Source organism: Zophobas morio, unplaced genomic scaffold (assembly GCF_036711695.1).
Source record: "Zophobas morio isolate AGI-343-1 ecotype UQ-CSIRO unplaced genomic scaffold, CSIRO_AGI_Zmor_V1 ptg000030l, whole genome shotgun sequence".
Taxonomy (NCBI): domain Eukaryota; kingdom Metazoa; phylum Arthropoda; class Insecta; order Coleoptera; family Tenebrionidae; genus Zophobas; species Zophobas morio.
The window spans coordinates 15,299,864-15,444,042 of record NW_026972135.1 but is presented as its reverse complement, the minus strand read 5'-3'; the positions used below and the strand labels follow the sequence as shown (position 1 = coordinate 15,444,042).

General features: G+C 33.9%; 8 protein-coding genes across 9 annotated transcripts; 5 read left to right on the top strand and 3 right to left on the bottom strand.

The window, feature by feature from the left end:
* Positions 1–200: 200 nt before the first annotated feature.
* On the bottom strand, positions 201–1,251 carry LOC135138655 (acyl-CoA Delta-9 desaturase-like). The gene is made up of 3 exons (XM_064068633.1): positions 821–1,251; positions 581–766; positions 201–531 (listed from the first exon to the last, which is right to left on the bottom strand). Exons 1-3 carry the CDS (start codon positions 1,249–1,251, stop codon positions 201–203), a joined length of 948 nt encoding a protein of 315 aa, XP_063924703.1.
* A 7,775-nt stretch (positions 1,252–9,026) lies between these two features.
* On the bottom strand, positions 9,027–10,244 carry LOC135138654 (acyl-CoA Delta-9 desaturase-like). The gene is made up of 4 exons (XM_064068632.1): positions 10,241–10,244; positions 9,647–10,160; positions 9,407–9,592; positions 9,027–9,357 (listed from the first exon to the last, which is right to left on the bottom strand). Exons 1-4 carry the CDS (start codon positions 10,242–10,244, stop codon positions 9,027–9,029), a joined length of 1,035 nt encoding a protein of 344 aa, XP_063924702.1.
* Positions 10,245–19,445: 9,201 nt separating this feature from the next.
* On the bottom strand, positions 19,446–27,542 carry LOC135138345 (alpha-tocopherol transfer protein-like). Its single transcript, XM_064068298.1, has 3 exons — positions 27,213–27,542; positions 23,605–23,764; positions 19,446–20,167 (listed from the first exon to the last, which is right to left on the bottom strand). Exons 1-3 carry the CDS (start codon positions 27,349–27,351, stop codon positions 19,546–19,548), a joined length of 921 nt encoding a protein of 306 aa, XP_063924368.1. The 5' UTR covers positions 27,352–27,542; the 3' UTR covers positions 19,446–19,545.
* A 4,259-nt stretch (positions 27,543–31,801) lies between these two features.
* On the top strand, positions 31,802–32,257 carry LOC135138653 (uncharacterized). Its single transcript, XM_064068631.1, has one exon. The coding sequence runs from the start codon at positions 31,802–31,804 to the stop codon at positions 32,255–32,257; it is 456 nt and encodes a 151-aa protein (XP_063924701.1).
* Positions 32,258–32,880: 623 nt separating this feature from the next.
* LOC135138652 (craniofacial development protein 2-like) lies at positions 32,881–33,915 on the top strand. Its single transcript, XM_064068629.1, has one exon. It carries the CDS (start codon positions 32,881–32,883, stop codon positions 33,913–33,915), a length of 1,035 nt encoding a protein of 344 aa, XP_063924699.1.
* Positions 33,916–54,593: 20,678 nt separating this feature from the next.
* LOC135137845 (alpha-tocopherol transfer protein-like) lies at positions 54,594–70,511 on the top strand. Of its 2 annotated transcripts, none has more exons than XM_064067596.1 (4): positions 54,594–54,703; positions 69,065–69,212; positions 69,289–69,448; positions 69,759–70,511. In XM_064067596.1, the coding sequence occupies exons 2-4, from the start codon at positions 69,074–69,076 to the stop codon at positions 70,375–70,377; spliced, it is 918 nt and encodes a 305-aa protein (XP_063923666.1). In that variant the 5' UTR covers positions 54,594–54,703; positions 69,065–69,073; the 3' UTR covers positions 70,378–70,511. The 2 variants fall into 2 exon arrangements, with proteins under 2 accessions (XP_063923666.1, XP_063923665.1); XM_064067595.1 differs by lacking the exon at positions 54,594–54,703 and adding an exon at positions 60,982–61,293.
* A 9,410-nt stretch (positions 70,512–79,921) lies between these two features.
* On the top strand, positions 79,922–80,813 carry LOC135139030 (uncharacterized). The gene is made up of 4 exons (XM_064069100.1): positions 79,922–79,965; positions 80,018–80,239; positions 80,290–80,681; positions 80,733–80,813. The coding sequence occupies exons 1-3, from the start codon at positions 79,960–79,962 to the stop codon at positions 80,533–80,535; spliced, it is 474 nt and encodes a 157-aa protein (XP_063925170.1). The 5' UTR covers positions 79,922–79,959; the 3' UTR covers positions 80,536–80,681; positions 80,733–80,813.
* Positions 80,814–107,644: 26,831 nt separating this feature from the next.
* Positions 107,645–143,938, top strand: LOC135137844 (fatty acyl-CoA reductase 1-like). The gene is made up of 8 exons (XM_064067594.1): positions 107,645–107,754; positions 107,917–108,116; positions 142,237–142,619; positions 142,671–142,780; positions 142,836–143,034; positions 143,091–143,324; positions 143,380–143,637; positions 143,693–143,938. Exons 2-8 carry the CDS (start codon positions 107,922–107,924, stop codon positions 143,778–143,780), a joined length of 1,467 nt encoding a protein of 488 aa, XP_063923664.1. The 5' UTR covers positions 107,645–107,754; positions 107,917–107,921; the 3' UTR covers positions 143,781–143,938.
* The last annotated feature ends 241 nt before the right edge of the window (positions 143,939–144,179 follow it).

The following is a 144,179-nucleotide window of genomic DNA, read 5'->3' as shown; positions in this document are numbered from 1 at the left end:
TGCAAGCAAAAATATAATTAAACATTTATAATATACATGTAGTAAGCTGTAACGGGCCATGAACCCTGCAAGTATGAATAACATTCAGATAACTTCCAAATACACATTTATGTTTTATGATATCAAACAAAAATTACAGCGATATTTTTTCTTAGCTGCTCCCCATATCCCAAAATTATCCTAAGTATATATTGAAACAATCATTTAGCGATTGTCTTCAAATTATCCTGGACCATTTTTACGTCTTCTTGATCCATATCTTTATCTCCCCAACCCCAAATGCTACTCTTCTGCCAACTGCCGTCTCCCGTTCTTAGCGCTCTCTTGATAACCATATCTGGGGACGCCCATTTTAAATCATACGCCCACCCAATTTTAGCCATTAAGTCAATAAAAGCTGTATTTAGATTCCCATAATAGTTGCCTAGTTCTGCAGCCTTGTAATCCCAAGGGAACGTATGATGGTAGTTATGAAATCCTTCCCCGAAACTAAAGTGTGCAACAAACATGGTCTCCACAGGGCGAATATTCCTAAAAGTGGGGTAAAAATTCGGGATAGTATCACTAGTAATTACTGTACCTGTCATATGGTTTAGTACCCCATATATGGGCAGCACTATTTACTAAACACGTACCGTTTAAAGTCAGTACAAATCGTAGCATACTGCAGACATGCCATGAAATAATAAAACATTCGTTCCAAAAATACCATGGTACAGTAGCTGGTATAACAAAGGCAATAAATGGTGCTACGTACCAGTAGTATCTAAGTAAAACAAAATAGTGAAGATTTGAATGAACTGGTAGGACAGTAACTTACTTTCTTTGAAACATAACCACACGATTTTGCAGTAGATCACTTAGATCTATTTCTTTGCCTTTTTGAATAACCCGAGGAGATTTCTTACACATAAGCCAACCAATATGGCTGTAGAAAAACCCTCTAGTTGCATTATGAGGATCATAATCTGTATCAGAATGTTTGTGATGTAAACGATGATCTCTGACCCAGTCATACACATCTTTTTGGAAAGTCAATGTTTGATCCAAAACTAAGAGAATTTCCAGAGGTAATTTAGCCTTATAGGTACGATGTGTCCAAAGTCTGTGAGCACCAACGGCAGTACCATGGGTTGACAATAATATAAGGAAACTGGACCATATCCAAGTCTTCCATGACATTTGTGTTAGAAAATATATTCCAACAAAACCTGCTAGATGGACATACGCAAAGAAAAATATTTTTTCCATACAAGTTCATGCTTGTACGTTGTGGGTTGCACTTTTGGTGGAGTGTCAGCTATAGAAGTTGTGCAATTCGTTTGGTTAGGACCTAAACGAAAAAAAATTACAAAAGAGATCTTGAAGGTAGGTGCTAATTTAGAACAGAAAAAGCTGTCGATTACTTACTCATGATGTATTATACCTCGTGAGTTCTACCACACATTCAAGTTGAATATATTTGTGAGGAATGGCAACTCGTTAAAAATATAGTTTTTTGGTAGTGTTTTACTAGATTATTTAACGTGTGTGTGTAAAGCGTAAAAAGCGTAAGTAGCGTAACTTTATCTTTTATACATGGTGCGTGTCCTTGCAATACTCATTATTTAGAATTTAAAATTTTTTTCAATGTCATTTTGAAAAGCAAGTAAAGACAAAAACCAAGACTTCACTAAATTAGTATTTATTGGTAAAACTATTGCGTCCCATTTTGAGTGGTTTAGAAACTGAATCGCCGCTCTGTGTCAACCAATAGAAAATGTAACTTAAAAAAGATTACATTCAATGCACGGCAAGTAAAACAAGTCAAAACATCTTTGAAAGAAAACTAAATTACCGCTAAAACATAAATATAATGAATAATGATGTTACCACATTATGATTAATAAGTGGGATCAGATCATTGTTGAAAAGTTTATCTTTTGATACAAACGACGTCCAGGGCATTAATATTGTAAACAGTATTGCCGTTGCGACTTTCTAAAAGCTTAATACGTTTGCCAAAAATCACCTGCATTAAAAGAAAATTTTGTTGTTGTCTCATTTTCAAAATTTTGTGCAATTTTTTTGGTCTTTGCAGTTATAGATAGGGTCGATAAATAAGAACCGTTCCCAAGTAGGCTTTGAACAACTAAGTTGGTCTTGTGGTCGTCTGCTACGCACAATTCGTTTTAAAAAATAATTTCTAGGTATACAGGGTGATAAAAAAGATGGTGCTCCACCACATTTTGCTTGAATTGTTAGAAATTACTTAGATTGAGAACTTAATCGCAAATGGATGGGAAGATGTGGTCCTAGTAGCGTGACTAGCAAAATCTCCAGACATAACTCCATGTGGGAGCTCCCGCTACAAGGGAGGATTTGCAAAACAGTATTTGGTACGCCTTTGCCAGTATTATCGACAATATGTTACAAAATGTCACATATTTTACGACTGTGCATTCAGGATAACTGTGGTGTCTGTTGTACAGTGGTAATAATCATACTTATTATGGACAACACAACGAGGAGAAGCTGTCAAATGCAGTGATGGGAAAGCGACATTTTCACCAAAAATCAAAATTTCATATTTTCGGTGGAAGTCTCTGTCGCAATTTATGTTCAGCTTTTTTTTTGCGAAAGAAACTAAATACATCAAAACTCAGAATACACAGGTGTGTTAGTTTTGTTGATTTGATGTAGTTTTGCATACACGTGAAGAGTGAGACTTTGAATGTAAGATATTGTACGGTTTTGGTGAACTGAAGGTACCGATAAGTGTTTTTATTATAAATTAAAAACAGTTAAATTTAGTTTGCGTAATTGAAGTTACGAATTAATTGTCCTGAATATTTCTCAGTTTCAATTTAATTAAGTACTTTGTATTAACAACTTGTTTTTAATATGACTAAACCAAAATCTTCAATTTGGAAATATTTTACAGTAAGCATGTGTAATTTAACTATTGGCTGCTGTTCAATAATATAATAATGCTACATGTGTAAAACTACATTTGAAGGTTAGGACTAAATTAGATAAGAATGGTACCGTTAATTTGTTGGTTCTGTATATTTATCTTTTAAAATTTTTTAAGAGTTTATTTTTGTTTGTTTGTTCGAAATTTTATTAGTTCTATGAATTATGTAGCAGTATAATAATAATAATAAATGTCCTTATATCAGATATAGAGTACCTCTCGCAGGGGAAATTTAGCTTATCTATTCTTACTTTTAACCTCTCACAAAAATAACCTACAATTTACATTACATAAATATAAGGAAGTTATAAGAAGTGAGATAATTATAAGAGAAAAGAAAAATTATGAGATAAAAAGAGTGCGTCCACCCAGGGACGCACGGTTGAAGTTTTAATCCTGCGTTGTCAATTTATATAAATTAAACACGTATAAGCGGCGGAGTCATTAATTTTCTCTTAAAAAATAATAAAAACCTGAAATATGTTGCATTGGTATTTTTTGACAAAATGTGATTAATGATGAGGATTGGGTTAATTAAAGTAAATATCCATGTACATATTGTCAATTGTTGTTTATTATAAAATATACTTTACCAACTAAAGTAACAAGTAAATATTTACAAATGCTAGAGCAGTATTTATAACTTATTCGATTTGAAATACAAATTACTGTTCAATCATAGCTTTATCACCTTCGGTGTTTTTATCCCTATCATTTAATACAGTTTTATGGTCTATGGTGACTAAAATGAGTGATATAAATATCAGTTCTTAAATGAGCAATAAAGCGGGTGAAAACGGCATCAATTTTTCTACCTAATTTGGTCGTTGGAACAGTGAGACTAACACATTTTATTAAATAGTTGTAACATGGACCATAGGGCCCTTTCGATCACGCCCACACTACTCCTCGCTCTCCCATTCCACTAGGGCCAACCTCGCTTGCTAGTTACTACCGTTGCGAACAGGAGGCGCTACACGTCAACACCTACCTACACTAAACGCCTCAGCGGAATACACCTGGATGCAAGAATAATACGTCAAGCAACTTCTGCACTGAGACAGAGCACCATTATCTGAGGCGTTTCATATATATACTGTTTGATAGTTTATTTCTTTCTCTCTTTCTAGAGCCCGGCGTTACATGGCAATGTTCAGACTCAGTTCAGACCGGTCTCGGTGACCTCGACACCAACACCGACACTGTCGCCGAGTTCGAGCTCGTCCTATTCCGACGCGCGTCGTATACGTGTTCTATAATACGAAAAGAAAGGAGTTAGAAGTCTAAAAACAATTATAAATTTAAAGAAGCTTACATGAAAAATAACCACATGATTCATTAAAAGTATAAGATAATTCAAAACCTATGAACCTATATAAAATATATGATCAATTAGATGTGGATCGTCGTATTCTTTAAAAAGTGGCCTTCAAAATGCTTAATTATCTTTAGAGCAAAAAAAAAAACAACGGCTTTATTAGAAATACACCAAAGACAAGTTTTTTCATCTAATAATTTCTAATAAAATAATTATTTCTGAAAACTTGTTTATACTCTGGAAGTGTTATTTTGTAAGTACCTGCTTGGCAAATTATAAATAGAACATCCGGGGTTGAGCGTATAATAGTGAAAAGACCCCACGACACAAACAAAGTCATAAAAATTCTTTGTCCATTGTCCCTAAAACGGGACAAGGTTTTGAAGAATTCCTTCGTCGAATTTGGATTTTATAAAGACGTTTATAAAGTGATGATGGTTACCAAAAAAATTAGAGTGATTTAATATTTAGTTTTATTAAATTTATTTCATCTAATGAAAAAATAATGCTCAACTTCCGTATTTACCATACAATACATCAGATGTTTGAGGCGTGCATTCGGACTTTCCCTTTTTTCGGTATTTATGTTTATTGCACTTCACAGTGAAGCATCCCAATATTTCCAGTTGGTTCTCAACTGCCGAAACTTTCTCGTGTATCCGTTGCTCACTTCATTTTTAACGCAGTTTTGTGAAAATTTCTGTACAGTGTGGGTTATACTTATTTACACTAGGTAAGTTAATATCTAATAAAGTAATCATTTTAATTTTTACATGTTTCTGTTATTTTTGATAACAGTACGTAGATAACAAAAGCAGTTTTTTTAAGAAAGACCACCATTAATCACTGAAGATACTCCCACTGATTATGAAGAACTTACGGTGATTGTTTTTGAAAATGAGGCGCCATAAAAAAAAAGGTATATTACCGCAATTATTTATGTACTAATGCTAATGAACATAGTTTTATTCTAGATTTGAAACAAATACAAAACACATGTGCGAAACGAAAGAAATGCTAAAGGAAACGAGTGAAAAAATCTCCAACATGGAAACGTCATCAAATCTGACAACTGAAAAAGAAAACAAAAATAGAAGTTATGCCGCCAAGACCACACCTAAACAAATTTTGACGAATTACAAGATTATCTTTGCCTATTAGAATAAGCAGATTTCTTTGTAAGTTAAAAAAATACAATGAATTCATATATACATATAACATAATTGTTCCGGCTCGAGGGACCATTGTTCCGGCTTGAAGTGCCAATGTTTCGTACAATCCGAATCGTAGTACCAACGTTTTTTGTAAACCGGTTGATACGACCATGTATGGTCTTCCGAATTGTACCTTGATATTGCTCGAAGGACCTTTGTTTGTTATAATTGAAATAATGGACAGCGTTCGGTTTTGATGTTTAATATAGGACGGTTACAGAAGTACTAAAATTACAATGCTATTTACAAAATCAGGTAAAGATACCCAAAAGGGTCAGTGGCCGCTTCCGGAAATGCAACACATAATATTGGATATTATATACAGGTAGATGCCTGTAATACTACGATATTTTTGATAACTTACTATACATGGCACATTTCGCTTCATTGTAAAAAGTATTGACAACGAGATTTTCCTGATAGGCTATACGTTTTTGTCAATGCAACCATTTTACGATTATCCGTTAGATTCAAGTAAATTTAGCATTTTTAAAATGCAGAATTTGTCTTCTGCTTTAAGCTGTAATCCCTTAAATTTAATAATTTGGCTATTATTGCCCATAGACGAAAAAATTATTGCATTTCCATTAATCCATGCACTCTAATGGGTTTTTCTTTTCAGTGCAATAAATTAAGGCAAACTTAAAAAAGTTAGGTTATTAATATGATTGTTAAAACAGAATTAATTCTTAACGGTATTTTTTTGTGTGTTGGGGACAGTCAAGTCGTCGTGAATTAGAAAGTTTTACGAGTAAGTGTATTTTCAAAGCAAGTAACTTCGACAATACGATTCAACTGTCTTTTCCCTTTATTCTAGTTTTTTTTTTATATATTTTTTGTAAATAGATTTGTTTGTGTTTTTAAGACTGATTTATAGTTTATTATAGTTTTCTTTTAATATTCTTTGTAACTAAATAGATTTCTTTGTGTTTTTAAAACTGATTTTTCTTTAAATAGCATATTTTATTGCAACGTTTATTTTTGATTATATATTGTATATTATCCTTTTTTTTGTTTATAGTAATTTGACTCGTAATTACCTGTATGTAGATTTGTTTGTGTTCTTAAAAGTAGTTTATCATTAATTTGTTTAATTGACATATATTTTTTTATTTGTTTATTGAAGTTAATTGACCTGACCTGACCTGACCTGACCTGACCTGACCTGACCTGACCTGACCTGACCTGACCTGACCATCATTGGTACGTCAATATCACGTGAAATCTTTGGTCACTATGACGTAATTGATGACCATTTATTCACGTGAAAAAGACGACATCATGTTGGCTGAGCCCTACTCCCTACGCAATCTTCGCATGTCTGGATTTTCTGCTACAACGTTTAAAACTTCGAGTTCCCCATTAATTTAGTGTTTGGTTGGTTCTTTGACGACTCCAGTGCGAAAAATCTTCCATTTTCTTGGAGACGCTGAACAACGGCATTGGAAGTTCCATGGTCTGGTAAATTCCGACTGGGGAAACACAAATACGATGATTTTAAACATGACTTCACTTCATGTTCCCTTGGTACGACGGGTAAAGTTTGCCTAAAGTCTCCAGCCAAGAGAACTGTAACGTCGCCCGTCGAACCACTATTCTCTCTCATATCTCAAGGCCCGCTTTTACAAATCGTGGATAAACATGGGAATAGTTATCCAAGGTATAAATATATCCCGTCATTTAACCCTTGGATAAATCGGTACTGCTTTTACAATACTTTTTATCTGATCGTTAGTTATCCCTCGGTTTACCTAATTTTGTTGTGATGTTGGTAACAAAATGATACATAAAATGTCAAAAATATTGACACAACAGAAGTGTGTTTTCCAAAAGTTTACAGAAATTTTAATAAATATGGGGAGAACAGGTGGAAGTTTTTGATTCCGGTAGTAATGAAGAGATCAGGTGCCTGGTAGGACGAATGGGACATCCAAAGGGACATTGACACTAACATTAACGTTAGTAATCAAAATTACAATTTTATTCCCATTTTTCTCGGTGATGAGATTCATGCGTGAATGTGAATTATGCCCACAATGTTCATCTCCTCCTGGATCTTCTTTACAATAACATTACCAAAGCAATTTTTCTCTGATGAATTTTTGGATCTGCTTTGTGACAACATTACTCTCACAATTTTCCTCTACAATGTAGAAGTTTCTCATTCTATCATCTTTGCAGCGGCAATCGACAGCTAGGGTTTGGTGACGGGGCAAGGGCTAATGGGTTAATAATAAATAATGTGCGTTAGCGATTGTAATACGACTTTTTCAGAGTATGTCTCGGTTTTTTATTATGGTGATTAGAGTGATTAGGAATATTATAAATTTATATTCGTGAAAAAAGCAATTTATGTACATGCAACCATCGTAGGTTAACTTTTTGGAGGTTATGTTGTTCATTTTGATAAAACTGAAGAAACGAGAGAATAATGTGGATCTACACCTTCTAAAAGAAAAAATAGAGTCAATAGTTTCGAATCAGTTATCAAAATGATGTGGGATAGTGTTATTATTAATTACTATTTCTTGGATAAATTCTTATCCCATGTCCACAGCGGGGGTTAAGAAATACCGTTGTTTATCCCTAATTTTATCTATTCTGTAGTTATCCTATGATTGTAAAATCGCTATCCGACGTTTATCCAAGGAATAGAGTTATCCTTGGTTTATCCCTGGTTGGTAAAAGCGGGCCTGAGAGTTTTGCTGAGAGTTTCTAGGCCTTCTTTATGGGCCACAGTGCATTCATCACATACTATAAGTATTGCCCTGTTTTGAAATGGTGCACAGTTCTGTTTTACCGCCATCCAGCAACGTGGCTGCGATACCAGAAGTAGCAACTGCCAAGGCTATCCCGCGATTTTTCTGTACTCTAGCCAATAACAATTTAAAAAAAAATGTTTTACCGATGCCTCTAGCAGCATCCAAAAAAATATTTGACCAGTACCATTCTTGACACTATGTACGATTTGGTTGTAAATTTGATATTGTTCTGTACTTAATAAACTTTAGTTGTTGGATACTATGTACTTGTGCCAGTAAAAGTGTGTCATAGCTAATCTCTCTGAGACTTGACGTTTTATGTCCACCGACAGACTGTTTTTGTAGTTCTTCCATATCTCTTGTTAAAGCGTCTGCTACTCGTGGCTCAAAAGGAGAATCAGAAAAAGCAGCTTCTTCCATTGTAGCATCCAAAGAAACCTAAGAACTTCTATGACGCAATAAATATTATTTTTTTCCGAAATTGCAATATCTACTTTGCAGTGTTGCAGATGTTTCTGCAAGCAAAAATATAATTAAACATTTATAATATACTCGTCCATGTAACCTGTAACAGGACATAAAACCTGCAAGTATGAGATATATAGCCAAAAAAGTCTGTTTGGGGCTTAAATATATTTTTTTTAAATAAAAGTAACATTCAGATAACTCCCAAAAACACATTTATATTTTATGATATCAAACAAAAATTACAGCGATATTTTTTCTTAGGTACTCCGCATATCCCACGACTATCATCTAAGTATATATTGATATAATCATTTAGCGATTGTCTTCCAATTATCCTGGACCATTTTTACGTCTTCTTCATCCATATCTTTATCTCCCCAACCCCAAATGCTACTCTTGTTCCAACTGCCATCTCCTGTTCTTAGCACTCTCTTCATAACCATATCTGGAGACGCCCATTTTAAATCATACGCCCACCCAATTTTAGCCATTAAGTCTATAAAAGCTGTATTTAGATTCCCATAATAGTTGCCTAGTTCTGCAGCCTTGTAATCCCATGGGAACGTATGATGGTAGTTATGAAACCCTTCCCCGAAACTAAGGTGTGCAACAAACATGGTCTCCACAGGGCGAATATTCCTAAAAGTGGGGTAAAAATTTTGGATAGTAGCACTAATAATTACTGTACCTGTCAAACGGTTTAGTACCCCATTTATGAGCAGCACTATTTACCAAACACGTAGCGTGTAAAGTGTAAACGTACCGTAGCATACTGCAGACATGCCATGAAATAACAAAAGCTTCGTTCCAAAAATACCATGGTACAGCAGCGGGTATAACAAAAGCTATAAATGGTGCTATGTACCAGTAGTATCTAAGTAAAACAAAATAGTGGAAATTTGAATGAAATGGTAGGACAGTAACTTACTTTCTTTGAAACATAACCACACGATTTTGCAGTAGATCACTTAGATCTATTTCTTTGCCTTTTTGAATAAGCTGAGGAGATTTCTTACACATAAGCCAACCAATATGGCTGTAGAAAAATCCTCTACTTGCATTATGAGGATCATAATCTGTATCAGAATGTTTATGGTGTAAACGGTGATCTCTGACCCAGTCATATATGTCTGTTTGGAAAGTCAATGTTTGATCCACAGCTAAGACAATTTCCAGAGGTAATTTAGCCTTAAAGGTGCGATGTGCCCAAAGTCTGTGAGCACCAACGGCAGTACCATGGCTTGACATTAACACAAGTAAAATGGACCATATCCACGTCTTCCATGACATTTGTGTTAGAAAATATATTCCAACAAGAGCCGCTAGATGGACATATGCAAAAAAAAATATTTTTTTCCATACAAGCTCATGCTTGTACACTGTGGGTCGCAGTTTTTGTGGACTGTCAGCCAAAGATGTTGGGCAATTCGTTTGGTTAGGACCTAAACCAAAAAAATATATACAAAGGAAATCTTGGAGGGTAGGTTTTAATTTAGATCAGAAAGAGCTGTCGATTACTTACTCATAGTATATGGAACAGTTACTAAAGAGAACCGAAACTTCCTAGTTAACTAGTGGCATCACCAAAATGCAGAGATATGGAGAAGGAGAATGAGCTTCGACTTCTGCGCATAGGTACACTATGGGGGCCGCCATTTTATCAGTTAACCTTAAAGTTTTGTTTACCTATGAGGTTACGACGTTGTTGAACCAGTTGTAATTTGGAGTTAAAATTATTACTTAATTTGTTTTACCGTTAGTGTACGTGTGAACGTGCTTGTTAGTGTTAAAGGACATTATTATTGACAACAAACATGTCTTGTACAGTTTCTCACTGTAAAAATTATCAACGATTTCGTTCAGAAGGTGTATCTTTTCATCAGTAAGTTTTCTTCATTATCTTATTAAAATCGAATACGTAGGTATTTATAATTAATAACAATTGGTTATTGCAATACTATGTGATCAATATTTATTATATCTGATTTTAGGTTTCCGAAAGATCGAGAACTTTTAAACAAGTGGCTGATTGTTGTGAAAAAAGATGACAGCTTCAAACTGACTAAGTATAAGCTGGTGTGCTCAGATCATTTCACAACAACTGATTTCATTGTTGTAAATGAGAGAAAACGATTGAAATCGAACGCAATTCCCAGTGTGAATTTAGATGAAAGTCTAGAAGCTTCTTCAACTTCAATGAGTACTGTGAGTGCTACTTCAGCTGATATTTGCGAAGAGTCTCCATCGATTATACCTCAAGGTGTAAAGAGGACATTAAGGTTTGAATATTTTATTATACTGATTTTTTTACTACTGTTAATAATTATTATTTAGTGCTGCGCAGAGATACCATGGAAAAAGCAGTAACAGTACAAGTGGAAGTAAAAGCAAAAACTCAAAAAGTAGTTCTGACAGTAGGGAAGGTGATAAACTGGCGTTACATAAAGAAACTACATGAAGAATTCCTAAATGTTGCAAATAAGTTGAAAAAGGCACATTTGGAGTGGCGGCAACATAAAATGAAAGTAAGTTGTTTTCCTGACAATATTCCTTATTGACATTAATAATTAAGTTCTATTATAGGTGAGTTTAGCAGCACAAACTCTTAGCAAGAGTTGCGGATGCACTTGAATTTTTAAAAGATCTTGGTATTGGTGACTTTCAAGGTTGTGAAGCAACAATAGAATTCATCAGAAGGATAGATTCTTTATTTGATATTCTCAATTCCCGAAGTGTACGTGCTAAGAACTTTAAGGCACCTTTGAGAGAAAACAATGAAGAACTGTAGCGTCTATTTCTCATCGACACCAATGAGTATCTTCTGATTTTGAAGGATGTCACTGGCAGGCCTTTGTGGTGCACGCCCCGAAAAACGTCAATTCTGGGCTTTGTTATTTTCGCTACGTCATTCATGGGAATTTTTGATGAATTTGTTAGTAGTAAGAGGTTGAATGACTTGCTAACATATAAATGTAGACAAAATCATCTGTAAATTTTCTTCTGCTCAGTGCGGTAAGCTTTTAAAGAAACAATTGTATTACTTTTTTATGCACTGGAATTACACAAATCTGTATTTATTTTTCTGTTTTCAGATCGAGAAATGGGTGAAACAATAACCCTACACCTCTACAATTTTGTAAAACTTTCAGAAGATTGCTTCTATTTACAAACATAACGAGGGCAGGAGGAAATTGTAAAGTGCTTTGCGCCGCCTGTATGCTCTCTGTTGGCAGTGGCCCAAAGCACAAATGTTCAACAATCAGTTGACGTGTTTGACTTGAAAAAATATGGTCTCGATATTTTGACTGAAGCACTTGCAGATCATGACTACGACCGTCTAATTTTATTGGGCTGAGTGAAGTGACAGAAAACGTTGTGGCATATATTGGTAGCTATGTTGTCAAAATGGTGACGAAGACGTTTAAGTGCGCAGACTGCATTTCTTCTTGCATTGAAACACGAGGAAGTGACTTACAGTTTTACAGATTATTGGACAAAAAAACATGGGTAAAATAAAATACTTACAATAGTTATTTTTTAAGTCTTAACAAAATTTTGATTTTAGGTGGGCTTATTAAACCTTTTGCTGGGGTTGTAAAGACTTGTTGTTACTGTGAGTTGCAAATACGAAAAATTTTGCAAGTCACCGATAACAAACTTCCAAGCGATGAACAATTTTTTAAAACTTTCAGCATGCCCGTAATTTAGAGAACCCACGCACTCGATGAAGGCCATTTATATATTCTTATTAGACAAATAATTAATGCCTAAATGTAAATAAGAATATTTAATTTGAGCAAAAGACTTCATGTCTTGCTCAAGGCATTTCTGTTAGACATGTGTACACATAATTGGTACTGTTTTCGCATCAATAAATACATTTAAGTATAAATATCACAACTAAAATTAGTTGTGATTTATTATGTGATTTTAATTAATGATTTTAAACTTCCCGCCCAATAATCAAGCAATTGTCTAGGGATATCAAGTTCTGTTAGTGATTTGTGATTATGTTGGCAACAGTCAACTGATAAAATGGCTGCTTTCAATTTTAGACCAAGGATTTCGTCTGCGCAAGGGAAAGCTCATTCTCCCTCTCCATATCTCTGCCAAAATGTCAATTGCAGGCGCCATCTGGCGGATGCCTGGCACATTATTCAAAGTTAAAAAGTTGAAATTTAAAAACTGGCGCCCAGTAACGCTTTATGCCAATAACCTTGATTCAAATTTGAAAGAGAAATAAAAAATTCGTATATAAAAAGAAATATTTATTTAAAATAATATACAAATTAATCAAAATAAAACGACACATAAATGTAAAAAACAAAAAATATTTAAAACAATACAAAAAAAAAACAAAAATATTAATTCTCCGAATAAAAAATATAAAACTAAAAAAATTGAAAAACAGATAAAAAGGAATAAAATTTATAATAACACTGATTAAAAAATATAGGAAATTAACATTCAGTCTTGTATGTATTTTCCTACAACTTAATTTTTTTGTTTTGAGAAAAAATGGGTTTCTTTTTTCTCTTACTACCTGCAGTTCTCTTTGGAACTTGGTTTTGTTTATTCTTAAAATATTTGTACATGAACAGTCTTACGGTTTTATCTATAATAAGCGATTCACAGCTATGAATATCACATAAAACATTGGTGTACATTTTTAAAAAACTACTTTTGAAACTTGTTTCCAAATTTGCTTTATGGCCATTTTTGTCTAAGTATGTTTGGAGCAAACTATGTATATTTTTAACTAATAAAATAACTATGTTACTCGGATAAATCAGTTTTTCATTATCAGGGCGATGTTCTTTTAGCAAAGTAAACTTATGAAACCGATTCTTTTTATTTGCATATAACTGTTTTTTACAAGTTTCGCAATTTACGTCGAGTAAGTTAATTTTTTTCAGAATATACCCTGATACATAGGCAAGTCCCTGCGAATTTTCTGGAGTCAAAGCTTCTGCATTGAAGACTAATTCAAGTTGATCACTCGAGGAAGATGCTATTGTTTCTTGTTTCGTGTGCTCCCAATTTTAAAATACTTATCTAAACTTTCGCAACGATCGTCCTCACAATTTGCTCCTCTGACTCCAGATAAAAACATTCTATTTAAAACTGTTGTTTTGAGGGCAGCCACAAACTGATGACAATTTGGATTATTGTTAGACATTCCATGTTCTCTAATAAGGCAAAATAAATTTTCAAGTGGGTCTTGATTCAGATTTCGTAAATTTAAGTAGGAGATTCCCATTTGCTTCAATCGTAGCCATAATTTTTTAACCGATTGTATTGTTACCATCCATCCATTTATGAATTGAAACTGATTTGTGTGGTCCCTACCATCAGACTTTCGAATCAGTTTCGAATTTTTTATTTGTGTCAAAAGCCTATCCCAATTCCCAATGGGGAGAATTATCTCTAAGGACAGTTCGATATGTTTTCCCAGCATCTGGATTGAGAGTGTAACCATTAAGTGAATTAAAAAGCTGATCCATGTTTCTGACAAAAATTGCAGTGTTTTTTGCTTCTGGTGGTAACAAACCTTGGCCGTTTGTCTCCGCGTATGTTTCTAAGCCTGCACCGACAGTATTGCTCAGCATCCAAGCTGCAATGTTAACTCTCATTTTCATGTAGCTGTCATTTATATTAAAATGTTCGTCCTTGAGTTTATATAGACTTGGGATCTCTTTATGTTTATCAATTTCATAAAGTTGAACAATATGTTCAAACTTTGCTCTTTTATCACCATCGAATATAAAATCACAAGTATATAGTGCATTTCTTGTGTTCTTAAGTAGATGTGGGACGTCAAATATGCATGCAATGTCATGTCCATTGACTTTAAATTGAAAGCGCGATGAATTTTCCCAATACAGTTCATTAAGGGCAGCAGGATTAGTGGACCCTTGGTCACACACTGTGGCCATTACGTTAAATCCAGCTTCCAAAGTCTGATTAATTATTAATGTAATGATATTTTTTAGATTAGCCACAGATATTGTTGCAGATGTGAGATAATAGGCCACAACTTGTTTCCACGTTTTTCGCATTCCCCGCAACATAAATACTAATGCGTGATTTGCATGTCTGCTTGTTCTACCTAGGTGTCCCAAATCTTCATACCCAAAAGCCTTGTCTTTATTTGCGTCGTAAAAAAAACCAGAACTCAAAGAAATCTCATCAAATATTAGCGAACAACATTTATCTAATTTATTCATCGTTTGACATACGTTTTTCAGATGATCTAGAAGTGGTTTATTTATACCAGTATCCAGTGGAATATTGGACAAAATTGTCTTTAACGTTCTTGTTGAAGGTACTTGGAAGTAGACAGACAAATATCTATACAATTTAGGACTTCGTTTATATAGAGATAATGCAAATATTTTGTCTTGTTCAGTCCACCGTTTAGCTGATGGTTTTTTCTCAACGTTTCGCAGTTGGGAGGTGATAGACCTGACAACCATCGGGAACGATATCTATGAATTTGGGGCCTGATCCACTTGTACCAAAGGAAAAAGATTACTGTAACAATTAAAAAGATGTAGATTAATATTGTCCATATATTAGTGGAATATGAGACGTATTCATGATCCTATTGTATCTAGTGCGTCCTGTGGTAAATTGGGTCGATGTCTGCCAAGTCGACTGTTTCGAGTTGTAGCGGTTCTTGTTTTCAGATTTCTTCTTTTATTGGTGTTTTTTTTTTCAGGATTCTGGTAGCTCCGAAGGGTCGATGGTGGTTGTGGATTGAATTCGTATGTATTGCCCGTATTGGTTTCTAAAGCCCTGAATAGTGTGAATCTCAATTCTTGATCCACTGGGTTGATTATGGTGGTTGTGGATTTGGTTTTGGATCTGGACGATTTGTTCAGTTCTTGGTTGAAGATTCATTGGAAAAACTGGTTTTCTTCTTTTTATTTCATCACATTCAAAGTAAATTGGCTTTGTCTGTTATCAAAAGATTCTTTCCAAAATCTAAACATGCGTTTATTGAACGTAGGAAATCAGTTGCCCTTAACCCATCGTATTTAAGATTAAAGTCAAATAGAAAATGTTTTTGTTTGATATCTGCCATGGATTTTAAACACTCGCATTCCTGACGTTTGCTTCTATCCCGCAAAGAACGTAATCAACTAGACGGCCTGATTCACTAGAGCTAATAAACATTCTAATGAAAACGACAAAGCTAGAAAAGATTTTAATTTTCACAGTAGTAAAATGAGTATTACAATTACAAAAAAGAAAAATCGGCAAAACTAAATTATGCTACATTCTATCAAGACTTTGAAACAACAAGAATGTACAAGATGTTAAACTATGCAGTAATTGAAGTTATTGACTAAATTAAAATGAAGTTCATCAACATTACATAACGGAGTCAACCACATAAACACAGAAAACAAAGCACATGTGAAATAAACACATCAGGCACAAATTAAATATAGTCAAAATCAAAATAAGATGCAAGTTGTGAGAAAATAATTCGTATGTGAAAAATAACATTAATATAATACAAAAATTAACATAAACATACACTTCACATTTCTAGTCCATGATATTAACTGACGACAATTTTCAACGTTCTTTCAATAAATTAAAATTTGTTTAAATGCCATAAATGAGCTATTATCAGCCTCGAGTGAGAAGCTATGAAGTGCGATAATGCGATAACGTATGTAAAAGCATCCAGTTACTTAAAATACGTTAAGTCTGAATAAGTGAATTTGCTGTCATGTGTTCTACGGGAACATTTCATTATTCTTATTAAATTTTACATGAACAGTTAAAAATCTTATTACTTACACGTGTTTATGGAAAAGTCAGATTCATTAATTAACTGATCTTACGCTAGTAAGACTCGTTTGAGAGAAATTGTGGCGTCGAACGCGATTAATTTGATTAATCAATTGCCCTTTTATAAAATTACAAGCAATGTTCTACTTATTTACCAAAATTTAAGATATGTTTTAGCTACACAAGAAGTGATGCGCCAAAAATAGAAAGTGACTAATCTTCTACAAAACTACCTGCTTTGCGTCCCAAAAACTCTTACCCCAAATCGAGGAGTTGCTTTTTTTTCTCTTAGTATGAAATTTTAATTTTAAATTCAGAAGAACACCACAATAGATTTATCTCAATGATCAGGAAAAATTGGCCTTAGATATTATTTTTAATATGAATACTGTAACTGTCAACGTTTTTAGTAGTACAGCTTGGTTCTATTTATTTAACTCACAGAATTTTACATTTTGGGGTACTGAAGACTCATATACTTTTCATGACGCTCCTTTGCGTTCCCAGAAGATTGGACTATCTAAGTCTATGGAATGGAACTGTATTTTTTCAAGAACCAGTAATTATAAAAATATACTAGCAACTATTCATACTTCATTCATATTCGCGTTTTTAAGTTTAATAATAATCGAGGTACAAACGTGGGGATTGGAATTTTTACCATTTTCCTCTGATCACACGACATTAAATTTTTCACTATAATGTGGTGACCGAATCTGAATTAAAATTTCGCGTTGAAAAAAATTAACAGCGGGGAGAAATCGCATTTGAATAACTTGAATTTGAAAAAAAAAACTCGATCAAGAAAATTGTTAAACATAGGCAATCATGTGCACGTTAGTTCTTGTTGGATAGCCGTTAGTTCTGCTTGGAATTTTAGTTGGAGGGTTGGTTGGTAGAAGGTGCTTGCTTTTGTACAAGGTGGACAGAAGGTCACTGTTGGTTTGTTGTAGTGAGTGTAAACTAGTGGTGAGTTAGCTAGGTTAAGTTTACTTGGTTTGGTAGTTAATGAAAGGGAGGAAGCTTTCGTTTAACGAAAATTAATCGTAACGACGACGACACCACAGTTTCCCCAACACGTAGTTAATTCTTGCGGCTTTCTAAGTGGAAATTACGAATTTTCGACGGACGCCAACGCGTGTTGTAAATTCACAGTTCATGTTAGGATTCTAATCGTTAACTAGTTCTAACACAATTTAACAGTCATGAATTTGTTTAGGTCAAGCACTTCTATGAGATTTCATGAGATTCACGTTTGTTTAATGAATTATGAATACTGTTTCTGGATGCTTATCCTTAAGTGTTACATTATACACTTTACACGAGATTCCTAATAGTTCATTTACGGCATTTAAATTAACTTAACGTTGCTTTACTGTGGAAAAAGACCGTAGAAAGTGCGGTAGAATTCATAATATCGTGGACTGAGGTACGGAAATTTAACGCTTGTTCGGTTGTAGTTCAATATTAGCGTATTTGAAAGTGAACATTTAAAACGGAATTGAGGTAATAATTCCACGTGGTGGAAGCGGAGTGCGCGCTTTCTTGTCGAACTGTCGGTCGCGCCATCTGCACAAAGGACGCAGAGTTAGGGTAGAAGTCAGGGGCCGGTCCAGATGACGTGACGATGTCAGTTTATTTGTAGCCGTGATTTCCAAACACGAGTTTGCGACCATAACGGTCTCGTTAGGTCGGCACGTTTCTTCGTTAGATAGAGGGGTACTGGGCGGTAGTGCTTGCTGATAGAATAGAATCAACGTCGCGGGGGAGAATAGCCATGACCAGGAGCCCCAAACTCCGCTCGTGCTACAAGACCTTCTATGGATAATTTTGCTGTGCTCGAAAATGAAATTGACATAGTTCGATCGCCACACTCTTATAGCGATTCGGATGCTGCCATCCATTTCACATATGTGTAGGGTTTTTGTCTCTTTCTTTCATCTGTTTATGTGTTATAATTGTAGTATATAATTAATTATTATTACTTTGCAACTTCATTGTTGGCAGTTTATGTAACCAATTAAACACAATTCGAAAGCGGCGGAATATATCAATGCCCACTAGATTGTTAAACTCATTTATGAAAGAAAATCACATTGGGAATTTCATGAGGTGAAAAGGCTTCAAAACCTGTATTACACGTAACTGTATAATTATGTAAATAAATTATTATTCCCCTGGTGAAAGTTGGTGCCAATAATAAGCTACTGGTTAATTTCAAGCAACTACTATCTGGCGAAAAATGTCTGGGTGCCGAGGAATTCTGGAGGCTCTATAACTACATCTTAGAACATAACTAAATTTAATTAAATACAAACAAAATGAACATTAAAAATAATTTTATAATGATCAAACACCACATTGACACTCGTAATGGGGAAGTTAACATGCCATTTGAACACACTCTTATGATTTGCAGAAATATTGAAGAGATTGTTGATCTTAATTAAATCTATGGTTGCCATATAATATAACACTTAACGAGTACAATACTATTGCGTACAGAAAATAGTATTTGATTATGTGGCTTTCGTCGTAATTTCGTCTCCATATTTTTCTTATTAGATCTATGACTTAAAAAAATGTTAATTTACAAACAATTTATAAATGGTTGAATGAGTTGTTAAAAAAAGTGCTATTACGCCATTTCGAGGACTCACTCTAAAACAGATTGCCTGATTAAACTTAATGTCCGAACAGTAAAGTTTAATTAACAGTACTTGGTTTTAATACCTATAATATAGACGCACAAAGTGCAACCACTTTAAATTAACAATAAAATTCACTATCTGGTTACAACTCGTAAATCAAGCGTAGGTACTAGAACACATACACATCAAATTTTTTCCTTCAAAATTATTCCACTCGAATTTGTTTCTAAAGTATTTTGTGTTTCGAGCAACGCTACAGTAACGATGCCATTAAATTAATTCAGATTTATTTGAAAACTGTACCCAGTAAAATACATATAAATAAGTAAATGTGACTAGTTTTCACATGTCCCAAAACGTTTTCTTCTAATCAATCTATCGACAACTGTTTGAAACTACCATCCACTCCAAACAAATCCTCGTAAGTCGTCGGCTTCCCTGGCCTTTTTGATTCGTCCGCTTTGACGTTTTCTTGTTCGTTAAACCACGACAAATTGTCTTCCAGGGCCTTTATCCACGGATCTAGATACGTCTGTACCTTTCCTGCCGTCCCCCCAAACTCTTCAGGTAGCAACTCCCTGGGAACATATTCAAACAGGGACTCTAAATTTTGATGGACGTGAATTCTCTTCCTAATTTTCTCTTTAAGAAACGGCGACAGCCATCTTATAATGAAATCCACCAGAGGAGTGGCGTTAATTATGTGCACTTCCTTGAGTTTTACGGGATATGCTTCCTGGACACATATAAAGAATTTCTTCACGATGGTAGGAGATACCTTGATGAAGTGTTTCATGAGAGCTACACTCGCGTCTAGAACGTATACGTCGCCCAAAACGCCTACTTCTTCGACTTTGAGGCGGACGTCACCCAACATGAAGATTATTTTCATGAAGTTGGCTATATCTGGGGTTTCGAAGTCAGTAGCAACTGCTCCAGCAACAGTTATTCGTTTACCATCTGCGGTGAGACCCGGCATTATAGCAGCACGCCTGGAAAATGAAAAATGTATAATCATTGTAGGAACTACAATACAGACTATAAAAAACTGATGAGAATGAAACGGTGCGAGTTAAATTATTTTGACATTGTACTGTCCACAACTCAAACACAGTTGTCGTAGTACCTGTAGATTTTTATTACAGAAAATATTCCCAGAACACACAAAAACTACTCTAGCATAAAACCACAGAGTTTTTTTCGGTTTGTTAAATATGTATTACTAAAATAATTCATTCAAGTTATCTAACTTATGAATGAAATTTTTTGTATTTGAATATCTAAACAACTGAACCTTTTAATTCTTCCGACGTATTTAGTATATACATGTCGACCATTGAACCTTGTTTTTTTTGTGTTTGTTTGAGGGAATGTAAAACGATGGCCCACAATGCAGCTGAATAACTTCACTTTTAAAATTTAACCAATAACTCGAATGGACATATAATATTAAATTCATGTAATTTTGTTAGCTTCGCAATTTTTCACCTCATACAATGTTTCTCTGTCTCACAATTTTAGCGTCAGTAATTTTCTTTGCTGTATAATTTAAATTGAACCTTACGTGATGTTTTTTGTCTGCACAAGTTTTACTTTACACCAGATCTTTTTTGTTTTTATAAATCCTTGCTAGTTTTTGTTTTGTAAATATTTTGTTGATTAATGCTTCTATCATAAAATTATGTGATGTCCAAACTTAATCTCAAATAAGGATTCTTTGCTGTTTAAAAATTTCACGAGAGTGTATGGCGCATTTAAAAGTTGTTTATTGCTTTTTCTGAAACTTTAACCCTTGTTCAGTTGTAGTTTAATATCAGTCATAGAAATTGAACATTTAAATGGAACTGAGGTTAAATAACACAGAAACACGTAGCGGAAGCGGAGTGCGCGGTTCCTAGTCGAGCTGGCGGGATTTATTGCGCCATCTGCTCAAAGGATACGGGCTTTGTATAGAAGTCAGGCTATTGACTTGGCCTAATAGCCGATACCCAACCACGAGTTTGCGACCGTAACGGCCTGCTCGTACGGCATATTCGTCTTGGGTAGGAGAACACTCACAACCAGGAGCCCCAAACTCCCCTCTGGCTACAACGCCCCCAATGGGTATTTTTCTAGACTGAAATTGATATAGTTCTATCGCCACACTCGTATAGCGCTTTGGTGCCGCTGCCGCCGCATAGCTTTTTATTTAAATTTTGTTCTCTTGTTGACTGCCATTATTTAAATTTTCCGCCACACGTGTATTGTATCCAGTTACTTTACGTCATATTTTGCTTTGTTTTTATTAAATTTGTGATATTCAAATATTTGCATTTCAGAACGTCGAATTTGATTTCATTCAGAGTTTTTTTTTGTACCGAAGCATTAATAAGGTCTTCAACCTACGTAACTTAGTTGCAGCTTTTTTTTTGTCAGTGGAGGAATAAATAATTTTGTGTCCTCCATATATTTCGTGTTCTATTTAGCGGTACTTTCCCAATCTTGGGATCCACCACTTACATCTGAACGCATCCCGCCATTTTTCAAAAATACAATGTAGGGTTCCATTTTGTTAGACCAAGGCCAAATTTTTGAATTTTTCGCGGGCTTTCAATTTTTTTTCACATGTCAATTTAAAGCGGGATGTTTGGGTTATCACAGTACCAAGGATATTGTTAGTCGAATGTTTGTCTAATTCAAGTTGGTTTTTGGATATTTGCTCTTTCGATGTTAGCTCACCACCCGAGTTAGTGTTTAATTGTGAGTCAGAGTCCAATTGTGCTTCATTGAGCCCAAATATTATTAAATTATCTTCCCTCTTTTGGCGATCCGTAAATTCTTAGATAACATCTTCGAACTGAAAATCATGAACGGGTTTAATGGAAGACATAGATTTCAAATTATTAATATGAGCTTGAAGGTCGTCTTTGATTTGATTCAGATTAGTTATCAGCTGAGTTTGATCCTTGATGTCATTATATTGACCGATATTGTCATTACAAAAATTACAGACAACCTTTAGAGCCTTAGATTTAGTGCGAGTCCATTTAACCTCACTTTCATTGAGTCCTATGCAATTCAGACGGATTTTTCCTCGGCAGACAAAATAATTAATAGTCGAAACGTTAGGATTAATGGCACTGTGACAATTTCGGCAATTCATGACTATTATATAAGCAAAACAATAACGTGGGCACAATGCTTCACACCCCCGGGGTCGATCCGGGTGACTAACAAAAAGTATACCACGAGTATGTGATTATGTTTATTTTATGATATCGTTTATGTGTTCTACAACGTGAATTCTGAACATTTACTCCTGGAACATTCCTCTCACAGCGAAGTGTGTACCAAAACTCCCCATTATTATAATTTCGATCATAATTAATATGGTTTGTAGTGTTCGTTTCATATGTGTTTGGTTTATGTGATATGGGGATTCTGTCCACAATATATTCTTCATGAATTCCTGTTGATTTAAGCAGTAACTGAGTTAGCGCATAATCTGACATCATATAAGTTCGCTGTTTTGTAAAATTTCTGATATAAAAGTCATCACTTATCTATCCAAGTAGATGAGAGCACCTACCGATTTTCAATGTTTTCAATTTCGAACTCGCGGAGATTCAGAAATACACAAGAGTCGTGGAAAGTAATTAGAAATGAAAAATTTGTGATTGATTTAATCTTGTTGTAAAAAAAAGGATAAAACTAAAACATATTTTGTAAAATTGATTCGATTATTTTGTTGACCGACTTTTGCATTCCCTTTTACGTTCATGATTGCGGAGGTCAAACTTGTATTCTGGAACAATAAATTTACGTTGGTCATGTACATTTATTTATTATTTTGTACATGAACCGTGCTTCAGACAGACATGAAAATAAGTAGGTAGAAACCCTGAAATAAGATTTACATTTGTGGTTTAAGGATGGTTAAAAGCCCAGTTGGCCGTGAAAAGTGCAACATTTATTGTCGTCGTATTTAAATTATTCTACCTTCTACATTTAACAATAACAATAAAAAACTCCACTGAATGTATGTTAATTGTATATTAGTTGCAATAATTGGTTTTACGAAATATTAAATACAAAAAATTATGGGTTTAATGGAAAAGTAGCCATTTTTATGTAATATTTATGTAGGTATTGCTTATTACCAGTTTTGTTACGTGTTACTTTTTTATCATGTCGGTTTTAGAAGCAGCATTTAAGCAGTAACCTGGTTTGTGGAATAATTCAAAAAAATTGGTCTAAGGTTAGTTAGAGAGAGGTGCAGTCCAAAAAATGCAACTTTTTGGAAAAAATATAAAACTCGTTCTCGAACTTTGTTTTTTCGAATTTTATTAATTTTGTCAAATACAAACATTCGTCACCAATAGCTTAAAATCAAAATAAAATCGAAAACTTCAACAAATATTTAAATACAAAAAGAAAAGTTTTTACTTACATCAGTTTAATAATTTCCTGCAGTTCTGGCCTTTTCACGTCCCGATTTGTAAAGAACTCAGGAATAGCAGCTCTCATGGTGAAGTACATATCAAGTTTCTTTTTAGTTTTTTCTAAAGAGAAACTGGCGCCACGTAGGAATGTCATAATTCGATGGTCATCTGGGACAAAAATAAAAGAACTATAAATAAATATTTTACGAAATCTGAAAGCCACACCCAACTGTAAATGCATAAGAAAGGAAATTTCCACCGAAATTTACTTCCCAAAAAATGAGATAACAAGCACAAGTCAAACTATCTATAAATATTTATGTAAATTAATATGTAGTAAACTTGTCTATTATTTTTAACTGTATCATCCGTGTTTATTATTACAAATTAACAACTTCGTTTATTGTGATGTTTAACCTTTTTAATTAGATATGAAGTATTTAGGCAACCAGTTATACAGATGTGTTTGGTCTTTGTCATGCGTCCTTGGGCATTTAGTGCAGTTCAAATCTGACAGGCGGCATATTTTCATGACCTACTTCGACTTTATAATCATTTATAGAGAGCCTGTACTGAGAGAGCAATAAGAAACACGAACGAAGACACCCATTGATTTTTGAAGATTTGACAGATACACAAGTTTTGATTAATGTTTTACTTTTAATTTCAAATATTCAGGTACACAGACGTAACCGAAAATCCCAAACAAAAAACACCTTGGACGTCACATTTTGATAAATATCTCCTCCATAAATTAAGTTCTGACTCAACGAATGTAAAACAGAAAAACCCACCGTTAGGTTTTGTAATGTAAATACTAGAACGACATTGTTTAGTTTATTGGTAATAATGAAATTTACGATACTGATTATATTATCCTAATTTACAATGAATAAACATTTGTGTAAATAAGAAAGTATTTTTGATAACCAAATTATGGGTTATATATTTTATGCTGAAGATAACTTGATAATTGCTGCAATTGTTTATGTTGCATTATGCATTAGTTAAGTTGCATAATCACACTAAGCACGAGACTTTTATTAGACAATCGATTTAATCAATAAAACGCTAAAAACTGTATAATATGTGCATCACGCAATATTTTCACAATTATAGGTAAAATATCAAATCTCAGACAATCAAATTCAAGGTTATGCTTACATTATACTAATTTACATTTAACACACATATATTTATATTATTTTCTGTGAAATCCAAAATAGGTGGTAAATCGTTACACAACATTTTTATAACAACATTTACATCTGTTACAACTGTATTGTGATAGTGGGTATATTTGTAAATGAAATGGGTTGTAAACATTTTGGTAATGATTCATAAACTTTTATTTTTTAAACATGATGCAATTACGTAGCGAAAAACGCACGTGTTTTATTAATCCATACTGTTGTATATAATTGACATTTCCTTATTGTCAGTTGTCATCGACTAAATTTTAGATTTATTACAAACATACTTCACAATGTTTACAAAAAGCAAGGCCATCTTGATGACTTTTTCAATTGAACACCCGATACTTTCATAACAGAAGTAAATCAGTTAAGGAAAATGCTGATAAATATTTCTTATAACAGCTTGCATTTTTTTAGAAATGAAGGAGAGTTTAGTCTAGTTACTATTTATTGATTTACGATATTGATTAAATTTTTGAAATTGTGGATAAAGTAAATGTTTATGTACATCTATCCATTTTCATAAATAAATCGGTTGTGGAACATGAAATTTTCAGTATGACATTTACTATACGGGGTTTCTATAAATGATTATAGGATCGAAGTAGGTCATGAAGACGTGCCGCCTCTCAGTTTGGAGCTTAATAAAATGCCCAAGGGAGCACGACAAATATCACGCGCATCTGTATAACTGGTTGCCTAAGTGATTCATATCTTAAAAAAAATAAAACTAATTCATTATAATAAAAAGAAACAAATTTATTGCGATTAAACACAGTAAATGTTGAAAATATTCACCATTCTGTTTTGTTGTTTTGAGCTTGGATCAACGACAATTACTGTAATTCACACTTGAAAAATATTAAAACAATAAAAACGACGACTTTAAATGACAGGTTTCAAACGACATTAATGACAAATGAGAACTGTCATAATGAGGCACAATTTCAGCGAAGCGGGATTTTTGGAATCCATGGCCAACCACGCCCTTAAAATCATTTATAAAAACCCTGTACAAACTACGATTAACAATTGGATTCAAAATAGGGATTTTAGTCCCTTTATGGAAAGAGAGTTATTCGAAATTTCGACTAGCAACAGCTTTTTAGACAAAAATCAGTTTTTAATTTTAAATTCAGTTGATATCAATGCAGATTGCATTTTATTTAAATTAGAATAACTGGCTCCGTGGATCGGCAAAAAGTCTCAATTTGGTATTTCTACAGAAATAGGTTAAGAAGAGATCCTTGAGAAATAATTGCCTTTTTTAATATGTCGCTTAACTGGATGACGACAATTACAAGTTTTTCTAGTATAAAATGACACGTAGCAAATTCAAACGGTTTGAATAAATCTAAGTTTGGACAAAAGTAATAAACTTCTAGGATCCGTGGTTTTTGAATCCGCCTTGAGTTCTAAAAAAAAAATTGAACATTATAGATAAATACACAAAATAAATAAGGTGCCACAACGCATTTGTAGGATGTCAAAAATATATGCATAGAACTTATTACAAATAAAATTTTGCAAAACCAAATTTTATAATTTTCCAAAGAAGCGAATTTGTTGGCTTGGACTTCAGAGGGGAGGGAAGTCCTGTTGAAATAGTTTTAATATTTTTGAAATGACGTCATCAAATTTTTGGAGAGCGTAAAACTAGAATATTTTGTTTTACAATTTTGTTTTTTAAAATTAAACGCCCTATATAAAAGCAAGAAAATTGGAAAAACGTGGCAACGTCGCATCTGAATTTCAGACGTAAACTATGGTCATGAAGCCTAGAACAAGTCCAATCAGAGTATGTAAAAACACACAGTGTTCTATTAGAAAAAATAGTAGTATGTCAGGGTTAAAAACACAACACTGTCGTTAAAAATCGTAGTAGTTAATGCTACTCAAAGAACTATATAATTTTGATCTTCAACTTTTTTTTCTCCCTAATCGTTATGAAACCGAGGACCGGGTGCTTAGTGGTCCACCCTGTATATGTAAAATTGTAATTTACTTATAATTCTCGGTTATTTTGTAGGTAATTAGTTCTACAGAAACGCCATCACCAACTGAAGAATTAAAGTAAACATCAAACTAGTGTTTGAATTTGGCGGAAATAGTTATAGTGGGAGTTACAGACCATTAATATAATAACAAATTAGGAAAAATGAATTGGATAAATTACCAGTCGTTTCCATTTTTCTCAGTAACCTGTACAATTACGATATTAAATAATGACTGAAATATAATTAAAACGTCGTTACTCAAACGAAAGCTGAAGATCTCCCATTTACAAATTACGATAATTTCACAGTTTAAAGAACCCACAGACCGTACCGTCTCGTCAACCCGGCCACAAAATAACTTACCCAAAGTGATAAAAGCACCATTAACCCAATTACAGAAGCAATTTATTTGGAAAAACATACCCCAACTGTCTGGTAAATGTGGTTCCTTCCGGAGCCATTCCTTGATAGCCTCAAGATCACGGTCTCTAGTATTCACATCTTCGTTAAAACTCTTCCTAATTTGTTCCTGCTGCTCAAGGCTTGGTTGTATTAGCAACATCTCGATGGCTTACGCTCACTACGATTATGAAAGCAGGAATGAACAAAGTTGTGCTGCCTTTTTTACAGCCTTGGCTAGGTGGAACCGTCAAGAGCAAGGATCTCGGGGTCGGAAACTTGCACTAAACCGGTCTACGATTAATTATTCTAGAAATATGACAATGGATGAGCAGACGCAGAAGGTCAGTTTGATGAAAATTCAAATTCTATTATTAAAGAATTACTGACGCACAAGTTTTTTCAGGCAAGTAACAAATAAGTAGGAAGGAAAGATGACTTTCTTGAAAAGTCGAATAATTTTATTTCGCGATACGTTCTGTCAAAATCCTCAATAAATTTGGGGATCATTGTTTAGTGCCAGATTTCAATTATGGCCTTTGTATTTTGTGTTTCTTGTGTTAAATCACGTCAAAATTCGAGTTCAATGACTAATAAAAACCCAAACCAGTTTTGAGATTTGGTTACAGTCAGTGAAAGTTACACAAGCAAGCGAAAGTGTTTCGACGATGACGAAAAATGCGTGCCTGCTATCTTTAGTAGACACATTTTTCTTTATATGAAATGAAATAAGGTTACGTAATTTCAGGTAACTATTACACAAAAAAAAAAACAATGAAACAATTAACTATACATTTTGCTATAATAGTTTTGTTTTTATTTCTATGAATATTTTATTCGATGCCAAATATAATATAATCAGCAATAACAATGACGTTATAATTAACAGTGTTTGCTAAGATAAGTAGATGTTGAAAACTATGACAAAATTTCAGATAGAATATGGCACATGTGACAAAAATAAAGACAGAAATTTTAATAGACAAACACAAAATTTTGATTTTTTTCCAAAAATTTTATATCTAGGGTTTAGGGGTAAAAATTACTATAATTCCTTTGCATTATTTATGCATAATAGTTGTCTTATTTTATTTTAAACTGTATGTAAACTGAATTTATACGAAACTAGCTGAACCCGTGAACTTCGTTTCACCTACAATTTAATTTTGAATCTGCAAAACCGAATGCTTGGAAATCTTGCAGATGTTTTAAACATATGATAAGTTAGCCCAAAATTTTGCCAAATGAATCCTGTCTAAAATGTCCAAAATAGGATGAGACTATACTTGTGATTTATCATTCCATTCATATTTTTTAGTTTTGCTTATAGGGGGTGTCTCAAAAAATTAATCATTGAGTCAAATTATTTTATTGATTGACTCAAGAATTACAAAATTGAATTTTGAAATATTGCAGACGTTTTGAAGTTACTGTTTGACATGGTAGGTTTTTAATCAAAATATATCTGTTTATCAAGCCCAAAAACTTGATGACGTCATTTCAAAATTTTGTCGAATAAATCCTATCTAAAATGTGCAAAATATCATCAGTATATATTCGTAATTTATCATTGCATTCATACTTTTTAGATTTGCTTTTACAGTGACTCAAAAAAATGCATGGACAGTCAATTTATTTTAGTGAATAACTCAAGAGTTGCAGAAATGAATACTTTGAGATTTTGCAGTCGTTTTAAAGTTATTGTACCTAAGCATGGTAAATTGTTAAGAATATCTATTTATTTCCCCCAAAAAATTGATGGAATGGCTCACTCGATTTTCGCAGATAATTTTGGGAATACAATACAGTTATTTTTAGTATTACACTGCACCAATCCAAGGTGGTATACGTGTTGATCGTAAATGTTGATTCGGTCATCACAAAATTGTGTGAAGAAAAGACTCAACTCGTAAATGCTGAATATGTTTCATTATACAGGGTCATTATAAAATATTGTAGTCAACTCACCTATGAAAAACAAATGAAATTTTTCTCGTGCCGCTAATCACCAAAATGATTTGAACTGTTTTGAAATGTCACGAACGTCCAAACAAATCTGTCAGATGTGTCAAAAATTGAAATGCCCGGTTCGCGGTTTAATTTCATTTTAAATAGACAATTAGCATTAAGGGTTGCAGTGTTATCGAGCATTTGTGAACGCCACTGCAATACATTTCAGTTTCAAAAATTGTAAATTGTGAGAAAAACGTTTAAGGGCTTTGTCATGAATTACACCTTGGAAAGTCGATTGGAGTTGAACAGAATAAATCATCTGGTCTGTTTTGCAAAGAAGCAATAATTTTTCAAATAATGAAATCCAAAAAGTGAGGTTAAGTTTGTCGAAACCAATGAACACGGTAATTATTTAAAAAATTACATTTTTATAGGTACCCTGAAGGTAAAAATTGTGAAAAATCACGTAATGGACAATGGCAGAGCAAGTCTTATCACAGTTAACGAACACTATGAGTACCTAATGAGTTTTTGCAGTAAATAATTTTGCCAAAGTTGTGATCCCGCGAAAGTTCTGTTTGTAAATTGTAAGGAATCGTCAAAATATTGGTGCAGACATGGTTTGTGACCGGTGCTTTTCTCTTGAAAAAACACAACTGAAATCCTTGATCTTCATCCCTACAATAGGTGAAAATTGCTATGTCCAAACATTACCTTCAGCTTTGCAGTTTCTAGATATCTGAAACATGCCAGATCTGCATAACAGGAATGTCAAAGAGGTTCTACCCAAAACACGCCCACATGGCCATCCTAATATCAAGATTTTTCAAAATTTCTATAAGAAAAAAGATGAAAAAACCAATAAAATTTCAGGAGCATAGTGTTAAGAGTTCTGTAGCTGATTATGAGATCTCTTGAAACAACAGAATGTTTAATAAAGATTTTTAACTTTCCTAATAGTAAAATTACAATTATTACTAAACAGTAAGTTGAAGTAAGTTTTAAATTAAGAGAATGCAACTAACACCGAAAGAAAAATGAAAGTTACTGAAAATAAAAAACTTTATTGCAGTACCTACATACACTTTCTACATCTAATTTTGTTTATTGATCACATTCCTTTACTTGAAAAAGTATCAGGCCTATGAATCGTCGTCTGCTAACCACACACCAACCTTCATTGCGTGTGATGGTGTTTCTTCAAAAGCGTGAGTGTTTTCTATACACCAAATTCTGAAGTTCTGTCAGTTGACATAATAGCCTAACAGATGAAACCAGGCTTCATCAGAAAAGAACGACAAATCGAGAATCCCGTTATCGTCCATATCAGCTTGAAACCAACTACACTACCCAACGCGGCAAGGAAAATCAGCTGGTTGCAGCTCCTGAACCAACAAAATCTTGTATGGATGCATATGTAACTTCTCTTTTACGATTTTCTGACATGGGCTGTATGGTACTCCGGACAGTAAAGATTTTTGACAAAGCTTTATTCGGACTTTGTTCCATTCTCATCCTTAAATCTTCAACAACGTCTTCACTAACTTGAGGTCTCCCCGTCGGTTTTCACTTAGAAATGCTACCAGTGTCGTTAAATCTGGCCATAATTCGCCATATAGCGTCTTCAAAGATTCTTCATCAATGACAACAGAACATTTCACTAGATACTCGTTTTTAGACGCCTCCACAGAGTACACTCCATCCCCATCCTCATTTAACACCCCATTACGGTAATAGGCATGATGATTGCGCCAAAGGACTAAAAAAATCATTTGTAACACTGACCATAGTTATTCCTCTCTGTTCATTACCTGAGATTATTCCACAATGATCTCTAGTTTTGATAAAAACTGTTTTTTGAGACACTTATTAAAGTTCTAACAAAGGGGAAGACAGCAAAAATGAAAACAAGACAAGGCAATTAACGCACAAAGTGAGGGAAAACGTACCAGTACAAATGAAAAAATTATTGACATCTGACAGAATTTGATGAAGCGTTGAAACAGTGCAGCCGCTAATGTCAACTAATGTGGCGCTAAAAATAAAAATTCCAATATTAGTGTAATCCTTTCCACAAAACTGAAAAAGGCGGCACAAAATGTCACCAAAATCATGGCCTTCTTCGACTACAATATTTTATAATGACCCTGTACTTTTGGTGCGAAGGAAGTTCTGTCGAAACAACGTTTGATCAATTTTTTGACAATGGTTGATATAAATAAAACTCAGTAGATGCTCATACTCGAAATACGAAGTATCTACTCGAATATCAAATCAAAATATTTCTTTTTTTTTTGAAGAGTGTGGCAACGCTGCAGAAACGTTCTGTTTCATTTTTCGCTACAAAAATCTCGAATTCGGGACTTGTACGGGAAATTTAATTGAAGAGAACAGTGCCAATACGATTCCAGATGATCAAAGACAAACGAGGTGAGGAAAATCCGAACTAAGTTAACAAAGTGTGCAAGAAAGCCAAAACAAACCTAGTGAGGTTAGTTGATAAGACGGAAAAATACGGTGCGATAAGACAACGTCTGATCGCGGTATTGCCGGACTGTGCGGAAAAGCGGCGGTGGCACGGAGAGAAATACTAATTTCCGAGGAGTTGATCCGAATTAGTTTTCCTAGCGCTGTGCCCACAATACGCGGATTAAGAAGAAATGAATTCAACATTTAAGGACATCACCGATAGCGACGATTGCACGTCTGACGACGGTAAAAGAAAAAGAGATAATAAAGAAGAAAAAGCATTTATAAAAAGTAAGAAAATTTATAGATCGCCGGAAGAAAAAGCCATGGAAAAAAGCGATCCAAATGAGGAATTACGAGAAATGTTGAGAACACTGTTGATGGACAACAAAAATAAAGCGAAGGAAATGGTTGAACTAAAAGAAATGATGGGAAGTATGATAGTTGAGATGAAAGAAATAAGAAAGGAAAACAACGAATACAAAAACCAAATGAATAGACTAGCAAAAGAAAATGAGGAACTAAAAAATTCAATAAAGGAAATGAACCAGAGGATGGAAATTGTTGAATCGGCTCTAGAAATGTGTCAAAGGAACAAGAAGAGAAATAATCTAATTGTCAAAGGATTAAAAATAGATACAAGTTAAAATGAAATCATAAAGGAAGCCATGGAAAATTTTATAAAAAAAGAATTAGAAACGGAGGTGGAGATAAACAAGGCCTATAAAATAAATGAAAAGACCTGTATTATGGAATTGAAACATTTCGAAGATAAAGTAAAAATACTCAGAGCGAAAGGAAAATTGATTAATAGGAAAGGCGAGGCAATCTACATCGATTGTGATCTAACGAGAAAGGAGCAAGAAACCCAAAAAAGACTAAGGGATATTGCAACCGAAGAAAAAAAGAAAGGAAAAATAGTAAAGAAAGGTTATAACTTCCTAGTTATAAACAATGAGAAGTGGAAGTGGAATAGTAAAGCAAACAACATAACTCGACAAATCGAAGTTGATCCAAAAAACTAAAGACATATGCTCCGAAGGATAAAAATAAAAAGACAAATGCTGTGAAAATGGATAAGAATATGGTTTTAAATAGTTTTAATAAAAATAAGGGAAAAGAACAAAGGAATAAAAGGGGTAAACAAAAAGTAAGGAATAGGAGAACGATAGGAAAATATCCTATAAAAAATACAAAACAAAAAAATAAAGCAAAGGAAATTAAAGTACGTATAGGAACATGGAATATTAGGAGTATAACAGGCAAGGAAATGGAACTAACATCAGAATTTAAAAAATCTAACTTGAAGTTACTGGCACTAACTGAAATAAAGAAAAAAGGAGCAGGAGAAATGATCGTGGAAGATTACACTATAATGTATAGCGGTGTAGAATCATCAATATGGGCACAAGCAGGAGTGGGATGTATTGTCAAAAACGATTTTATGAGCAGAATAAAAAGGTGGGAAGGAGTTAATGAACGAATTATGGTCGTTGAAGTAAGATTTGATGAGGACAAGTTTTGGACAGTTATAATAGTATACGGACCCAATGAAAATGACAATAAAAATAGTAAAGAAAAATTTTGGGATGAACTACAGGAAGTGTATGAGAAAAGTAGCAGTCCCATCTTGATAGTTGGTGATCTGAATGCTAGAGTGGGCAATGAAGTAAGAAATAGCAATGGGGTAATAGGAAGTTTTGGAGAGACAATTAAAAATAAAAATGGCGAACTATTAATTGACTTCTGTAACTCAAACGGACTAATAATTTTGAATACATGGTTTCAACACAAAGAAATACACAAATTCACCCGTGTTGCGCCAACACGAAATGAAAAGTCAATCATTGATTATATCATAACAGAAAAAAATCTGAGAAACAAAATACACGATGTTAAAGTCAGTAGACTTCCGGAATTGGGCAGTGACCACTTCCTAGTTGTGGCAAAAATGAATCTAAAAGAAGCGAACATTTCCAAAGACACAATGAAAGCAACAAGTAAAGAGAAGAGAACTGTAAGGACACATAAGTTAGCCAATGAAGAAATAAGAAGCAATTTCACAAAACTTACAGAAGAGAAATTTAAAAGAATGGAGGTACAGCAGCAAACACTCGAACAAAGGTGGAAGTTCTTTAAAGATACAATCTATGATGCAGCTAGAAAAGTTTGTGGATTTACTACAACAGGAGGATCTAAGAAAAGAACTAGCTGGTGGAGTGAAGAAACAAAACTCGCTATTAAAGAGAAGAAAAAATTATGGAAAGCTTATCTAGCAAATAGTAAGTACAAGACAATCATATGAAATGTATAAAGAGGGCAGAAAACTAGTCAAAGATATAGTGAAGAAAGCAAAAGTTAAGGAATGGGAACAATTTGGCGAAAAAATGGAAGAAAACAGCAAGCAAAATCAAAAATTGTTCTACGGCGTTCTGAAGAGAATGAGAGGAAAATCAGGAGGTACCCTAGGACAGATAATGAACAAAAACGGGGAGTTGCTTACGGAACCTGCTGATATTGCTGATAGGTGGGGAGAATACTTCTCAGAACTTTTAGAAGCAGATGAATCAGAAGAAACACCAAATGATCATCGAAGCAACTACACAACAATCAGAGACGAAGACATTTCGATACAAGAAGTAATTGCAGCCATTAGAAAACTGAAAAACGGGAAAGCAGCAGGCATTGATGACATTAAAGCGGAATGGCTGAAGTATATGGGACTATCAGCGATCAAATACTTTTGTAATATAATGAATGAGGCTTGGAAACAAAAACGAATACCTGAAGACTGGTCAACTGCAGTGATCACCCCTATATTTAAGAAAGGAGACAGAAAGAGGTGTTCGAACTATAGAGGAATTTCGATACTAAGCGTACCAGGGAAAGTATATGAGATTTTACTAGAAAAGAAACTAAGAGACTCGATAGAAAATAGTCTACACGATGCGCAGAGTGGATTCCGACCCGGACATAGTGTACAAGACCATATCTTCACCATTAAGCAATTAACCGAAAAGTTCCTGAAACACAATAGAGAGCTGTACATATGTTTTATAGATATGGAAAAGGCCTTCGATAAAGTCCCTAGGAAATGTATTTGGGAAGCATTAAGAATATCTGAAGTCGAACCCGGACTAATTGAAGGAATCAAATCCACTTACAAATCAAGCTGGAACATAGTGAGAGCACTTAATTGTGAATCCCCAAGATTTGGGACAACCCAGGGAGTGAGACAAGGGGGGGTGCTGAGTCCACTATTGTTCTTGATATTCATGAATGGCATCATAAATAAATGTAGTGCACAATCCCAAAGAACAGAAGCTGGTTACCATCGATTAAGAAGCGTTAAAGTGAGTGAATGTATATTTGCAGATGACATTGCACTAATAGCGAGCTCCGAGCAAGCACTTCAAACCAATCTAAACATTTGGGCCAGAGAACTATCGGTTAACGGAATGACAATCAATCTTGACAAAACAAAAGCCCTAGTCATATCCAATTCTCCTAAAGAAATTAACATCCTTCTGAATGGAAATAAAGTGGAGCAAGTAAAAGAATATGAGTATTTAGGAGTCAAGATAGATGAAGAAGGAAAACTACAAAAAGAACTAGACAGTAGAATTGCGAAAACAACAAAACTATACCATTCCTTGAAAAAAGGTTTTATTAATAAGAAAGAAGTCAATAAGAAGACAAAAATAACTATTTACAAGACGGTATACCTCCCTACACTCCTGTACGGATGTGAGACATGGACCCCTACTGAAAGACAGACAGTTGAGATGAAGTATCTACGCAGAGTACAAGGAGTAACAATAATGGACAAAATCAAGAATGAGACAATTAGGAATAATCTCAATGTAGAGAGCGCCAACAGTGTAATTGAAAGATCACAACTAAGATGGTTTGGACACTTAAACAGGATGAACCAAGATAGACAAGTCAAGAAAATTTGGGAAGCTAGAGAATATGGTAAAGTAAGAAAAGGAAGGCCACGTAAACGTTGGAATGACGTGATTTCTGAAGCACTACAACGAAGAGGAATTACCTGGCCTGAAGTGAAACAAACGGCACTCAATAGAAAACAGTGGAGAGAACTCATCAGGAAGTAATGGACATCTATCCCTCAACACCTAACGGTAGAAGAGGAACCGGTTATATATATATATATATTTCTTTTTTTTCTAGATGATCCTAATACTTCAGTAGGTAACAGTTGATGCTCAAGTAGCATCTCGATACAATAAAAAATGAAAACAGTGACAGTGTTCAACCATCAAGGCAAAAATCGAGTCATCAAAATATGAGTTAGTATGGGCTAATGTGTTTTTCAAACTGACTGCAACTTTTGACGACGTTCCACGTTGATGAAAGTCTCCATCTTTAGTCATAATTCACTCTTACAACGATCCTACTCGTTTTCTAAGCTGCTTTACAGACAGCTCAGTCATTTGCCACGCCGATGCTCATTTTTAGATTAAATGCTCACAAAACGCGTAGATGTTCAATTTGTGTCCGGGGAGATACAATGTTTCCAAGTAGGTACTCAGTACATAGAGTAGATGCCCAGGTATATAAAAGTAATACTGAAATAGGTACTTCGTACTTCGAATATGAGTATCTACTCAGTTTTATTCATACCACCCAATGTCTCGCTTCAATGTTCGATTATGTTGATTATGAGCACAACGTTGATCAACTTCCGTATCCGAATTACCCATGAAATAAATCATTGCGGTTTGCACCTGAGGTAGTTCGTCGCACATTTGATTGACTTCGTGAACCTATGTCAGCTTGTCGTCTTCTCTGCATTGTAATGAACTTCATAAAATGACACAGAATTATTTTCACAGTCAATCAAATTTGTAAATTTTGTCTTGAGAATTTTAAAATATTGAAAACTTCAAATTAAATCCTCGAATAACGGTAAAGTTTGAGGTTTTGTCGAAACCAACAAAGTGAATATAGTTAAATAGAATGGTAGATCAAAATTAATAAGAAACTTCCGCAATGTGTAACTAAATTCACTTTAACCAAGACTTTTCTTACAATAAACGACGTTTTTTTTTACGAAAAAACAAAGAACGATTTGAGATGCAATATACTTTTCACAATCGCACGGAAGAAATAGTTTTGTATGGCACGTCAGTTAGATGACAGGTCCGTCAGGAACGCCAACTATTGAAATTAATTCGAAGTGGCGATTCCCATACAAAATTTTTAGAATTTTTTAGCTGTTCTTTTAAGTTTTCCCTATTTTTTTTTATTTGTAAACCCCGTAATATACAATAATTCTTCAAATCGGTCAAGCCGTTTTTGAGTTTTAGCGAGACTAACAGGAACAGCAATTGATTTTTATTATAGTATAGAAGATTAAAAAATGGGGGTTGGTGGTAGAAAGGTGAAAATTTAGGGTTATATATATTTTTTGATGCCAAATCTTAAAAAAATAAAACTAAAAAATGTTATCAAAAAAATAAACAAAAACTTTTTAGGGTGGGCCACCCTTATCACTTTGGGGTATAAAAAATAGTTTACAACCTATCAGACCTACCAAATATACATGAAAAATTTAATACAAATCGGTCAACCCATTTCGAAGGAGCTCGGTTACAAACACTGTGACGCGAGAATTTTATCCATAATGCATTATTATTTTAGAACAAATTTCATTACCATAAAAAAGGTTATACTGAGTCGATCTTAAAAGAGAGACATATGCTGTCGCTGACTATTCTTTAGAACTTTTAGAGGGAACAATTTCGTCATACATGATTTTTACGTAACTTTAACCGTTTAAGCAGCGTAAGCAACGGAAGCTGTCAAATGGGGAATAATTTTCCCGTTTTTCCGAATTTTTCGTTGCTACTTCGCTCCTTTTGATCGTAGCGTGATGTTATGTAGTTTATAAGTATGTAGATACGATAAATGGACTATCCAACACAAAAAGATTTTTTGAATTCGAACCAGTAGTTTCTGAGATTAGCGCGTTCAACCAAACAAACACTTCAGCTTTATATTATAAGTATAAAAGCATAGAAGTATAGATTTTCAATATTTCCGAATAACATGAAAATTCGTCCCTTATCGTTACTTATACCAATAATTATTATCACATATATCAGAAGAAAGAAGTGTAATAATTTTTGAAAGATGATGTTGGGATAAGTATTGATTGTACATTATTGTTAATAAAGGTGCACTCTTTACGACCGCGCTTTATATTGTAAGTAAATCAAAATATTTACTTTGCTTCTAGCAATGTTAAAGAAGATACTTATAATATCTATCATTTCTTTGAACAAGTTTATTATTCCTCAATAACAAGAAATTTTTACTGCGGGTGTTATAGTATTGTAAAAGCAAATATATGCCACTAAAATTTAAAGTTTTTAGAAGTACCTACTAATTGTAAGATTTAGATTAATTTAACAATTTTCAAAAAAATGTACTGAGGTTGACATTTTCGTGGAAATGCCCAATAACAGAAATGCAGGGGTAATGAGCAGACAGGGACACTTTTCTTCACACTTATAGGGTCGTTTATGGTGGCTGACAAACTTGACAGACAAGGGTAGACCACGGAAAAGAACAAGCGGAAAACAACAGGTAATTGGTAGTTTGTTAGAATTTAATTGACATCAAAAAGAAAGGGGCGAAAAAACTTATTGATAAAACGAGTGTATCTATCAGCCAATAATTATCGGTAATTAATGAAAGCAGAAAATCTTGATAACCACATGAGCCAGCTACACCAAACTTCCCATAAAACTCAAATGCACTCACTACTCATTGCACACCAAAATTCGAAATTTTTTATCAAAAATAACCCAAGAAAATTAAAGTTATAATAGGAAATGTATCGTTCAGACTTCGCACTCTCATTCGGGCAAAAATATGACAGTTCTTGAAAACCGAATTATCGTAAATCAAACCTTTCCAGTTAACCTCTGTGAGACAGTAGCATAATGTTTCATAATCTGTAACTGTACTCTTTAATGATACAGTCTTCTGGAAGAAATGTATGAAACATAACTGTCAGTCTACACTTATGGTAACATGGTCAGATTTCCCGACAGGGTTAAAGTATTCAAGATTAACCAAAAAATTATGGAAAAATACAGGGTTTTTAGAAATTATTTTAACGTTTAAAATGCTACACGGAAGCGACGGCGCGGGGGAGAAAAAAAAAGAGATAGAGGTGATAAGTCGTTACGATTAACGACGCCATTTTGGTGAGGCGAGAGAATCGGTGCCAAGCGAAGGAAAGAGTTTTTTTCCTTCGTCTTTCTTTTTCGTCTCCTTAGAGATTCTGTGTCCTTCAGTAGCGTCTAAAAAGGTTGGATAAGGGTTAATTTTCCCATTATAATTTTGATAACACAAAATAAGTTTTTCAGACTTCTCAGACTTCGCGAAGAACTGTCAATTTTGTTGTACGTACCTTTCAATAACACCCTGTATACTAATTAAGTCTGCCCGGGTGTTCACTGCTTTTTCCCTTTTCTTCCCTTTCATCTCTTTCTTCTACTCTTCTTTTTTTCTGTGCTTTCCTGTCGTCTTTTTTTCTGTATGCCCTCTTGAGGCATGCTGGCGCCCTGATTTCGACATCTGATCCACCTTTGATCGACCCACCACCCCGCACCGACGAAGGAGTTAGCTTGGCCGTGGGCGTCCTTTGAGGAGGCCATCACATGATTCTACTATCATTATGACCGTTCTCACTTGTCATTAATGTAATTAGTAAACTGTCATTTAAAATCATCCCTTTATTGTTCTAACGTTTTTCAAGTGTTAATTACAGTAATTCTCGTTGATCCTAGTTCACGATCGTTTTCAAAACTCTTGGTGTTTGCGTACGAAAATTATGCTTTGTGCTAGGAAGCAAAGACTATGGCTATAACTATGGTTATTCCGTTGAACAAGACACTTCTGTCTTATTATCCCAATAGGACATTCGTAAACAAAGAGTATGTCTATTCTGTGATCGCTTGCAAGCAAGAATATCTGGCCAAATCTCTAGAGGTTCACACTAGAGATGTAATCAAAAGATTTGCTCAAACTGGCAGTATCAACAAAGGGAAATCTCCTAGAAGATCTACAGTATCTGCGGAAACGACTCTAGCAGAATCCGCAAACATTTTTGACAAGCTTTTTTCAGCAGTCAGGAGTTCCAGTTGTAACATGAAGTTGAACAATGGGTCTAAAGCATTGATGAAAAGATGTTACGGAACATTTTTGAAATTAAAAAGAGAGTGAACATGTATGTGCCTTGAATAAAATAGTGAATAAGTTCAAAATTTGTTGTGATGTTTGACCACAATAAATTTGTTTCTTTTTATTGAAATAAATTAGTTTTATTTTTTAATAAGATATGAAGCATATAGGCAACCAGTTATACAGATGATTGTGGTATTTGTCGTAGGTTAGTAAAGTCCATATAAAGTGATAGGCGGCAAGCTTTCATGACCTACTTTGATCCTATTATCATTTATAGAAACCTTGTATTATAGGATAAAGCACCAGAGGCGTTTTGATTTGACCTACACCTAGTTGGCTGCGACACCAACTGATTTAGATGACTGTTGCTGATTAAACTGGCAAGAAGTTCCTCAGAGACACTGCTACTTGGTATAAATATGATTTCAAAATATACCCAAAATTCGACAAGGCTCGTTGGACTTGACATGAATGCGAATAAACTCTCGGAATCATTTCAATTGAGCAAGTGCGGTAACTCAGTTATCTAAAGCTAGAGTGTGTGACCAGGAACCTATAAAAATTACAGGACGTTCAACATTCAAATTGTTCTTCAATTGGCCTTTATCTCCAACTTGATTCTACACATCACGAAAATTTAACATCAAAGTTAAGACACGAGGGATCCTCTAATTCTAATTCATCAGTAACTCAAAATAACATTTTAACAATTCTTTCCAGTTCCTAAAATAATTTAGAGTAATTGTGTTTTCAATGAATGTTCATTTTAATTGTTAAAAACCTTGTTTTTGGTTTTGGATAAAATAGTATTTAATGCAGCCACTTTATAAAGTTGTTTTTTTACGAGTGAAAAAATTACATACACGAGCATAGCGAGTGTTGTAAATCCACGGGTAAAAAAGACACTCTATACCTAAACGGCTTTCATATATCTTTTTATACAGTACCTCCTTTTGTCTAATGAAAATCAATTAATTTTATTTATATTTTGAATTTCACGCTTTAAATTACTGCATTAAGTAGAACTGATGACGACAAAGAAATGACGGATTTTCCAGTTATTATCCAAACTGACTCCGTGCACTTTCTTTTTAATTTCTACTTAGCGTGTAAAAACCGACTAATAAATCTAGAAAAAAGTGATTAAAAAACCAAATAAGCTGGATGAGCTGTCGAAGTATATGGTCAAACTTCAATTTCGTTATTATCGGCCCCAAATTGATTGTACATAAATATTCTTCATTCGAGAAGGAGTGGACCCAAAAGCTAAAGAAACAAGTGTTTATCTTTAAGTTAACATTTCGCTTCTTTGTTAGGGCTTCTTCAGTGACAATCCTACGTTATTCATCCAATTAATAACAAATACAGGGATGCTAGAATGTGTGGAAACGGTTAAATATCTTGAGACCCAATTAATTAATCAGGGATACAGGAAGTTATGCTCTAATTATTCGTCAAAAAAATTTGCTTTCTGATAGTAGATATACTCAAGTACTTGGCTAAACGAGCAAAAGGTGTCGCGCCGAGAGCATAGATCAGTCATATTCTAGCTTCACAATAGTACTGTCCCTGCAAATGGAAGTTGTACTCATCCACTAATGATTTTCCACAAAAAAATTCAAATGAAGTACTTAAGAAAAATGCATCATTTGGTTCAATCAGGGCGAACCTCTGTAGGAAAAATAACTCCCAACCGAGAATCAAGTGTTAATTATTGAATCTCGTCACATTCATACACGAAATCTTGAGGTTATTGATTTAGCAAAATTACATCGTATGATTATTTTCTCTTTACTTCTCTATATAATTTACACAGTATAGCCTCCAGGTAAACACGTAGGTAATGGGAACACATAAAAAGTGTGGAGTATCGAGTACGATTTTTTGTAGAAGAATAACGGTCCGGTTTCACTATACGATGCTTGCGAACTTTTTAAACGTGAGTAGTTCAAAGAATAATAAAGTATATTTGTGTTAATGCCCATTTTAAATATGTTTACACACATCTTTTAAATAAATCCAGAAACGAATAGTAATTTCTCCTGAGTAATATAGTTTTGATCTCTTTTTAAAGGAATTTAGGTAATTCCAAAGTTCTGACTGATGATGACAGTTTATTGTAAAATTTAAGATTCCAATAATTAGCACTACAACGACAAGTGATAGAAGTGATAGAGCAGCAGTAACTTTAGGAAACTGACAGCTGGAAAGTATGAGTATACATAAATACTTTGTACTTTTAAGGCGAGACATTTGTGTACGGTTTGGTATGATGTGCTGACCACAAACACGAAGTTAGATTCACAAATCAAAACAAATGGGAAAGAGAGGTGATCAAGGAGGTGTAGTGATGCTGTGCGAGATCAGGGATGGACTTGCTGAAAATACCGTTGTGGAGATCGCGTTATTGTTATTATTTTTCTTGCTTATACAGGCTTACACAGAGCTCGTATCGTTATCTTACCGTTATCGTACCGTTATCGTACCGTTATCGTTTGAGACGTCATACTGAGAAAGATCGATTTTTAAATTTCAAGTCGAAAAAACACCAAATATCGCTCTCCGAAAAACTCCAGAATATTGATGTCGACTCCTTGGAGCAGACCGCCGTCGCTTCACTTGAAAAGTGCTATATTCGTTTTTGAGAATATTTCAGTCTCGCTATAGAGTGATCTATAATTCTTTTTTTACCGATCAGTTCTGAGGGAAGTACTGATTAATGTAGGTGCCACTGAGATCGAGGCTGTTGTAGACAGGGGATGTTCCCAGGGAGGAGTACTTTCTCTTGTACCGTGAGACACTGTCGTTGACAGCTTGACACGACGCCTCAATGATCTTAACTATCACATAATTGGATACGCCAATGATCTAGTCATTTTGCTAACAGACACACAAACACATTATGTGAAATAATACAATAATAATAATCGAGGAATGGTGTAGCAAGCATACCCTTTTCGTAAACTAAGAGAAGACGAAACTAATTCTGTTCACTAGGAGAAGGAAAATTGACACACTACGGATGCAAAAAATATTTAACACAACGCTTCAACTTTCGGACGAAGTCAAATACCTGGGAGTTGTAATGCACTTTTTATTGTTCGAGTGTACGAACCAATCAACATAAAAACTCACCTGTACTATTAATGTGTGTATTACTGTAAGTTGCATATTTCTTAATTTCGTGGTTTCTTTTTTTAATTAGGTGTGTAATATTAATATAATTTGTTATTTCTTAATATATATATTTACTATTATTAATATTATTAACGATTACTTACATAGATCTCGTGAAGTACAAGATTTGCGAGGAGAATAGTAGGTAATCCATGGGGTCACTAGAATGATGTGACCGATTCTTTCAACACGGTTTATTTATTTTCGGGTTATTTATTACTTCATCTGTATCGGTGATATAGTGTTTGTGATATTGACAGAATTTCAAATTGTACATTACCTACGGGATTCTTAGTTTTTAATTTTAACTACGTAGGCTAGTTTTTATCATTCACTGTTACTGTGTACAGTATGCACCGAAAATTAAAAAGAAACGTCACTTAAAAGTTCCGAACTTTTTCATACTCTTGTACATGGTGCTCAACGACTTGCCACTGATCGATTCTTGTGTAACTCCGCACACAATATCTACTAGTTCTGAAGTATAATTACCAATACGAACGCGAATTTTGCGGTTACTAAGGTATAGTTTTGCAAATTCTGAATCGGTTTTATAGGGTGTTAAAGTGGGACCTCATGTGGAAACCATTAACAACCCTAACAATCTGTATTATCTATTATTATCTTTAGGATAATACCACAAAGTGATCATGATAAAGACATTTATGAGTCGGTAGGTGTATACAGGTCGGTATTAAGTCCCGAAAAATATATTTTTTTACGTAATAAATTTAATAATAATAGTTTAAAACGTAAATAAAGTAATACGCGTAAGTCAGCAGGCTTTGACAAATGCAAAAATTGACGTTTTTTCGCAATCATAGGAAATATGATATTTAAATCGCATTTAAAATCTAGTTGCCTGGAATTTATAGGTTGGGAAGTGGGCACTTTCCAACCGATTAAAAAAGTAAATCCGCGAACAGTTTACTACGTACACACTTTTTGAGATAAGTATGAGCTTTAACCAAAGCGTTGACGAAACGTACAAAGTAATCCTAACATTGTAAAGGTATTCTTTTACTAAAAGATGCTTCCCAATTTATTCTGTCAAGATAGTTACAGATTTCAGAGGAATTTATCAATTGCTTATAGGTACTCAGTATTTTAGATTTAATATAATAATAACTTGTACATATGTTAACTGCATGATCGAAAGTACCAACGTAAAAAGTCAGAGATTTAAAATGTTCACCGAATTTAGACAAATACCAGTTTTCCAATCAATGTAGGGACAATTGAAGTCCCCAAATATGATGTAGTGTTGGCATTTGGTTTCAGAAGTCCCGAATTGTTCTAGAATTTTGTTAACGAACAACTTTTTGCACTGCTTATATTATATTTTTGCTCCACGATACCCGATTTTCTTGTTGAAAATTGCACAGCCAGACACTTAGGCTGATCTTGTGTACCTACATAAAACGTGCCAACAGTACACGTGTCCACAAGAGTGGTAACAAAATCAGCTGTTTACAGTAAGCAAGGCAGTGAATACAAGTTGGCACAAAGAAATTATCGCGTTCGTGGAGGCAAAAACTCGAGGTGAGAATACAAATGATAAATTAACAATACAAGGAGGTACTTATCTGAGTCAAAAACAAGAGTCTTTTGGCCCTCTTGAATGAACCAAACACTCACAGGTAAAGGAAGCACTTGAAACCACAACTAGGAGAAATTCAAGAATTAATCTTTCGAAACAACCGTTTCAATCGTAGCAAAACGCCGAAGTACAAACAGACACCGCGAGCACTCGATCGAGTTGCGATCGTTTCACTATTTTTCGAAGGGTCGTTTCGGGTTAACAGAAGATGGCGCAATTCTTCTTGCGTAAAGAACTTTTTCATCTTTGTGGATCTGGACTTGTCGGGTATGCTATGTTATCCCCTCAATCGATATAAATATTAGGACACACCACTGACCCGGAAATGACCGGCATTTAGGTAAGACTTCTTTCATTACGGGTACTAAGACCAAGTAATGATATGTATTGATTAGATTACTAAAAAACTTTTGAGATCCTAGAATCACAGCATACAAATTCGTCTGCTATTATTCTTTAATCTCACCCCACTTGAAAAGTGGCGTACACTACTCTGATCCACTAGTGCTAACCTTTTCTGACTGACATGATCAGACTGTTCGAGAAACTTACGAACAATATAGTATGTTTCTAACAAAACAGCTTTTTGCATTTTGACAATTATTATTGAATCATTTAAGTATAAATATGTATTTCAAATTCTCAACTAAACTATTTAGTACTACATCTACAATGAAGATAACTGAAGGTAGAATTGAAATTTTCTCAAGGTTTAGCATTGCCTTCATTTCTATGGATAATTGTGTAAGTATAGTTTGAAATTTTAGTGTGGTGTGTTTGTATTATTTTGTGCCTGTTAGGAACAGGAATGTTAATGAGAATGGCTTCATTGGTGAGTTTCTTTATAAATATGGTATCTGGTCTGTTGGCTGTAATATTTGTGTCTGTAAGTATTGTGTGATCCCAATGTAGCTTGTGTTCTAGCTTTGTAGTCAGTTTGTGCCAGGATGCTACTGAATGAAGTTATATCCTGAAGAATCGTTTCTTATACCTGGATTTTTAATTATATATCTTCTATAATTCTTGGTGCTAATTATTTGGTCTTGAATAGCAAACAAAAACTCTTCTAATTTGGGATATTGGTCCTCCTCTTGAACGTAGTATATGATTAGGAGACTAAATGGTTTTAGTTACTTTACGACATGTTTCGACTTTATTTAGCGTCATCATCAGGTTATTTATGTACATGTTTAACAAACTAGTAACACGGAAATTAACACTTGAAACAATATTACAATGATAAAATTAAAATTAAAATTTTTCAGATTAATACAAAATGATGTTACTTTTTATATACTTTTTATATATACTAACACACTAGAGGCTCCAAAGCACTTTCAAATTCTTTCGGAACAGGAACACCTAGAAAATTAAGTCAAAAACAGGTCAGGTCAGAATTTTCCAAAAGTAGAACATCAAAGTCCCTCAAAATTGTTTTAAATAATTTTCAAAAAAATCTCCATGGGCTCCCAAAATAATACACCATGAGTACCCAAACACTGCGCCACTCAAGACTTTTTCAAATTCGTCAAAAATAAAACACTAAAAGGGCAAAAGATTTTTTCAGGCTCATCCACCAACAAAACACCAGATTCCTTCAAATTATCCGAAAATAAAACACCAGGGGACCTAAAATTAACTGCGAACATTTTAAAGGTATCGTTTTGAAAACTTTGCCAATTTTTGATACGTCAAACATTTTGAACTGCTTTTGATCCTTTTTGTAAAAGTTAGTCATCAGTACTTGCTAAGATAAAACTGATTTTGACAATGATATGCCCTCTAAGAAGAGAGAGGGTGGGTGGGCGGGGCTAGTGGCTGCCAAGAAAAGACTGATTTTGTTAAACTAGGACTGTTCAGTCCTAGTTTAGCAAATTTAAGGGGGAGCTGAAGTAGACAACATAGGGAAAATAATGTAAAACGTGGCACGTGTTTTACGGAAAACCCTTGGTCCAATCACAACAATTTTTCGTATATATAATGCACGTAAAAAATTCTATAGATCTGCTTTTTAGTTTTTTGAAAAAACTATATTCCAACATACATTTTAAGCTTTACAATTCCTGAAATTTTGAGTGTTTTTATTATTTATTTTTTGTAAGGAAAATTTCTGTAGGAAATTTACTCTGGAGAAGATATGTTTTTGAAAAATCAAAAAATCGGATAATAAATAAACTCTAAAACACATGCCAAAAAAATAGATTCGGAAATATTTTTCAAGCTGAGTAATTTTCTGGTTTATTGGGGATGAGAGCAGGTAGGTATAGGCCTAAAGATCTTAACGCCAGCACTCATAGATAAAGGGATTAAAGTGAAGAGGCCAATTGCTATGATTCAAAAGATTCTTTTACTAGAAATTGGTTAGCCGATTTTCACAGAAATGCAGATTTTTATTTACCTTTGGTCTACACAGTGATTGGTCATAGGATCCTAATACTCGTATAAGTCGGCAACTGAAAATTTTACATTTAGTTTAGTTGCTGTATTTGTAGCAATACACAAGTGGTTACAGTTTGTGCTCATTTTATCAATCTGAAAATTTGTCTGTTCATTAGAATACTGCGTTTATATAAGCAGGTATGTACGTTTGTATGTATTTCACAAGTTAAATACCTATACAGTAGATACTTAAAAATCATAAAAAGTTGTAACAAGATTTTTTCTATAAATAGTATAGATTAATCAAATCTTTTATATTTATTCCTAACTTAGGGGAAAGATTTTATGACTCACACGTTACATCTTTCAAGTAAAATAGAAATAGATTTTGTATTTTGGAAATAGAAATTTTGCCATAAAAATTTTAAAATGATTTCTTGTTTGAAAGTTGTCATTGTCATTTTCTTCAACAGGAATTCCATAGTTGGTGGAAAAACTACACTCTTCAAAAAATAAATAAATAAACAAATAAGTTGCCATTTAAAAACATGTCAATGATAATATAATTAAAACAAAAGACAATCAACATACAATTTTTATGTAGCGATGTACATGTTGAAAATATGTAGAAAATCGAAATTAAAAATTTAAATATAGGGGAAGGGGGCCTAAAGCGGGCATAGAGCCTAAAGCGGGCACTCTCTTTAGTTTTGGCGTTTCATAAGATGTTTCCCCCTAACCGCGCGGACATACTGCGTCCCCCCCCGCATACTTCACATCAGTCGCCTTTTTGTTTTAATAGGTGTAGACTTCGTTTCACAACATGAAACTTAAAACATGGAAATGGAAAATTTGTATAAGAAAATATCGATTTTGCAGTTAGGCTCCGCCCCATAATTGCAAAATCCAGATTTCCTTGCAAAAATGTACCATTTTAACTATGTTCTAAGTTTCTTGTTGTGAAAAGTTGGCTAGGTGTTTTAAGAAAAAGAAGGAAAAATATAAGCTCCACCCACCCGCCCTATCTAAATTGTGATGATTTTTTTATTCGCCGTGAGCCAAGAAGGCGGAGCTTAACTGCAAAATCCTTATTTCTCTTCGAGAAATAAAAAACATGTTTTGAGTATCGTGTTGTTCAAAAATACTATGTAAATTAAGAAAAAAAAAGACAAAATATAAGCCCCGCCCACCCACCCTATCTCAATTCTGATGATTTTTTTATTCCTCGTAATTCGAGGGGTGGAGTGCAATTGCAAAATCGATTGTTTCTTATACAAATTTTCCATTTGAAACATGTTTAAGTTTAATGAAAAGATGACTACACATATTAAGAAAGCAAGGCAAAATGTAAGCCCCACCCGCCCGCCCTGTATAAATTGTGATGATATTTTTATTCGTTGTGAAGCAACGGGGCGGAGCTTAACTGCAAAATCCTTATTTCACTACGAGAAATGTTTTGAGTATCGTGTTGTTCAAAGAATACTAGGTATAATTAAAACCAAAAATTAAGCCCCACCCATACCTGCCCTGACCTAAATAGTAATGAAGTTTTCATTCCTTGGCAGACCTAGAGGCGGAGTCTAATTGCAAAATACGTATTTACTTACAAAAATTTGCCATTTTAAACCTGTTTCAAGTTTCTAAGGAAAAATACGAGATATATCGCTTTAAAAAAATTATATTTCGAATTACCAAACTTCAGTCCAGGGGACCTCCATATTTATATTCATATCTAGTCTACAGTTTTTACAAAAACAAAATTATAAAGTTGAGCAACTTTTACATCACACTTTAATCGGCACATTGATGCATTTTTTGACGAAGTGCTGAAGAGGTTTGCATTTTGAGATAGAAGGTCCTCTGGGGAAAAGTGTCAGCTTTCTTTTGATACCATTTATAATCCTAAAAAATCCATGACTGAGGTAAATAACTCTCGAAAAGTCAAAATCTATTAAAACGAGCTTACTTAACTTCTGGTTTCGTTGCAGACTTCAGTATTTTTAAAAATGCAATTCCGGAAACCCCGACAATGTTTTCAATGTATTTAGTATAGAGCGAAACCGAACCAGACGCCAGCCTTAACCATTGCCTGGTTTGCCCTAGCTGAATGCCCGCTTTAGGCCTCCCCGTAGGGCAAAGCGGGCAGTTGTAAAGATTTAGTTATCTGCTTCTAACTTTTTTTTAAATAAACTTTCCTCAATTTTAGTTATGCATCATTGAAAAGGGTTAAATCAAGCATTATAATATAAAAATTTAAAGGATCTAGATTATCCATAAACTATTTTTTTTATATTTTTCCTTATGGTGCCCGCTTTGGGCTCTCTTCCCCTACATACCTACCTATACAAAAAATTTTACCAACATATTTTTTTTCAAGCAGAATGCCTCGTTTTACCAAAGGAGAAAAGCTGTGTATGTCAGCTAAAAAAAAAAGAAACAGTGGCGTCAATCTAGAATCTTGGCGATGTCGTGCTATCTCCCGTACAAAGGATGAAATTGCGCATGAAAATAATACTATTCTGGAAAAAGAGAATACCACCGCTAAGAATGCAACGTCTGGAGATAATACCATTCTGGAAAAACAGAACTCCACAACTAAGAATGTTGAGCCCGTGTGTGTATCTGGATACAGATTAGTCCAATTTGCCCACTTTTTCAAGGAAATGCAAAGATTATCAAGACACCCACCTTTTGACTGTGGATTGTCCGATATGTTTATAGAAAGTGAAAAGAAAGAATTTGGGTTTAAAATCATCTTTTAAATTGCGCTGTAGTTTTTGCAATATTACAGAAGTTGTTCATTCCGAAAACGTGTGGAGCAAAATCAACTAGGAATAAATATGTCTGCAGTAAGTGCTACCAATGGAGCTGGAGTAGGATTTTCCGTGTTGGAAGAAATTATTTCTGGAATGGATATGCCGTGGTTGTCAAATAAAACATTTCTGAATTATCAAAATTCACTTTCTGAATTGTGGAACCAAGAAATAGAAAGAGCAATAGAAGAAAATGTTCGGGAAGCTTCAAAAATGCAGTACAACGAGGTGTCGTTGACCAGGACGGAATGCCTCTCCTCACCATGGTAGCTGACGGAACTTGGGGAAAACGATATTTTGGTCGTCACTTCAATTCGTTCGTGATTTGTTCCAGAGCAGCTAGAGAAAAACGTCCTCCTAAGGAACATAAATGCTTTAGAAACTATGGTTCCAAAACGAGTTCTAGTAGCATGGAATCCACCATAGGGTTGAAGCTTTTAGACAAAGCGAATACTTGCAGGGAGTGCGAGACGCTCGATTAATCGCTGATGGTGATAGTAGCGTGTACGCTAAAATTTTGGAAAGCAGGCCATATATCAATTTAACGGTTCAAAAAATTGAATGTGTTAATCATTTATTACGAAATTTTGCAAAAAGTTAACAGATTTAACGTTAAATGCGACATATCCTGTTAACCAACACAAAATTTTGAAAGAAAATATTATGAGATTGAGAGGATCTATAACAAAAGCTATTCAGTTTCGGAAAAGTGAAGAAAATCTCATGTCTACAAAGATCCAAAATTTAAAAAATGATTTGCTAAATGCTCCTTACCACGTTTTCGGAGAACATAAAAACTGTAGCAAGTATTTCTGCAAAGGTATGAAAGAAAATGAAGTTAATGTCGTTGATGATTTTAAGAAGAGTCGTTTGTTTTACCAGATTGTATCAGTCAGTATGTACCTACTTAGCAAAATTTGCTGATAGTCTGATTCATAATATGAATAATAATTTAGAATTTATTGAGTACAACACAGGGGGACAATTGCAGTCAAAAACCAGACAATTAAAAAGACCTTCTCGGAATATGTTATACAGTTAGAAAGTAAAAGACGAAGAAAAGTTGCCTTGGCCCGGGAAAAGAGACGACAAAAGCAACAGTTTAGAAAACTTCAGTCACCATCAGACGAAGATATTATTAGAGAGCAGATTTATAAGCACAAAAAAATTAAGAATAAGCGCTTAAATAAGCACAAAATTTTCAATAAAAAAGTTTTATTTTAAGCAAAAAAGCATTAAATAAGCATAACACTTTCATTAAAAAAGATTTATTTTAAGCAAAAAAGCATTAAAAACATAATCATATTACAAATCAAATACTTCTTAGAACTTTGGATAAAATATTATTACAATAATCCTAGACTTTATATTTTACACACGTATTTCAGTTTTCTATAAAACAATTTATGATTGTAATATATTCCAAGTTGTCCACTGTAAATTTTTTTCGCCGATCATTTAAAATGTGTTTAAAACTGGAAAATGTGCGTTCAACATCCACACTCGTTGTTGGCGCAAATTTGAATTTTGCAACTAATGTTGAATCTAACTCCAAATTTTCCACCTTCTGGTCTTGTAAAACACGAGCAACGTCGGAAAGAACACCGAAACCTGCATTTTTATTTAACACTTCGTCAAGTTTTTGAGATACTCTAGTACGAATATCACACCTTACTGCGTTTGCTTGTTGTTTAAATTCTTTCACTAAGTTTATGGCATCTACCAACAACATGTTGGGTTTTTCTAACTTTTCTATTACCTCACATACGAATTGATAATTGGTTCTTAGAAAAGCTAGATCTTGTCGCAAATCTTTGTTTTCCAAAATATTTATGCAATCTTTAATCGATTGAGAAGAATCTTCGCTAAACTCCGTAACTACTTCCTCAAATTCTTTGATATATTTGTCATAATAAAATGTGGTCTGTAACTGTGTTCCCCACCTCGTTATAATCGGCTCTGGGGGCAATGGTATGTTTGGAAATTTTTCCTTAAGATATTGCACTCTTAGTGGGGCTTTAACAAAAATCTTTTTACCATTTGCCACTAATTTATTAACAGTAGGAAACTGCAAACGTATTCCTTCAGCCATTCTGTTTAAACCGTGGGCAATGCAAGTAGATTGAATTAAATTGGGGTACAATATTTTTAGATTATTCCCTGCTTTCAACATATAACGAGCTGCATCCGAGATCATCAATAAAATTTTATTCGCCGGTACGGCATTTGGCAAAAATAGTGACGTAAGACTGTCATTTACAAATCTGGTAATCGTATTGCCATTTGTTTTATCTAACATTTTCAAACTTACTACATACCCTCGACTAGGGAAATTTTCATTTAAGATTCCAACAATTAAACTTGCCACGTATCTTCCACAACTATCGATTGTTTCATCGACAGCGAACCATAAATAATTATCTCCAATGCGATGTTTAATTTCGTTGTAAACTTGCTGAAACACTGGGCCTACATAATTTTTTCGGAGAGTACTTTCAACCGGAATATGTCGATTGCAGTGTTTTTCAAGGAATTCTTGAAGAGGGCCTTTCTCCAATTTTTTTAAAGGTATATTGGACTGGATCATCATTTTACATAAATTGAAATTAAACTGAAACTGCTCATCTTTTGTGGAAGTAGATACAACAGATTCATGTATGGTCTGCTGTTTAATTTTAGAAACTTCAACCATTTTCTTCCTTTCTACATGAAGAGTCGTTCTGACATGTTGCGTCACGTTATATTTTTTATCACTTTGAATCTAAAACAACGTACCTACATATACAGGATTAACAAAGGAAAATAGATAAAAAAAAAATAGTGGGCTTACGGTTTTCACACAAGTTCTGCAGAATATTTTGTTGTTTTCTAATTTTAATTCTGGAAAATCCCTTATCCACTGATCAGGCGTCGATTTTACATTCGGCATTCTTTTAAAATATTAGTAATATTACCAAAAAGAACTCAACATGTAACAAGGGAGAACGACGTATAACACTGTACTACGACAGATGCGATAGACTGATGGTTGTGAAATAAACGGTCCATTTACTTAAAAGTTTCCATTAGAAAAATTTTGAGGTAGGTAGTTGGGTACAATAATCCTTTTTTCTAGAAAATCTTCAACGTTCTTGCCGCAAAATGCCGAAAAAGAACATCTGGTTAAAAGCTTTAATTCATTATCAACGGAAGTAAGGAATTGAAGTCATAAAATCTATGGAGTATTTTTCCAATCTTATAATAAAATTTTATTACCCAAACGACCGTAACCTATTCACAGAAAGGGTCTTGAGTAAGTGTACTTCAATGATCAAGTCCAGGTAAAATGCATACGATACGATACGACTAAGTATTTGTCATCCCGACAAGGCCGGCATTTGAACAAAATATGCATTAAAACTCATATTCGTCAAAAAAAGCATTAAATAAGCATATAAGTTTTAATATGCATAAAATTGAAAAAAAAAGCAAATAAGCATAAAAAAAATGTGTCAAATGACTCCAACTTGTATCATAGTTACAGATATAAAATAGTTTTAAAGTGCTTACATTTTTCACAAAAAGCATTAAACCTAGAAATCCGCTCTCTACTTATTATTCGGAGTCTTGGAAAGTGCGATGCTTTAAGTGATCTTTTAGGCGTTGTTGAGACGATAAGAACGTTTATAGCAGGTCTTCGGATAAAAATTTGTAGATGATAATGCATAAATAGATGTGGCCAGAGTGTGTGTATATACTTAAATAGTTTTTTTTTAGAAGATCTTCAGTATAGATACCTAATATACCTACTTATAATTAGAGGAAGAACTGCTTACTTAGTTGGTGTTCCTCTTTCAATAACACTTATTAGAAGAAGCGTCTAGTTGTAAGTACACTTCGTGTTTTCGATGTTGTGTGGACAAACGTTACATTATAATAGCGCACCGCGTGATCAAAAAAATTCATATTTCCATTTTTATTAATGTCAAACCCTTCGACGGTCTAAATGTGAGTAAGTAAATTATGTTCTTCTAAGGTAACGCAAACAGCTGTTTATTATTTCATTTTCCCAGGAAATATGAGGAACGAGTTTCAACACAAGAAAGGAAAGATTTTCAGTCGAATGTTATAAATCACCACCTCTTTTCATAATATCTTTAATGAATTTTTCACGCATAAAGTTACACAATTCGCTGATGATACAACTATTTTACTATTAGTTTTAACAGACAAAAAAGTCGTGACCCACTAGCATTTGACAGGTTTACTAAAAAGTGCCTTTCTCTTAACAAAAGCAAATTAAATCGATTATTTAGATCAAAATAATTTTCAGATTTATTTTCCATAAACACTATAGCCACATTTAAAGGTACAAATAAGGTGGAAATTAATTGCTCAGTAAGGGTACCAAAAACTTTCCACTCGCGAATAATTTAATTTTTGTTTATGTACGAGTAAATATACACAAATTATTATTATGGGTTCGTTCCCCTTTAATAAATTGTTGAAAGGCAACGGTGTCATTAAAATTGCAAATTAATAAATTAGTGTATTAAGGACTAAGAAATGATAATGAATAAATTACTAGCATCAGTAGTGTAAGCAAATTTAGAGCACACGAAAATAACGAAAGCCCTTAAAAATACGCATCTGAAGAAAAAGGCAAGTACAATGTCAAATATAAACACACTCAACCGGTTAATCGTAAATGCATAATATATATGTAAATATGAATTTCCTGTAAACCATTTAAATGACTTTGCAGCTAGTCAACAAAACTTAGTATTCGGACTTTACGCATGTAGTTTCATCAAGGTTAGACACACGTATCATCTGGTGACCAAAATTCGTGACCCTAGTTTTGTTGTACAAGCCGAAGAGTACAGTGTTCAGATTTAGTTCTGTATTTTACTTAAAGTAATTTTGTAAGTAAACTTTTTGCATATTTTTTAATTTTTAAACCGCAATAGCTGGAAGATTTAATGACTGCTGCTTGTTAAAAAAACACTTCCAAGTGAAGCACACAACACATTATTTAAAATCTATAGAAAAATAAAAAAATCAATTTAAATTATTCTGATTAATTTAATTTAAATTTTACGTGCGTTCTTTTATTTGTAACTGAAGAAATTGCGTACGCTGACCACATTTCTCTTATTGGAGGAAACTTTCTTTATACATTAATGTAGAAGATTTTGGCGCGACAAGTTTTTTGATATCGTAATTCACTCTTCCTAATTTTGCAGTTGTTAACTTAATTTAACATTTTTCTCTGAACTAAAATAACTGTGTAAAAATGCGTAAGTAAGGTAAATTTGAATTTGTCTTGTTTTATCTTTACCTGTGCTTCTCCATATACTCAGTTTAATTTAATTAGTAAAAAAGTTTTTCATTCCATGTACAAAAAATTAAATACGTCATATCAAAGTAAGTGAATGTGTATGGGTTTTCCTAAATAAAATTAGGTTTGTATGAGTCATAAAGCACCAACAGAATTTTAGCTCAGAAATTGTTCGTTCAAAGTCTTCGTTCAGATTTTTTACTTAACAATTCCCCAAAAATGCGTCATCAAATTTGATATATACACGAAACAGATGATAATAATGACAATTCGATCATTTTTTGTGGTAGTAAGTAGTTGAATGAATGTATGAGCAGGAAGAAGTAAATTAGAAATATAAACTCTAATTATACATGTCTGGATAGGTAAATGGAAGACCACAATTTTTTTCGTAGTGTGACATATCGCATTCAACATGTACTAGACAGAACCGTCTAATTTTAGTATGTTTACATGTGATGGAACTTCCAAAAAATAAATAAGTACAATAGAAAATCAAGCAATCACTTAAATAAAAGTCAATAATTAAATATTGGTCTTCAATGACAAGGAAAGTTTATTACAAATAATTTTTGCAGATTACTAAAAACGGAAAATTTATTTCAAAACATAATTTACATCATTACTATAATTAATACTTAGCATGCAACAGTAAAACAATGTCATTAAAAATGACACAAATCACTTGTTTGCAAACATGAAATTTTATCAATTTAGTTAAAAATGTGAAGGTTTGTATTTTTCAAATTATAGTATTTGATTTACTACCAATACAAGTACCTATATTTCTATGTTGGCATAAAATTATTACACAAATTTTCCAGTAAGCAATTTTGCCTTGATGTTATACAAAATTAAACTAAACAACTTAATGATGTAGGTTGTTATTTTGATAGAACAAATATGATTAATATTAAGTGAGTAATTGTTCCTAGGTTGACAGGCTGGTAAGTTCATAGGTGGCATTAGCTCTTGTGGAAAACTTGCATGTGTCAAGGTAAAAGCTGGTGTCAAGGGCATTAAAGAATTTTCTCTATTTAACAAAATATTGTACCAGATTTTAAAAACGTTTGACAATAATCTACTTTTGCAGAGTTTCTATCTGCTTATTGATTCACAATTAAAATAGCTTTTATAAGTAACTAATCAGAACTCTATCCACAAACTATTAAAAGCTCGGCGGTATAAAAATGAATAGCAGCGGTCCGAGAACGAATCCCTGAGGTACCCCACTCAAAACATCCCCAACCTTAGCTTTGCACCTAGGTTGAAGGTCAACTGAATTATCCAGTTCAATTTATCTTGTCCCACAAAAAAAAAGCACAGCAGATTAGAAATAGTAGTCTTATCAAGGAGAAAACCGTGCTGCTCTGTCAGAATAAGCTGTTGATTAACAAGAGATTGTATTAAATAAACATAAACATAAACTTGAAGCAAAAATAACGTCCTTTGATTTTTTTTTGTAGACTTTACCATTAGTTGTCACCAGTCCACAGCATTGATTTACATTCGATTAAGTATAAAACTAATTTGTGCCAATTAAACAAAATAATTATTATGTAACACGCAATAATTTTTTTTAGAAATAAATACACCTTTAAGGAATTTTTTTACAATAAAAAATTAAGTACCCCTATTTAATAATATGTACAAATAACGGGTGTTCAATTGAAAAATCACTCACAGTAGGCGTGATAGTGAGTGATATAACAGGTTATATTTCTACCAAGTGGAACACACATGCCGTTTGTGTCAAATGAAATTTCAACGCCTTCTGTGAGTGATTTTTCATTTAAACACTCGTTACAACTAGTGTACCTAAATAATATAATGATAAGAGTAGAGCAAACACTGACAAGTGACAGCAATTTTTGATCCAAAACTAATGCCAAAAGGTCAGTGGCGTTACAAGGAAAATTTTAACTAGGGGCTACTATTGAATTAGTTAAGTAGTTTTAAAGTAAACTGAAGAAATTTTGGAAAAGAAACTGTTACTCTTTATTTTTTTCAAATTTTTGATTTGCATTTTCAACCAAATCCCTCATCGCATGTTTTTTTCTGGACCATTTTATTCTTTGTTTTTTTCTTATTTCTTCTTTAGCTTTTCTGGTATAGATTTTCAGACGGTAAACTATCACTCTTGCAGTAAATTTTGTTCTGCTGTTGCAGCATGTTGGAAACTGTATTGAGCGATAAGTCGAATTTTTCCTAATTTCTTTCTTCATGACTTCCAAAACATTACCAGTGCCAAAATTATTATTCTTTAAATAATCTCTCAAATTACAGAATATTTGCTCTACTAAAATTGCTATTTGAAACGCGTTCTCTGAAGCGTAATGTAAAGCACCAGTTTTATATTCTTTTAATGCCACAAATTTTGCATAATTTTCATTACAATTATTCTTAGAGACCAAAGCAACAATACATTTTTTGCCTTTCTCTTCACATTATTAAGTATTATCTAGGTACAACCAGCTTCCTGTCTAAGTAGCTAAAATGTGTTGACCCTTCAAGGGTTTACTGTAAAATGGAGTCAAAGACAATAATCAAATTAAAACATACAATGAGTAAAACAATGTTGACAAAGATTTTGTTAAAGATCTCTTCATTAAAGTGAATATTAATGAACCAAGTGAGTTAAAGACGACAAGACTAGGGAAATTTGAGAAAACTACTGAACTTCGTTCTCGTCCAATAAAGATTATGTTGTCCAAAGAAAGTTTAGTATTGGAAACTATCCGTGCTTTTGGAAAATTAAAATCAACATCAGAGTGGAGTGTATTATCTGTGTCCCGGGATAGAACTCTAATGCAAAGAAATATCTATAAAACTGTTAAAAAAGAGAATAAGCCCGGGGGAGAGAAATCTTAAAATAAAATATCTACAAGGGATACCCAAAATTGTAGTATTTGAAGAAAATGAAAATAACACATCGGAAAACTAAAATCGCCCAACAAAAATTTCCCATTACTAGACTAGACATCTTCTACCAGAATGCACGAGGTCTTTGTTCGAAAATAAACCGCTTTTATAACAGTGTACTTATTAGAAGCATCATATTGTTATTATAACCGAAACTTGGTTAAGTAATTGCATATTCAATTCTGAACTCCGAATTATAACGTTGTGAGATCTGACAGGGAATTTTCAAGTGTAAATCGTTATTCTGATGGTGGTGTTTTAAGTTGCCTGGTTGATGATTTATTCCATTATCATACATCAAGGATCGGAAATATAGTTCCTTTAATTGATCTTACAATTTACAACATGTAATAATTGACTCATTTTCTTTTTACCTTATTGTGAGGTATATCCCTCCCGACACTAAAATTTATGATTTTCAGCTCTTCTTTGATCCCTTGGAAACAATTTTTCTAAATTAACATATTTTCCTAATGTAAGATTTTAATCTTCCTCAATTTAATTAGAATTCGTTTTCTACATTTCCTACTGGGAAATTAAATATCGTTTCGCAAAAGTTTTTGAGCAAATTATATTTCTGAATATCTCTACAAGTGTGTATTAATATTTATTGGCTAACCAAAATGGTTTCATACCAAGGCTCCCAAATTTTATCAAGCAAGCAAAACAAAGAGTTGACAACAAAAGACAAATTGACGTAATCTACACAGACTTTTCTAGTGCGTTTGCTGGTCTCAATCATGAGATACTTTTAGGCAAACTTTACTCTTGGGTTTTCACCCAATTTGTTGAGATTTAACAGTTTTTATTTGGTCAACAGAGTGAATTAAGTCTCTTGTAAAGGCCACAGATACAATGTTTTTAGAGCAACATCAGGCGTTGCGCAGGGATCTAACCTTGGCCATTTGCTGTTTGTTCTCTTTATTGATGACTTGCGCTGATTGTTGCATTGACGTTTTGGGATTTTCTGTTGCGTCTAAGAGCACATTAAGGGCATTATCATGAATTGTAGCAGTTTTTGGCCTGCCAGGTTTTGGACGTTGTTTAACACTTCCAATTTCAGTGTTTTTGAAATCGTCGACTTAGAAATCGGTTCTCGCTCAGGGTGAATTTCATTGAAAAGTGTTACCACTTCAGTAAAACTTCGTCTTTTGTCACCGTAACCGATAATAATTATTAATAATAATTCTAAAGTACCTACTTCTTTCTATGACCGTTTAACATCTATCGGAATTCGAAAGTAAACATTGTGGTAACCCTTTTAAGAAAATCGTTGATGACGTTACTGTGCAGAAACGGCTGGTTACAAAAATAAACTTTTAGGCAAAGAAGTGTCATTTGAAAAAATAAAAATGACCTGTCCGAGAATTTTCCAAGAAAAGGTCAATTAACGGATTAAATTAAATACATTCTTTACACTATAAACCGTGCCGAACCACGCATAATAAAACCTAACATTTTAGATAAGTTTGAAGTTAAGGTATCAATATGTTGTGAAAAAGTAAGATTTGCATCAAATATCACACCTAGATCTTTTATGTTGTCAACAAGTGTCAAAGCATTACCATTTACAGTGTAAGCAGACGCAATATACCTCATTTTACGAGTAAATCTAACATAATAACGTTTATTCCAATTGATCTTTAAACTATTGAGTGAACGATACATAGTTATCTTATTTAAGTTTTGCTGCAATTTTACTACATCTTCAAAATCCTTGATGGTGGAAAACATTTTTAGATCATCAGCAAAACCAAGAACATTACAAGTAAGAGAAGAAATCGGATCATCAATATCCAACACAAATAACAGGGGACCCAGGTTTGATCCTTGTGGGACCCCGGATGTTGACTTGTATTCACTAGATTTAAAGCCATTGTAAAAGACATAGTTAATCCTATTAGAAAGATATGATTCCATAAGCCTCACAAGCGAAGGAACAAGACCGAAAGCACTAAGTTTGTTTAACAATAAATTGTGGTCCACCGTGCCAAAGGCACTGCTGAAAACAGTATAACTATCATCTGTTTGTCTTCTTTTGTCCATTTCTTCAGCAATGTATTGTGTAACATTTAATAAATTATTGAAGAAGTATTGAAGAACAAAATTAGAGTCACTAAGATGGTAATTTATTTGTTTTAATTGTAGATATAGCTAAAAGTAGGTACCACCGTAGCTATATAAAAGACAAATATTATATTATTTTTGTCTACAGAGTGGTAGTGATGAAGATGTGACCTATCGAAACCGGTTCAGAGTAGTTAAAAAAAAAGAATTAGAGGAGAAAGCCTATTCATCTATTGGGTTATAATAAGTAAATAATATAATACCTTCTATAAAAATCTTTGTATTTAATTTTAAGCGTAAAAAATATTTCACTTCATACTAAATTTGTGTGGTGATGGATTAACAAATGTTGAGGTCAATGACTCAAAATAAGATGCGACCATCCAAAAAGGTTCAACTGAAACTGGTAATCTTATGTTACTTGCACACAAAGAATATCTAAATAAAGGTATGATTAAAAATATTAGGGACTAAAAATCTTATGAACATTTATAACTCTGACACTATCTATCGGTGGCTATAAATCGGGTACTCTCAGTTGAGAACACGCGGTTCCTATTTCGAATTATAAAAACCCTTGAAAATATTTTCAAATTGCACTAAACAGTTATTATTACCATTTTTTTGACTTTCTGGAGTCATCAAAGGCAACTTAAAAGACGACCTGAATCTCAAAACTAGAACAACTTTGACAGGCATATTTTAACAATGACAACGCATTTCTTCATCATACTTATTGCAAAAATAAAAAACTTGTATTTGTGACCACTAGACGAAGAGTGCCTTAACCCACAGTCAGCCAGATAAATACTGCCTACCAACGAAAGTGCAGCTACTTCTGTGCGTGGCATACGTAATACATGCGTGAAGCGATTTCGAATATCTCACATCCCAGAAAGCGTTTGAGTGGCAGTCACTTAAAGTAGTCCAATTCAGGACAGTCTTCCTCTGCGTTTCTACCGCATGCCAGGGCTCCATAGTTTTTGTTTCCTTTTAACAGGACAGAAATGTAAATGTTAACGGATTTAGACCAAGTTCACGTCAGTGCAGTCATGACGTACAACTAGACGAACAACCAAACATCGAGCAACTACTTGAGGTGGTTTATTACCGCAGTTTACTACCAACAGTTAAATTTTGAACTTCGGAGTAATGTCAAAATATATAAATCAGGTTGGCACAAAGGTATGTGTTACGTTTACATAATTTAAAATACTTATTACTAACAATAACAATAAATTATGCGGATGGATGTCATAAATATATGAAGGCATGTTATAATTTGAAGTGGATGCCGAATTTAATAATAGTAATAATAACAATAACGGTGTTTTTGAAAAGACGTCTGATAAAAACAAAAAACTATTTATTGTTACAACACCTATAATATCAGCAACAAGTAACTGTGGTGTATGCAGTAAACTGGTTTTCCCAAATTTGTTTTATTGTGCTACCATCTCCATCCGCACAACTTGGTAACTACTGTCTTTCGGAATTAATGCTAACAAATAATTGTTAAGCGTTAAGCAATATTTAACATGTTTTCGCAAAAAAAACGCTGTAAAAATTATTCAGTTAGTGAATCATGTAAAATTTCGTAATACTCAGCTACATAAAGATCTTTTATACAAATGTGAAAAATATGCATGTTGTGTGTCATAAAAAAATAAATGTACTAACATGTTAAATTTTAATGTACTACCTGGAATGATGTAAGTATGCAAGAGTAATGGGAAATAACGACTAATGTTTTTATTTTTTTCGAAAACAAATTTTGTGGTTTCATAAATTATTAAAATATGTATTGACGCAAGTAAAATGTTTTTTTCAACTCTGTTATTCCACTTAATGTCAACGAAAAATTTTCTGTGGTTTTACAATTTGTATAACATGGAAGAAAAAAATGCTGCTTGTGTGATGTCAAATTTAACCTTCATCTTGCCTCACTCACAAAATCAGTGAAGATTTATGTCTTCAGAATTATTTTTGGAAATATTGCATTATGCAACTCAAATTCTTCGAAGTGTGTACATTACACATGATGATATTGTTAAATATGTAGGTATAGTTATGTCATAAAACCGTAAAATTTTTTGCAATAATTTCTTCGTTTTATTGGAAAGCAGTTTTAAAGTTCATGGACTGTCATTGCCAGTTTGAAGCAGCTGTGAATACTAAATAGATTTAAACATGAATGAAAGTGTTTGAAGTGACGAATGAAAAAAAAATGGTCGAAGATTATTTAGACATGGCTATAAAATTTGATTTTGCTAATTTTGTTTTTGTTATGATAACCCCTATAAGTTAAATTAAAGATATTCATAATAAAGTAAAGGAATGCATGCTATTCACATGTTTTAAGCAAATTTTTCCGTTGCAAAATTTTCTAGTAGGAACACGTATATTAATTTGGAGAAATCGGGTGACCCATTCTTGACTTAATTAATAAAACAAACAGTTCTAAATAAGGTGTCACTCACAACAACCGTACACATCAATATATCAAAGAAAACAGTGGTTTGCTAACGGCTGTTCTGCTATCAGAGATTCGATTTTGCATTGATATAAACGCATTATTCTAAGAAACCATAAGCTCAGAACAGGAAGTGGAAACGACCACGGTCACAATTTGTTGGTGTTTGATAACTTGCTTAATTTCTTTAAGGTCGAAGGTTATTTACACCCGCTGGAGTACAATTTAAAATTAAAATTATTAAAATTTAAAAAAATTTAAAAATTTCTAAAAAAAAAAAAATTTAAGCAATAAGCGCTAGAACCACCACAACATTTTTGTCAAATTTTAGACACATGTGTCGTGTAAATGGTAAAACTCAAACCAAAATTTGTATGGTTTGGTATCAACACTGTAAAGACGTCACTTTAATATTTTCCTTAGGTATCATTCACTATTTAATGTGTTAATGTATTTCAGATGCAAAACAAATGTAATTTTTCTATATGATCTGACAGTGTGCCTCAATTAGAGACGCCAAAGTCTTAACTGAAAACTTATACACATATAAGTCATAAATCATGCGTACAATTAATTAGTTATCAGGTTTTGGAATAAAACGTTATAATTTATCATAAGATGTGTCTTTCAGTGACAACAAAATTACTCTTTGAATAACTTTATCAAATGAAGTATATTGTTTAAAACGGCTAATTAATATTACTATTATGTGACTAATGTATGTTAGTTTATCCTGTTTCTATACGGTACCCATTAACTCTGTTTCCTTTACCTCCTCATGAGCTGGTTGCATCCTTCCTCGATCAGATTTTTTTAGTTATATAGTATTAGTGAGTCATATATTCACAAAATTGCTGCTTAGCAATAAGTAAGTGACCATGTGATTTGTGGTCCTTTATGAGCGCACCATTAAGTTGTTAACAGCAGTAACAACATTAACATAAAATAATCAACAGTCTATCTTTATATAAAGTGAAACTACATACATGATAATGGTCACTCCGTACCAGTGTACTTTCTATGCAATTCATCCTCCTTATATGTCTGTTCGACCTTTAGCTTCAGGTACGACAAATTCCAACATTTCTCGTTTTAGGAGGTTTTTCTTCAAGTGAAAGCAAGAACTAAAATGGATTAAAATTTTTTGAATCATTGGTTAAAAGTAGTTGAAACTTTAAATGAATGATATTAGTTAGATTTTCTACTTACTAACTTTCCACACCATATTGGTACATGTAGGTACATAGACCAATATGGTGTATGTATGTATCATGAGTAGGTACTCATGATACATCAAAAATATCTGATCATTTATGCAAATTGTGTAAAATTTCTGGTTAACTTAAGCGATTTAAAACGCATCTAATACGTATGGCAACTTTATGAAAATATTTAGCCCATCCGATTTAGAAAAAAACTTAGCTGCTTAAATTTCCCCAGGGCACCAATAAAACAAAAATGTCATTAGAAACAATGATGCTCTATGGTATGGACCTCAAAATCACTCACGGAGTTCCGTAAGGGTCTTTTTTAGGGCAAGTTTTATTTTGAATCTACATGTATGAACTACCCCAATATTTAACCGATACTCCTTGTATACGGACTATACTACTACATATTACGTTTGAATTACCTACACTACTAATTATTGCAACGAATATGTACAGAAATTATTACGGCGAATTTCACTGGACGCTCTTGACTGTCTCCACTGGCTGAATAATCCATTCCCGACGGTCGCCTGTATTTAAACCCATACTTCTCCGATCGAGATCTTTCACGAACATCCATCGCGACTCCGCTTCGAGACTTCCGGTAACCAGCTCCAGAATTGTCTTTATGCGCCCGCCGCTCGACCGTCGATGAGTCACTGTTCATCGACACACATACTAGAAAAACTCATAGGCGTCGCACCGGGGAGGTTATGGGTTTATTTCGTAACACGACAATAAGTGGGACATCAGTTCAACTGCGTAAGACGATATTAATAAAAAACCTAAGGTGTTTTCTCCGGCTCCGGATTAGTTTATTGCGAACCAGCTCACTTGAAATTAAGACAAATTTCTAGAAGTAACGTTCTGATTAAAAAATAAAATGGCTTTTAGTTTTTCGCATGTTGAACATCACAATATTCCTCCACAAAAGGTAAATGCGGCGAAAATAAAGTCAACTAACAAACTAGGATAAATACATAAGAATACAACAGCTTAATGAAAATTGATCTGAGATTATTTAAACGAATCTTCGCTCGCCCTTAAAGTATGGTCCAACAAATCCCGCGTCTTCAAAAAGTAAATACAAGTTACCAAAGAGACAGACACTAGTTCGGTAATAAACCTGCATACCTAGGGGAAAAACTCGAGGCAGGTTAACAAACCACAAGTACAGGGTCCTATACCAGCCTTTTACTTTGTATTTTCGAAATAAAATGTACCTAGTCGACCGCAAAGTCACTTTGAAAAGTAAAAGATGCAAAGTGCAAACTTGTAAATCGTGGAATAGGACCTAGGTGTATCTTATTTTATAAAATTTCAATAACAATTGCTATGCATAATTTTGGGGTGATGTCATCAATGGGTTAGTGGGAATGATTAGGCGAATTTTGGTTTGGAATATGGAATATTAGCATGACGACGTTGCAGCGTAAATTCAACGACTATTCAAACAGCATTAGAATAATTTAAAAAATTGGATTTAGACAAGACCGAAAGAGAATTTTCAGTGGCGGTATGGGGCGGTTCTCTATTGAGCAGCCCCCCCCCCCCCCGCCCCAATTTTCTTCAAAATCTACTTTTCTCTCTTTTTCAATTGATAAAATGGAAAGATTGTTTAGTCGCCCTGAGCTCATTGTGGACCTTAAGGACGATTTTATCAATTTTAATTTTGAAAAGTTTCTTTCACATAAAGCCTTCGAAACAAATGGTTAAAAAAATCTTAGACACAGCGCTAGACTCGGAACAGACTCAGAGTAGCCCGATTTCATTATGAATCTGAAAAGTTGCCATATAGTCCAAGTGGCGCCTCACTGTATGTCCTCTGCAAAAAATTTATCGTAGATTTTTGTCACATTTGGAAATATTCCATGAACATTTTTTTTTGATGACGTTAGCAGTGGGATTTCTAAACTTACTGTTGCTGACGTTGCTTTTGGAGCTGAAAATTGTCATTTATAAACTCCTTTGTCAAGTTATCGTTTATAGTAACTTTGTTCAACTTTGATGTATTTAAAGGGGTTGTAGAAGAAAAGTGGAGTTGATTACTACAAAAATTTTCGACATCTTTTAAGCTTTTTGTTGTCGAGATAAGTCTACACATTCTAAGAAAAAAAGGCAAAGCGTAGCCCCGCCCACCCGCCCTATCTCAATTGTGATGATTTTTTATGCATAATCCTTATTTGTCTACGAGAAATTAAAAACATGTTTTCGAGTATCGTGTTGTTCAATTACATTTTGCCTTTTTGGTTTAATATGTGTACACTTCTTTTCACAACATGAAATTTAAAACATGTTTAAAATGAAAAATTTTATCGATTTTGCAATAGACTCCGCCCTATAATCGCAAAATCCATATTTCCTTGCAAAAACCATTTTAGCCATGTTTTAAGTTTCTTGTTATGAAAAGAAGGCTATGTATATTAAGAAAAAAGGCAAAATATAAGCGCCGCCTTGTCTCAATTGTGATAATTTTTTAATCGTCGAGAGCCAAAGGAGTGGAATTTAAATGCAAAATTCTTATTATTTGTCTAGAAGAAATTACCATGTAAGACATGTTTTTGAGTATCGTGTTATTCAAAGAATACTGTGTATATATATATTTAAAAAAAAAAACAAGTTAAAAATTAAGCCCCAGCTCAATTGTGATGAATTTTTCATTCATTGTCAGACCGAGGGGCGGAGCTTAATTGCAAAATCGATACTTTCCTACAAAAATTTACCATTTTAAACATGCTTTACTTTTCTTGTTGTGAAAAGAAGAAATAAGAAAAACGGGCAAAATATAAACCCTTGCAGTTATAATACCTAATCTGTTTTTGAGACGAATGGCAATAAATCTTGATTTAAACGTCGAGAACTAGTTTATTTTTATTTCACCAGCAGCCATGAAGCATGCAAATTTCAACTCATTTAGAGGTAGCAAATTCAACTTTTGCGACCACGGGTTCAAAAAGAAGATTGAGGTTATGTACATAATACTTGATGTGATTATTTCTTAAAAAATGAATAAATGTGTGCTACTAACATTACTTGAGTATACGTATGGTAGATGGTAGACGGTAGAAGATAAAATGATTAATTCAGCGACAAGTGTAAACGGTTTTCTTTTGTTGAAGATTTAGATTAAGTTTGATTAGAAATCAAAACAAAATCATGTTGCGTCAAAAAATTGAACGGTTATTTTCTTCAATTTATTGTCTTATGGTTTCTACTAGTGAAAAAAATTGTATATTAACCACGGTTGCAAAGCCACTTCTAGACCTCGCGCTTCAGAGCCCTCGACGCTGCGCGTCTCGGGGTCTAATTTGCGCTCGGTCTAGAATGCTCGGCTTTGCAACCTTGGCTAATATGGCTAATGGCTAATATGGATTATAACACCCGAAATCGGGATAAATTTATCACTCCCCATTATCGCCTACAGAAAAGCCAAAAGTGCTTGAAGTTTGACGCGATTAAGCTCCTTAACGTGTTACCGCCACACTTCAAAACCTTAAATACAAAAAATTTCAAAAGGGAAATAAAAAAACTTTTAAAAACCGAATGCTTTTATAGCACCGAAGAGTTTATTAACTCATTCAATGTATTATTGTAATAATCTACTATTCTCATATACACATTAATTTGTTTGTTATTTGTAACATGTGTTTATTATTGTATATTGTCATTTTTAAGCTTCTTGTCTGTTTTATTATACAATTTATCATGTATTATCCGACGATCCTGAACAAGCTGTACATTGTAAGGGTAATAAAGTATTATTATTATTATTATTATTATTATATACTATTTTAAGTTCACCAACGTCGCAATTTCCTACAAAAATATAGGCGGCAACGGGCGCTAGTGATTTTTTAGGGAGAAACAAATTAAAAAGTGATTAGATTTTTCTGCTTCTGTCAAAAGTTAAGAGTTGTTTTCCTTTGTAATTAACTATAACACATGTAGAATTTGCGGAATAAGTGATTGACGATAGAAAAGATTGTGTGCACCTTCAGCACGTTGATAGTTTAACTAACATTTATAGCGTTCTTGAATTTTAACCTAAGAACTCTGGACTGCTTGACAACACTCATACTTGAATAATGCTCTAAATAAAATGCAGGTGAGGGAAAAATTTATTAAAAATTAAAAATGAGAACGAGAAGTACTAGAGACGTCTATTATTTCCAGATCTGACTCATCACATGACGAAATTAAAAAATCAGAGTCAGAGTCGTCAGCATTTTCCGCCAAGTTTTAGTTTGAAAAGTGACAATTTGCGGAAAAATTGTGACAGATTTTAAAAATAATCATTGCCAATTTGTGCAACAAAAAATACTAACTCAAAGGGATTTTTTGTTATGGCAAGTGCAACCAACAAGTGGTGGACTTTTAAAAAGAAAATAGAGAATAATATCTTTAATAATACATTAGTACTGACAGAAAGCTATAGTGTAGAAAATGATGGCAGGTATTTAAAATAGCAAAATTCGGTGTGAACAGGTGATTAAATGGCTTAATATTAGTGAACCCCATTATCTCTATCAAAATTTGATTTTCGTGGAATTAGTGATGTCAACCAGAAAAATGTCCCCCGTGCTTCAGGGGATTTTCCTTCAGGTTGGCAGCACTGCAGGCTACCGCAATTTGGTTGGTTGAAAACCTAACGTCAACGTCGAAAGTTAAAAATTGGTCATCTCGAACGTCACCCCCACGGCGTGCCAACTTTCAACAGCAACGTCAACGGATGATATAAACACTAAATTTTACGAGAATATCATTCACTGCTCTGTAACGATGGTCTAGTTCTTCGTAAAATCTATCAAGACATTATTTTTACTTCCCACGCGTAATCATCAAGTACGTCGACTGACTCTCTACTTTTACATTTTCTCGACCTTTCACGACCCCTAGAGTACGAAGAAATGGGTCTCCTGTTTCCGTCTGTCTGTCTGTCTGTCCGTCTGTCTGCCGTCCCGATTTTTTTTTGTATGTTTTGCAGAGTGATTCTGCTGTAAATATTCTCTGAGTGTGCGAGTTAGTAGTCGTTGTCACCCCTTAGTGCTTGGTACCCCACCGCTCCTTCTTTACGCCGTCATTGTATGTAAATATCATTTGATCTGAAGATAAATTTGCAATTTCTCGAATAAATTTATTATTTGTGTCGAATTGTTTTTCTTAGCTGTCCCTCTCTAATTGTAACTGAAAGTAAAAGTGAACTGCTTAATTACATAATACATATAAATAAAAAAATGTATACCTATTTTTTTAATGGTTAATTTTTTTCAAGACCACCAAGATGACGTTAGTTATACCTAACAACAAGCAACAGATCTATATTCGGGAAACCCTAAATGAAGACCTCAACACTCGCGACCGTGACCTCGAGGCCATCAAAACTTGGTTACGTCAAGAACCGCATCTGCCCGATACCTGGGGTAAGTCTTATTAATCTTATAAATTATAATAAATGAAGCGAGATGAGTGAAAATCTTTTAATGTTCTTCCGTACAGACGACATATGCCTCCTGAATTTTCTCAGAGGATGTAGCTTTTCAATTGAAAAATGTAAAAGAAAATTGGATATGTACTTCACCATGAGAGCCGCCGTTCCAGAGTTTTTCACTAATAGAACGATCATGAACCCAGGAATAAAAGATGTGATCGAAAAAACGTAAGTTGTTCCAGGTTAAAGGTTTTATTGTTGCACATATTGTTACTGAGTACCATTATATCAAATTTTTAGACAAAAGCAACAAGAGGTTTTTATACACCTTGGAGTGTAATTAATTAGAGAAGAAATTAAAAAAAGTGAGCCGGCAGATGTTGACTTTGTCTTATTAATTATAATAACATACTATTAGTTGAAATGAGTTCTCAAACTTAATGACTTCACATTTGGACACATTTTTTTAACATTTTTATTTTATAGTATTTGAATTTAAATTAGAATCAGAAGCAACACTAATATTAATTATTTTTAGGAATATGATTTGTCTTCCGGGATTAACACCCGACTGCAAGAGAGTGAACATCGCTTGCAATGCCCTGGCATATGAATCCATCAGCTTTGCAGATGCGACTAAACTTATAACAATGATAGGTGATGCCAGACTTTTACTTGAAGAGCATGGAGTTTCTGGTGATGTCTACATTCTGGACGCTGAACTTCAGCTTCTCAAACCATTTATAAAAAATTCACCCATTCTCTTCAAAAAATTTTTTATTTGTGTACAAGAAGCTTATCCGGTGAAAATTAAAGAAATCCACATCATCAATCCTAATTCCTTCGCGACTATTATATTGAACGCAGTACGACCATTCTTGAGCGAAAAAATAAGAAATAGAATACACATTCACCACACAATGGATACTTTGTATAAATTTGTTCCGAAAAGTATGTTGCCTGACGAATATGGAGGTACTGCTGGAAAATTGCGTGACTTGAAAGAAAATTGGTTAGAAAAAGTAAACGAATTTAAGGAGTGGTTTAAGGAACAGGAGCATGTGGTAGCGAACGAGAGTAGGAGAATTGGACATCCGTTAAATAGTGAAGATTTGTTTGGAATAGAAGGAAGTTTTCGACAGTTGACTATCGACTGACGTTACATAAGTGATTAGTAGTAATATAACGGAGATAGTTAATTTATAGAGCGAAGACTAGAATCGGTTAGCGGATCTAAATCGATATTTATATCGGCACCTGTATTTAATTTGTATTAAATTTTTTACCAAAAGCATGTTTTTAATTTTTCAGCTTGACAATTTACGCAGGAGAATTATTTTGGTAGCTCCCTAGGAAGTGCTTTGAACTAAATTTCATCACAATCTCATACTAATACTATTATGAGGTACTATTGAGAGGACTTAGCTTAACCGGGCCCAGGTCTTCAGATGAATTCATAGTTCCAGTTTATATGTTTCCATTCATTTGGGTTTTTCTTTCTTTTCATTTGATTTCGGGAATCTCATGTATCTTATTTATGGCAACTCCCAGATCATGGAGCTTTGATTGAACTAACACCGCTTCCACGTCACATGATCTTTAGAATACGATTCATGTCCTGCCAAATGAGGCCGGAAGTCGCGGTTTTTCTTCTCTCTTGAACTGCGGACCAGAGTTTAACATCTGTAGTTCCTGATTCCATTCTTCCGTGATAATTGCAATTTCCTTATTTTAACTTTAGCCTTTGTGAGATAATCTTCAGTTATTACAATTCGTGACGCTGTGGATATGTGTATTTTGTTGTATTTGTAAACAAATGGTCATCTCCGCTAATAAAGGCACATATACGACCCATTCTGGTGTCGCCATTGTGAATTACTAGGTTATTAGATTAGATTAGATTTCAGGGTGTCTATAGTAATATGAACCTATGAAACTTTCCTCCCTTGTAAAGTTAGCTAAGTGTTTAGGAGCTGCATCAATTACTTGAGAGTGCGTTAGTTAGGACCAATAAATAGATAACCTTTGGCTTTGCAACCCATGTCCTACTATAGAGTTGGTGGCATGTTCACAGCACTGCTTTTCCTAGTTTACACTAATGATAATTGACGACTGTAAACATGTGAGAATATGTTTGTGTTGGAACAAAAAGCGGTGGTTCCAAATCTTTGAAAACTATACATTTGGTACTATTTCCTGAAACCTTTTGGTATCTTTTTTCATACACTGAAACACTGACTAGCTTTGTCTGCCAATTTGTAAGATCTATTCTAGTTCTGTATTCAATCATCAATCATGTATTCAAGGAAAAACCGTATAGGTCCTTCTTATGTTCGTTTTCTACTCAGTCTTGCTATTGTGAATTGAGCTCATATAGTATTGTTGGTTGTCTATATAATTTTAAGCTAATAACGGTAAGCAGTCAAATAAACATACAAGTGTTCTGAATATTATTATTATAATCCTTACTTATTCATTATTAAATAAAGAGCTGCGTATTCTCACATTATGGAGAAAATTGTATGACACTTGGCAACGTCTTCAAGATTTCAAAGCATTCGATTTTGCAGTGCCTGATTTAATCTACAAAATAATTTGACTCATTCATTAATTTTTTTGAGTTACCTTTATAACCAGTTCTAAAATAAAGTGGTAACGGACTCTATAGGCAGCACAACTCCGCAAGTACGAGTGATAAGTTTTCGTTGTGCAGTATTTCAACATCACTGATGAGTGTTATTGTTGTGTACGTGAAATATTGTAAACAACAAATCGGGTCCAACTAGACAAAGAAAGTCATAAAAATTCTCGATTCTTCTTTTTTTGGTGAACGGATGAACCAGCGTAAATAGCCCCTCCTACCCCCCAAACCCCTGAGCAATTATTTTATCATAATTAAATACCTCTATTTTCGAAAAAATATTGAGATGACTCGTTCTTAATTAGATCAATAAACAATCCTGTGATAACGTGATTAACATCCATTATTCCATGCATATAGGTTAAGAACCAATCATAATTGAGATGTAGCTTGGACAAAAAACGGTGTTTTCAACCTGACATACCATAGTTACGATCATGTCAACAAATTAATATTTTGACTTTGCCAAGAATTGTCTCGTACAAAAAGAATTAAAAATAGAGAACAAAATTGTTTATAATTTTTGATTTTAGTACTAAATACATGGAAAATACAATCCGTAAGATGCATATTTTTATGATTCAGACTTTTATTATTAGTAAACTCAGTTTGTGTTGTTGCGCAACCCAATTCTCGTTTAGCTAATAAATCGTCTGAATTATCACAAATATTCATCCTACTCAGGGTACTACTATTGATAATGCTACTCATAGAGTATTATCGATGCAAGGGAGAAAAAAAAGAAACGGCGAAATTTGACACTAAACGTACGACCGCAAATCGGCGTTCCCGTCGGTATCAAACACGACTACGAGAGCTTGTATCCGGTGTTGGTTGTAAAATGATATTATACTTTGCAAATGTTTTTGCGAAAATTTGGTTAGGGAAAAAACTCAAAAGGGATTCGTACACCACACTGGTAGGAATATATTGTTATATAACATATACAAATTTTTAAAATAGAATGCTTTGAAATAACATCATCAGTTTGTTGGTGGAGATGATTAGCCAAATTCGTCGAAAATTACTTCTACAGAACTTGATTTTGTGCGAATTTTATTGTTTTTTATGGCAACCCTTACAAGCTAAAATAAGAATATGTATCTAATATGTGAATAAAAGTAAAGAAACGTGCTAACCGTTTGTTACAAGTGAGTTTTTCTATTACAAAATTTTGTGTTGATGTCATCCATATTTTTGCAAAGATGCATGTATCAGTTTGGATAGATGCATTGTAATACTAATAATAAAAGTATTGTATTATTGTTATTCTTGAATAGTGGTTATATGTAATACCAGAGGTGTGATTAAAGACTGAACTGAAAATAATTTATGGTACTTGTAATTTAAGACAAATAGCGATAACACGTATCAACCTGTAGACGTGAGAGTGAAACAGAAACTAAACTAAAAGATGTCTTCTAGGTATTGCAATAACCGGATCACGATGTCGACGGTCCAGATTTTTTATTTCTCTGACTTCTGCTTAGATATAAGGGAGATTTAGCACCCCCTAGCCTCCCCCTAGCATCCCCCTAGCTACGACCTTGTCTAGGGGTTATGAAATATCGAAGATATGACCCGATGGACTCCATTACTGTACGTCCTTAGCTTGTCCTTATTATTATAGAAAAACAACTTGAAATTAGTTTGATTTGAATACAATCAACAAAATGTTCTGAATATCATTATTATAATTCTTATTAAATAAAGATGTTTATTTTCACATTTTCGGGAAAATTGACTCGTTCTTAATTTGATCAATAAAAAATATTAATGCAATGATGAATCACAAGTAAAAACTCATCACATTTTGCATATTTTGGGTAGAATTTATTCGGCAAAATTTTGAGATAACTTCATCAATTTTTTGAGGGAATAAACAGATTTATTTTGATTAACAATTTACCATGCTTACAATGACTTTAAAACGTCTGCAAGATTTCAAAGCATTCAGTTCTGCAATTTTTGATTTATTCAATAAAATAAATTGACTGATTTATTAATTTTTTTGAATCACCCTGTATAAGCAAACCTAAAAAATATGAATGCAATGATAAAATACAAGTATAGACTGATCACATTTTACACATATTAGATTTTGAACTGACGTGATCAATTTTTTGTAGGGGATAACTAAATATATTTTGATTAAAAATTTATCATGACTATCATAACCTTAGAACATCTGCAAAATCTCAACACGGAGTCATAAACTGCATATGTAGGACTATGTTACTTTATACAATTCGCACTGTGAGAGCAATACTCACGTAACTCAAAACCAGCGTGTTTTGAGTAATGATGATTTAAAATTCCCAAGTTTTTATATATTATTTGTATCTTAAATACCAAAGGCTTCGAAATACGTTATAGTCGTATTGTCAATCTATTATTATTAATCGTGTTTTTATTCCTTTAGAGTAGAACCTTCTACTCGTTATAGAAAACAAGAAATTTTGACTTACGTGACTATTGCACTGCTACACCATATCAAATATTTTGGCTTGCGTGTTAATAAATTTAAGACAAAAGCAAACTAGTAGCACATTGTAATGAAAAAAATATAACAAAACACAAAACGATCACAGTATTAATTCATTCAACATCTACACTGGTCGGCAAAAAAAAACCGGCCACCCTGAAAAATTTCCCAAACCACTTTAAAACTTATTAATTTAACTAGTGATGGTTATTTTATTAAAGAATCATTCACTATTGACACATGATGTACAAATTAGCACAAAAAAGAAGACAATTAAACGCAGAATTAAATTTAATTTAATAAAATAACAGAAACAGACCAAGTACGATATTTTCTTAAAAAAAACAATGAAGGAGGCTGTTGTTGTAAATAGTGTTTTTCATCATTTGATTATAAGTTTCGCAATTAATAAACGTTTTCACGCGAAAATAATTCCGTTAACTCTTACAGACGTCTTTCAAAGTGTCGCTCTGTTTCTGTTATTTTGTTAAATTAAATTTAATTCTGCGTTTAATTGGCTTTTTTTTTGCTAATTTATACCTTATATGTCAATAGTGAATGGTTCAACTTTGATAAAATAACGATCAATAGTTAAATTAATAATTTTTAAAGCTTCGTTTTGCGAAATTTTTCAGGGTGGCTGGTTTTATTTTGCCGGCCAGTGTACTATGGCTAAATTGTTATAAAATGTGTTATAATTTTATTTAATTCGTTTTTTTATACATAAAGGACCTTTATAAATAATGTTTAATCATTTTCATTTAAGTCTGATGCCGCCGTTGTCGTGATGTTCAGGAATTGATTGACTATTATTTCTTGATATACTTCCTTTCTATGCGAAGTTACAAAATTCCATCGTAATTTTTGACAAATTTTAAATTTTTTATTTCGCTCTAATTAACTTTCCTACCCTTCCTATTCAAAGAAAAATTGATTTCCAGTTTTCGGTCAATTCTTAACTATGTCAGAAGACATTGTGCATTTGTTGTGTTCAATTTGTACCTAAATTAGTAGGAGTATCAGATTATCAACATCGACTGAAATCTCATAGCTTCATAGCTTACTTGCATTTCACTTAGTTTTGAGATACGGCAGTCTTGCATTGAGTGCACACGTAATGTTCGGAAATACAATACAAACATTTTGATGAATTTGAGCATTACGCAACTATTAAAAACCGTTTATACTTACATATACTAAAACTACATTAACTTTTTTATGCATTAATGATAAATTTAAGAATTCGGCAAATTTTGACTTACGTGAGTATTGCTCTCACGGTGCGAATTTAAAACCAATTTGCTATGTACAATTTTGAAGTGACGTAATCACATTATTGGTGGAGATAATTAGACAAATTTTGGTTAGCGTTTTACCATCTACATGTTACTCCTAATATAAATACGAACGTTGACAACAATCGGCCCAGTTTTGAAGAAAACTCGTTCAAAGCAAACTAATTTCTACGTAACATTCTTCTGATGTATAAACATAAACACTTCAAGTTATTGCTAAGAGTCCATTTTTCTTTATTAAGGTAAAGCTAAGAAAGAATAGTAATAGTAACATCTGGCGACTGTGTGTGTACCATCAAATTTCTCGACGTCTCATGACCTCTAGGCAGGGGGAGGCTAAGCCTACCTTAGAGAAATATTTGCCTCCCGTAGACAAGTTATAATTAACGCAAATCAAAGTAAAATGCAAAGTTTTTATTTAATAAGCGGAAGTCGAAGTAGTGAAACAGTCTGAACCATCGCACTGTGCTCGGGTTATTGGAATTTGTAGAAAATGTCGTTTAGCTTAGTTTCTCTGTTTCACTCTCACGTGTACACTCTCGAAAAGCGTTATTGTTATTGGTCTTAAACTACGAGTACTTATACTTATATATGCGTTTATTAAACTCTTTCGTTATTTTATTCATTAAATCAAGATTCAAGAACGACTTACCCCATTTTCCTGAAAATTTGGGAATACTTTTGTGTTATTATTAGTACTACAGGACTACACTGTATCTATCTATTTTGTAATGGAAAAGCTCATTTGAAACAAGCACCAGCATGCTTCTTTACATTTACCTACTTGAACATTACATACATATCTTTATTTTAACTTAAATAATAAAAAAATAAATTCACAAAATCAAATCTTACAATTTTTCAGCTGGATTTGATGTACTGTATTTTATGGGCGAGGGAAGTTCTGTCGAAATAATCTTCGACAAATTTTTTCAATATTTTAAATAAACACTCAAAAATCCAAAACACAAATCCTTATAAACAACTTGTTAACTTTCACTACTTTCAGTCAATATCACTGCGACTTTAACAACTGTCACACGAATCGTCCTTTCTAACCTTACTTTTCTTATTTTTTTTGCGTATTTGTGTATTCCCTCATAAATGGCATGTAGCGTCGCATCACCAGGGCTGCGGTCAAAAAAATCATCGCCTCTATGGTGACGATAAAACAATAATTTTAAGTCTTCATGTTTTTCGATTCAAAAGAAAAGAAATAAAGTTTTCCCTTCCTAAAGCTCCTTCAATTACATTCACGACCCTTCAACCACAGGCATTTCCATTGGAGTAGAAAGCGTTTATTGAGTCATATTTTTCAACTGGATAGAATGCAAACGGCGTGTGGGAGGACTCGATTCAAGCGGCTTGGAACGAATTCCGGGAAGAATGTCCAACAACATCGTCGAGTATGCTCAGTTTTGATATTATGTAATTTGCCGAGCAATATTCAGAAATGATTTAACACGGTTTCATTATCGAATCACATTTCTGTAGAAATTACAGTCAATCCAGCTAGGATTAGGTAGTTTTTGGACATATTACTTCTAAAAATATAAGAATATGGAGCACCAAAAATCCATGTTTATATTGAGACTCCCTTTCTTCCTCAAAAAATTGGCATTTGGACGGACTATATGGCCTATATCCTTTGATAATAATAATCATCCTCTTTATGGTTACTGAACCGTTTGCTAGATATTAGCAAAAATTTTGGCATATTGTATACCACAAATTCACGAGAATGAAATAGAAGTAGGTTATTTACAACAAGACGGAGCTATAGCGCATTTTGCCAAGCCCACAATAGCAATGTTACAGGAACCTTTTTACAACCGAACATTAGTTGATACACAGAGATCTAGTGATCTTATTTTTGCAGATTTTTTTATTTAAAAACACCTGTCAGCACTTTTACATTTGTTCTTTTTTAACATTTATATAGCAAAAAGAAATTTCTCTGCGACTATAATGAACTACAATTAATGATTTTGTGTAAATAAAACGTGGCACACAAATTCATTTGTGTCGAAGCCATCTTCGCCTACAATCTTTCGTGTAATAACTAATAATAACTATATAGAATTGTCTGTTGTAGGTTATGCAGCCAATAATTCAGATTTGGGTCATTTTTTTCCTATCACCTGGCGTATTTTTGGTTGTACCTAGATACACATCGGTTCGGTAAAAATTGGATCGTACCACTAAGATTAATTTTGACGTACAAAAACAATCTTTTACAGTGAAATTGTTTATTTCACTTTCAACTAATTCATTATAAAGCACCTAGGTACATTATGTATAACAAAAGCTAGCGTAAATTTCATAAATTACTCAGTAAAATAAAAAATATCGAATTAAAACGAACAAATAGAATTTCCTTTTTTACGTTTTATCTACTCACTTTATTTATTTATTTATTTATTTATTTATTTATTTATTTATTTATTTATTTATTTATTTATTTATTTATTTATTTATTTATTTATTTATTTTATTGATTACCGTTACCCAACAGGCCGGAGGCATAATCACAATCACAACACTATGGCAACATTTTTTTTTTTAAGAGGATGATGACTTAAGTTTGCAACAACACATAAACAACCCTCCACAAAAGCAACAATTTCGTCTCTAGTTGGAAATTCAATTTTTTTAAATCTTTTGTGATTCTTTGATATAAAGAAATCCTTGGCCGACTTTGTTCATTGGTCGATTAAATCATTAATTTAATGTGTTTAAGCAGTTTATGTAATCGATCAACAAAGTTCAGTATCGCGGACTTCTTCAGTTGTCAATATAGAGACCAATATTTTTCCTGCTCCTATTCCTGTAGCATTAAAAAAAGATTATCTTCGAGTGACGTTCATCGTCTAGGCGGTCCAGAAAATAAAGAATTTTTTTGTACTGTGACCCTCACAGTTCATAAATCACATGGTTTCAGAAAAAGCAACCCAGCTATTGAACACACTCATTTGATAAAAAAATAAATTTACCTATAAGTACAACAGTGTTAATTTAATTTTTATTTTAATCAGTCTATGATACTTCCTTGTTATTAGTAGTACGAGTCATTCATATTTTTTTCAGGATTGTTGTTCACGGAGTTGACACTTGAACTTGCATAATCTGCATAAACAGAACTGCAATAAGTAACTAAATTGTTAACATATTCATCATTTCCAAATTGTTTTTTGTACGTCTTATTTCTCCATACAGTCACTTTGAATAAATTTTAAATTTTTAACAGCAAGTACCTACATAACTTTATTGCATCTAGTGGTATTTACTAAACCTTTAATTTTAATTATTACAATGACAACATGACAACATTCACTTCATTATTTAAAAATTGTATATGTTATGAGGTCAACTGATTTTGAAAACAAAAACCACACTTCAGTCATTGTGGCTGGCGAAAGTAAAGAGAGGAATTTAATTTTTTACTAAAAACCGTATGCAGGACTGGTGAGAAAACAAGTTCTAAAAGTCAAGCATATGATGGTCTTGTTTTATTTATCTCTACTGTAAATACGCACCTACATACACTCGTATTACATAATTTAAAAATTTACAAGTACGTTCGTTATTTAGTTAAAGCGTACTTTAGTTAAAACACCAGGTTGGATTGTTATTAATTTGATTTTGTAGAGTGTTTGATTCACAAATATTATTCTTAATTATTACTGTTAATTCATAATTTAGGTTTTTTTTCCAAATTCGTGGGAGTTAGTTAAGGTATCTCCCTTTTTTAAGGCAGATGATATGTCTGACGTTTCTGTTTATTAAATGCCTGTGTATATTTTTAAAAGTTGGCTGGTAGGAAAGCCATAACTGTATCCTGTACGTAATAGCTATTAAGACAACTAGTGTTTTATACAGTTTAAAAATCAAGATCGTAGTTAAAATCCGAGCCACCGAAGGGAGCGAGGATTTTATAGAGCGAGATTTTTAAACTATAAAACACGTGTTGGCTTCAAGATTTTTTCAAACACTAACAGTAATTCATCAACTCCTTTTTGATCAATTCATTACTACAAAATTTGACAAATCATTTGTGAAGCTTCATAGTATCATAGTAAGATTGCTGTGTATTGTAACTATGACAATTAAACAAATTTTGAAAAAAACAATTTTCATCGTCAAAATGTGCGAAAACGTTCCGGAAGAAATTGCGAAAAAGGGAAAAGAATTGCGAAGCAATTTGTTACCCTTAAAGTCAAAAAATGCATACGAGAAAGTATATGTTTCGTCTCAAGACTGGAAAAATAAAAACCGCATCAAGGAAGTAACCGAAGATCTTATCTTGGCTTTTTTGGACATGAGAGTGAGCACATATTTAGTAAAATTCATAAAACTAAATTATTTAACAATTACAGTCGCAAAAGTTGTCACCTTGTTCTTTATGGCCAGAATATTCAATGTTAAAGGCCACTCTAAAGGCAAAAGAAAACATAGATATTGAAAAATTTGGTGCTGTTATTTCGTATATAAAAAAATTAAATGTTGGTTATCGTGGCAAAAAATCCAACGTTCTGACACGAGAAGAAACCAAAACTTTCTTGCAAGAAGCTGATGACGGAGAATATTTATTCGAAAAGGTAAGAATTACTTAATAAGAAGTATTTTTTATACGTATGAAATCGTGTAGGTTGCTTTAATCTTTGAAATTGCCGGAGCTTGCAGAAAGGCCGAATTGTGTGCTATGAGATTTGACGATATACAAGATTGTGGTAATGTTCTGAATATTGTTATACCTGACAGTAAAACCCACAAAGAAAGAAGATTCAGTGTAGTTAATGAAGGCTTTGGTGTTAATACCATTGATTTGTATCGACGTTATGTTGCTTTACGACCCACAAATTCACCATTGAGGTTTTTTTTTACACTATTATAAAGGTAAATGTACTCGCCAAAATGTAGGAATTAACACCTTTGGAAAAATTCCCAGAAAAATTGCAACTTTCCTCAAACTGGAAAATCGAGCTCAATACACAGGTCATTCTTTTCGCCGCAGTTCGGCAACTCTCCTGGTTAACGCAGGTATTGTAATGATTACCTTTATTCTTCAAAGTAACTTTATATTCAATGCAGGCGGAGACATTACTTCGTTGAAGAGGCATGGCGGGTGGGAATCGACCAAGGTGGCAGAATCTTACATACAAGAATCTTTTGAAGAAAGAGTGAAAATTGCTCAAAAAGTTTTTGGAAATGAAAAGCTGGCACCGAATGAATTAGTTGACAATGAAATCGTTATGGACAAGCCCACGAATCTAAGTTACAGTGAAGCGTGTGGCAGTTCCAGTTCTAGCTCTAGTACTAGCAAGAACACCGCTCAAAATGTTTATTTTAATAATTGTACTTTTAACTTTGGTGATAATTATTGTAAAGATTCGAAATAAAAAACTTGAAATATGCGAAATCGTATTTTAAGAAGATATAAGATACGTTGCCATTGACAGCGTACTTTAAGAGAACAACGTTATTTTAAATCAAAGCTAACATACATAGAAACAGTATAAGACGTTAGTGTTTGAAAAAATCGTTAATATATTACCTTACCGAAATGTCAATTGTCAATATAAAAGCAAAAAAATAGGTGAAAATCGCGTACAGGAGCGGGGAGAGCGCCGAGCCCTGGGGGACTCCTGCGCTAATTAGATGTTCCGCAGATAAAGCGTGCCCAATGCGGGAATCCAGGAAAGATTGGATAAGCTGCACCATCGCCAACGGCACGCCTGCTTGGTCAAGCTTGTAAACAAGTCCATCATGCCAGACGGTATCGAAGGCTTTCGCAACGTCGAGAAAGACCGCGCCAGTCAATTGTTTCCATTCAATTGATTTTGCGGCGATTTCGACTACTCGGAGGAGTTGTTCGGATGTGGAGTGTTGGGGGCGAAAACCGAACTGTTCATCGGGGACTACGCCTCATTCGTTGACGAACTCGGCTAGTCGTTTCCGAATCACACGCTCAGCGACCTTCCCCACGGACGAGAGGAGACTGATGGGTCGGTGATTTTTCGGGAAAATGTGATTTTTCCCCGGTTTCGGGATGAAAATGACATGGGCTTCTTTCCACCTAGCTGGAAAAAATCGGAATTTGAACATTGCATTAATGATACCTGCTAGTGCGACGATGGCTTCGTCGGAGAGGTTCTTCAATGCTTTGTTCGGGATGTCATCTGGGCCTGGGGCTTTCCTGGGCTTGAGGAGTCGGATGATTTCTCGGATTTCTTCGGGATGGGTTTCACGGATCAGCATTCTGCCATTCGAATTTCTTCGACGGTTTCTTCGACGAGGTCCAGATGCTCGTCATCTGCATCAGGGTCGATGTTCGTCTGGCATTGGTTTTCCAGACTGTGAGTGAAGGTGGCGGCTTTGTCCTCTTCTGTGAAGACGATGCCGTTGTTCGCGCTGTGGATCGGTGGAAGTGGCCTCTTGTCGCTTCTCAGCACTTTGGCGATTTTCCAGGTCGATCCGTCCACGGTGTTCAGGGATTCTAGTCTTTGTTCCCACTGCTCGCTCCTAAGATTGAGCAGTGCTCGCCGGACTTCCCATTGGAGGCGGTTCGCTGCAGTCCGGTCGTCCTGTTCTCCGGTTCGTCGTGCTGTTCGTCTGACTCTGTTCTTTTCCCTGATGAGATTCGCGATACGCTGTGGTATCGCGGGCCGTTTGAATGGCCGCGCAGGGCGTCGAACTGAGTCGCGTCGATGGAGGCCCGGATACGATTTTCGTAGTCCAGGGTTGCTCTTTCGACTTGCTCGCTGTCCTGAAAATTCGTTGCGAACTCACCAAAGTTGCCCTTGATATGTTCGGCGAATTTCGTCCAGTCCGTGGTAATCACGGGGAGGTGGTCGGAGTGGAGCTCGTTGACGACGTTGATGTCCACTTCGTGTCGGAGGTTCTTGACGAGGGCAATGTCCAAGATATCACCTGGTGCATCTGGTCGGGCTCGGTGGTAGAACGTCGGTTCTTCGGTGGAGATGACGTCTACTTCTGCGCTGTTTTCAAGGAAGGTTCGGAGTCGCCTTCCGTTCGCGTTGTTCTGGCGGCTGTGCCAGTCGGAATGCTTGGCGTTGAAGTCGCCAGCTGCGATGGTGGCCTCGTGACCTGCGACGAGGTCAGCGATGTCTTCAACCTGGTGCGTGTTGGAGTTGTAACAAGCAATTAGGCTCAGAGGCCCTCTCACAGTCACAACGGTTACCGCCGTCGCTTCCAGTTGTCAGAGATCGGGGACGTAAGAAGAAAAGTGTTTAATCTCTTTTCTTACGTAGATAGCCGTTCCTCTCCCGTTTCCGTCCCGGCGTTCCGTTCGGTGCAAGGTGTAACCCGGCATCTTGGGATCTCTGAAATTCCGCAGGAGGTTCGTCTCGTTGACGAGGATGGCATCGAGCTGCTGGTCTTCCATGAACTCTTCGAGTTCATAACGCCCGCTCCGGAGTGAATTGGCATTTCAGAAGGCGATCTGCAAGGAATTAACAATTAGTGGTGTATTACCCATCTAATTTTTGAAAAGAATGGCGGTCATCAGTTGGCTTTTTTGGAGCTGGAGGTCGACCTGTTGGCGAGCCGTGAGGACGACCTTCTTGGGGACGGGAGCGGGTTTGGGTTTTGGGGTGGCCTTGGGGGGGCACCACGTTTGGGGGAGGCGGTCCTGGGGACGGTCGTCTTCGACGATGTGGAAGGCTTCTTGGAAGTCTTCTGTTGCTGTGGCTTGGGAAACCTGGGGCACCCCTTGTAGCTGGCCGGGTGTGGCCCGCTACAATTAGCGCATTTGGCAGGCTGCCTGCGCTGCTTCTCGCAGTCGCTGGTCTGATGGATGGTCAGCGCCGCATTTGACGCAGCGGTGTTCGGCCCTGCAGTGACGCTGGGAGTGGTGGAATCGTTGGCAGCGGTGGAATTGCACCGCGTGCTTCCTCTTGTGGGGCTTCTCCACCTTGACGGAGAGGCCGCAGAGTGTCTTCACCTCGAAGACCTCGGCCTTCTTGGCCATGGATATCTCGGGCGGTCGTTTCGGTTCATCCGACTAACCTGGATTGGTTGGAAACCCAGAGACTCCAGGTCTTCCAGCACCTCCCGGCTGGCAACACCTATGGCGATGCCACGGATGACGACGCGGAGGGTTTTCTCCTCCGGGAGCGTGAAGGTGTGATACGGCACCTTCAGACTGTCCAGAAGTCTTACAAGCCTTCTGAAGTCGCTCACCTCGACCGGCTGAATTCGCACTCCTTCCGGGGTGGACTTCACCTTCGAGTACAGGATGGAGTTATCCGTCATCCGGCGTGAAACTTCGGACCATCTCTGGCCGTGCCGCAGAATTATGGGTGGAATCCTGCTTTTCGGGGTGATTGGGGGACGTGCTGTCTCCACGGGGATCTCCGTCTCCATGGTCTCCTCCACGGTCTGAGTTTGGGGCTCGAGTCGGGGCTCGGCGCAGGTCTCGTCGACGACGGGGGTGGTCTCGGCGGTGGTGGCGGGCTTGGCCCTGGCGGTGTCCCGGCGTGGGCCTGCCTGGGGCTGGGGTTTCTTCTGCTGCTTGGCAGCAGGGGGGTGGTGTCTGGGCTTTACGTTTTTCTGCTGCTTCTTGCCAGCAGCAGATGGGGCTGGCTTCTCCGTGGCCGGGGGCTTGGCTCGTGGCTTGGGCACCACGGTCGGCGGCGGAGACTCAATCTTCGGCTTTTTGGCCGAAGTGGATGGCCTGGGGGCTTGCTCCTCGCCGCTAAGGGTGGAGAACATGTTGTCAGTCGTGAAGACTGGCTCGGGGGTGGGGGTGGCTGACCTTTTTGCGCCAGTTCTGGCGGGGGGACCTCCTGGAACGGGGCCTCCTCGAACGGAGATTCCAGGGGGATTCGGCGGACGTGACCTCCATGGCTACGTCCACATCGGAGTCTTCTTCTTCCCCTTCATCTGTGGACGTCGGTGGGGGGCTGTAGAGCTCCTCTACGACCCTCTCGATCCTTTCAATTCTCTTCGCGTGTTTTTTCAACGTTGCCTCCATCCTGGTCACGACGGCCAGGATCCTCGACAGCATGGCATCTCCTGAGGCCCCTGCCTGCGCCATGGTGGCACTGACAGAGCCTGGGACGTTTTCAGGTTGCGAAATTATTTGTGCGACATCGACTTCTATTCGCTTTGAAAAAAGCAGCGTTGCGAAACGTTGCACAGGGAATGCTAGCGATAGAGCGCTGAAAAGCACAATAGCGCAGCGGGCTCGGTGAACTTCACTGGAGCGTTGGATCACAGCACAGCGGCAAATTCACAAAGCATGCAAACCTGCAAAAGCAAACTTACCACTGGAACACAACGACCTTCCTCTCCGACTGGTGATTCGAGAATGGTGATGTTGTGAAAAGAAGCCTACAGATATTAAAACGAAGATGCTCTCTCAATTGTGATGATTTTTTGTATTCTCTGTGAACCAAAGGGACGGAGCTTAACTGCAAATACCTTATTTCTCTGCAAGAAATAAAAAACAGGTTTTTGAGTATCGCGTTGTTCAAAGAATACTATGTATATTAAGAAAAAGGCAAAATGTAAACATCGCCCATCCACCCCATCTCAATCTCAGATTTTTTTAATTCTTGGAAACTTAAAACACGTTTAAACTGGTAAATTTTTGTAAGGAAATATGGATTTTGCAATTAAGCTCCGCCCCTAGGTCTGCCAAAGAGTGAAAACTTCATTGCTATTTAGATCAGGGCAGGTATGGGTGAGGCTTAATCTTTGGCTTTAATTTTTTCTTAATACATATACATAGTATTCTTTGAATAACACGATACTTAAAAAAATGTCTTACATGGTAATTTCTTGTAGAGAAATAAGAATTTTGCATTTAAATTTCGCTCCTTTGGCTCTCGACGATTAAAAAAAAATCATCACAATTGAGATAGGGCGGGTGGGCGAGGCTTATATGTTGCCTTTTTTCTTAATATACGTAGTCGTCTTTTTAGAACAAGAAACTTAAAACATGTTTAAAATGGTAAATTCTTATAGACAGATATAGATCTTTATAGTAAGACCCTCCCTTCGAGCTGACAACGAATGAAAAATTCATCAACATGGGTTTATCAAAGGAAGGTCGTCTATTACCAACTTATTAGTTTGTTTCACCCAATATGTATCTGAGTCGTTTGAATTTAAGCAGCAACTGGATGTGGTGTATACTGACTTTTCAAAGGCGTTTGACAGGATTGATCATTCTATCTTATTAATTAAGCTACGCAATTTTGGATTTTCTGATAGCTTAGTGAAGCTGATTAAATCGTATTTAACGGGAAGAATGCAATGTGTTAAGTACCTTGGTCATGTTTCTGACAAAGTTCCTGTCTTATCTGGCGTTCCACAAGGTTCTGTTTTAGGACCATTGTTTTTTGCCATCTTCATTAATGATGTAGTAAAAAGAATCGGTTCCGAAGTATTATTGCTTGCTGATGATCTAAAAATGTTTAGGCGCGTATCTTCCAATTATGACTGCTATTTACTTCAAAAAGATATCAATGAATTCTATAACTGGAGTGCTTGTAATAACCTTCCCATTAATTTGGATAAATGCCATGTAATGACCTTCTCAAACAAAAACTTTGTTATAACCAATAACTATACCATCAGCAGTACAGTCTTAAAACGCGTTCATTACTTCAAAGATTTGGGCATTATGTTTGATCCCAAACTTACATTTTCGTTGCATTATGATGCCGTTGTTAATGAATCTCTCAAGAACTTAGGATTCATCATTAGATCCTGCAAAGATTTTAAAGACATAAGTACATTTATATCTCTATTTTTTGCTTTTGTAAGATCAAAGCTAGAGTATGGTAGTGTTGTATGGGCTCCGTCGGCGAATATTCACATTGATATCTTTGAAAAAATTCAGAGGCGTTTTTTGAAATTCCTGGTTTTCAGACTGGATGGAGTTTATCCTCCTAGGGGTTACCCTCAAAACTTACTGCTTGAGAGGTTTGGGTTTCAGGATTTGCAATCTAGGCGCATCAAAGCCTCGCTAAATTTTTTGAAAAAACTTATTAATTCAAATATTGATTGCCCTCCTTTACTCGGTCAGATTAATTTCCACTCACCGCTATTAACATTACGTCATCCAAACTTGTTTTACCTACCCACTCCTCGTCTTAATGTACTGAAATACTCTCCCATTAGCGAAATGTGCAACAACTACCACCAGTTTTGTGATACCTTTGAACTGTTTTAACAGTTTTAATATTTACCTGCTAGCTGACTAATATACCTTTAGGGCACCACAGTATGATAGCTGTGCTATATTAGCTGCCGGTAATATCAGTTTCATTAATAATTGGACTGTAATTGGGTCATGTACCTGTTGTCCAATTTCAAATAATAATAATAATAATAATAATAATAATAATAATAATAATCACAATTGAGAACTGAGATCGGAGCGTGTATGGACGGGGCCTAAATGTTTGGCTTTACTTTTTTCTTAATATACATAGTATTTTTTGAACAACCCGATACTCACAAACATGTTTTTAATTTCTCGTAGAGAAATAAGAATTTTGTTGGCTCACAACGAATAAAAAAAAAACTCACAACTGAGATAGGGCGGGTGGGCGGGGCTACATTCTTCCTTTTTTCTTAGTGTGTGTAGACTTATTTCGACAACAAGAAACTTCAAACGTGTCTAACATGGTACATTTTTGTAGTAATCAACTTAAATCCTCCACTTTTCTTCTACAACCCCTTTAAATACGGCAAAAGTTGAACATCAAAGTTACTATCAACGGCAACTTGGCAACGGAGTTTATAAATGACAATTTTCAGCTCTAAAAGCAACGACAGCGGGAACAGCAAGTGCAACGGGAACTTCAACGTCAACAGTAAGTTTATAAATCCCAAAGATGTTCATGGAATAGTTTCAAATCTGACAAAAATCTACGATGCATTTTCTGCAGAGAGAGATTTTGAAAATTTTACGACTGAGACGCCACTTGGAAGCCGCCAGCATTTCTTTCCAAGGAGCGGTTCAGTGAACTACATTGGCACTTTTCAGATTCATCGTAAAGTGGGGCTATTCTAAGTCTGTTTCGAGTCCAGCGCTGTGTTTTTTAATCATTTGTGTTTCCGTGGCTTCATGTGAAAGAAGCTTTTCAAAATTGAAATTGAAAAAATCGTGCTTCACACAGGACTTGTTGAAAAGTTTTCAAAATTTTAATTTGTCAACAACGAATATCCTAGGCAACGTTAAGGCTTACTAAAAATTTGTAAAATTGACAATGAAAATCGCTGTAGGTATTTTCAAGAATCACCGCATGGTGACGGGGATTCACGCTGCAATACATCCCAACTAAGGGAATTTAATTATTGCGATTGGGTTATAATTTATAATATTAGAAGTTGTACAGGGTGAGTATTATAATAACGGACAAGACAACCGGACGCGGGAAAGTGTTTCAGGAGTTTTTGCAGCACATGCATTTCTAATTTTGGTTTTTAAATCTTCACAATTACTAAGATGACTTTGGTCACCTTGAGATTCAAATATAACTACATATTACGTTACTAAAAAAACTCTAGACTAGAGTTCTGTCGACCTTTATTTAACTCATGGGTCCTCGGCTGCGTTAGTTCAACTCCAGATCAAGGCAAAACACTTTGCCTCTGGCTGTTTATACCCATCCCGGCAATGCGTGAGTGACCGTAAATGTGCAATCCAAGAGCACAATCACTGAATTACACACAAAAAAATATGTAGATGAGCTGATAATTAGAACAATGGTGTGACCTCGATAATTTACTTTTTATTAAAAAAGGTACACTCATTACACCTGCTGTTCCGAAAAATTATAACATTGCATTTTATTTAATATTTTCGATGTTGTATGTAATTCATATTTGGTTAATTACAACTTGTCTAAGTGTAGGGGAGGCAAAAATTTCTCTGAATATTATTATTATAATTCTTACTTTATCATTATTAAATAAAAACGTGCGTATACATTTTCGAGAAAATTGGGTGCCTCGTTATTTTGATTAAAAATTTACCATGCTTGCGATAACCTTGAAACGTCTTCAAGATTTCAAAGCATTAGATTTTGCAATTCCTGATTTAATCCACAAAATAAATTGACTCATGTAGCTTACGCTCGCGAAGTAAAATCAAGACGAATTCATAAACCACAAGTATAAGAGTATGTCATCTTATAATACTTATTTAAAAAAGTTATATTTGATGACTGGCAAGATTTTGGTTAGCGTTTTTTTCTGTGACCAATCCTAAAAGTTGATATTTTAATAGTAGTCTGGGCAAGTAAAAATTGCATATATTGTTCTTCAAAAGTTGGAAATTGACTAATTTTTGCTCCCCCAGCGTAAGCTAGGGAAGTATGTAACAGGGTGCATGAAACGTCGGCATGTTTTCTCGACGTTTCATGACCCCTAGATTACGATCTATCTTCTGTCTGTAGTTACTTTTATTTGACAGATAATCCCCTAAACTATCGGACCGAGTGTTGTAAAATTTTAAACGTATGTTAAGAATGTCTTGTAGATGTTAAAACACTCACTACAATTTGTCGAATCATCCCTATCAACAATTCATTGACGTCGTCTCAAAATTTTGACTAGTAAATACCATTTCGAGTTTATAAAATAATATACATTCCTGTACTTGTGGTTTATGAATCAGTCTTAATTTTTTGAGGCAATTTTACAAAAATATATTGATTGTGTAGTTCTGTTACATCTTGTACAGGAAAGCATTGCGTTTGTAACTTCAACTTGTTTAGAAAGCTGAGTAGTATTAAGTACATTATAATATGTTTTATTACTTAGAGATTAGATGTCTAAAATGCTATTCTAAAAATTGTACCGATAGATGAAATATTCCTGGAGGCAGCACCACTAGAAAAATTCGTGGGGGTCAGAGATCCCGCTTGAAAATGCAATGAGCATAAGAGAAAGTATTATCGATGATGATGAATTACTTACATAAAGCTGGCAGAAGAAATCATCTTCCAATGGCAATAAAATTGCATATTCAATCTTTCATCTTCTACAAATTAATTTATAGAAATGTATTCTGGTAATAGATATTAGCAAAACTTATTATTAATGCAAAACTATTGATTAATTAATGACTACTAGTTCAGATAAACGAAGTGGTTTCATTATTTTAAAGATTTCACTAAAAAAATTCATTTCTTATTTATCCGCCATGGTTTTGATTCCAATTAATATAATTCAGAGCTAAGATTCCACGGGCTCACCTGAATCATTTCAGACATTTCCTATTTCACAGACTCGAAGTGAGTTTAATTATTTGCATTAAATACAACAAAAATTTGTCTGATCAAACAAATTATTATTCATAAAAGAATTGTCCTTGTTTACACCTCTGATAATATTTCTAGTTAATGACTCTATTTTGATACGTTGTTTACTGCTTTTTCTAATTGGAAATTTTGTTCTTTAATATAATAAGTATGTTATACATTTTTTGTTGTAGTTGTTTACATCATTTAACTCATTTTTTATTATATCCATTTTATTGTCCTTAAAAATTTGCGCCACTTAAGAAGACAAACAATGCAGTTGAAAATATGTCTACCAGATAGGGGAGACGTTGAATTTAAATTTTACAAACAATTTTGTAAACCACGAGTAGATCGAAAAGACTCTTTCTTCAGCTTGAAAGGATGACCACGTGTTATTGTACCGACAAACAAGGTGTAAATGTGTCTAATTGGAGATTCCATATTACTTAGTTAAAGCTTGAAATGTGATAATTGGTAAATGCATTAATAAAAGCCTTCGTTCAAATGAAAGACGTCTAAATCCAAAGGATATACGAGTTGTACATCGTTAAACCTACTCCAGACTATATTTATTTCCAGCAATACAACAGGATAATAAACAGAGGTTCCAAATTCCAACAAAAGCTTGACATAACACCTGTAAAGCTGCAAAATGCATATTTTTGCATTTATTGCATATTTTAATGTTAAGCGCATTTTATGGATATTTTAAAATTTTTGCTGCATTTTTCGTGGTAATTGGTGAAAATGTTAATTTTAATATAATTTTAATACAGTTGATTATTGGCAGTATGCAGATAAATAAGTACCGACCTTTTCTAGTAATACGAATGGGTTTTTCCAAGACTTGATTTATGGGTACCTCCTATTAAAAAAAGCGATATCTTAGGAAAAAAAGTATAAGGACCATTTTTGTAGATAATTTTATGAACTATAATTTTTGTCTGAACTATATTTTTGATAAAACTTACCATTTTCGGGAAAATCCAAAAAACCAAAAATTTTGACCTTTGACCTTGAATAACTTTTAGCACACATGGGATCTATGGGGACTTTTGCCGCTTTATTTCTATTGGTGCAGCCAAGGTCTCTACCAAAATTCAGGTCTGTCGGAATTTTTGTTATTTGATCACTGTTTTTATGTCTATTTTGACCGGATTATTATTCTAAGTTATAAGTGTTGTAAGAAATGATAGAAATAAAATATAAATGTTTAAAAAAACGAATTTTTCTTGCATATTTTGCATATATTTCTTGCAAGTTTTAGCAATTTTTTGCATATAATACCAAATTTCTATGCATATATATGCGCATATTTACATGTTCTTTTCTGCATATAATTCCATGCTTTAGACTAAACCAGTTTAAAAAAGGATAATTCGGATATACAGGGTCGCTAAAATGTATGGAAATTGTTAAATAGTTCGAGAACCAATTGTAAAAATCAGCTGAAATTAAATATAAGGATACAAGAGGTTGGTTCTAGTTATTCTTAAAAGTATATAGTATATACCAAAGCAAACTATATATAAACCGCTCATTACTGATATAATATTACTTTAGCTTATACGTATTTTATATTGCTATTTTTTTCTGTCACACTGCAGTTAACAATTTTTTTTTCTATTCTATTACATTTCTATTAAGAGGGAGGGAGGGAATCGAACTCACGACCCAAGGTGTAGTGGGCAAGTAGGAAGCTAACTAACCCACCCGCGTCCTCAAATTATAAAAACGTGTACATAAATTTAATAATAAATTATACTAGATACTTAATTGTAAACGTCATCTAATTTAGTGTTATTATTATTATATAGGAGTATTATTTTGTATTCACCCATATCCATGCACACATGCACTCAAAAACTGGAGAGAGAGGCAACCGTTTCACCACATTTATTAAGCAAGAAGTTTATGCTGAAAAACTCTCAAAGTGGAGTTTGGATTCAAACAATTTTAACTATATTTTTACACAATTATATCGAAAGGGTATCTCAGCTGCACACAATATTTTTAATGTAGATGGTAAATTGGTAATAGAGAAAAAGAATTTAAAAGGGTTGCTCTGGGATATTTTCCCACTAGAAAAAAATAATTTATTAGTACAAGATGATGAAAATGTTTTAAAACCAGTTTTTGATTTTAAAAGAAAATAGTGAATAATATTTATGTATTTATTATTGCTATTTAAATGAAAGTTCTAAAGAAAATGTTTCTGAGGTTGGATGACATATGATTATACCTACAGTACACTTAATTTTTCCGAAATTATACGCTTCTTCAGGAAAAAAAATGGGGGCAAATTAATTAGTAAGGCTAGCTATTTAAGACGAGTTTTAAGCACTAAATAAAACGGAGGTATTGTGATTGGCAAAGTTATCCATAAATGATAATAATATAATTAATAATAATAATAATCCTATATGTATATATTGCCCAACAGGTGTAACCCCAATAACAGGACAAAATAAAAAACTTAAATTAAATATATTCTTTACACTATAAATATATAACAAAATAATATCAACATTAGAACAAAAAACAGGTTTACTATCAATTTTGGCTACCCAAAGTACTATCCTAATTCCTAATTACCAAAAAATATGTCAAGATATACATTGTTAGCATTCCGGCATAAATTATGTACCTACTAATGAATTCCTTAATACATTGGATTAGGCGCTGGTACACAAAATGTAGATGAATAACGCGAAAATAAACGTGGCAGATGAAAATTAATATTAGCAAGAAGGTGGGCACAATCTACACAGTTATGAATTAATTTCCACATAAATCTAGAAATGATGTAACTTTAGAATAAGCGTTTCGTATATCAACAGGCTTTGAGTATATTTGCCTTCGTTTACTATAAAAAATTCTATTTCTAAAGTGTCATCGTGTAAGAAAATATTCAAGTTTTTCTTTTCACCGACATTAAGACAAACATAATAGCAGAAATGTAGAAAGTTACTGGAAAACATTGGAGATCATTGAACGAATAAGCTCTTGTTTGACTGATAAACACATTAAAGTGATATTTAGAAATAGACATTTTTACATTAATATTTTTGTACAGATTTATCGCAACTCGGTGACAAATACTATATAGCTGTTCCAATACTTACGGATGGGTAACCTTAATTGGGACAAAACTTTAACAATTTTCAACTTGATAATTAAAACGCTTCTGACAAAACCCTATTAAAAAAGTTCTTGATTCTGATGTGCTCTATAACTGATTAAAATTAATGTACTTATTTCTGAGACACCCTGGTATATATGTATATCGTGCAGTAACTGTTTATCTAATTTTATTGTGCATGTCATATTAAAAAACGGTACAAAGGCTGTATCATAAACCACTTTACACCAGACGAAGCCGATGGGGTTTTTCGGTTTATAGTAACGAGTAAAATCTATTAAAAAATGAACATTATAAACCACGCTGATGCAAACTACAAATTAACAACTGCGATTTATTTCAATATTTCAGATGCCAGTAATTATGTAATATGTATTATTTTTATTTTCACTGTCGTATTTATGCTGCTATGTGTTTTTGAGTTAGCAAGTAATTCGCCACTTTCGAAAGTGACTTCGTGAACTAAAAAAATAAACGTTAAAATGTGATTCAAAGTTTGCCGCTAATTGACAGACAGAAAAAAGTCCAATGGAACATCACATTAATAAATGAATTTCATAGCCTAAATCATTTATTAACACTCGGTACTCAATGACTCACAACCAAGCAAACATTCTTAAAGCAACGAATGTTTTTGTGCAGCTTTCTCGGTAACCTAAACTAGCTAATATTCTGACTGACTTGTCTCTAGATGACAATGTCATAACTAATTACTAATAATAACTAGACAATGGCAGAAACGAAGTAACCGTAAAGCCGGGATATTGATATTTTTTGGCAGTTGTTTAATATACAGGGTGAGTTACTGAGCGGGCGAGAAAGAGAGAGAGATAGGGAAAAAAGTCAGAGACTAAAGTTGTATGATATAGGTTGAGTACTCTCTATATAAAAGCGCAATTGTATTCATATTTATTAATTTCAAAAAAAACTAAGTAGCGTGTTACATCTTAAAAACAGAACACTGACTATATTTGAAAATCGTCTGAGTATATGGCCCTCACAGAACCGTACAACTTTAATCGGTGAATGTTTTTCTGTTTCTAATAATTAATAGAGAAGAGCGTGATTGGTACTTCACCCTGTATATACATATAAAAATGCTAGATATAATAACGTTTAAATTTACATGAAAGTTATTTATAACTTTAATTACCTAAAGAGTATTAATTACCATATTGACCTTCATTATATTAGATAACAAACATTTACAATGCATTTTATAATGAAATTAAGATTAGAAATTTTAGTGAAACCAGAATATTAATTTGATGGCTACAAAATCTAAGCTATTATCTTCCGCAGTAAATTAAGGGGACAATTTTAGAAGTATGTGAAATTATGTTTACTATAAAATTTTTGAAGTTTTATTTTTATCTTTTTGGGAGTGTGAGTTTTTTTTTAAAGATTCTTGGGGGCACGTGACATATTTGGTGGAGGCGCCGGGCATTTTCTTCCTCGTCTTCAATTTGAAAACTCAAAAAGTCTAATGTGACAATATTCATCTAATGAGTAAAAGATTTGTACTTTACAATGTTCCGTTATTTTGTGTTTGGACTTTTGGAAGATTTTTGTATGTTTCCGGAAGATTATTATACATATTTAGATCCAATGAGTTTTTAATGGATTTTATGTGCTGAGCTTGTCTGGTATTGTAGGCATGAACTTTTTTTTTTCTGATGGAATTCGACGAGCAGGCTGATGATATAATGGAGTCGGAATATTTTAATCGCATAACTAGTACTTCCCCAAATCAGTATACCATACGTAAGACGAGACTGGCACAGAGCGTAATAGGTTGAAAGGAGATTACTGAGACTCAGTAAAGGTCGTAATTTTCGCAGTAGAAAAATTGTACTAGCTAGTTTAGAAGAAACTTGGTTGATGTGTGCTTGCCAGTTAAACAATCGTCTATCGTTATTCCTAAAAGTTTGATATTTTCTCCATTTAGCAAAGTGGGATTTGTCGATAGGAAAAATTCCTGTGCCTTATGTTTGTTAAGACATAGTCAATTTGTATTGAACCAAGTTTCTACGGTCTGTTTCCTTTCGCTCATTAATTCTTTAAGTCTATCTGGATCCTTGTCAGAGACTATCCTGGTGGAATCATGTGCAAACAAAATTACGTCATGTAAATCGTTAATTAGAAACAAGAGTGGACCCAGGATAGTACCCTGTGGTACACCGTACGTTACGTTGCGATATAATGATTCTTTACTAGCCAGAGTACCTTCTTGCTGCCTGTTTTTTTGTTCTTTTCAGCTTTCTTCTGCTATTTTCAGCTTCTTTGCGTGTGATTTTGTTATTTTCCACATTTTGACAGCTCATTGAGCTTAGCTGCTTGTTATTTCGGGTATTAGTTGGTTTATCAGCTGATTTGTCGGCGGCCGCCGAGTCGTCTGCTTTTGTAATATAGGCTGAGATCTGCAATTTCTTTTCTTTTTTCTTGTCCTCTATCGGTCTTGTCCATTCAAGAACGATTTGATAAGCTTCCTTTGGAAAATAATTGTCTCGCAAAGATCTTGGATAGTGTAATCTTTTTGTTTAATTATATAGGAAAAATATCTGGCATCCATTTCTGTAGCAGGGAAATTCTCAACAGAGTCCAGGAACACCGTGTCTTCGTTTGTTTGCTCTTTTTCACAACATTCAAAGTGTTTATCGTTGAAAATTTTTGCCACTATTTCTGCATGGTTGGGGTGGTTGCCCCCACTGTTTGCGCAGAATTACCCCAAGTCAAACTTTTTCTCTTTCTGTCTGAAACCCCGGTATTTAGTAAAGGTAGCATATGCAGAAAGACATGGCAAAACGGTTCAATAAACACTGCTATTGGAAAAACTGGAGAAGGGTGCATACAGATTCTGGTTCACGCTGGAAATAAAAACGGTTTAATTATGATTCTTATTATTATTAAGTGAATATTCTGCAGGGTGAGACCCCAATTATAGAATATTATATAGTCTAACCAAAGTATACTAAAGTTTACTGTAATCAAAATCACGTACTTCTCTAAGCGAAGATGAAAAGAGATATACTTCACTGCGCGAACCCACATTAAATGTAATTTGTGATAATAAGATGGGACAATCTACACCATTATTAAGAAGTTTAAATAGAAAAACCATGTGAAATCTTTTACACATGTTCAAAAACCTGGTAAAATTATATCTATTTAATAAACCCTGCTGACGCAAACCAATTGAAGGATACACTCCGTCTTCCCGATAAGACAAATAATTTTGCGGATGATACGTTCCAAATTAGTCTCATAAATGTCATGATGGGGACACCAGATTAAACATGCATAATATAATTTGCTTTCCAAAAAAGATTTAAAAAGGCGTGTGATGGTGCGAGCATTTTGAAAATCTCTAGCATCTTTTATTATAAAACCCATCGTTTTCATGCAATCAGAGATACGTTTATCAATGTGGCTTGCAAAAATTTGGGATCAAAAATAACACCAAGGTCAGAAACTGTTTTCGGTCTGCTCAATATAACTGCATCTAACGCATAGTTAAAAAAAAGTATCCTCTTTTTCAAAGAATATGACACTTGTCTTAATTTAACTCTAGCTTATTCAAATCACGCCATCTTGTAATTTTATTCAAATTTAACTGGAGTTTAATGCCGTCTTCTACTGTGGTAATTTTGTTAACTATTTTAACGTCGTCTGCATAAAGAGAATAGCTTAGATTGAACTCAGTAGTTATGTCACCAACAAACGAAGAAGAAAAGAAAAGAAGAGGGCCTAGGACAGAGCCTTGCGGCATACCCGATGTAACATTTATAAAACCAGAATTGTGTCCAAAACAATGAACATATTGTTTCCTATTTAGCAGATACGACGCAAACAAGTGAATTAAATTAGCTGAAAAACCACGCGAATATAGCTTTTGAATTAAAACACCATGGTCCAACCTATCAAAAGCCCGAGTGAAATCAAGATATATAACATCAGTTTGTAACCCGTTGTCAATGGAATTTGCAATAAACCTTTGAAGAACCCTTGCTGATGCTGTGAAATGAAATGTGGTACTTGAGGATATAACTGATTGTAAATAATTGTTTCAAAAAGTTTACTGAAGTTATTTATAATCAAGCAGCAATCTTCTTTTATGGTAAAATACAAAATTAAGGAAAATCTAGAACTAAACGAACACGAAGTTTATATATTAAAAAAAAAATGCAAATCCACAAATAAAAGTAAAAATGGACAAATGTCACTGCAGTTTTTCTGACCAAATACTATTGCGATGTTGCCACATTTTGGCTTTAAGAGAAAAAATGGGTTTGAAACAATTTTTATTTAAGTCATCACAGAGCGTCTAGCAATGTTGAAAATCTGTATGCAAATTATGCATGCCAACAAGTACAATACTGGATTTCGCATCTCCAACACTTAACAGCTGTTAGTGCTAACAAAAAATATGAAGAAGTAGCAAAATTATGTTCTAGACTTGCCGTTGTTATACCCGAGTTTGGGACTAAAAAATATAACCAAAAAATGGAAGACGTCAAATTGCTTCTCAATTATTACGAAATGAATAAAGAGGTACTTATATGTGAAGTAGCAAGCTCGTCTCAAAATGCAATCACTAGCAAAACGAAATGCTTGAAACAGGTATTGAAGAAATTGAAATGAATTTCATAGAGGAAAATGTTTAATCACATAATGACAAATTTTTAGAAGAACCGATTATTTACCATGAAGGCTGGAATGAAAATCAAAGTAATTCATTGGAACAAATAAACAGTAATTAAACACCAAGAAACTGCAATGAACACAAATGAGGAAAGAATAGAATAACAAATGCCTCGAAATAAAGGCTGTGATTGGCACCTCTATGATGCTGTGAAGAATGCTGTTCAATTAACGATTGCAAAATTATTTGGTAACAACGAAGTCTATACACAGAAACTAGTAATACCATCTCGTAGAATCAAAGTGAAAAATGTGATATTTTACCTAGTTTCTCTTTATAAAAAATTAACAAGTGTCTATTGTTCCATCGTCAAAAACTAACCTAAATGAGGAATTTTTGTTTGAATTAAAAGCAACAAAACTTCCCCCAAAAATGGTTCGTTGAAGATCACTTGCTAACGGCTATAGGAGTAAAAAGAAAAAGACAAACTTCTGCGGTTCCAAAAAATTGCAGCTTAAAATCAGATTATGAAAAAAAGTTGATCTTTAAATGGATCGGTTTATCTTACGAATCCACTATTAAATATACTACTTTCCATTTATCTACTGAGTCAATATTAATCAAATCAGAAATTTTTGAAAATGAAGTACATGTATCTTTAGTCTTAAACGATTTTTCAGCACCCGGTTATTCCGCTCTACTCCGTTTTTTTGATAACTGCGAAAAAAATCAAGAACGGGTACTGCAGAATTTGTAACAAGATGTCGAATGGAATCAGTACTATTTCTTGTGCGGTATGCCTGTCCCGATGTCATAAGAAATGTGCCAATATCAAGCGAAAACCGAAAGGTGTTTGGTTTTGTACTGTTTCCAGTGAAAACGAGAATATTTAGTTTGGTACTGAACTTGGAGGTGATCTATTAATTACTATCTTTTTTTTTGTTCTTATAATCTGCTCAAAAATAGTTCCATTGTTTTGTTTTAAAGTTAATATTTTTGAAAAAAAAAAATTGTACAAAAAATAAAAGTTAAGTCTGTTATTACTGTTTTGTTGTGTTTTGTGTATTTTGTTAATACATAGAAGTACCTACCACTTAGTATCTTGGATTTATTTCTAATGCCTGTCGGGGTTACGATTTTGCTTGTATTTGACATAATACAGCTTTTTCTTTTTTGTCACATGTATCCATTTTGCGATTTGTAGTCACACATTTGTAAGAGTATAACTATATCATATTGTTTTAGAAAAGATGTGCAACACTCGTAAAAATCATTAAATTTGATCTGGAGTTTGAAGGCAAGTTGAAGATCTGTGGCGCCAAAAGCTTTGAAGTTGTCCTTACATCTGTAAAACAATTGTTCGACTTGTGTTAGTACGCCTAATTACTGAGTGATACCAATATACAAAATTTCTATTCATTTGATGATGATTATTAAATATTCAACGAAATCAAACTACAGAATATTCACATTAAAGAGAGTAAACAAATGGTGTGAACAGGTGTTGGTATCATTTGTACGTGTGTATCAATAACTCTTGTACTATTTGTAGAGACTGTGTGTACGAATAGTCACTCCGTAATTTCCACCACATTGAGCTGAACATGTTATGTGATCCTCAGTTCTGGTATTTTATCGATTACATCTGTTGCATTTGATTACCATTTCAGTATAAAAATATTAACACCGAACCAGCAAGGAAAACGCAAAATAATCAGATTTCGATAACTAAAAAGTGCTGCAGTCACACTTTTTCTCCGATAAGATGTTATGGAAACTGATATCCAGTAGTGGATCAATAATATTGTTAAAGGAGGAACAATGGGCTTACGTTAAATAAAAACCCTAAAAATGTAACTTACTTATCGACCCCCTAAGGGGTTTCGGAAACCTTCTCTTAGTGTGATAGATAACCCAAGTTATCATAGTAGACTTGACGTGTCAATTTAGTCTTCATAGGTACTCATATATTGTAATAAAACTTTACTTTATTTTTATTTTATTGGAAGAAATTCCTCGAAAAAGTTGGGCAAAGACAAAAATGATAGCATATTTAAATAAAAATGGGCTTGATTACCCACCCAAGGCCATGAAAAACCAAATCTGGAGAATATTGGCTAACAAACAACCCCAAGAACCAGCTCTTCTCCTAATGATGTTTGTGCAACTTGGCAAAATGTGATTGATCAAGTTCCGGCTGTGTATTGGAACAACTACGTTAAACATACTGATAAAATAATAAATTGTGCTTGGGAAAATGAAAAAATTTTAGATTTTCCAGAACAGAATGAAATTATTATTAATGTTGATAATTCGGATGATAGTGAAAGGAAGTGAGCATGATAACAGCAGCCGTGAAGATTTAGATGTCGATATGTTATAACTTGAAACGTTTTCTTATTAAAGCTTCCGTGTTTTCGTTTTTTATGAAGTTCAATTAATTAAGTAGAGTTTCCGACGAGACATCGAAGCGCGCTCACGTGTTTCCGAGTCTCCGTTAATTTCCTTCAACTTTTGACGATTGCTGGTGTTTGAAGTGTTAATCATTTTCTTGTGCTAGTGAAAGTGAACACCACATCCATTGTGATAACTTTTTGTTATCTCGTGCTTATCGCACAAGAAGACCAGGAGGCGCCGTTATCAGCGCTTCTTTAACCAGGACAAAATGCAATCTATCGTTACGTTATCTCCTTGACAACCACTTTTTACGCAAATTTGTATTTGTAACTTCTGACTACAGGGGTTACAATGTCGCAATCACAAAGTCAAACTTCCACTAATGTTCAAAACAGTTTCCCCAAGAAAGAACAAGCCATCATTATGAACGTCGTTGCAGACTTAAAAAGTAAGAGATTACTTGCTAGCATTAGGTCACATTGTGGACCCCAATTAAAAATATTATTTTTGCGTCACGAATATCTAACGGGAGAATTTGTGTCTATCTGGCAACTGTGGAGTTAGTAGACAAAATCGTTTCAGAACACGCAACTATATAAAAAGTTACTTACTAGTCAAGAACTCTGCGATCTCTATCAACAACTCCCTCAACCGTGTCTCATAGTTGGGGATTTTAATGCGCACAATACCACCAGCAGTACTACTCGAAGTGGAACTGAAGTTGAAAAATTCATTGACTTATGTAACTTATGTCTCCTTAATAACGGACAGCCTACAAGAGTGAACTTGGCATCTGGCAGTATGTCAGCCATCGACTTAAGTTTATGTGACCCTCAGTTACTTGCCTTTTTCACATGGTCACCTTTTCCCGACCTGCATGACAGTGATCATTTCCCTATTCGTATAGATAACGACTTAGAGCAGCAAATGTCACACACCTCTTCTGCCAGATCGATGTGGAATCTACCACAAGCAGATTGGAGTAAGTACATGGATGATACAACTAATGCACTGGATTCGTTTCAGCCAAGTAGTGATATCAACACTACTATCCACCAGTTCAATGCGTGTTTGCTTGATGCGGCCTCTAAATATATAGGGAAGATTACATCCAGTGGGCCCCATAAACAGGTAGCTTGGTGGAACCCTGAATGTAAAGAGGCGATAAAAAAAAGTAAGAGAGCATACAATCAATGGAAAAGACGCCCAACAGTTGCACATTTAGTCGAGTTTAAGAAATATAGAGCTAAGGCGAGATATTGTATGAAGCAGAGCAAAAAATCATCCTGGAATACCTTCGTATCTACGCTAACTCCTAGGACGCCGCCAAAAACTTTGTGGAATAAGATCAATAGACTTAAAGGAATCGCCTCGTACCAAACACCGCAAGCGTTATTACACCACAATACGCTCACCAGAGATGAACAAGAACTGGTCGAACTATTCGCCGAAAAATTTGAAATGTCTTCTCAAGATTCAAATTACGACCCGAGATTTTGCCAACTGAAAAAACAAATTGAATCGCAGCCACTCTTACTAGACGATCTGGAAACTCATCCTATTAACGCTCCGCTCTCACTCCTAGAACTAGATGAAGCATTAGCTACCACTCGAAATTCCTCTCCAGGCCCTGATGATATCCCTATCGTCTTCCTCAAATATCTTTCTCCACTTGGAAAGCAAATTCTCTTGAAAATCTTCAATCAAGTCTGGCAAACTCGCCAGTTTCCGCACATCTGGTCTCAAGCGATTATATTACCTTTCGTAAAACCGCAAAAGCCCAAAAGTGATGTCAACTCCTACCGGCCCATATCATTGACTAGTAGCACTTGTAAATTGCTTGAAAAAATTGTGAATCGTCGCCTCCGTTGGTATCTCGAAAAAGAGGGACTCCTACATCCATGCCAGAGCGGTTTTCGACAATACCGATCCACAATGGACAGCATCGCTCATCTAGAGTCCGAAATATCCACAGCATTCACAAACAAGCAGAAAGTGTTGGCAATTTTCTTATTCGACATCGAGAAAGCGTACGACATGACCTGGAGGAATAACTTCCTTAGAAGCCTGGTCAACCTTGGATTTACGGGCAATATTGCTCACTATGTTAATAACTTCCTTCAAGACCGCAGTTTCACTGTTCGCATTAACAACACCGTCTCTTCTGTCAAGACGCTTCAAAATGGAATACCACAAGGCTCTGTTATCAGTGTCACGCTTTTCCTGTTAACCATCAATAATATCTTTCAAAAAATTTCTCCACCAATTAAAGCCCACCTCTTCGCCGATGATCTAGTGATATTCACTAAAGGGAAAGACCTAGCGTCGATGCGTAACCTTCTGCAGAGCTCCCTACAAGATCTAGAAGACTGGTCAGCAACGACAGGCCTCAGATTTTCCACCACTAAATCCAAGTGTATGTTGTTCACTAAACGACAAGTTCAAGAAAAACCAACACTAAAACTGGGAAATGTCAACTTAGAGTATCTAGAAGAAAATAAATTCTTAGGCTTAATTTTTGACCAACATTTGACTTGGAAGCCACACCTTAATTTTCTCAAACGAACCTGTTCCAAACTGCTTGACCTCTTAAAGGTCTTAGCGCATCACAGCTGGGGAGCTGATACCGTGACACTTCTCCAAGTTTACAAAATGATAATAAGATCAAGGATCGACTATGGTGCAGTTGTGTACTCCACCTGCAAAAAATCGTCCCTTGGCCCTATTTGTACGATTCAGAACACTGCTCTTAGACTTGCGTTCGGCGCATTTCGAACGTCACCGGTTTCTAGCTTACATTGCTTAGCAAATGAATTCCCTCTCATTGATCGTTTCCATTATCTTCGCCTCAGTTATGTGGTCCACATCGCTAGAAACCCGAACAATCCTCTTAGACGACCAATCTTGGAATCACCAATTGACTCAGCCCTTCAAAATCCTTTCAACAAAAGACTACGTAGTGATCTTCAACAGCTCGACCTACCCAGCCTTCCTCAGACACTTTCTCAAACCTTTACTTCGAATCCTCCACCTCCACCTCCACCGACGTCCTCCAATTTTCACTTCCAACTTACAGCAGCGTGTTGACTGGGGAATTATACGCTATCCTGGAAGCCCTTAACCACATCGTTAACCTCCCAGGATTCCACTTAGTGCTCTTCACGGACTCCATGAGCACACTGCAAGCCTTCAAGGCGTTGTTTCCAGTCAATCTACTCGTAGTTCGTATCCAAGAACAGTTTCAACAACTTCGACTTCAGGGCAAAGAAATTCTCTTCTGCTATATACCATCTCATATGGGCATAACAGGCAATGAAATGGCAGACACCCTAGCTAAGGAAGCGATACTTTCAGTCAATCCGAAACCTCTTATAGCTGTCCCATCTACGGATATTAAGAGTCTCTTTCGAACTCGCATTGTAGCATCCTGGCAACGCAAATGGGACACGCATCCCTCCCATCTACGCAAAATCCAGCCCAACGTCACAACACGGTTGCCTCTACCTAGTACTCGCCAGGGCCAAGTCTTAATCTCCCGACTCCGGCTTGGGCATTCCAGATTGACTCATGCTTATCTGTTCTCACTCGATAAGGTCCCACCTCAGTGTACGAAGTGCAAGTCAGTACTAACAGTGGAACATATTCTACTCCACTGTACAACATTTCAACAGAACCGCATCCGCTGGTCACTGCCACCATCACTTACCGAAGTTCTGGGTGATCTCCCAGCTGTAGAAAAGCTTTTGCAGTTCCTCACAACAGCCGGCCTTCTGCAGTTAATCTAAGGATTGCACATTGTATTATACATCTTGTATTGTACCGCCTTGTCACTAATAACCTTAGATCATATAATAAATAAATACCACCATGCCGTGTTCCTTCCCTAGCAGAGCCTGTGACGACATCCTCCTGTCACGCATCTCTCTCGTACATGGAGGGATTACAATGAAGCTATCCTTGCCTGATCACTATTTGAATTTTGCGCGCCAAAATTTTAGGAAGTATGTCTGAACTAACTTCGTACGCAAGATGTTGACAACTTGATTTTATAAATAATTCACAGTAGATAATGAAAGGAATAGTAAATTATTGGGCAGCAATTGTGATCCTTTATAATTACATCACTTAAAATAGGATCTTTGTTCTAAATTCTAAAATTGTTTTTTGTACAACAACTCGAAAGAGAGGTTAGAAGAAACATCTGTCAAAAGCGATTTGTTGCGCTGGTGCGGTACAAGGATGGAAGTGAAATAGACATATACAGATGAAATGCATATAACAAAGATGAAGATGTGGTGATCACACAAGGATAGCATTATACTACTCCTCTTGACGTAGAAAACGACAACAGATAGCTTCATGTCTAGTCACAGCTTTCAGTTTGAGTATTGGTATCTATTTATTATATGATCTAAGCTAATAACCCTTCGTGGTTGATGTGACAATAAACATTTACATAAAAAAAAAAAATAATTAAGTAATTCAGTTTATAAAAAAGGAAAGTGAAAATTTACCATCTTTTTAGTTGATGGGTTTAACATAATAGCAGAATATAATACTTTTTGATCACCTTCAGTACACCTACTGTATTCATTCAAAATAAAGTTGTTGTATGAAATATAACAATTGGAAAATTGGAAACAGAAAACGTACGCTACCAATTAATGAGTCTCCCAACTTAAAAATACAGTTTACAAAAATAGTAGATTATACATGGAGGGAGAGAAATAAAATAATAATTATAATAGTCTATAGAAATAAAAAAAAAAACGTAAACACTAAATGTGATTTTTTCGATCAAAATGCAACACGAAAATCCGCAAGAAATTCGTGATGCTGCTGAAGCTGCTGTATAGAATTTGTTGCCTTCTAAATCGCTATACGATCAAGCGTAGCAGAGATTTACAAAATGGTGCGATGAAAAGAAAGTCAAAGCTTACGCAGAGAACGCAATGTTAGCGAAACTGTGCGTTTGCTGTGTGGGCTGCGCGCTACGTGGCAAAAGCTTGTACTCAAGTGCACGGTAACGTGGACATAAGGAAATATTTTAAACTAGTTTCGTTTTTGAAACGAAATTCTTACGGATTTCGGCTAAAAAGTGAAAGGTTTTGAGAAAAAGTGACATTGAGATTTTTTACTGACTTTTTTTGAAGACAAGGTAAAAACATGGATTGACTGATTATTTATTTCCAATGTTAATCATTTCTTCTGCAGGTTGCTTTTATTGTTGGAGTAAGTGCAAGATATTCAAGAACGAGAATGTTTCTAATATGATTCCAAATATTAATTGTAACAGTTGTCAAGTATCTTTTACTTTTAATTTTAATAAATAAATAGTTCGCTCTATTTTGTTTAATTGTGATAGACATGGCAAAATTTTTCTATGAAAATTTGTCTATGTATTTCTCTCTCTAGGGAGCAAGTATTCTATATCTCTCCCGATTTTGCGGTCACAAAAACCGACTTCTACTCCTGTGAGTGCAAAAAATCTCTTATTGCCTTTCCTTTTTAGTACCTGTACCTTCCAATAATTGCGAATTTGAAATTTAGATTTATCCATAGCAACATATTCGTAACATAAGAAATCACCTGCGAAAAATTACTAAAAAATATCACATTCTAAATATTTTTGACTAGGGGTATTTCCACGACTGTACAAAAATAACATTATTTGAGCCTACTTTATAATTGCCTAATTGCTTAAAATGAGAGTATGCGACCTAAAAAAGTGCGACAACTTTTTGAAAGACGTCTTGCGTCTTTCCTTTCGAATGCAATATTTTATCTTACAAACAAGTTTGTAACACATTTGTATTAGTTCTTTTTGTAAATGCATTTCCGCTAATACCACTTGCCAAATTTCTAACGTTCAGTTAAAATTGTGTCGTGGTGTAAGTTCGATGTTCACTTGCGAAATATTCTTAAATAAGATCTTATACGGCAAAGTGGTAAGCATGTAATTACGATTTTCATCAATTGTTGTTGTTTAAACAACACACTATAAATAAATAAATAATTTATTTTATTATAGTATTATATGCAAATCTTTAAATAATTAAATATATGTATTGTGTTAATTAATATTGTGCATAGCTGTTAAACAATATAAAAACTAAAAAAAAACATTGTTTTAGTTGCTTCGAAATTTTGAAGATTTCAGACTGGTATCGACCTCTTTGAACCTATTTCAACATTTTTAGAACCTAATTTGAAGTTTTTTAAAACCTATTTTAGCCCATTTATGACTCTTGCAGCAAAACTTCAAACGAACATACCAAAAAAGAACATAATTGGAAGTTAATACAAACATCACGCAATCAAATAATGGATATGTTTAAGGTTCCAAATTTATAGTAATTTAGTAAGTAAAATTGAAAGAAGCAAATTTTCAAATCACCAACTTTAAAAATTCTAATTATTTATTTTATTTATTCATGTTGAAAAAGCTTTCGATATGTTGTCGCGACGTACATATATTAGTAATAAATCGTACCTACGATCTTAAACCGAGTAGTAAAACATTATATAAATTAGCAAAGGATAAAGTTCAATAATAGCGAAGATATTCTGAATCATTGAATTCATAACCACATTTTTAAATCCGTTTTCAAAGTGAACTGCCAAATTTCCAAAGCCCACCTTACTTGACCCTCACTCGATGCAACGAGGACGCGAGCTTAGGGGCGACTTGGTCCGCTAATTACTTAAATCAGATTCATTTGTTTATTTCAAGGCAGATTATGCATCGGAGGTCTTTGCAATCTATTAAATTTTGCATTAAAACTTAAGGCCAGTGACTCAAAGCAGTTACATAAAGTGTCCAACTAAATGAATTTTTAACTAATTTGAAATTAACGCTTTTTATGAGACGGAATAAAAAATTATAAACTTTTTGAGAGTTTCTGTTGCGAAATTCTAGACAACTTTGACTAAAAATGAATGCACAAAATTTATTTTTGCTATGCATTTTTTTTCCAAAATGTTTACCGATAAGTTCAGTCCGGGAACCTTGAACAAAAGATTTGTGCAGATTCACAAAAACGGTTGCTGCTTCAACCTACCAATTTTTTTTTAAGAAACAAAGCAGTTTGGCTTGTTTTTTTATAATCAGATGCATAATTGCGCAGCATTTTTTAAGAAACGACGATTTTGGCTAGACTTTAGTCGTCATACGCATCATTAAATGCACTTATTAATGCGTTTTCACTGCAACGACGATGTGCATCATTAAATCTGCATTAGGCTTATAGTAATTAGAAGTAATTGCTCCGCAATTTTAAAAATTAATTTTTATGAGTATTTGGCTTGATTGATAAAATTTTGACTTAAGTATAAGAAACGCTGACGTAAATTCATTCTACGTTCGAAGTAATTATTGTTGACTTGTTATTAATGATTTATTGTGTTCACTACTGCAACAATTCTCTAGTACGTTAATTTTTTCAGTTAATGAAGAAAATGAAGAGAGAAAAAACGAATGTCAATGTCACGTTGCGGCAACTGGATTACCGGCGCTGGTCTCGACTTCGCAGCGTCATATAAACCGGACGCGCACCGCTCAAATGTTTAGTGCATTGTGAAAGTGTCTTGCAGTTGCACTGTCGAAGCAAAAGGACCAACAATAATTTTTAATAATAAATCAATAAAGTAAGTCATTTTTGTAATTAAAAGTTCTGCATTGTTACCATCACTAATATTAATATTTTTTAATTTTGCATCGATTTTCATCTTTATTATCATAAGAAAAAACTACTAACAGTGCATTTTTTCTAAATTGTGAAGTTTATTTTTTTTTTTTATTACTTTAAGACAAGATGACTGAAAAAGACCGCATTGCTGAAGTTTTCCGCAATCGGACCGTTTTTATCACTGGTGGTACAGGATTCTTGGGAAAACTCTTGATCGAGAAACTGCTGAGATGCTGCGACGTGAAGAAAATCTATTTGTTGGTTAGAGCGAAGAAGGGAAAAATGCCACAGGAGAGGCTGAGTGATATTTTTAGCAATATGGTGAGTGTAGAACAGGCTTAAGTAGTAATACAACTTAATTATTAAGTACTGCTTACTTTTACTTATTGAATGGCTTTAATAAACGCACAATGTGCGGAATTTTCCCACAATGAATGCATTCTCGATCTTGTTGGTAAATCGATGCAAAACTGACCGTAATTGCACAATTAAAAGTCGCTTAAGGTGTGCAAGCAATATAAGGTGTACTAGATTTTCCACACACACAAAAAGTATCACTAAATTCTTCTTGGTCAGTAACACTTTAACTAAAATTATTCCACTTCTTCCGTCCATGAAAGAAATTTAATTTTAAGATGAAAGTTCGATTTTTCAATTTAACAAGTGAAACGCAGTAATGAATGCACTTATTACATGATTTTATGACCATACTTGTTAAGAGTGTGCTTCGCATCATACACAACAAAGTGGATCAAGAACAAAATTAAAAGTTTACTATGAAAGCGCAAACAAAACTAATCCAATGACTACCAGTTTAACCATTTATTATTATCGTACTCTTCAGTCGAATCAAGGTTTAACTTCAATAATAAATTACATCGTCGAAACAAGTTTCATGCACTTGCCTTATGAACTTTTGTCAAGTAAGATAAATTGAAGAACATTATTTAAAGGTAAACAGCTGATCAAGTTGTTGGACAATAATGAATCATGTGATAATAACAAACGTGCTGATTTTTTCTATCGTGTGCAGTAAGTAGGTGTTAAATATTGTAGTTTGTATAAATAAAGTCATGTTTATTTCGATAAACTAATTTACTCTAATGACGGATAATAAAAATTCTTATGTAAATTTTTGTAACCAGTTAGATATGCACATTTAAAATATTATTTCCGTTCAAAAAAGTTATTTCGACGGAACTTAAAATTATAAAATTTTATTTTGTGGAATTTTACTTTTTCGTGATGACCTCCATGGAGTAAAAACAATAGCACTAGTCACAGTTTAATAGAAAAAAAGGAGGGTTCACCTTCTTGAAGAAAGACAGTTAGGAATGGTAAACTGTTTTTATACCGCATAATGTTTTTGCAAAAATTTGGACGGTTAGGAAAACTCAAAGCGAATTCGTACACCATAAGACTTAAATCCGATAAACATATAATTCTTTGAAATGAGGTCATCAGATTGTTGCTGGGTATGATTAGCAAAATTTTGGTTGGCGTTTAACCATCTACATCAAATTTTGTCACCAATCGGTCCAACAGTTTCGGATATTACGTGGCTATAAAAATGGATACAGACACCAGACAGACGAAAACGGCAGACTACTTTTTTCGTATTCTAGGGGTTATGAAACGTGAAGAAAATATAAAAGTGGTTATTCGTCCGATGGACACGATTACATACTTCCTTAGCTTACAATCGGAAAGTAAAATTCGAAAATGAATTTTTTCTGTACTTTTGTCTTAACTGTAAAAGTTTTGATAAATCTGGTTCACAATTTGTAAAATTTCAACGGAAATAATCTAAAAAGATATCAAGAAATTGCTAAAATCGCTTGATGTATGCATTTACCAGTGTTATCTACAAGTACAACAAATTAATCTGATAAATGTATTTTGTATTTAATCGTAAACCATGCAGATAAAGAATGCAATGCTTCGCTAATAATAGTAATAAGCGCATTTAAATTTAAGTTCGATTCATGTAGCAGTTAAGAGGTTTGAAGAATTAACGTTATAATAAAATTGAAAAGTGAAATAGGTATTTATTTTTAGTACGTAGGATGTCAAGCACAAAGTGTAAAGAGTGTCTTTTAGTGGTTAAATGTACAATAAATATCTAAAACATAACAAATATATCATAAAATGTAAATGGTGTCTACCTACTTACTGGAAATTGTTCCACGTATTGCATATAAGTACTTAACCCAGTAATTGCAGATTAATTACTGCAGTTTTATTTATGCAATAAAAGGTTAGGTAACCAAAGTATATAAAATCAAGAATTACTTGTTTAAAGTCTAAGTGATGCTTTTAGCACGGAATATTTTTGGAGTGCTTCCATATTACCTCTTTGGTGAAAAAAACTAGAAAGTTTGGATACCTGTCTAATTGTCTAATCAAGGAATCAGTGACTACTAACACATGCAGGAAGTGTGATAAAAATATAAAATAGTTGTTGGAGTACAAATGGAAGATGAGTACTTACAAACCCATGTAGGTTGTTGACTTGACACCTACACTAATGTATATCATGTTTCCACCAACATCCGCATGAAATACAGTGTATAAAAACAAAACGCGTTCCAGTGAAATGGATAGGAAATTGTTTTTCCACGTTTCATGACCCCTGGAATACGTCTCTCAGTCGTCAGATTTTGTGTTTGTTAAAAATCGTGTAAGTGGTAAAGCGCTAACCAAAATTTGTCTGATCAAAGTAACATACTCCTGTACTTGTAGTTTATAAATCCGAGGAATATTCTGTGTATTTTTTGCGAATTCTTTTGTTTTTTATGGCAACCATTATAGGCTAAAATAACAATATCTATGTCTACTACAAAACTTTGTGTTGATGTCATCCACATTTTGGCAAAGACGCATATATCAGTTTGGATAGAAGCATTATAATACTAACTATAAAAGTATTGTTTTATTGTTATTCTTTGCTAGTGATTTATAACGAATTAAATAAGGACACAATTTAATCACGTCTGCCGGTGCAACTGTAGATTCGGTACTCGTAATTTAAGACAAATAGCGATAACACTTATCAACCTGTAAACGTTAGAGTGAAACAGAAACTAAACTAAATGTTTTCTACGAATTGCAATAACCGGTTCACAGTGCCGACGGACCAGACTTTTTTATTGCTCTGACTTCCGCTTATTGAATAAGCATCTCCTAGCCTCCCCTTATATACAGACTTGTCTAGGGGTTATGAGATAAATATCGAGAAAATATGAAAGTACCAAACTGCCCGATGGACTCCAGTACTGTACGTCCTTAGGTTATCTTCGATAAGAAAAACAACTTGAAAGTGTTTATGGTTATACATCGGGAGAATGTCACGTAGAAATTAGTTTGATTTGAATGAGTTCGTCCCCTCATAACAGAGGATCAAAACTATTAAGCAGTAAGCTGCAATCAACAAAATGTTCTAAATATCATCACATTATAATACTTATTAAATAAAGACCTTTGTATTTTCACATTTTTAAGAAAATGTGGTGACTTGTTCTTAATTTCATCAATAAAAAATATTAATGATGAATCACACGCAAAAACTCATAATACTTTGCAATTTTGGGTAGGCATAAACAGATTTATTTTGATTAACCATGTTTACATGCTTACAAGGATTACAAGGATTTGTTTTCTAAAATGTTTTTACGTAACGTAAGTAATGAAGTATCTATTTTTGAGACTAATCAAATTATTTAATTTATTATGTAATCCAAGATTTTACCAAATTTTACGTAAAATATGTGGTATGATTCCAAGTGCAAATTTGCTGTCAATAACTATTCCGACATACTTGATTTCGATAACTGATCCTTTGATAACAGAATTCTTTCACGAATAAGATACCACCTTACGTTTTGAAACATTGAGTATTAAACGATTCAGGATACACCAAGTACGAAAAAAATATAGAAATATGCGAACATTAGTTCCTTATATACCACATCTGCTAAATCGTTAATGAAAAGAAGAAACAATAGTGGGCATAAATTTGAATCCTGAGGTACACCTGATGATGGGGCAAATGATTTAGAAGTATAATTACGATATCTAATGGTGAACTCTTGCTGACCTAAATAAGAACGTAATAGTCTAATAACGAATCAAAAAAAGTTTTAGTTTTTCAAATAAAATAAAATAATTCGCGGTCTGTGTGCAAAAAAATACAAGTATTGAATTATTTTTTATTGCATTAAATATTTCCAATTTGGCTCTCCATATTACGTGTAAAACTATACGTCAGAACATCAATTTAAAATTCAATCACAAAATGGCTTAATATGCAACTGCTGATGAAAACCAAAAGATGTTTTTTATCTCTTATCTACATTAATTATTGTTTTGATTAGAACTGCTGCTTACATATTGTTTGTGGATATACGCTTTTATAGCAGAGCATCTTATCAGCATACATTTTTTGGCAGTACTTATAGAATATGTTTAAAAGTTAAACCGAATTTAAAAAAAAATAGCAAAATGTGTAAACTAATTATATAGTCTTTGATAAGGTTCTTTCATATTTTCTATTTCAACTACTTATCTAGATTAGCAACAAATATGCATATCTATTTATATACTTCTATAATTTTCTTCATTATATTGACCTCGCTAGGAATCATTCATCATTAGTCACTACTATTATAATTAATAACTTTCTACACATGCAGTTTGTTCAGACATTGATCCTAAATTAACTCTTCATGGAATAACTAACACAATTCCAAAAATAACACAAGCATAAAAGGAGCACTAATTTAAAAAAATATGCTCTATTGAAACTATTATTAATATTTTATAACACTATTAAAGATAATATTTTGCAAATACCTATTTCTATGTTCACCAGTATTTATTTATCACTTAGACTCCTATGATGTTCTATTATTTGGGGTAACATTTTTTCAACTTTTTGAAAGCTGTACTGGTGTTGGCATAGTTTTGACTTTCATATTTTTTCTGTATTTTAGAACTGCTATATTTTCGCAAATGGTAGATATGTTTTTATTTTTCCCTTAAGTCTAGCACTACAATTTACAAAACTTTGATTCTTTCAAAAACGTCAAAATGGATAGGTACATTCTCCTCGGAGTCTCAGGATGCTCGTTAATAATTTGGTTAGAACCAAAAAAACGTTGAACAGCAAGTAGTAACATTTTGAAGATTGTCGTTAAGTGTACTACAGTTTTTCGATTATTTAAAAAAAATTAAATAAACAAACACTTGTACAAATAGTACTTTCAAATCATAATTATGAAGCTTAGGTTATTTACTCAATGTGAAGGTGTCGGTACGCATTGCTTCTACTTGGTACGTAGAATGTAAAGGTATACAAAATGAGCTAAGTAACTAACATATACATAAAAACATTATTAGTTTTTTGTCTTATCTAAGCGGTCGCAGATGAAATGTTGTCCATCACTTGTAATGTAAATAACTATTACCTACGTATCTAGATTCTAAAAAAGCAATTAAAGAATTTTTATTAAAAATAAATAGAATAATTTTAATCCCACAGTTAATACTAAACATGCCTGGCTTTTAGATGATCTCGGTTTTCCAGTTTTGAAATTTGTTGATTAATAATCGATATGAATAGAAGATTAAAATAAATAGATAGTAGAAAAAATTCACACATTTTTTAATTTTGCAAACATGAAATGTATTCCAGCGGATCATTATAACCAACATTTCCCAATTTTCTCCTATTTCACTTGTAACAATTTCTGCTTTAATTTATTGTGCCATATTTAAGGCAGTTTGCAGTGTATTGTGTAACGTTGTGAAAATTCAGGTAAAATGTTTGAGAAACTCTATTTATATTCTATACACTTACTTGTGAAATTTCTATTTAACTATATTTACTCTCGTTATTGCTTAAATATCTGAAAATTAATCAATCATCTCGTTAAACGAAACCTTTAGAAATCCTTTTGTAAATTTACGCGTCACTAATTGCAGCTGTGACACGCAAAATTAAATGTTACTAAAACGTTGTGTACCTAACCAACCGTAAATTTATAATTTTTATTGATAATTTTAAATGTTATGAAACTTCTTCCAATCTAAACACGATATAGCGAGTGTTTTATTTTTTATTTGATGATTTTGGTACAAGTATCAAAGATCGTTTGACAAACTTTAAGCTCAGTAACGCAAGAACGCAAATATCTACTTCGTTTCAGTTCAAAAGTTTTGTGGTTACATGCGAATTTCGTCCAGATTTGTGCGACCATTATTTGCTAACTGACTGTTGACTTTGTAAAAGCAATTTCTAGGGCAAAAACTCAATACGGATTCATAAACCACAAGTGCGGAAGTATGTTATTTTTATTTAAATTTAACCTTTACACGCTCATACATAAATTTGATAGGTACTTTACATAAATAATTAATTAGTAGAGCAAAAAATTGTTTTTTTTGATATTTGAAGTGATTAAAGCATTTTTTTTTATTTAAGTTCAAATAATACAATTCATTTTAAGTGTACCAAATGGTTCAATTTAAACACCCTAGCTATTGCATAAATAATGCTCTGAGGCCACAAAATTAGCCAAAGCTATCCAGGTACCTAGAAAGAATTTGTCAGGTAACAGAGTGGACCATAAAATAGTGAAATTTCTTCATTGGTCACTTTTGGATTTTCAAGAAAATTTACTAATTTCAAGAAATAATCTCCTCTTCACGGTTCTAAAAATATCAGTGATTTAGTTTATGTAAGAAGAGCTTGAGCCGTACATGTATATATTAAAAATAAAACCTCGTAAGAATTGTTTGAATAAAAATAAATTAATTTTCAAACAACTTGAAACAACAAACAATTTTATGACTTTTCGAGTCGAAGGTGATGCTGGTAACTGATGAATATTTATCAAGTTCATGGAACTCCCAAATTCAGATTATTCGTCACTGCTGTCGTTCTACTTACTGTTTAAAAGCATTATTCTCGTTTATTTGATAAAGATTTAACCTTCCTGAAATTTAAATATGCCTTTTATAATTACTTTATTACATAAGTACCTAATTGGTAAAGTAAAAAAGTAATCTGTTTTGATGTCAGACGTGATCAAATCCTTATTTTCTAAGTTTTGTTTTAGACCAGTTTTTTTAATAACGGCAAATTATTCGTATAAATTATGAAAAATCGATAAGTAAACGGACGCAGTTTAATAAAATATGCATGTATTTTAGATAACCATGCATTTTTTTTTAATGTTGACATGCTGAGTTGTAGGAAATGTATTCCAGGTATACCTGATTTACAACAAATCCTCATACTTTTAATAAAAATGATGTCAAACACGAATAGTTTTTAATTTCCATCATTGTTGACATTAATTGTAGCTCGTAACACTACTCCATACTGTTGAATCTTTCAATCTTTTTACATTTTTTTTTTTTCTGGTAACAGTGAATTGAGTGCCAATGTATAATAACTGATTCTTCAACATCAGAAAATACAGACACATCGTCTGCAAACAAGTTTAACAAACAAAACACTTAACATTCATAGAAAAATTATTATCAATTCCTTAATTGCTTGAAAATCTTCGGCATAAGGATTGCCGCTTTTAGCCAAGCTTGTTATCTAATGACCACAGTTTCCAGAGCTAAAGCTGTCTCATGTAATTTTTCCCCATATATTTCAATTCCCAAAGAAAACTTTAAGAAAACCTTTTTTCTTGTGCTAATTAAGGAATTAACATTTGGAATTCATGTCTAATTTGTTCTGCAACCCTGTTAGGTGATGAGAAAATTGGACGAAGTCGTCTCTGGGGGGTATAATATGTTGCCTATGCCAAAATTGTCAGGCGTGAACAGATAAAAGGAACACCATGTATAGTACTTGTAATTTAAAACAAATAGGCATAACACTTATCAATATGTAGACGTGACGGTGAAACATAAACTAAACTAAAACATTTTTTGTACGAAGTGGAATAACTGGATGAGAATGCCGATGGTCCAGACTTTTTTATTGTTCTGACTTCCGTTTATGGAATAAAACACTACATTTTTTCGTTTTTTTGGATGCTGTAATTCACATTTGGTTAATTATAACTTGTCTATATCTAGGGGAGCATCCCCTAGCCTCCCCTAGCTACGATCTTGTCTAGGTGTTAGGAAATATCCAGAAAATTTGAAAATAACAAATGGCCCGATGGATTACATTACTGTACGTCCTTAGGTTATCCTCGATAAGAAAAACAAATATTTATGTTTATACACCGGAAGAATGTCACGTAGAAACTAGTTTGATTTGCATGAGTTCGTCCCCTCAAAACAGAGGATCAAAACAATTAACTAGTAAGCTACAATCGACAAAATGTTCTGAATATCATTATTATAATTCGTATTAAATAAAGATGTTTGTATTTTCACATTTCCGGGAAAATGGGGTCACTCGTTCTTAATTTGATCAATAAAAAATATGAATGCTATGATGAATTACAAGCAAAAACTCATCATATTTTGCACATTTTGGGTAGAATTTATTCGACATAATTTGGAGATAACGGCATCAATTTTTTGGGGGAAATAAACAGATTTATTTTGATTAACAATTTACCATGCTTACAATGACCTTAAAACGTCTGCAAGATTTCAAAGTATTCAGTTTGCAATTCTTGATTAAAGCAATAAAATAAATTCACAAAATCATTAATTTTTTTGAGTCACCCGGTACATGCAAATCGAAAAAATATGAATGGAATGATAAATCACAACTACATACTTATCATATTTTGCACATTTAAGATAGAATTTATTCAGCAAAATTTTGAGCTGTCATCAATTTTTTGGAGGGGATAAGTAAATATATTTTGATTAAAAATTTATCGTGCTTATCATAACTGTAAACCATCTGCAAGATTTCAAAGCATTCGGTTTTGCAGATTCAAAATTAAATGGCAAAATGTTGTTTCATAATTTTGATTTTTTTTTTCAAAAATCTGGACGTTTCGGGTAAAAACTCAATTCGGAGTCATAAACTACATGTGTAGGACTATGTTATTTTATACAATTTAAAACCCATTTACTATGTACAATTTTGAAATGACGTCATCACATTAGTGGTGGGGATGATTAGACAAATTTTGGTTAGCGTTTTACCATCTACATGATATATCTAATATTAGTACAAAATTTCACAACAATCGGCTCAATACTTTCGGGGATTACCTGTCTAATAAAAATCCGGGACGGCAGACAGACGGACAGACGGAAACGGAAGACCTGTTTCTTCGTTCTCTAGGGGTCATGAAAGATCGAGAAAACCTAAAAGAAGAAAGTCGGTCGACGGACTCGATTACAATACTTCCTTTGCTTACGCTCGGGAAGTAAAAACCGGTGTTTTTTTTATTTTCGAAATATTAAAAAGAAATCTTTAACAAAACCCTACATTTTTATTTTGAATAGAATTGAACTCTCATTGATACTGAAAAACGTCCTCAAGGTGTGATACCTTCTGCTAAGCTATTAGTTTCGTTCGAAAAACGTATCTTGTTTATTAATTTTTATTGTGATAGCATTTCTAATAGCGAATTGTTTCCAAAAAATTACTTAATATACAGAAAAGACAGAGACCTTAACGCCATCAACGTCTCTAGAGGAGGAGGCGTCCTTATAGCTATTCATGACAATTATTTTAGTAAACAAATTAATTTAAGTTTCATCACTAACGCTCTGCCTTCAATAGATGTTGTTGGTATAATGATATCTACTTGTAACAATTTTAATAATGGTTTCTGTGTATTTGTGTTGTATATACCACCATCTACCTCTTTTGATGATTATGAAACTTTTATTGATCTTTTTAGCAACATTGATGAAGTCAATAATAACAAAGTAATTGTTTTAGGAGATTTTAATGTTCCACATTTTCTTGACAATCAGAATAACAAATATACGGAACTGTTGAATAATTTCAGTAGTTTCCATAATTTCTGCCAACACAATAACATACTCAATGTGACAAATCGCACGCTTGACCTGGTATTTTCAAATACTGTATCTTCTGTTGATTTATCAGAACATCCCCTAGCTGAAATTGACAAATATCATCCACCATTGGAAATCCGGATAAATATTGAAAGTACACAGCCAAATAATTTCAGTGTTAACACGCAGACTATGCAGTTCAATTTCAAAAAAGCCAACTTCCCGGCACTCTATAACGCACTTTCATTGGTCGACTGGTCGTTTTTGGATAATAATTCGTTAGATGTTAATACAGCTTGCTCGATGTTTTACGAAACTTTAAACAAGCTTTTCGAAATTTCAGTACCTAAATTTAAATATAACAAAAAGCACCAAATCTTTCCTCCGTGGTTTGATTGTAAGATTATCGAGTGTTTACGTCAGAAAGCATATTTTCATAAGAAATTCAAAAAATTCAGAAGACAATCTGACTATGATAAATTCAAGCACTTTCGGTTAATAACCAAATCTCTCATCTCACAAAGTTATACACAATATTTACAGGATATTCAAAGTTCAATTACTCAAGATCCAAAGAAGTTTTGGGCATTCATTCAAAATAAACGAGGGGGTTCTCGAATCCCAAACATTATGAATTTTAACGGACAGGATTTGTCAAGTCCAAACGAGATAGTGAATGCTTTCAGTTCCTTTTTCAACAGTGTTTATATACCCTCTGATCCTAATATCTCATTGCCGCAATGTACCCAAGACATTCCCAATCTTTTAGTTTCGATTTGTCACATTTCTGAGGATGAAATACTGCAGGCCCTAAAAAATTGTAAAAATTCCTTAACTGCTGGGGTTGATCATATTCCAAGTTTTTTACTAAAAGATTGCGCTTACATCTTCGTTAAACCTCTCTATATCTTATTCAATTTAATAATCAAAACATCGGTATTTCCTGAACTTTGGAAAAGAGCTGCTGTCACTCCAATATTCAAAACTGGAGATCCTTCGTTAGTCGAGAATTATAGGCCAATTTGTCTCCTATGTAATTTTGCCAAGGTATTGGAATCTATTATATACAAACAGATCTATTCAAATATTCGTTGTTTTATTACGCCATCTCAACATGGTTTCATGGAGAACAAATCGACTGTTACCAACTTAGCTTGTTTTAATCAATACGTATCGGAAGCAATTGATCGCAAAAACCAAGTAGATGTTATCTATACAGATTTTAGAAAAGCCTTCGATCAAATAGATCACTATCTCTTAATAAAAAAATTACAGGCGTTTGGTTTTTCGTTATCATTGTTACTTCTCCTTGAATCGTATTTACTAAACAGAGAATTATTCGTGAAATATCATAACTTCTGCTCTACATCCTTTTTTCCAACATCGGGAGTTCCACAGGGTTCCAACCTGGGGCCTCTGTTGTTTTTATTATTCGTCAATGATGTGTGTAATGTTGTGTCTTGTGAATCATTACTATTTGCTGACGACTTAAAATTATTTTCTGAAGTCAACTGTACGGGTGATTGTAAACGTCTTCATAAGGATTTGCTTTCTGTAACGAACTGGAGTGAAGTTAATCGTCTGAGCCTAAATACGCTAAAATGTTACACAATGACTTATTCACGAAAACTAACCAATATAACTTTCAATTATAACATAAGAAGTGAAAATTTAACAAGAGCCGACACCCATCGCGATCTGGGTGTCCTTTTTGACAGCAAATTGTATTTTATAGATCATATCAATGACTGCGTGACAAAAGCTTATCGATCATTTGGTTTCATATACCGTAATTGCAAGGCATTCAATAATGTACAGGCATTGCTTACTTTATATTTTTCTCTAGTAAGATCTAGATTAGAATATGCCGCAATTATTTGGTACCCTATCTATCATATACATATTTCGCATATAGAAAAGATACAAAGAAAGTTTTTGAAATTTCTTGCTTATTTGTGTGACGGCATATATCCTCCTCAGGGGTCGGATCATGCTGTGTTGTTAAAACGATTCAATTGTAATTCTTTAAGCACACGTCGTTCAATTCAAACTGTAAAATTTCTATATAATATTCTCAATAACAAAATTGAATGCTCTTATATACTTAATAGAATCCCATTTTTAGTACCCAGAATAAATTCTCGAAACAGCCCTACATTTTATTGTCCTAAATATAGAACTAATGTATTACTAAAAGCGCCAGTTAGTTTAATGTGTAATCACTTTAACCTGATTAGATATCATTGTGACATTAATTACGATTCTTTGAAACAGTTAATTGACGTCACCATACACATTTTAGAAACATAAGTTTATTATTTTTTATTATGTTTATCTATTTTTATTGTACTTATTATTAATTTAGAATAGGAGCACGTCACCGTATTTCTTTTTTTCCTTTTTTTTTTTTTTAATTTTGAATTAATCTTTCTGTTATATTATTTTTCCTGTAATTGGGTGGTTGTCTAACCCGTTGGAAATAAATGCATTATTATTATTATTATTATTATTAATGGACGCAGCCGTTTTCTTTACAAAGTGACATATTAAATACAAAAGTCCTCTAGTTAAGCATCCAGACGTATTTTTACTGTCCTTAATATTACCGTGTGCAAAATATGTACAGACAACTTAGCCGGGTCATAAATTAATTTAAAATTTTAGCAGAATCAGCTAACCAACTAGTATTCCAATGAAATGACTCAGCAGTGTTTTTTGATCATAAAAAAAGTGCAGTTTTTGTGCCGAGACAGAGGAAAAACACTCGAAATGTTAATGATGTACCGAACAATGCCAGGCACTACGAATTATTTTTAATATAGCATTGAAAGTGTCTGGTAAGTTTCCAGAATAAATAATTATTGATACTTTCAATACATATCGTATGTTGTATTTATCATATATTAGTTTTTATAAAGTCTGAATTTTTTTGTGAAGATTTTAATGCCTTGGATAACAACTAAATGGAGTTTCATCAACTACAAGGACAGGAGTATACAGACGATTAGCCAAAGTTTGGTTAGCGTTTTAGCATCTACATGATTTTCGTAATATACTTACATACAAATTATAAAATTTGATAACAATCGATCCAGTAGTTTCGGAAATTATTTGTCTAATAAAAATTGACACAGACAGGTGAATTTCGTACTCTAAAGGTCATGAAATGTCGAGAAAATATGAAATTAGCAATTTGTCCGGTGGATTTAATTACTACACTTCCTTACGTTCGAGAAGTAAAGATTACATCATTGTTTGGGCATAAAACTTGATGATTTAATATTCAAATGTTAAATGTAAAAGTGCGCTAGTTAACATCTTGACAATTTTATTTTTCAAAAAAAGGTATGTTTTAAATCGTCTTCCGCAACAGCATGTTCTCATGTTACAACATTGTGGTCGTAGCAACACATTCTGTCTCATCAATTATAACAAAAACTCAGTTTTTTGACCAAAACCAGTTTCAAACTCTTAAATTATAGTATAGAATCCCTGTTCTTACTGCAGAAGTCATGAAATGTAAGAAAACAAGAAGGCAGCCATTCGTCGGATGACCCTATTACAATACTTCCTTAACCGACGCTTCGGGAGTAAAAATTGGACACCTTAAGTCTTTTTTTAACAACAATAAATTAACATCCTAAAAAGAAAACAAGTAACAAAAAGTGATCTTACGACTTTTTGAGACAAAGAAGATGAATATTTATTAAGTTCGTTAAACATTCCTATTCAGCTTACTTTTTGCTTGTGTAAAAAACAGTATTCTAGTTTTTTTGACAGAAATTTGACCTTTACAAGTGCAGATATAAACCTGATAGCTACGCACTTTACATAAGTAATTAATTCGTAGAATAAAAAATTGCTTGTTCTGATACTTGATGTGATCAAATCAAAATTTTAAAATTTAAGTTCAACATAACACAATTCGTTTTCAGGGTACCAAATCCGTCAATGTAAACACCTTAGCTGTTGTAAAATAATGCTCTGAAGTTACGAGATTTGCCAAAGCCATCATACCCAGAATCTGTTTCGCTTTGACTTGATACATGAATCTTACACAAATTATCATAAAGCTTTTGTTATTCCGCTTCTATTCATTTTAAAATTTGATATTTATATATTAAAATTTCATGGTAAATCGAATTATTTCTAGAATTTTCATAATCATAAAATTAGGTTTTTTGGTTGTTGTCTTATTTTTTGAACTGTAATTAATCAAACAATGCTGAATCTAATAGTGTAAACTTAACTGTACTAGTGTTTAAATTTCTATAAAATTTTTTTGTTACTTGCACAAATGGTGTATGGAAACTTTCAACATGCAAGGTTCTTTTTATTATTGAAGCTTTTAAAGTCAATCAGGGCAACGTTACATATTATGTTCTAGAATAATTTTTGTAATGAAGAAAGAAGTATTTGACAGGGATCTTTGTCTTTTAGGTAACAATTTTTAAACTCAGCTGCGACTTGGAAGCAAGGATTTAATCTTTATGAAATTTAAACGTACATTTCAAAACCACTTTATTACATAAGTACCTAGTTAGTAACCTAAAAAAGTTGTCTGTTTTGATGTCTGATGTGACTGAATCCTTACTTTCTAAGTCCTGTTTAAATAATGTTATGCAGTTTTTCTAACGACTTCAAAACACTAATTTTCAATTTCCTTCTTCAACCAAAGACAATAAGTTATTCTGCAAAACGTGTGGAAAAGTTGTAAGTAAACATTTAAAATACTGAAGCTTGAATTATCTTCACATTTTTGTTTTCTAGTTTAAGTGCGAAAAAAAATCACACTTTGAACAACACTGCAGTAGCGATGCACATAAAAAGAACGAGAATAAATCCAGCAAACAGACTTTATTAAACATTCATTCCGACAATGATTTTACGCAATTTTGTACCGATTTATGTAGGGCATTTACCAGATGGTGCTTCATACATGATCAAAACTAGTACTAATTTGAAGGTGTTTTATGAACATATAACACACTTAACATGTATGGCACATGGATTACATTTAGTGTCTGAAACAATTAGACTGAATTATCCAGAAGTCAATGGGATAATTAGCAATGTTCAGAAAATGTTTTTAAAAACACCAATAAGAGTAGAGTTTTATAAAAACAGTTTACCAAATATACCTCTCCCACCTGAACCTGCATTAACCAGGTGGGGCACTTGGATTCAAACAGCATTGTTTTATACAGAAGACTTGTTTTAAAAGAAAATATTTTTTCCTCCAGGTTTTTAACCTAAACTAAGATTTTTATAACCTAATTCGTCAATTTTGGGACCTAAAAATATCTCCTTTTATTCATTTTTTAACGACCTAAAATCCGAAGCCTATTGATGTATTAGCAATCAGCGTATCCAGAAGATCGATACACCAACTATCTCTTCTCCTGCCGGTAGTTCTAAAAGTTGGTGACCTGGTTTGGAATCGTTATCCAATCTGTCTCGTGACGAAAAGTTGACCGAGTCCTTGAATAATATAAAAAATTATCGCCCGAATGATGTCTTGGAAGGACCGACAAGATCACACCATACTAGTACCGGTGACGCGAAACCTTTCCGCCAGAGACAATACCAAATGTCACCGTTTATCTTGAGACATCTGAATCACCTCCTTGATAACATGCTATCGCTTGGAGTAGTTGGTGCTCACCAGAAACCAACCGGAGAATACCGATTTTGTTTCGATGGTTGTATGTTAAATTCCGTCACTAAGTTCGATTCCTGCCAACTCCCTAGAATCGACCATATTTTGAATATGTTGCGTAATACCAAATATTTGTCATCTATTGCCTAAAACACGCATTCTGGCAAATCCCCCTAACTCCCAGATCCAAAGGAAAAACAGCATTTTCAGTACGTGGCCTCTTTCAATTTATTGTTTTACCTTTCGGACTTTCCAACTCTGCTCAGTGCCAACAAAGGCTAATGGATTATATTTTAGGTCCAGAACTTGAGCCGAAAGTCTTTGTATATCCTGGCGACGTGATAATAACAGCTTCATCTTTTGAGGAACACCTTGAACTTTTGAAAGTAGTTCATGATCGTTTGCATTCCGCATGACTCACGATTAACATAAACAAATGCCAGTTTGCCCTAAGTTATCTTGGACTTATGATAGACGCTCAAGGACTCAGAACCAGTCCAGAAAAAATAGAAGCAATTGTCAACTATCCTAGACCATGAAACACAACAGAAATTTCATGGGTATGTGTTCATGGGATCGACGTTTTGTTCCATTATTTTCGTTTCTCATGTCACCCCTCAGCGATTTGATAAAACGTATAGGCAAGAAACAAGCAATTCAGTGGAATGACATCGCAGAAAAAGCATTCCGTAATATGAAAAGTGTCCTCATTTCAGCATCTATTCTTACATCCCCAGATTTCTCTCGCCCTTTTGTGATACAGACAGACGCTAACGAAACAGGTCTAGGTGGTGTACTCACTCAAATGCAAGACGGCGACGAAAAAGTGATAGCGTTGTCCAGCAGGAGTCTGTCTCGATCGGAGCGAAACTACACTGTAACGGAAAGAGAGTGTCTTGCCGTGATATTCGCCATTGACAAATTCAAGCCTTACATAAAGGGAACCCGTTTCAAGGTTATAACAGATCATTACTCTCTCCTTTGGTTGAACCGTATGAAGGAACCATCCGGCAAACTAGCTAGATGGGTAGGTGTAGATCTAAAAGACCTAGATCCTTGGTACGTAGAGCTACGTCAGAAGGTACAAAACGATCCTGACAATTTTCCTAGTTATGCCATCAAAAATAACTACCTTTATCGTTATCGTCCCTCAGACTTACAAGTTCCAAAAACCAATATATCGCCTTGGACACTTGTACCGTCATCATGCCGAAAACAAATTCTCGGGGGTAGTCATAACATGCCTACTTCCGGTCATATTGGTTTTTATAAAAGAGTCCAGGAAAAAAGTGTCCAGTGTGTCCGTCGCAAATGATGCCAAATTACCTTAGGTTGGGTTTGATGGGTGCTCAGCGAAAAATCAGATTTTCTTGGCAATGCGGTTCTATTGACATAATGGGCCTTTATACACGTTCCCGTAGAGGAAACTCCTATCCTATTGTTGCCACCGACTATTTCAGTAAATTTGTTCTGATAAGGCCAGCACGTCAAGTAACCGCGAAAACCGTAGTGGAATTTTTGGAAAACGAAATCATTCTGATGTTTGGTGTCCCCCAGTATTTAATTTAGTAGTAAACTTTTTAAATATCTAGCCGCAGAGTACAAGATTAAAAATATCTGGTACAACGCCCGGTACCATCCGCAAGCAAATCCGGTAGAGCGCGTAAACAGAGCTATCGGTACGGCAATAAGATGTTTTATTAAACATTCTCAAAAGGATTGGGATCTGCAGATACCTCGCATCGGTCATGCTTTAAGAACAGCAATTTACGAAGTAACGGATTACAGTACTAACTTCGGAGGAAAGTACCTATTTCTGGAGAATATCACAGTCATAAAGAAAATCGTAACGCAAATTTCGATCTCGACTTTGATGACGTAAAAACTTTTGCCGCAGAGCTTAACAAGTTACCGGATTTGTTCCGAAAAGTCAAGGATAAACTGACGGCGAACTATAAAAAAAATGCAAGGATCTATAATTTGAGAAGAGGTCATCACCAATTTAAAGTCGGAGAGAAAGTTTAGAAGAGAAGTTTTGTTGTTTCAAACGCCGCAAAAGATTTTACCGCTCATCTCGCTCCTAACTACCTTCTATGTACTGTTCATAAGGTCCGGTCACCTTTGGTTTATGACCTGAAATATGAAAACGGCACCGACGCTGCCCCCTGGCATGTCAGTCAGTCGAAACCATATTTCCAGTCGGGTTCCGATATTTCCAGTATTTAAATCTTTATAGGTGGAAAGGCTTAAGCGACCCATAGATTTTTCGATATGCTTACTCTTTTTCGCTATTTCCTTCTTTGTTCATTTGTCAATTTTTTGTTATTCCTCCGAAGTTCTCATTCAAAATTGACACACGAACGTGGGGCCCCGATTGAGTTTTTGAATTTGAGAGAAGAACCAAACCACAAGAAATTTTTATCGAGATATTTTTATCATTGGGTATTTACAATTTCGATTGCGCACAGTAGGAAATAGGAGTGGCTGATATTTTCTGATATCTTTTTGTTTCCTTATACTTGTTTCATCGAGTTGTTTCCCTTGTTTCGACTTCTTGAATTATTTTCTTTGAATCATGGAGGGGGTGATGAAACCCATCCACCTATTAAAGGAGGAACTTAATTATGAGTAGGCTTCGGATTTTAGGAGACATTTTTAGGTCCCAAAATTGACGAATTAGGTTATAAAAATCTTAGTTTAGGTTAAAAACCTGGAGGAAAAAATATCTGCTCAACGAAAAAGCATACATCAAAAAATATATATTTAAAAAAAAAACATTAAACAAAACATTATAGAAACAAATATTTTGTGTAACAAACAAAAAAATGATTAAATAAATAAACGATCTATAGTTACGTCCACTAATTCTAAGTTATCGCAAAAAAATGGTGATCAAAATAAAGCAAGTCGCATTTAACAAAAACTAAAATATTAATTCAGGTATTTGAAATGGGTTACAAAAGCAAACTATATATTTCTCTAAATTTTCGATTGTAAATTTACACCTTTGATCGCTTAAAACACTTTTAAGTTTTGAAAACGTACGTTCCACATCACAAGAAGTGATAGGTGCAAAATTAAATATTGAACAATCTACGTTTTCATTTATGTATGTATTGTTGGTAGCATTTCCATTACCGCAAATTACGTTATTTGCTGAACATATAAAATCGTATCCTGGATTCTTTTTTAATAGAGAACATAATTTTTGGAACGCCATTTCCCCACCTTTCCTGGTGTGTTTTTAAAGATGTATACACTTTTTCCACAAATTCCATACTTTGGTTTAATTTTAAACCTACAGTTTCTAATTGTTCTATTGCATCAGCAATAATTTTAAAGTGAGTTTTAATGTACAAGAGTTCATTTTTAAGGTTTGTTTTATGCAGGAATTCTTGAGCTTTTTTAATGCTTTGTGCATCTGTGGCTTAAAATGACATTAAAACCTAAAAATATTCAATATAAGAATGATAGTAAAAAAACATTATATATTTACTGACTTATAAAACTCTACTCTTATTGGTGCTTTTAAAAAGATTTTCTTAACATTGCTAATTATCCCGTTGACATCTGGATAATTCAGTCTAATTGTTACAGACACTAAATGTAATCCATGTGCCATACATGTTAAGTGTGTTATATTTTCATAAAACACCTTCAAATTAGTACCAGTTTTGATCATGTATTAAGCACCATCTTGCCTTACATAAATCGGTGCAAAATTGCGTAAAATTATTGTCGGAACTAATGTTTAATAAAGTTTGTTTACTGGATTTATTCTTGTTCTTTTTATGTGCATCGCCACTGCAGTGTTGTTCAAAATGTGATTTTTTTCCGCACTTAAACTAGGAAACAAAAATGTGAACATAATTCAAGCTGCAGTATTTTAAATGGTAACTTACAACTTTTTCACATACTTTGCAAAATAACTCATTGTCTTTGGTTGAAGAAGGAAATTGACAATTAGTGTCCAAATTATTTCCTAACCATTATTTGATTTTATCTTTCATGGATGATTTTACCTTAGGCATTTTGAGGATTCTTTACTGTATGCACAAAAATCAAAACCGGCCCCAGCACACTCACTAACAGGCAAAGACACTCAGTATCACTTACAATAAACTTCTAAAATAAAATGCTTTTTCAGTGATTCACCTCCTTCCGGCTATAATCTAAATGAAATGCAGGCCAGCGTGGTCAGTTGGCGACACCAACCCGTACCATTAAACTCAAGGACGTTGTTTACAACCCATTTTTAAACAATCTGCCAGCCAAAGCAATGAATTCACGGAAAATCTCTATTGTGCAAGCACGTCCGCTTCATTGCTCGTGGAATCCTATTTTAAGCCTTTTAAAATTTACAATTAGATCGTTTAATTAACACTTTAGGTCTCTAACGGTAAATTAGGCATTTTAGGTAGTAATAAATGGGCGTTAAATAAACAGAATTTTTTAAATTCTGATAAATATATAAATTTCGCTGCAATGCCCGAAGTAGATATAAAAAGGCAAAAAACCTAAGATCCGAAGCCTAATTATGAGTTAAGGATCCGTGGTATTGTATGAGAGAGGAAAGAGGGTTATAACCACCTAAAAATCGAACGAAAATACTACTTAATTCATTAACAAATAAGCGCTATTACAGGCTTCTTTCAAAAATTTTTCCATCTCTATCTTTGTCAACACGCTAGATTTTTTTGCAATCTGACTTCCTTTTAATAAAAATGATATCAAACCTGGATATTTTTTTATTTCATTTTGTTGATTTTAATTGTAGCTCGAAACACTACTCCATAATATAGAAGTTTCAAAATTCTTGACTTTTTCATTAAATTCTAGACCCTTTTCCCAAACACCTGTTCTCGAATTTTGTATAGATCTTTTTGCATTTTTTTTTTCTGGTAATAGTGAATGAAGTGGCGATGTATACCTAATAAACAAGCTTCGGCATCGCGGACGTGTTGCTCATTGCTGTCCGATCGCCAGCGCTATTGCAGACGTGGCCTAGAACTTGGGGAATTATTGATAAGAATGATTACTTTTTCTAGGTTTTCCTCAATCATACGAGTTTTATGCTTTAAAAATTAAAAATGACATCAACATCACAATTTTCGTAATGATCTTGATCAAATAAACCCTGAATTTGCATCAAACGCCACTGAGGTTGAGACTGCACAGTTGGCCAGCCAAATTTATCGCCTGACGTCGCGTCGTCGTTTATAATATTTGTTTGATTGATTCTTCATCACTTCGGTTGTGCCTAACTCTGATAATAAATAACTGATTCTTCAACCACAAAAGTAGTATGTTTTGACAAAATGAAGCTGCTTAGCCAAAACAGAATTTTGTAGAACTTCTCTCCACCTTCAATTCTCTGACTAAATGTCCTCGATTTTCCACTCTTCAAGTCCCCTTTGATGGCCCAAGCATTTCGCTGTTTCTTTGCGAAATACCTAGCATCACCCAAACTTACTTTTTGAGGGCAAATCGGTTTGACAATAGCACGTTGTTTATTTGTTTAATAAATCGATTTTCAAAATGCAAACTGAAAAAGCGGAAAACGTTTGTTCAAAAGAAATTTTAGAAGAATTTGAAGCGGGTCAAGGAACGATTTGATGAAATAGTATTTTCTGAACTTTAATAAAAATGTTGAATATCGAAGCTTGTTTGAATAATTAATTAATGCAAATGAATAATAAATCGTTGCTTAGCAATTTTTGACTGACTTGTGCCACAAAGGTCAATTAATGCCCGCATTTGGGTGCTTATAAAAAAGATTATGATTCTAAAATGGAATATAAATTGAAAAAAGACTTATTTTCGAAATAACCTAATTGTATTAGAAATATCACTTTTTTCGTACTCTAGAGGGCATGAAACGTGGAGGAAATAGAAGGAAGTAAAGATTTACATTGTTGTGTGAAGTACACTAGAGTATTATGAATGATTCTAACAACAGTAATAAAAATTGATGTTGATCATTTGTAGCAGTTTTGAAAAAATTTAGTGAGAGTGGTATTTCGGGAAAAAAATTTTAATGATTCGATATTCGAAAGTTAACTGTGGAAGCTTTAGAAGTTTAATTTTCGAAAAAAAACACGTTTCGAATCGCAACAACAGGACACTTTTAGCCCTCGCGGTCGCCTATTAAACTACGGAATCCCTTTGTAAGCGGTGGTCTTCATACAATAAGTCTTATTCTTCCAAATCAGGCATCTTCCTACTTGTGTTTTTCTCAGCAGGCTAGACAAAATTGTGACTATTCACGTAATTCAGAAAGAATGTGTTCATATTACAACATTGCGGTCGTAGCAATACATTCTGTCTCATCAATTATAATAAAAACTCCGTTATTTGACCAAAACCAGTTTCAAATTCTTAAATTGTATTATAGAATCTCTGTTCTGCAGAAGTCTTGAAACGGAAGAAAACAGGAGGGTAGCCACTCGTCGGATGACCCTATTACAATACTTTCTTAACCTGCACTCAGGGAGTAAAAATTGGCCATTTAGAGTCTTCTTTTAACAAAAATAAATTAATTTCTCAAAAAGAAAACAAGTAACAAGAAGTGATCTTACGACTTTTTGCTACAAAGGAGATGAGTATTTATTAAGTTCGTTAAACATTCATGTTCAACTTAATTTTTGCTTCTGTAAAAAACAATATTCTAGCTTTTTTGACACAAATTTGACCTTTACAAGTTCAGATATAAACCTGGTAGCTACCCACTTTACATAAGTAATGGATTAGTTGAGTAAAAAATTCTTTTTCTCGACCCGTCTTACAACATGACACTTTTTCAACACTAAAAGTAGATGTTTTTGTCATTAGCAAAAAAAAACTTGCGTAACTAAGGCAACATTCGCTTTTAATCCGAGGATTTAAAACTCTTTTAAATGCTAGGATTAAAAACAAATAATACTTAATCTCAAACTATAGTTTTCGTCAATTTTGAAAATATTACCTAATAATGTTGTCTTTAATAATAATTTATAATTTTATGAATAATTAAACACATAATTAGATAATTTCTAAATTTTAAAATTTATATTAAATGTAAAATTAGAACAACAATGTTTGTCAATGTTGCTGCTACTTCATTGTCAGTTACGTCTGCTACTTCATTGCTCTTCGATGGTTTTTGCCACTTGTATTCGCTTCATTTAACCGAAAAATTTTTCGCCCCACATATTTCTTGTGTTTCACTAATTCCTCTGTGTACCCCTCCGCTACATTATTCGATTCTCACCCTTCGTGTCTCTTCAGAGATATAATATCACCTCCAGCATCTAGAAGGAGAGTGGCAGACGAGCGATGTAAGCAGTGTCCATTATATTCATTGGGATTTTCCAATTTTAAAAATTTAGCTACTTCTCGTGGAAAATTGCTAATCTTGTGAATCCCAGCTACTTGCCGCTGACACTTTCCATTTAGGTATTTAACGAAAACATGCAAGGTTTTTTATTATTGAAGATCTTAAAGTCAAACAGAGAGAAGTTATAGATACGCTTCGGATCTTAAGTTTTTTGCCTTTTTATATCTTCTTCAGGCATTGCAGCGAAATTTATATATTTATCCGAATTTAAAAAATTCTGTTTATTTAACGCCCATTTATTACTACCTAAAATCCCTAATTTACCGTTAGAGACCTAAAGTGTTAATTAAACGATCTAATTGTAAATTTTAAAAGGCTTAAAATAGGATTCCACGACCAACGAAGCGGACGTACTTGCACAATAGAGATTTTCCGTGAATTCGTTGCTTTGGCTGGCAGATTGTTTAAAAATGGGTTGTAAACAACGCCCTCGAGTTTAATGATGCGGGTTGATGTCGCCAACTGACAACGCTGGCCTGCATTTCATTTAGATTATAGCCGGAAGGAGGTGAATCTCTGAAAAAGCATTTTATTTTAGAAGTTTATTGTTAGTGATACTGAGTGTCTTTGAGTGTTAGTGAATGTGCTGGGGCCGGTTTTGATTTTTGTGTATACAGTAAAGAATCCTGAAAATGCCTAAATACATGAAAGATAACAAATTATGGTTAAGGAATAATTTGGACACTAATTTTCAATTTCCTTCTTCACCAAAGACAATGAGTTATTCTGCAAAGTGTGTGGAAAAGTTGCAAGTAAACATTTAAAATACTGAAGCTTGAATTATGTTCACATTTTTGTTTCCTAGTTTAAGTGCGAAAAAAATCACACTTTGAACAACACTGCAGTGGCGATGCACATAAAAAGAACGAGAATAAATCCAGTAAACAGACTTTATTAAACATTCGTTCCGACAATGATTTTACGCAATTTTGTACCGACTTATGTAAGGCATTTACCAGATGGTGCTTCATACATGATCAAAACTGGTACTAATTTCATTTTATGAAAATATAACACACTTAACATGTATGGCACATGGGTTACATTTAGTGTCTGAAACAATTAGACTGAATTATCCAGATGTCAAGGGGATAATTAGCAATGTTAAGAAAATCTTTTTAAAAGCACCAATAAGACTAGAGGTTTATAAAAACAGTTTACCAAATACACCTCTCCCACCTGAACGTGCGTTAACCAGGTGGAGCACTTGGATTCAAGCAGCATTGTTTAATGCAGAACACCTTGATGTTTAAAAACAAGTCAGTAAATATATAATGGTTTTTCACTATCATTCTTATATTGAATATTTTTAGGTTGTACTGTCATTTGAAGCCACAGATGCACAAAGCATTAAAAAAGCTCAAGAATTCCTGAATAAAGCAAACGTTAAAAATGAATTCTTGTACATTAAAATTAACTTTAAAATTATTGCTGATGCAATAGAACAATTAGAAACTATAGGTTTAAAATTAAACCGAAGTATGGAAATTGTGGAAAAAGTGTATACATCTTTAAAAAACGCACCAGGAAAGGTGGGGGAAATGACGTTCCAAAAATTATGTTCTCTATTAAAAAAGAATCCAGGATACGATTTTATATGTTCCGTAAATAACGAAATTTGCGGTAATGGAAATGCTACCAACAATACATACATAAATGAAACCGTAGATTGTTTAATATTTAATTTAAATGTTTAAACGATCAAGGATGTAAATTTACAATCGAAAATTTAGAGAAATATATAGTTTCCGTTTGTAACTCATTTTAAATACCTGAATTAATATTTTAGTTTTTGTTAAAGGCGACTTGCTTTAATTTGATTACCATTTTTTTGCGATAACTTAGAATTAGTGGACGTAAGTATAGATCGTTTACTTATTTAATCATTTTTTTGTTTGTTATACAAAATATTTGTTTCTATAATGTTATGTTTAATGCTTTTTTAAATATATATTTTTTGATGTATGCTTTTTCGTTGAGCAAATATTTTTTCCTCCATGTTTGTAACCTAAACTAAGATTTTTATAACCTAATTCGCCAATTTTGGGACCTAAAAATGTCTCCTTTTATTCATTTTTAACGACCTAAAATCCGAAGCCTAGTTATAGATTATGGTCTAAAATAATATTTGTAATGACGAAGTATTTGGCAGTGATCTTTGTCTTTGAGGTAACAATTTTTAAACTCAAGCTGTGACTCGGAAACAACCTTATGACTTTTTGATACAAAGGTGATGCTGGCAACTGATGAATATTTATCCAATTATGCAACTAAGGTTAAAGATTAATCGTTACTGCTGTCGTTCTACAAACTGTTTAAAAGTATTATTATTGTTTCTATGATAAGGATTTAATCTTCATGAAATTTAAATATATATTTTAAAATCACTTTATTACATAAGTACCTAATTAATAAAGTAAAAATGTAGTCTGTCTTGATGTCTGATGCGATTGAACCCTTACTTTCTAAGTTCTCTTTAAATAATTTTAGGCAGTTTTTCTAACGACGTCAAAACACTCATATAAATTATGAAAAAGACACAAGTATACATACACGGATTTTAGAAAACAATGCACTTTTTTAAAAATTTTGACATGTAGAGTTATTACGAAATGTATGTCTAGATATACCTGTGTAACAATAATTAAATAATCTCTCGTATATTTTCCATTGTGATAACCAATAAAAAACCGCGAAGTTTCAATTGGCCAGGACCGAACGGGGCAGTATATTCTACATATTGTTCCGAAATAAAACCACACACCGCCCCGGTACGACGCCAATGGATTTTCTAGTATGTAGGGTGATGATCGGTGGCTGGTTAAATAGTCCAATAAATGAGAGATATTGAGTCTAGTCAAATATATTTCAGTCGCGTCGGAATTACTCTGTACATAATCTCTGTATAGTGTGCCATGTTGTTTTGTATTGCTGTGAAATAAATTGTTGAGTTTTACCCACGCCGATTTTAATTAGCGATCAACGTAACAATATTTTCACTAAGTCCAAACCGTCAAAAATCCCGCTTGATATTGCAAATTCTCTTCGCATCTTAGTTTTGGTGTTCAGAGTTTCAATGACAAAAAATGATTGCATATCTTTCACGTTTTTGACATCAAGAAATGTTAGTTCTTCTCGTTGGCCAGCTTCGATGATTCACACAATCAATACCACCTAAAAATCGTTCTAAAAAACAACTTAATGTAATGAAATGTCAAAGTTTCGGGAAAACTCAACCTTCACCAACAAATAAGTGCTATTATCCGCCTGTTTCAAAAATATTTCCATCTCCATATTTGTCAACACGCTAAATTTCTTTGCAATCTGACCGACTGACTTCCTTTTCGTAAAAATGATATCAAGCCTGGATACTTTTTAATTTCATTTTGTTGACATTAATTGCAACTCGTAACACTACTCTATGATAATATCATTGATAATAATAATATTTATTTATGCCCAACAGTGTTTACAACACCAATTGCAGGAAATTAACTTAATTGAAAACAGGAAATAAGAAAATAGAACTTAAAAAAGAAATATATATATATACTATATAAAAACAATAACCTATAACATTATACAATACTAATTCTAAAAGATAGCTAAGCAACAATAATTTATGGTGATGCGGTGAGCCGTTCAATGATTGCTTTCTTAAACGGTAAACGAAATATATCCACATCTTCACAAACGGCATTGTACAATGACTCCATTAGATGTAAGGAAGACCTGAGAATAATGTTTGTTCTCATAACATCATACCTAAAGGCTAGCACCTAAGCGGGTAACTAAAAAATGTAATTGACCTAACATATGCGGCAGATTAAGTTTGCCACTGATTAGCTTGTGTAATACTTAGCAACAGAACATTTATTTTCCTTTTCACTACCACAGGAATGAACTCAAATTCATGAAGTAAGAGTAGGTGGTCATAACCCCTAGGTGGATAGATCCTGTCTGTTTTGAAAAACAAATATTTAAGAAATCTATATTTTCTAAATATGTTCAATCATTGTATTATAGACCTGATAGTTAGAATACCAAGCAATAGATGCGTATTCTAATCTACTTAAAATAAACGCACGGTATAATGCAACTAAACAGTCAATATTTAAAAAATACTTACAATTGCGTATGATGAAGCCTAGCATAGAGTTGCAGACGGAAATAATATGTATAAACTGCTGAGCGAACCGAAAACATAAATCAAAATGTATATTTTGGGGTATCCCAAGATGCTTTGTTGAGTCCCAACGGGGAAAAGGAGTTTGATCAATGGAGTAGTTAAATATAATTTCATTCTTATTGCAAGTAAAAGAAATAATCTTACATTTTGGAATATTTAACCTGAATTTATTAACAATAACATAAGATACTTATGTTGTCTTGTAGGAATAGGGCATCTTTAAGAGAATATATGACATGAAACAATTTGGCATCATCAGCAAATAACAGTATTAAACAACGCAAAACAGAAGGCAAATCATTTATATATAAGAGAAAAATGAGTGGTCCAAGGACTAATCCTTGAGAAACTCCAGAACCCGCAACATATGGCTGCGATGAAAAACCATTGTACTGTTCGATTTATGTTCTGAGCGTAAAATACGATTGTAAAACAAGCAATAACTTTTTACTAAAACCAAAACCGAACAATTTCTCCAAGATGATCTTATGGTCTATCCGGTCTAAAAGTGGGTCTAACGTTTGCAAAACGAATTGGGAAAATGTCATAAGATAAGTTGTAGTAGACCTATTATCCAAAAAATCATGTTGGTTTCTTGAGATAAGACTGCTGGATATAATATAGGAATGTACTTATACTCAAAAATTTTGGCAAAATTGCACAGCAGAGAAATGGGTCTATAATTTTTGATCTCAGAAAAATCACCTGATTTCAGGATAGGACAAACCTTGGAGATTTTCCATTTTGTAGGAAAAACTCCTATTTTCAAGGATTTATTAAAAATAAGCAGTAGAGGTTCAACCAACTGAAACTTGCAGTCCTTTATGAAAAAACTTGGTATTTTATCCGGTCCAGATGTCATCCCGGATTTTAAACGTCGCATGGTCTTAATAATATCATCTTGTGTAATATTAGATATATTTAGAGTGGAACTTCCGAAACAACCATCTCTATCAGTTAAAGCATCACAATCCATAGGATCCGATAAAGCAAAAGTTGACTTAAAAAATTCAGCAAAAATATTAACGATATCGGCGGGAGTTTCAAAAGTATTATTCTCAAAGGAGATCTTTCCGGGAATTCTAGTACCACCTTTCTTTGCGTTGATGAAAGGCCAGAATTGCTTACGATCAGTTAGAAGATTTTCTTGAATCTTTTTTAGGTACGAATTTAGCTAGTTCAGCGGATATGTCGGAGCTTTTGTACTTTTTTAAATGACGATATTTTTTCTTAATAAGACTTCTAATCTCAGCATCAAACCAAGCAGGATAACATTTCTTTCTTGAGCGATAAATTGGAACAAATTTATCAAACAAATTAAATAATGTTTTATAAAAATAGTCAACCATATGGTCAACCGATGAAAAAGTAGCTAATCTCGACCAATCAACATTTAGCAAATTGTCGTAGCAAGCTTTCCGAAAATTGTTTGTCTTGACAGCGTCAGCACACGAAAAGTTTTTATAATTATTGTCAGTGAATAAGGTACAGTCAATTGACAAAGTGGTATAATATTTATCTTGAATAACTAGTGAAGAATCAACGTGACTAACAGAGCATTCCAAGTTTGAAAAAGATAAATCTAACAATTTGTTATTACAATTTAGCACATCATTAAACTGATTTAAATGCAAAAACTGAGCAAATAACACAGGTTTACAAAAATCAAAAAAGTATTTTGGACTGAATATCTATTTATCATTTCTAGTGTATTTTCACTCGCTGAATTCTAATCCGTGCTCAGTTGTTCTCCAACACGTCTAGATTTTGTGATTGTGCAAGGTCACTAATCATTCGGCTAATCAAAAATTTCGTTAAAGCACTCCACAAAAATGGTGCAGCCTTTAAATACTTACTCAAAATTTTTCCAACGTTATCTTATGCCAAAATAAAAGAAGGTCCGGACATACGAAAACCAATTCTATACAGGCAATTCACGAGATATTTGTCATCGTGCACAATTTTCTCGGTATTAACAAAAGTTCAGATTACAAATAAATTGTTGCAAAATTATTGAAGGATTATAAACAAATTGGGGTTCGGATGTCTTTGAAGTTACATTTCCTTCATTCGCACTTAGATTTTTCTCCTGTTAACGTAGGCGCTACCAGTTATGAACGAACGGCTACATCAAAATTTACTCAGCGTGGAGAAAAATTACCAAGGTTTTTGGGATGAAGGCATGATGAGCGATTATTGCTGGATGTTGTTGCGTGAAACCGATGCTCAACCGTATGCTCGACAAAGTAATATTGGACTAGACTTTCAATTTTAAAGATTTTTTGTAAGAAAACTGCTAAATATACTAAAATTTCATCAAAACTTGTCATATTCAATATCTCAAAAACTTGACGTGATGGCAACAAACGGATTGCACAATAGTGTTCAGCGTGCAAAATTGGTCTAAGAACACTAATTGGTTGCTTTGTCCAAAAACTAGTGTAAACCTGTGTAATTTTAGACGGAGAACAATATTATCATTAATGTTTTGGTTAAAGTTAGGAATATTAAAGTCTCCTATTAAAAATGGAAAGACTTTTCTTCGAAAAAGTCACATAGAGTATTTAGCTCATCAATAGATGGAGTACTGGGAATATAATTACAAAAACAGACAGAACATAGTAACCCAACGTTAGTTTACATCCCACAAGATCAACTGAGGGACAAATATGTGAAAAAGAAGTTAAGTCTATTCGTTTAACGGAAACATGATCTTCCACGCCTAAGAAAACACCACCACCACGCGTTACATTGACAGCTACTAACTTTCTGTGGTATCTAAAGACATTGTAGTTAGCAGTACAAATAATTAGACACCGAATCTGTTAGCCAGGTTTTTGTTAAACCTATTAAATTATATTCGCTGATACAAGAAGCAACAAAAAAGGTATCCAGTTTATTTTTCAGGCTGCGAACATTTTGGTAATAAAGGCTGATTTTAATACTGTTGGGCAGCGTTAGTTTAAAGTCGTTTTTGCTTGAATGGTTAATGTATAGATTTGACTCAACATTATACGCTCTAATTTCTACCTCCTCCAGCAACTTATTGTAATACTTTATCAGTTTTGTCTGATGAGGCTCGAACAGATTTAAAACACTGGTTCGCACTAATATCGGTACCTTTTTTATTTATTGAATTAAGTAAGTGACACACTTGTTTTTCATCACGAAGTCCTATTTTAATCGGTCGAGGTTTAGACATGTTGGCACTATCACATCGACCTAACCTTATTGGAACAAAAGCTTGAACTGCCTGCTGTGAAGCAAAATCAGTAGATGGAGACAGACCGACATCTAAAAAATGAAAAAATTCCGAAATCCTGGTCTTTCTGACCATTGCGGATCGGGTTCAGGGACACCATACAAAATAATGTTATTTTTGCATTTCTGGCGCTCAAAAATCTGCTGAATAACATTCTCAAAATTTAGCGCAGAATTGCTATTTGAAGCAACATTTGCAAATGTAAGCTGTTGCTTCATTGCTTCCACCGTCTCATTGATCTTTTGAATACTTTCCAGCAAACCAGGAAGGATATTACAGCAGTTGCATTGATGGGCTATAGGAGAATTATTACCGGAAGAACACTTACTGCATTTCGAAAAAGTGCCACCTAAGGATTGTAAAGTGTCTAACTGGGGTTTTGTAATGTTTACACATTTAATGTGAAAATAAACTGTGCAGGAAACACATTTGATGCCAGGTACAGTGGGAGTGATCCCACCTTTGCAGATATCGCAAATAAGTGTCATATCAATAACAAAGATTAGGTACTAAAAAATAAAAATATGTGCTTAGTGAATTTAACCTATATGAAGATGCTAAAAATTACATCCTTGCCTTTTAGGAAAGGTTAACTAGTCACTATCAGATGTCAAAAAAGAATATCACTAACGAATTGTAAGTAAAAATGGGGGACCGTGATCGTAAACAGTAGTACTAAAGGGTACTCCACCCAATGAATGAATATAGAATTTTAAAAATTCTTGACTTTGTTCACAGTATGCCAACATTTTCTATTCATTAAATTCAGAACCCTTTTCCCAAACACCTGTTCTCAAATTTTGTACAGACCTTTTGGCATTTTTTTCCTGGTAATAGTGAATGAAGTGACAATGTATAATAAACAGGTTTCGGCATCGCGGATGATGCTCATTGCTGTCAGATCGCCAGCGCTATTGCAGTCGTGGCCTACAACTTCGGAAATTATTAATAATAATTACTTTTTTTTAGGTTTTTCTCGTTTATACGAGTTTTCCTAGATATTAAATGCTTTAAAAATTAAAAATGACTGTTCAACATCACAATTTTCGTGATGATCTTGATCAGATAAACCCTGAATTGCATCAAACGTCACTGAGGTTGAGACTGCACAGTCGGCCGCCAAATTTATTTTAATATTTGTCTGATTGATTCCCCATCACTTCGGCTGTGCCTAACTCTGTTAATAAATAACTGATTCTTCAACATCAAAAAATACAGACACATCGTCTGCAAATATTTTTAACGAACAAAACACTTGACACGTGGAAAAAATTGTAAAATATTAGCTTGTTTGATTTTGTTTTCGGTGGCATTGAATCAAAACACAATTGATTATTTTTTCACATGAAATATGCTTGAAATAAAAATAAAAGTTATTTAGAGAAAAGTAAAGTCTCTCTATCTCGTACCTTGTTTTTACAAAATCTTCTGTGCAACGTGTTTTTGATCTCGACTTCGTCTCGATCCAAAATCTCACGTTTGAATGTGAAAAAAAATAACTTTTTTATCTCATTGCACAAATAACCATTTCCAAATTGTCCACTAAAAACTTAAATATGTTGCCTGTCGGACAAAATATTATTTATATTTCGAGAAGCGTCTTTCAAAATCAATTATTGATATGCAATCGTCTCGTATTTAAAAAATTCTCTACCCCTGCATTTACTCTACATTTTGCTAATTAAAATTACACTTCAAATTTCGGAAATATTTTGTGAAGTTTTAAGGGCATAATTTTTATCCAAAACATGAGAATCTTTTTTCCGCACCTATTTTATCTAAAAATCATGAAGCACTCATTGACAAATCTGACAATGGTTAAATGGTTTGTTTTTTCTTAATTGTTTACAAGCTATTAAATATCACTTACTAAGTTCATCTTCACGTAAACACCCGATTAACCAATTTGCAACATAACGTCCACAGGAATCAGTACTTTCACCATAAAATATATATAATTTAGAAAAGAATGGTATTCCTGTCTTCTTGCAAAAATAGCTATTAAAATTTATCATGTCACTACAAATTTTACAAAAGAGAGCTTTTTATCTTTGGGAATAATTTAACCCAGAAGTTGTGCAAATTTTAAACTTTAAATTTATAAAATTTTCAATATTTTAAAATTTTCAATATTTTAAAATTTTGCTTTATTTATATTGTTGGTAGGTCTTGATCAGCGTTAAAAATCCCATTTTCTTCTATTATATAAACGCAAACAAATGTTTATTAAATAGCAGAATTTTAATTTACTGGTGAGTGGAAATTCCCAAAATTCAATACTCGTAGGTTGTACCCACCTTAAAAAACTTATCTTTCAGGTCTATCCTTTAAAAAGAAATTTGTTTTGGTTTTACAGATGAACATACAAAAATTTTAAAAAGACTTATTTTCGAAATAATATAATTATGTTAGAAATAAATCTTTAACAAAACTTTACACTTTTATGTTGAATAGAATTGAACTCTGTTATTTAAATATTTTAAATAATGAAAAGGTTGGTCAAGGTGTGGTACCGTCTGCTAAGCTTGTTTCGTTCGAACATCGTATCCTATTATTAACGGACGGAGGCGTTTTCTTCATAAAGTATAACATATATTCTTATTAACTACGAAAGTCCTCTAATAGGTAAACATCCAGAAGTATTTTTACGGCCCTTATACGGTGTGCAAAATAAGTACAACCAACTTAATTGGGCCATAAGTTAACTAATATCCCAATTACTTAAATGACTAATCAATTTTTTTTTTAATAATAAAGTGTAGTTTTTTTGTCGAGAGAGCGGAAAAACACTCGAAATATTAATGATGTACAATGCCACGCGGTACGCTTATTTTTAGTGTAACATTGAAGGTGTCTGGTAAGTTTCCAGAATAAACAATTGTTGATACTTTCAATACATATTATACGTTTTATTTAAAACTATTCCTTGACTTTTGATTATTTTTTGTGAAAATTTTGAAGCCTTGGATAACAACTTAATGCAGTTTCATAAATTAGAAGTACTCTACAGATGATTAGCCAAATTTGGTTAGCGCTTTACCATCTACATGATATACCTAATATACATACAAAATTTGGCAATAATCTGTCCAGTAGTTCCGGAAATTATTTGTCTAATAAAAATTGACAGAGACAACAGACAGGCAGACAGATCACAGACAGACGCAAACGGGAGATCACTTTTTTCGTACTCTAGAGGTCATGAAGCGTTAAAATATGAAAGTAGCTATTCCTTAGATGAATCCTATACTGATATTTCCTTACCTAACGTTCGGGAAGTAAAAATTAATTTCAGTCAAACATCAGAATATAATGTGTAATTTCAAAAGGAAGGACAAAAGGTCCATTTGCCGAATAGCTAGTTCCATGCTTTCTCATTGTTTCATAACTCCTAGAATATGAAAAAGTAGGTCCTCTTTTCCATCTTTCTGGATATTCTGGAATAGAAAAATTGCCTCCTTTCATGGTTTATCGACTTTCCATGTCCTCCAGTATGAAAAAATAGGTTCTCCTTTTTTCGTTTGTCTGTCGACAGTCAGATTATTGTCAAGTTTTGTAAGTATTTCTATACCTGCGATTTAATAATAATCCTCTTCTATTTCATTCTATTTTTATTGTAGCGGTTATTACATAAAAAACACCGCAAAATCAGATAATGCAATTCACCAAGAATCCCAAAGTTTTTTCTGCAAGTTAGTCGAGTTCATTAACATCTTTCACATGTGCATATTTCCTTGAAATATGCATTTACATGTATATTTGTAAGTTTAAATTTCCTGATTTGGTTGATTTGTCGTATTTTACAAATTTATCACTTCCAGTCAACTTTTGTGCTACTGTTGACTAATTGCGTTTCCGCCTGTCTGTCGTCTATCGTCTACCCTATGTCGATCGTTTGGTCAGCTCTGTCGATATTTATTAATATTATATTAATAATTTGCAATTTAAATTTAGTAAAAGAGTTTATTAAACTACATCGCTGTCCACTTTTTTCAGCTTTTCGACCTCTTAAAATCACAACAGCCCACCTCAGTCAAGAAATGTGAAATAATTCCGGGCGATATCACACAAGAAGGACTTGGCATCAGTCTTGAAGACCGCCAGAAGTTGCAAGAAGAAGTTGAGTTCATTTTCCACTCTGCAGCCTCAACGCGTTTTGACGACACCGTCAAAACTGCTGTAAAGTTTAATACACAAAGTACGAACGAACTTTTAAATTTAGCAGAAAAATGCACTAAATTGAAAACTTTCGTCCACGTTTCCACTTCCTACGCTTTTCCGAAAGAGAAGGTACTTTACGAGAAATCGTACAAACCTCCAGAGGATCCTCATAAAGTTCTTGATGCTGTGAAGCTTGGACAAGATGAGGAGATTGAAGGGTAAGGAGGAAGGACATCGAAAGCAAAAAATGACTGAATTTTTTATTTCAGCCTTATCGGTGACTGTCCCAATACTTATACGTTCAGCAAAGCACTAGCTGAAGGACTTGTATCAGAAAGAATGGATAAGATTCCAGCTATCATCGTCAGACCTTCCGTTGGTAAGCTTTGTCTCTTAGGCATTTCTTGCGCTATATTGTAGACGTAATATTGTAGTGTGTCCCGTTTGGAGAGAGCCTTTAAAAGGTTGGTGTAACAACCTCCAAGGCCCCATGGGTCTTTTTGTAGGTGCTGGTAAAGGCATCATTCGCTCGATGTATATGAAAGGCGATTCCTACGCAGATTTTATACCAGCAGATGTTGCCATCAACGGTATGTTGACGGGTGTTTGGAACTTCCTGTGCAACTCTGATAAGTTAATATTTTCTCACATTTATTACGTGCTTTTTAAATGTACCAATTTATTTCTAGACATCGAGTAATTAACGTCACGAGTTCCTCAGAGTACAATTTAACTTGGGAAGAAATACTTGAACTCGGCAAGAAGATTATCTACAATGAGGTACCACTTAATGGAGCAGTATGGTATCCAGGAGGATCTACAAAAAAGTCTAGATTCGTCCATAATATTTGTTTTTATCTGTTTCAAATAGTTCCGGCACTTATCATTGATGTTTTGTTAATGGTGCTAGGTTACAAGCCAATGTATATATTATCTTTCTAAAAATCTGTGATTTGATAAATTTACGTTTTGTTGTAGCCTCTTCCAAATTCAGAGACGCATTCAAAAAGGTTCTGAAGTTTTCGAATATTACACAAATAAAGCCTGGAATTTTAGCAATATGAAGCTATTGGAAATTAGTGCACAAATGAGTGAATCGGAGAGAAATCGTTACAAACTTGAAGGGGAAGGAATCGATCTTGACGACTATTTCAGAAATTGCGTACTCTCTGTAAGAAGAAATAACCTTAAAGAAACAGACGACACTCTTCCTAAGGCGAAAAGGCACATGAAAATGTAACAAATATCTCCTAAAATAGTCAAGACATTATTAAATTCATATTTTTTACAGAATGTGGTTTGTGGACTTATGTTGTAAGGTGCTGCTGATTTCAACAATACTGTACCAATTTGTTTGGAAAACGTATGCCCGAACGTGATTAAAAAGGATTGAAACAATACAATTGCTCAATGTTTATTATGTAGACAAAGGTGTTTGCTAATTTGTCTTGTTATTTTTTTTACAAAGGTATCGGTAGCATGTGTTCACTAGAACTGTAACTGTTTGTTGTATGTGTAAATAAATAATAAATACTTACTTTGAGTCTATTAGTCATCAGCAGACCAAGATTTTTGTCTCATTATAATATATTCGTATTAATTATACTCATCAATTAGTCCACTGACTTACGGGCGTAATTTCAACTTTGAAAAAAAGATCGACATTTCAATTGATAGATTATGTCTAAATCTCTGGGGAAGACACAATATTTTTTAAAATAAGTGATTGTTTAGTGTTTAATTAATTGTTCATTCTTCGAAGGAAATTGCATTTTTAG

Coding starts and splice junctions, on each gene's coding strand:
- LOC135138655 (XM_064068633.1), bottom strand. CDS start 1,251: ATGGAAAAAATATTTTTCTTTGCGTATGTCCATCTAGCAGGTTTTGTT. Junction 767..820: donor GTGGTTATGTTTCAAAGAAA/GTAAGTTACTGT, acceptor TGTTTTACTTAG/ATACTACTGGTACGTAGCAC. Junction 532..580: donor GGTACTAAACCATATGACAG/GTACAGTAATTA, acceptor CCCCACTTTTAG/GAATATTCGCCCTGTGGAGA.
- LOC135138654 (XM_064068632.1), bottom strand. Junction 9,593..9,646: donor GTGGTTATGTTTCAAAGAAA/GTAAGTTACTGT, acceptor TGTTTTACTTAG/ATACTACTGGTACATAGCAC. Junction 9,358..9,406: donor GGTACTAAACCGTTTGACAG/GTACAGTAATTA, acceptor CCCCACTTTTAG/GAATATTCGCCCTGTGGAGA.
- LOC135138345 (XM_064068298.1), bottom strand. CDS start 27,351: ATGTTGCTAATACAACCAAGCCTTGAGCAGCAGGAACAAATTAGGAAG. Junction 23,765..27,212: donor ACATTTACCAGACAGTTGGG/GTATGTTTTTCC, acceptor TTTTTGTCCCAG/ATGACCATCGAATTATGACA. Junction 20,168..23,604: donor CAGGAAATTATTAAACTGAT/GTAAGTAAAAAC, acceptor TTCATTTTCCAG/GCGTGCTGCTATAATGCCGG.
- LOC135138653 (XM_064068631.1), top strand. CDS start 31,802: ATGAATTCAACATTTAAGGACATCACCGATAGCGACGATTGCACGTCT.
- LOC135138652 (XM_064068629.1), top strand. CDS start 32,881: ATGGAACTAACATCAGAATTTAAAAAATCTAACTTGAAGTTACTGGCA.
- LOC135137845 (XM_064067595.1), top strand. CDS start 61,261: ATGTCAAAATATATAAATCAGGTTGGCACAAAG. Junction 61,294..69,064: donor TAAATCAGGTTGGCACAAAG/GTATGTGTTACG, acceptor ATTTTTTTCAAG/ACCACCAAGATGACGTTAGT. Junction 69,449..69,758: donor AAAGATGTGATCGAAAAAAC/GTAAGTTGTTCC, acceptor AATTATTTTTAG/GAATATGATTTGTCTTCCGG.
- LOC135139030 (XM_064069100.1), top strand. Junction 80,240..80,289: donor GAGAATATTTATTCGAAAAG/GTAAGAATTACT, acceptor GAAATCGTGTAG/GTTGCTTTAATCTTTGAAAT.
- LOC135137844 (XM_064067594.1), top strand. CDS start 107,922: ATGACTGAAAAAGACCGCATTGCTGAAGTTTTCCGCAATCGGACCGTT. Junction 143,035..143,090: donor TTCCTGTGCAACTCTGATAA/GTTAATATTTTC, acceptor ATTTATTTCTAG/ACATCGAGTAATTAACGTCA. Junction 143,638..143,692: donor GCGAAAAGGCACATGAAAAT/GTAACAAATATC, acceptor TATTTTTTACAG/AATGTGGTTTGTGGACTTAT.